The following is a 143578-nucleotide window of genomic DNA, read 5'->3' on the forward strand; positions in this document are numbered from 1 at the left end:
AATATTGGGATTTGGGGAGGTTGTTGTTGTGGAGAGATAATAGTAGAAAAATAAGGGATAGGAAGTGGATGGAGAGTGTGTAGCCGAATTGGAGGAGGGATCTTTGGAATTTGGGGTTGTTGTCGATTTGGTGAGAGTTAGAATTCGGGTTTCATACCTTTTCTTTCAACCTTGGTTGAATACAGCTTCTCTCCTCCCTCACCATTTTTCTTTTTGGTTTTCTCTCCTACCAGATTCTCCCTTCTTCTTTTTTTAAGCTCTATCGAATAGCTCTCAGCTTTAGCAAGGCTTCGTTGATCAATTGGGAGGTACGGTTTTTCTCTTCCTCTCCCTCAAGTGCTTTCCATTGGCCGAATACTGATAGATTAATCCCAATTCTTGATTCTTTGTACGCTACATCTCTGATCTGCAATCTATTTTATCGTTGTTGGTAAGTGGTTATGGTATGATAATGAGTCATCTGTTACTTTTTGAGAAGCAGTATTGAATGGTGAGTGGGGTGCAATTGAGATGGTTTGTCAAGTATGAGTCTAATATAAAGATGGTGACTTTTGTGTAGGTGGTGGTCGAGGTTGATTGGCACATTTCCTGGGAACCAAGGGTGCGATGATCATTGATATTTGGAATAAGAGTGTTTAGAACGAAGGGAATCTGCAAATCGCATCAGGTGTGTAAACACCCTACTGTAACTGTAGAACGAAAAAGCCGAAAAGCTAGAAATACGGAGTTTGAGACCACACAGGCATGCAATCGCTCGTGTGGTAAGAAAAACTCGTGAATCACGGGCGATAGGCTTTAGAGGCCTCCATGGGCATTTTCATGGGCTTGGGCCGTAATGGCCTACATTGGGCCGAAATAGGCCGTGTGGGCTCAATGGACTCGTGGGCCCCACACGGATGAAATCCACAATTTGTGGCAAATACTAGACTGGGCTATGTAGATCTCATAGCCGTGGCAAAATCAAGGCTAAACGGGCCGCACGAGCGTGTGGGCCCACTTGGGCCGAGTAATGAGCCTTGGGCCCATTTACACTGTTATGACCATTAAGGTTACCTGAGTTGCTCGAGGCAATTGCAGACCTTTTGAGAGGTCAATATCTGTACCAAGACCCTAAAATAGGGTAAAATGATCGAAATACCCCCATAGGGTAAAATGACCGAAATACCCTCATAAGGTAAAATGACCAAAATACCCCATAGGATAAAATGATCGAAATACCCTCCATAGGATAAAATGATCGATTTACCCTTATAGGGTAAAATGATCGAAATACCCTATAGGGTAAAATGACCAAAATACCCCTAATAGGGTAGAATAACCGAAATACCCCCATAGGGTAAAATGACTGTTATACGCCTAGGAGATGAAATGACTGTTATGGCCTTATGTTATGCATGACTGATTTGCTCTATGATATGTATGACTATGATTGAGCATGACATTTTGCATACACGTATGATATTATGTCACGATATATTGCATGGGGATGGGTTGTTATATTTGGAGGAAGTGTACTGTACTGATAAGGTTGCACGGGTAGCCCAAGACGACTGTGGACCTACTGACGGCTATATGCCGTTTATTTTATTGGCAACTTTACTGCAATACTGTTTAGTGCCGCAACCGATGGTAATCTTGGTGTGTCTGGCTGGTGGGTCGATTTTATCTCCACATGGTGTGTTTGGCGAGACGGAGTGGTGTGTAGAGGCTGGATTGGGTAGGATTTCTAATTGCATATCTGCACTACTTAATGATTTTGTACTGTTACTGCATCAAGTAATGATATTAAATATTGTTCATTGCATGACTGATATCTATTATTGTTATGGGCCAAGGTCCCACTGATACTATTATTGAAATTGGGCAAAGTCCCTACTGATTACTGGTATTGTGATGGGCTCAAGCCCAATCATTTACTGTTACGGGAAAGGGCTTAGGCCCACACTGAACTAGACTGTTACTGTAGCGGGCTCTGGCCCAAACTGCATTTATCTACTGTTTAATTGACTGTTTACTTGTTAGGGGATTACACACTGAGTTTTCATAAACTCACCGGGTCAGTGCGGTGAGAGACTCGATGATGGCTACACAACCGCATCAGCTTTCGTTTTTAGCCTTTGATTTATAAGTAACTGAATTTGGGTATTTTTATGTAAAAAGGCCTTTTTAAAGTTATAAACTTTAAATTGGGGTTTTTATTTATTTAGTTTGATATAAGTATTTACATGTATATGTATATAGATTATAAAATGCAAAAAAATATATAATATATAAGTATGTACATTATAAAAAAGTGTGTATGTACATAAATTTATAAAAATATGAAAAATATATGTATATATGTATTTGAAAATTATTAAATATAAAAGATATATATAAGTATGTATATATATAAATAAATAAATTATAAAAATATGTACGTATAATATAAAAATGCACGCATGCACATATATATATAGCAAAATTGGAAATTGCAAATATATGTATATATATAAATGAGGAAATAAATAAATAAAAATAATCATAATAATAATCATAATAGATTTATTAATAAAATAACCAAAATAACGAAAAAGGACCGAATTGAAATTTTAAAACAAAATTTGGGGTCAAATCTGAAATAAATAAAAAAGAGGAAGGGTCACATCAAACGCACTGAAAAACTAGGAGGGGCAAAAGGGAAATAATCCCATTCTTGCAAAACGCGAGTTCCAGTAGGGACTAAATTGAAAACACAATAAATCATAGGGAAAAATTAAAAAACTAAAAGACTTGATTATAAAACCATTAAAAAGTAGAAGGGCTAAAAGTGCAATTAGCCTATCCCTTGAAAACACGCGGATCCCCCTGGAGCGAGTCGGGTCGACCAACGGGTCAGGTCAAAACGGCGCCGTTTTGGTGCCTGAGAAGGCTGCGCAAAACGACGTTGTTTTGGAAGCCTATTTAAGCTAATTTTTTTTCAAAATTTCCATTCTTCCCCCTCTTTTCAGAAAAAAATCTGAAAATGCTCTCTCTTCCCCCTTCTTCTCCTCAAAATCTGGCCAAGGGTCCGGCCAAGAGCCACCGCACCGGCCGCCAATCGTCGGCACTGGCACCGCCGTGCACGGCAGCGAGGAGACCACAAGTTTCCCCTTTTTCACTCCAATGCAGCCTTCTAACCTCGAGCACTCCGACGACGGCGAAAAGGTAAGAAAATACCTCTTTTTTTACTTTATTTTGTTTCGAAAATAAGAAAAGAAAAAAATCGAAAAAAGAAAAAAATATGCAACCACCTTTCTTTTTTATTTCTTTTCCTTCAGATCTTGTAAAAAATGTTACAAAAAGAGATCCCCCTCTTTACATTTTCGAATGTCTTTTATATAGCCATTTTTTACATATTTTTTATTCCCCCTTTTTTTTACTTTCTGTCACTTCTTTCTGATTTTGCAGGCGCAAGTGGCGATCCGGTGACGTGACCGTGGCGGTGCTGGTCAGAGGCGGGGGTGGCAGGGCAAGTGGGCTAGGTTTTTCTTTTTTTTTTTTCTGAAAATGGGTATTGGGTTTTTAGATTTTGGGCTGTGGGTTAGTTTGGGCTTGTTTTTGGGTCTGTTATTGGGTTGTTAGGTTTGTAATGGGCAAAATATTGGGCTGTACATACTGTACTGATAAGGTTGCACGAGTAGCCCAAGACGTCATGCCGTTTATTTTATTGGCAGCTTTGCTGCAATACTGTTTAGTGCCACAACCGGTGGTAACCTTGGTGTGTCTGGCTAGGTGGGTCGATTTTATCTCCACATGGGGTGTTTGGCGAGACGGAGTGGTGTGTAGAGGCTGGATTGGGTAGGATTTCTAACTGCATATCTGCACTAATTAATGATTTTGTACTGTTACTGTATCAATTAATGATATTAAATACTATTCATTGGATGACTGATATCTATTATTATTATGGGACAAGGTCCCACTGATACTATTATTGAAATTGGGAAAAGTCCCTACTGATTACTGTCATTGTGATGGGCTCAAGCCCAATCGTTTACTGTTACGGGAAAGTGCTTAGGCCCACACTGAACTAGACTGTTACTGTAGCAGGCTCAGGCCAAAACTGCATTTATCTATTGTTTAATTGACTGTTTGCTTGTTAGGGGATTACACACTGAGTTTCAATAAATTCACCAGGTCAGTGCGGCGGGAGACTCGATGATGGCTACACAACCGCATTAGCTTTCGTTTTTAGCCTTTGATTTATAAGTAACTGAATTTGGGTATTTTTATGTAAAAAGGCCTCTTTAAAGTTATAAACTTTAAATTGGGGTTTTTATTTATTTAGTTGGATATAAACTGCTAGTTGTAGAAAAAGATGGGTTTTCAAAAGGTAACTATTTTCAAAGACACCACGTTTTCGCAACATTTCCAAAAAAAAAAAATTCCGTAATAAATGAGATTTTGGAAAATTTATAACGTTTTAAAAGTGATTAGCTTTTAATGATGCACGCTTGGAAATGAACAACCCGTTTTGGAATCACTGTTTAATAACAAAATGATTAATTGATTTTAAAGATTTCAATGACAACAAGTTTTACGCTAAACATTTCAATGTGACACTGCCAGATTCGACCATAACTCCTAGGCTGGGTTTGGGGTGTTACAGGAGAAGCATTAAAGGCAACAACTTACATTCTGAAAAGAGTACCAACTAAAGCAGTTGCAAAAACACCTTATAAGCTTTGGATAGGTCAAAAGCCCGGTCTAAAGCACTTTCACATTTGGGGGTATCCAGCTGAGGCAAGGCCATATAGGCCATACGAAAAGAAATTGGACTCCAAAATAGTGAGCAGCTACTTTATTGGTTATTCTGAGCAATTTAGGGGCTATAAGTTTTATGATCCCATAATTAGGAATATTTTTTAGACTAGAATTGCAACATTTTTTGAGGATATTGAGTTTGGGAGGAGAAATAAGGTTAGAGATATTGCTTTTAATGAGGAATTAGATTCTAACTCAGCTCCTACTATCACTTTTGACGATGTTCAGGTTTTCATACCTATCATTAACAAGACAATATTGAACAACTCCCTATTCAGGATGAGGTAATTGTTCTAGAAGAAGAAACTCAACAACCTTAAGAACAAGTGTCATTAAGGAGGTCCACAAGAGAATGGAGAAATGCTATTCTAAAAGATTATGTTGTATTTCTTCAAGAACATGAAAATGATAATGGAATGATGGAAGATGATCCAATAAACTTTATTAATCAAAGGGATGATTGCAATGCTTCATCAGAGACTCTATTTATAGGCATAAGAAGTATAAAAGAAGTAGAGATCTAATTCTAATAACTAATAGAATTTAAAGTACTTTAAAACTTTATCTTGATCATGATGGACATCCATTTAATAAGATATTCATAACATAATTAACTCTCTTTTTTGTTTCCTCTCAAATTTTGCATTTTCCTTTTCATTAATTATTTAAATAAGATGTAGACTTTTGCCGGAATTGTTTTACCTCAAAAATCTGTATATTTTAAAGATTTTTACTCATTACTATGTGATTACTGTCCGCCATTAGTGCTTCAAAAACTTCGATTATTTCATAGCGGTGAACCTTGGAAATTATATTTTATCTTTTTACTTTCATTTTCAACCGTGGTACATTTCTGAAGATTTTATCTGTTGTTTTTCCTTAATAATTTTCTTACTTCATAATATATATATATACCTATTGGATGAATGATGATTTATATATTTAGCTTATAATTTTATATTTTAAGAAATTAAATTAATTCTAAAATATTTTTATAATCAATTAAAAATAAAATATTGATAAAAATATTTCTAGGAACATATACCTAATGATTATGTATAGTTAGGTAGATGCATTGTTCAATTGCCAAACTCTTGATTCCTTGCTTTATTTAAGTGTTTGCATTAATGCAAAACGTGCTTTTGGATCGTATTGTTAGGCTAAACTTGCCCATAATTTCATTAATTAGTGGTCCCTATCACGCTTCTCATCGCAAAGTTGGATGAATAGTTAAAAGAAGTTGGAATCGACCAATCGAAAACTCTCCACCATATAAATATTCCAAACTCTTGATTCCTTGCTTTATTCATTAAATTTAAGTATTTGCATATGCAACACGTATTTTGAATCGAATTATAAAGCTTCAATATATACACGAAACTTACTTATAACTTTTTTTCGAAAGGTAGACTTATTTATAACTTCATTTATCATTACTCGTAAATATAGTGGCCTTCTAAGAAGTTTTCCATCGCATCTCCGTTCATTATCCCCTATAAATAGCCTCTTCAAAACTCATTGACAGAACATCAAGGTTGGAATAATAGATAAAACAACTCCCACCACTTTCAAAATAAAGAGATTTCCCCTAACACTACCTGTTTTTGGTATATCAACTAGGTTTTGGAAAGGAATACAGTTCAATTCGTCACTAGCTTGTTCTAGAGCTTTCATTGCCAACAAGGGAAATGAAAGAAATGATATGGGAAAATGATGAATGTCAGAATCAAGGTCTACCATTCCCCACATTTTGTATTCTTTTTATGCCTACTTTTTATCATATATTATTTTAGTTTAGTTTTATTTATTTAATATACAGTATGGGATATAGCTTTATATCGCAAACAACTTAATCCTAGAGAGAAGCTCATGTCTGGATGTGGAGCGTAGGAGTTTTGATTGGAAACATAACCCCCGTTAACCCACTAATGACTGATAGTGTGGACTAAGAACAGAACTTATAGCACGGTGGTGAGTTGCAAGTCTAAGGCTTATATATTATTATGGGGTGGTGTAAAAGTTGTTAGGCACTGTGGAAGTTTAGAATTTTTGTGCCCTTCCTAATCTAGAAAATTGATAGTTTTGGATTGGGGTAAAGTAGTATTTAGGACTAATTTACAATTGCTATTTAAAAGAGATGTGAAGAAACCCCTTTATTAAATATTTTTTTGAAAATTTTGACGTAAGATTTAAGTATTTAGTATTGCTATTAAAAAGTATTTTTAAAAAATAAAATGTTTGTTCTTGACACATAATGTTGCAAAGTAAAAAAAAGGCATTTGAATGAGATTCAAATTCGTTAATATAATGATATTTCAATAAAATATAACAAAATAGTTTATTGTAACTCATTTTTAATTTCAATAGAATAGTTATCAAGATTAGGACTAAATTTTGTTTTTTTTCTCTCCTGAAAAATACAATAATACATATATATTCTTTTGTCCCCTTTAATTCGTTCTCTTGAGTTTCGTTATTGGCAGACATGGAATTAGATAATGTAGCCAAGTTTCTTCAAGGCAAGACCATATTAGTCACTGGTGCAACAGGATTTTTAGCTAAGGGTATTACTGTTACTCTCTCTTTGTAAGGCCAAAGGTGATTTTATTGAAAGCACAACTAATACTTAATGGTTTAATGTTTCAATCATGCTTATTAGTCTTTATCGAGAAGATATTACGGCTTCAACTAAACGTGAATAAGCTTTATCTTCTTTTGAGGACTTCAAATGATAAATTCGCCACACAACGCTTAGAAGATGAGGTATATAAAAAAAATTATATCTATTTTTATGTACTCAATCCATCTTATAAAGTACATATATCTATATAAGAGACACAGTTTGCATATAAAATTATACCTTCTTTTATATACCAAATATCCAATTAAAATAACACTAACGTTAATAAAAATTATATGTAGATCATAAGCACAGAATTATTTAGAATTCTCCGCGACAAATGGGGTTCAAAATTTGATGCCTTGATATCAAGTAAGGTGGTAGCAGTGGAAGGTGATATCTCTTCTGAAAACTTGGGATTGGAAGATTCAAAACTAAGAGAAGAGATGAGGAAGGAAATAGAAATTGTTGTAAATTCTGCTGCCACAACTTGCTTTAATGAAAGGTACTTTAGAATCATGTTGTAATTAAGCTATAACTAATTATCGGTATCATTCTTCAAAGAAAAACGTATCAATTCCATCCTCATATTTAAATTGTATCTCATATGTACTGATGTTAAGTTGTGTTGACTCGAATTTGATTCTAATTTTAAAAAATACCTTAAATGTTGATTAAAACCTTTTAATGACTCTTAATATTTTTTTCTTATTAAATTATTTTCAATATTAGAGAGACTTTTAAGTTTATTTAAGTAACTCGAGTTATGGATAAATTTATAATAAAATAACATATAAATTATGTCACAAATTTACCAATTTGTTTTCTTCTTCATCTTAGCTTTTCTTACATTTGGAAGGTATGACATTGCGTTGGGCATCAATACATTTGGAGCTTTCAATGTTTTGAACTTTGGGAAGAAATGTGATAAAATAAAGCTATTTCTCCACATTTCAACCGGTAATTATCAATTATGATTTGATGTTTTATTACTTGTATTTCAATGTTATCTAAACAACTAAATTCTAGATATAAAATTAAAAGAAAAATTATTGCAAAATTAGAAGCATGACTCCATTTAATATCAGCTTAGGTAAATTATTGCAAAATTATTAATGATTTCCCCTTTCTTTTTTTTTCTTTTTTTTAGCTTACGTTTGCGGTGAAAAGGCAGGAATAATATTAGAGAAACGATTTTATATGGGTGAGACTTTGAAAGGAACACATAGCATAAATATATTTGAGGAAAAGAGAACTATGGAAGAACAATTAGCTCAACTACGATGCCATGGTGCTCCAGATAAAGCAATAAAGTCATCCATGAAGGAATTTGGCCTTAAAAGGGTTTTTTTTATTCCATCCTGATTCAAAATTATGATTAAAATGAATCGCCAAAGATTTGTTACATGAAGCCAAGTTGATTTGTGAATATGCCTCTTGAGTCATATATATAAGAACTGTTGAGAATCATATCTCATACTCATATATATGTCAATAATTTAAATTTGTCAAATATTTTTGGATTCTTTTAAAATTTAAAATTTAATCCCTATAATTTAATTTCGAGACATTGAATCGTTATACTTTTTTATTTACAAATCTTGGTCCGTTGCCAATTTTCCTATTAAAATTGTTGTGACAGTTATAAAAAGTTTTAGGAATTGGAATTTTTTATATTTTCAATAAAAATTATAAAAATTGAGAAAAATTAAAATGTTTTTAAAATTAAAAATATAATAATAAAAATATAATAATTTCCAAAATTGAAAAAATGTGTTATGTATTCCATGAATGATAACATAGTCTCTCTAAACTTTGAGCTATTTGTTTGAACCATATTAAATCAAATTTGAATAATTTTTAAATTTTAAACCAATTTAATTATATATAAAATTATATTTTGTAAATTTAATTATAAATTATATAAAATATTGGTAAATGTTGGATTAACACTGAAGAACACATGAAGAAAGAAAGCAAAATAAAGTCTACTTCTTTTAATTTTGGAACTTTTATATATTTTAAACAATTTTAAATGATTTTTAAAAGGTTTTCTTTTTTATCTTTTGAATTTTAAAGAGTTATTTTTCATAATTTTTATTTTTTAAATTATAATTTTAAAATTATTTGTTTTTATTTAAAATATGGAAAAATTAAATTTTAATTTTTTAAAAATATGTAGTTTAAAGAATAATGATCAAATTAATAAAAATCTATAAACACTAAGGGCTAAAAGTTATTTTTACCATTTTTAATTGCTACATGAGTAACTTTAACATCAAAATTAGAAGGAAGGACCAAGATTTTAAATAAAAAATGCAAGAACTCAATGTCTCAAAATTAAAATTTAAGGACTAAATTTTTATTTAAAAAAAATGAAGATATCTCTAGCATAATTAGACCTATTTCAATATGTATGATAAAATAAAATTCCAATATTATAAAACCATTATTAAAGGGAAAAAAACCCATAGATTACTTACAAAAACAAGTTTTGTTTATAATACCGGGCAAAATTGAATGGGTGGCCAAACACATATGTATTTACAAAGGCAATGGGAGAGATGCTTTTAGGACAGTTCAAAGGAGATTTGCCACTTGTTATTATACGCCCCACCGCGATTGCAAGCACTTATAAACAACCTTTCCCTGGTTGGATTGAAGGTGTTAGGTATTAATACTAATTTAAATTATTTTTATCACTACATGGAAGGGGAAGTTAACAATACGAGTAGATCATTTTTTAAATTTATGTATGGCTTCTTACATGCAGAACCTTTGATAGCTTCATTGTGAGTTATGGAAAGGGGAAATTAACATGTTTTCCTGCCAATCCTAACACTATTGTTGATGTGGTGAGATTTTTAATTCCATTTTCTTGATAACATTATAATTTCTTGCTTTATTGGAAGTAAAAAAAAAAAAAAAACATGATGAGGAGTTTTTAAATTGTATATGTAGATACCGGTTGATATGGTGGTAAATGCCATGGTTGTGGCCATGAGAGTTCATTATGCAGAACGTCATGTTTGTGAGACCATTTATCATGTCAGCTCCTCATTCAGAAATCCCTTAACACTCTCAGATCTTCGAAACCTTTTCCACTGTTATTTCATTAAAAACCCATGGATTGATGCAAATGGGCTGAGAGTGAAAGTTGGTCAACTAACATTTTTCAGCAAAGCTAATAGATATTTGCTGCTCATGCAAATGAAATATGTGCTCCCACTGAAGGTTTGGTGTTCTTAATTTCTTGTTTTTTAATCAAATTATTCATTTTCTCACTATAATTTTTATTTCTTCTTTCATGTTTCTGATCAGGTACTTTATTTGGCGAATATACTTTGTTGCCAACGTTTCAAAAAAATTTATAAAAATCTTAATCGTAAAATCAACTTCGCAATCCAATTAGCAAAACTTTACGAACCTTATGCATTCTTCTTAGGAAGGTAAATACTCATTTTACTATTCTATTATATTGCATTTAACCATCTTTCATTTTTATCACTACAGTTGTGTATGTCATAAAAGTAGCATTTTAAATGTTCTCTTCCAAACAGCTTTAATGATGGAAATTTGGTGGAACTACAAAGGGTGGCTGAAGAGCAAGGCATTGATTTAGTTGAATTTAATTTTGATTCCGAGAGTATTGAGTGGGAAGAGTATATGATGAATATTCACATTCCGGGCCTTTTAAAATATGGGATTAAATCTTAGGTGCTATGTCATACCAATGACCCACGTTGCTTATTATATATAATTTAAGAAATATTCTTATACCTTCGATTCTAAAATAAAATCAGTTACTAAAACTTTACAGACATTATGATGTAAGTGCATTTATAATATCATTTTTGTAATAAGGCCCAATCAGCCTGGGCCCACGTGTAAAAAATAATGAACCAAAACAGAGAGTAAAAACCCAAATAAAAATGCCATTTTTACAAGCCCAATATCATTAACTGGCCCAAAACCTAGGTTTTACCCTAGCCCGATTTCAACATAGTCTAAAGCAAATATTCGAGCAAAGAAGAACCCTAGTGCATGTGCCTCCAAAGACCTCCAGTAGCCGCCAAAGAAGACTCAATCGGCGACGTCTGGGCGAATCTCCTTTCCACGCACAAGACAACCACACCGCAAAACGGACTAAAAGAGTCCCAGTATTGTAAAACAAAAAAAAAACAAAGTGTTTTCTCGGGCTATAAAGCCGAACTTGTATACTAAAAGGGGGACGGATTTTTGGTATTGAGAGAATACAGAGAAAAAGAGAAAAAAGTCAATAAAGAACATAAAATACGAGTTTTTTTTTAAGGTGATTCTTTTAGTTTTCTTTGCAGTAGCCATCGTTTTTACTTACATTTTTTTATTATTTTCTTTATCTTCATTTTATTTTATTTAAGCTAACAAAAAAGGGAGGAAAACTTACCCAAAAAAAATGCCGTGCCACCGCCATCTCCGTCGTGATCGGAGTTTTGGTGAGAGGGCCGATTGAGCGGCGGCGCAAGGACGCTAGGGTTGCAAACCCTAGCAAAGCAAACAGGGGGGCCTTCGTTTTTTTATTTTTTTCCTCTCTTCGGTTGTAATTGATTTTGAAAGGAGAAAATTTGTTTTAAATAATGGATCGAAACGGCGCCGTATTGTCCAGGCCTTGACCCGCGCAGTGACCCGACCCGAAGGGGAGGATCCGCGCGTTTGGGCTTCGAAAGGGGAAATTGTGCATTTGGCCCCTCTCTTTTGCAATGCGCCCCAAATTAAGCCTGTTCGTTTTTTTCAAAATTAGGCCGCATATTTTACTCTTGTTTCAATTTGGCCCGTGCTACTGCGCAGTGTTTTGAGAGGATGGATTAATTTCCACTTGGGTCCTCCTTCTGTTGTGCGCACTTTAATTGGGTCCATTCGCGTATTCTCTAAATTTTAATTCGGCCCTCAAAATTCTTTTATTTTCGATTTAATCCTTCATCTGACATTTTTGTTTTTTTAATATTGTTAATATTATTATTGCATTCTTACTATTATATTATTTATTATTTTTGTCATCATTATTATTTTCATTATTTTTATACATTTACACGCATATTTTTATATTTTATATATGTACATATTTTTTAATATATACTTTTAAGCTTTTATAAATTTACATATATTTTACGTATGCACACATTTAAAAAAAAGACTTTTCATACATACATATTTTAAAATCCACACATGTTTCTCATATTTTACAATTCAAAATACATTTTTTATATTGTACATATATATACGTTTTTTGAGTTATTATAAATATTTTCTTATTCTATATGTACACGTTACTTGTACTCATATTATATATATGTGTTTTAATATACATATACGTATTTTCATGATTTACCAATACATATACATATACATTTTATTTTGTAAATATATACACATGTACATGCTTTTATGTTTATTTTATTTTCACGATTTTCAAATACATACAGGCATTTTTATTATATTTTGATTGATATATTCCATTTCATCTTTTATGTGTACACTTATATGTATGCATTAAATATATGCTAACGATATTTGTAAATTTATTTGTATATTATACCTACTTGTATATATATTTGTAAATGTTTATTCATATATGTTTGAAATTAGAGTATCCGTTTCATGATATACCTTAACCCTTTTTAGCATCCCTTTTAAAAATATATATTTTGATTTTCTCAAAGTATTTAAATCATCCTATTTTATAAATTCCAAAATATTTGGCATTCATGATTCTCGTGAAAGATCGTGTCCTAACTTACTGGATCGCGATTATTTTTCGATGAGTTTAAAAAGCCAAGTATTTCTTTTGCAATAAATTCACAAATTTTAAATGAAGCTTATTCTCGGGGATTCAAAATGTTGGGTCCTAACTTACTGGTCCTGATATTTTGACTCCTCGAGATAAGAATTTTCAAAAGCAAAAGGCAATATTCGGGTATTTTGGAGATTTAAAAACATTGTGCCCTAACTCACTGGGTGTGGTGTTTTATTTCTTTGAAATATGAATGTCTTACTATTTTGATTTATTCATGAAATAAAGAGTTTCCTTTTAAAATCTTTTCAAATTTTCGACACCAAGACATTAACAAAAATCAATTTGGTACCAATTTTGGGCGTTACGAGGGTGCTAATCCTTCCTCGTGAATAACTGACTCCTGAACCTGTTTTCTCAAATTTCGCAAACCAAAATTATTTTTTAAGGTGGGCCAATCACACCTTTTTAAAGGATCGGTGGCGACTCCTGTTTTGTTTTTAAAGTCGACAACCAAAATTTTTGTTTTCAAAAAAGCGGTTTCGACAGCTTGGCGACTCCGCTGGGGACGTTAGAGAGTCAAGCCATAAACTGATTATGTTTGTTTTTGTGTCGAAAATAAAATTTTTTAAAAAATTCATGAGTTCCCTTCGCACTCATTGACTTTTCATCATGGTATGTTGGTAACTTTGCATTTGCATTTTGCATTTTACCCTTAAGTGGGAGCAAGAAACTAGTCCTTCGTGAGGTTTTCACCTCCGTGCAGGGTAGTGGACCGCTTCCGGGATACATCCGTACCTATGTTTTCGTGAGATTTTCATCTCCGTGCAGCCATAGGGAAATGTGTCCCCATGAACTGAACTCGATCCATATGAGCCTATAATGGGTGAGGATCGAGGAATCTGCTGGTTCGGGTACCCTTACTCTAGAAACTAAACCTCATATAGTGAGCTTTAGGAACTTGCCCTAGGTAGAACTTGCCCTAGGTAGAATTATACCGAACCCTAGTAGATTCCTGAATAAGTGTTCTTGTTATTTTATATTGGATTATATCTTTATATGTGATACTGACTTGGGTTTATTTTGTTTTGATTACATGACATCATAATTGCATGACATTTCATTATAAAGGCGTTGGTTCATATTTGGTTGCCATATAGAAAGCTTATAATGGGAAATGGGTTTCTTGATAGAGTGGAATACAATGCAGTTGTCCGGACTTGGTCTGAGATGATACAGCGTGAAAAAGGTGATAGTTTGGCCGTGGGATACATATCAGAGTTATGGGACTTCACTCGTGTTAGCGTAGCTCAGAACAACTTGCAGGAGTTGAAGGAGATTTGGGATCAGTGGGATAATGAGGTTAGGCAGTTATTCTATTTAAATTATGGGGATTTGCCTTATTTACTTGACATGAAGGTAGACAAGCGTCTATTTTGAGCTCTTGCCCAGTTTTGGAATCCGGCCTACAGTTGCTTCACATTCGGGAAGGTTGATTTGGTGCCTACAATAGAGGAGTACACAGTTTTACTTCGGTGTTCGAAGGTTCAGGTAGATAGAATTTATTCGAAAGCGGTAAATGTACCGACCTTCTTGAAGAAGCTGATAAATATAACAGGGATGAGTGAGCAGTGGGTTACGACTCGGATTAAGCAAAAAGGGGATAGCAGGTGTATTCCCTGGAAAAGTTTGAGAGACCTCATTTTAGCACACCCAGATGTGAGGAAGAAAGTAGACGTCTTTGCTTTGAGTATATATGGCTTAATTGTGTTTCCTAAGATTTTGAGACATATTGACGAGGCGGTCACTGATTTATTTGATCGACTTGATAAGGGAGTTACGCCAGTTCCGGTGATTTTGGCAGAAACCTTTAGGTCATTAAATGCATGTCGAAGAACGGGAAATGGCAGATTTATTGGATGTGCCCAGCTACTACTTGGGTGGTTCCATAGCCACTTTTGGAAGGTTGATAAGGTTTCATATCAGGTCTTCTCTGAAAGTTATTCACCGTTGAAAGAGATAGTGGCTATGTCAAGGAGAGATGATATTACAGAGGAGAAATGGATGGCAATCTTTCAGAATCTGCAAGAGGAGAACGTCGAGTGGAGAGCTCCGTGGTTGCTTCCAGATGAGATCTTATATCGGTGTGGGGATTTTGACTGGGTTCCGTTGCTCGGGATTTGGGGAGCTGTTGGTTATGCTCCATTGCTAGTATTAAGACAATACAGGTCAAGACAGTTTGTGCCTGCCACTCAAGGACTAGTTGAGTGTGAATTTTCATATAAGGATGATGGCTACAAGAGGAAGGCTCGTGAGATGGCCAATGCATGGAATCAAACTCGCCGAATGAAGAGATTAGCCGTGGGTCCAATGAAAACTTCTGAGTACAACGAGTGGTGTGTTAGGAGGATTAATGACAACATTCCTAGGCCAAGTCCAGAAAATAGTCAGTCGATAGAGGAGCATTTGCGTGTCGTCCCTTCTGAGCTGGAAATCATAAAGCAAGACTTCGAAAGAATGAATGTGGAATTAGAGAAGAAAATAAAGCAAATGGAGGAAGAAAAGGTGAATTTAAAGTTGGACATAGATGTTCAGAAACTGGAAACTGAAGGCCTGAGAAAAGGGAAGCGCAAAGTCGAGGAAGATCTGAACAGCTTGAAAACAGATTATAAGAGACTACGTTTATCAGTGAGAACTGCTAGGTTGGGAAAAACCTCAGAGCAGTGGCGTCAAGAGGTTCAAGAAGAAAAGGCCAAGGCTGGTAGATGGGAAGAAAGATTCCAAGAAGCCCAGATGCAAAATAGATCGCTTCAGAAGAATTTGTTAGAAAATTAAGATGAAAGGGATAAACTAAAGGCTAGAGTGGCTGAACTTGAGAAGATTGTTCATCAATACTGAAATCGTAATTCAGTGGTGGAACTGCAAGCAAGTTTAAGCAGGATCAAGCAAATGAAGAAAACTATAGAAGAACTAGAGGTGGCATTGCAGAACTGTGAAGCCAGGATCGAGTATTTTGAGGCAAACGAAGATTATCAAAGCGAACAGCTTCACTATTTCTAGAATCAAGTCAGAAGCAGGGATCGTGTTATGGGAGAAGCTTTGGTTCAGATTCGGGAAGTAGTGGATCACCTACAAACTCTAGCAATACAAGCTGACACGTTGAGTATAAAATATGAATTAGAGTCAGACCGGGGACTGGAGTTAGCCTCATTGCTTCAAAAAATCAAGGTCTTAAGTATTAGGGCAAAGTCGTATTTGTAGTCTGCTTTATGTAAAGAGATTTGTTTTCTAGTAAAGTTTTCTAGTAAAAAAATTGAACATGAATCAACGTCTCTTTTCGCATTCATTTCATGCATTTGCATTTCATTACATCATATGTATTAAACACAGTTAAAGGATCCTAATTAACTAAAATCATTGAAGTTAACCTGGAAACCAACCAACTGACCAAGCATCGTTACGGCACTCGAGCAAAGATAAAGGACATGGATCAGAGATTGGAAAAACTCGAACAGTGTCAGAAGGAGATGTAAGACCGACTTCAGCTACAGGTGCAGGAGCGGTTAGATAAGATGCAACAGTATATGTCTGAGAAGATGTGAGAATCCCAAGATGATATTATGGCGAAGCTAACCAAGCTGTTGACTGGAGGAGGTGATAAGGGAAGGGGTCCCATGGCTGATGTCGAAGTGGGTAATGAACCACTCTATCCTCTAGGCTTTACTCCTCCACATGTTCGAACTCAAGCTGAATATCCGCACAAACCCATTGTCACAATCAGGCCTCAGTAGTCCCAGGCCAGTGCTTCGAACTTTCAAGCTAGATTGGGCTCTAACCCCGAAAACTACCCTGTTAACTTTGCTATTCCTGACTTCGATGAAGTGGCTGAAAAGGAAAGAATAAAGGAGGAGTTACCAAAGCAGCTAGAGGAAAGGTGCAAATGGCTCGAGGAGAAATTTAGGGCGATGGAAGTCACCGAGAGCTATCGCGGGATTGACGCTAAAGAACTAAGCTTAGTTCCAGATTTGGTACTCTCTCACAAGTTTAAGATGCCAGAATTCGAGAAGTACAATGGGACAACTTGCCCAAAAGCTCATATCACCATGTTCTGCAGGCGAATGGTTGGATACGTTAACAATAACCAACTATTGATACACTGTTTCCAAGATAGCTTAGCAGGGGCAGCATCTAAGTGGTACAATCAGCTGAGCCGTACCACGATTGGTTCATGGAGGGACTTGGCACAAGCATTCATAAAACAGTATAGTCATGTGACAGACATGGCTCCTGATAGAATTACCCTCCAAAATATGGAGAAGAAACCGAGCGAAAGCTTTAGGCAGTATGCACAAAGATGGAGGGAAGTCGCAGTCCAAGTCCAGCCACCGCTCCTGGAAAAGGAAATGACCATGCTGTTCATTAACACCCTGAAAGCACCTTTCATCACACATATGTTAGGAAGTGTCACTAAAAGCTTTCCTGACATAGTCATGAATGGTGAAATGATCGAAAATGCTATAAGAAGCGAGAAAATTGATACAGAGGAGAGTAACAAGAGGTCAGTCCCAAGGAGAAGAGAAAATGAGGTGAACAATACAGGTTACTCTAAATCAGTTACTGTGAGTCAGCCAAGAAAGGTGGTTGGTAATCAACAGAATTCATCGGGGCAAGATTCCGGCATAAAGACTGAAAAGTTCCAGTTTACACCAATCCCAGTACGGTATAAAGAACTGTATCAAAATTTGTTTGATGCACATGTGGTTTCCCCTTTTCCTGTGAAGCCTCTACAACCTCCGTATCCTAAATGGTATGATGCGAACGCACAATGTGACTACCATACGAGAATTACGGGACACTCAATTGAGAATTGCACTGCCTTCAAGAAACTAGATGAACGACTCATCGACATGGGTGTTGTCAAGTTGGGTGACTCATCAAGTGCAGAAAATCCGTTACCCAATCATGATTGAGGATGGAGGGACTGCAATGTATGAAGAAGTGGTGAGAAGTTTGCACATCGATGCCATATATGCAGGCACAATTAAAAGGGTCCTTGTTAGATATTCGCCTTAGAGATGTTTTAAATAATGGGACTGCAGAGGAAACCCCTAAAGTATTTAGAGTCTGTTAGAGTAATGTTCAGAACACACTTGTTACTTTCAGCCTAGAAGTAATAGGAATTTCTTTGTGAAATAGGCTCACGTCTGAGCATTATTATTTTAATGAAATAAATCTTTGAGCAAATGTTCTTTCATTCTTTACGATTTTTTTTCATTCTTTCAGATTTTTTCTGCCAAATTATTCATTCATTCATTCATATTATTCATACATTCTTTTGTATATTCTTTGGTACCCACTATGGGTCCCTAAATATCAATGACGTGAGTGACGCTGCTACTGACTCAGAATCTCCTTTTGGGTGAGACATGTGTTTAAAGGATCTCACAACTTTGAATGTGACATAGATTGTAGCTTATGTCCAGACTTATTGAGGGTGGTAGAGGATAGACAGATCCTACCTCACAAAGAATCATTAAAAGTTGTGAGCTTGGTGAAGATTGGAATTGATATGACTTCAAAGACAAAGCATGACATTGTTGAGTTACTTCAAGAATTCAAAGATGTCTACGCATGGTCATACCGGGATACACCCAGGTTAAGCACTGTCATTACAATCTGAACAACAGCACGATATCAAAAATTTACAGTATGTCAAGATTAATATCATGAATGATGCAGTAAAAATTCTACCAGAGCAGTGTCTCTCTCTTTAGTTCATCACGGTTTTCTCTATTGAAGTTGAAATTTTTTCTCTCCGGGTATTGGCTGAGCAAGTTGGATGAAGCAGAACAGATCTAATCGCAATGTGATCAATTGAACTTGATAGAAGGAAGAAGGCTAAAAGCTATTCATCACGGTCAGATGCACCGGAAATGAATGATGCGAGCCTCTAACAAAAGGTTCATCATAGAGAATTCCATGAGGGTGACCAAATGTTAAAGATCCTCCCTCTACAAAAAATATTTTGGAGGGAAACGGATTCCAAATTGGGAGGAACTTTATGATTATAGAGAAGGTTTTTTCAAATGAGCTTTTTTTTAGCGAGATGGATGATAGACCTACAAAGTCCTGTAAACTCAGATTCAGTCAGGAAATATTCCGCTTAAAGAATGAGAGGACCAAGGTAAAAACCCGCAAAGTGAAGTTTGAGTCCAAAAAAAAAAAGAAATGTGAAAAAATGAAAAGATGAAAATGAAAAATGAAAAAGTAAAAATGGAGAGGCTAAGGTGAAAACCCGCAAAGGGCGCCTTAGAACAAAGGGGATTTGAGTTGAAAACCCAAAAAGGGCGGCTCAAATGTTGATCAAAGTGGCGTTTGAAATTTTCAGAGCATCTCAAATTCTGATCAGAATGGGGGCATGCAGTGGTCTTGCTATACCTGAATCAATAGGAAAGGGTAGGCGACATCTTGGGGCATCGACAAAGTACTCCTAAACACATGTTAAACTCCGAATGATCTTTAAAAAGTCTGTACAGAGAAGTTCAAGCTGCGATATCTGGGGCACCTAACCCTTATATTATTTTTTGTTATTCTTGGAACACTTCATTCATTTCCAATATATGCATTCCTAAATCAATTTCTTTGTTATCCATCTTTATTATCTTTGACAACTTATTCATTTCGAGCTATGCTCAGAACCAACTCAATTCTTATCCATGATATTTTTTGCAAGCATCTTGCATTAGAACAATGATTAATGGACTAATAAAACTTTCACAAGGGAAGTTTCTGAATAATATAGGAACCTTAAACATGACTATTGTTTAGAGCTCACCAGGTTGGAAATCTGATAAAGAAGAGTCTAAATTAAGACTATCCCTTTGATTTTTCTTGTCTAATGTATTAATTGAACAAAATGGCAAGATGTCGTGTTGGTGAGAAAGCTTCAATGAACAAGCAAACAATGATCACCGAATAATAAGAAGAAGTTGTTCTTGGAGAAGATTTCTTCATTTGTGCATGAGCATTTGGTAGGACACCCTGGGAATGGTGTAAGAGACCAAAGAGTTTCACGTTCTGTATCCTTGAATTGTGATAGCAGAGGATTGAGAAAAGGACAAATCTTTTACTCTTGGGTTTCCCGTTAGAGTTTCACGTTCTGTATCCTTGAATTATGATAGCAGAGGATTGAGAAAAGGACAAATCTTTTACTCTTGGGTTACAACGGGAAAAGATGGTACAAATTTTGGCATCCCAGTGGATCAAACTTGGAGGTTTACAGTGGGGGCAATCTGGTCAAGTGCTTATTTGGGTTCGCCAGCCGAGCATAAAGGTGCTATAGTACATTAAGCGATAGGACCTTAATAAACTTGGAGTAATGATATCATTTTCATGACATTCTACATTCATTCAAATGTCATTCATACATTTCTAGTTAGGAGCATGTGATTCATTCTGATCATGACATCCTAATCATTAGGCATAATTAGGTTCATAAATAAATCATGCAGGTCATGTTCCTCAGAGAACAGATCGGTGAAAGTATAAAGCCTTATCTCCTTGAGCAATAGTGGAGTAGCAACAGATCTTGTCTCCCCATACTGGTGGCGAAACAGATCGAAGAAAGCAGATCTTGTCTTCATGTACTGGCGTGAAGTAGATCAAAGATAACAGATCTTGTCTTCCCATACTGGTGGCGAAACAGATCGAAGAAAGCAGATCTTGTCTTCATGTACTGGCGTGAAGTAGATCAGAGATACCAGATCTTGCCTTCCCATACTGGTGGTGAAGCAGATCAAAGAAAACATATCTTGTCTTCATGTACTGGCGTGAAGTAGATCAAAGACAACAGATCTTGTCTTCCCATACTGGTGGAGAAACAGATCGAAGAAAGCAGATCTTGTCTTCATGTACTGGCGTGAAGTAGATCAGAGATACCAGATCTTGCCTTCCCATACTGGTGGCGAAGCAAATCAAATAAAGCAGATCTTGTCTTCTCATACTGGTGGCGAAGTAGATCGAAGAAAACAAATCTTATCTTCATGTATTGGCGTGAGGTAGATTGAAGAAAGCAAATCTTATCTTCATGTATTGGCGTGAAGTAGATTGAAGAAAACAGATCTTGTCTTCATGTATTGGCGTGAAGTAGATCAAAGACAACAGATCTTGTCTCCCCATACTGGTGGTGGAGTAGATCAAAGAGAACAGATCTTGTCTTCATGTATTGGCGTGAAGTAGATCAAAGATACCAGATCTTGTCTTCCCATACTGGTGGCGAAGCAGATCGAAGATGGTGGATTTTACCTCCCTGAGGTTGCAGTGGAGTACATTGAAGCCAGTATTCCTATCTCCTTGAAGTTGCAATGGAGTGGATTAAAACCGCAGATCTCATCTCTCTAAAGTTGCAGTAGAGCAGATCGTGTCAGATTTATCTTCAAGTTGTAAAAGAACAAGTTGAGACTATAAGTCTTATCTCCCTGAGGTTGCAGTGGAGTAGATTAAAGATAGCAAATTTTGTTCTTTTCAGAAGCTACGACGTATGAATCCTATCTCCCCAACATTAGAGTGGAGTAGATTGAAGCACCAGTTCCTATACCCCTGAAGATGCAGTAGGAAGGAATGAGGCTATTTGAAGTAAAGAAGCATTGAAGAAGTTGAGGCTCAGTAAGACCATGCATAATTGGGCCTTGTAGTCTTTGCTCTATTCCCGTTACACGACAATGAGCAAAGAGGGGCAGCTGTAATAAGGCCCAACCGGCCTGGGCCCATATGTAAAAAATAATGAACCAAAACAGAGAGTAAAAACCCAAATAAAAATGCCATTTTTACAAGCCCAATATCATTAACTGGCCCAAAACCTAGGTTTTACCCTAGCCCGATTTCAACATAGTCTAAAGCAAATATTTAGAAGCAGCAGCAACCCTAGCCGCATGTGCCTCCAGTAGCCTTTAGCGCCACCAGCAAGACTCCAATCGGCGTACGTCTCGGGGCCAATCTCCTCTCCACGCGCGCACAACCACCTGCAAAAACGGACTAAAAGAGTCCCAGTATTGTAAAAAAAAAAACAAAGTGTTTTCTCGGGCTATAAAGCCGAACTTGTATACTAAAAAGGGGGACGGATTTTTGGTATTGAGAGAATACAGAGAAAAAGAGAAAAAAGTCAATAAAGAACAGAAAATACGAGTTTTTTTTTAAGGTGATTCTTTTAGTTTTCTTTGTAGTAGCCATCGTTTTTACTTACATTTTTTTATTATTTTCTTTATCTTCATTTTATTTTATTTAAGCTAACAAAAAAGGGAGGAAAACTTACCCAAAAAAAACGCCGTGCCACCGCCATCTCCGTCGTGATCGGAGTTTTGGTGAGAGGGCCAATTGAGCGGCGGCGCAAGGACGCTAGGGTTCCAAACCCTAGCAGAGCAAACAGGGGGGCCTTCGTTTTTTTATTTTTTTCCTCTCTTCGGTTGTAATTGATTTTGAAAGGAGAAAATTTGTTTTAAATAATGGATCGAAACGGCGCCGTATTGTCCAGGCCTTGACCCGCACGGTGACCCAACCCGAAGGGGAGGATCCGCGCGTTTGGGCTTCGAAAGGGGAAATTGTGCATTTGGCCCCTCTCTTTTGCAATGCGCCCCAAATTAAGCCTGTTCGTTTTTTTCAAAATTAGGCCGCATATTTTACTCTTGTTTCAATTTGGCCCGTGCTACTGCGCAGTGTTTTGAGAGGATGGATTAATTTCCACTTGGGTCCTCCTTCTGTTGTGCGCATTTTAATTGGGTCCATTCGCTTATTCTCTAAATTTTAATTCGGCCCTCAAAATTCTTTTATTTTCGATTTAATCCTTCATCTGACATTTTTGTTTTTTTTAATATTGTTAATATTATTATTGCATTCTTACTATTATATTATTTATTATTTTTGTCATCATTATTATTTTCATTATTTTTATACATTTACATGCATATTTTTATATATTATATATGTACATATTTTTAATATATACTTTTAAGCTTTTATAAATTTACATATATTTTACGTATGCACACATTTTAAAAAAAGACTTTTCATACATACACATTTTAAAATCCACACATGTTTCTCATATTTTACAATTCAAAATACATTTTTTATATTGTACATATATATACGTTTTTTGAGTTATTATAAATATTTTTCTTATTCTATATGTACACGTTACTTGTACTCATATTATATATAGGTGTTTTAATATACATATACATATTTTCATGATTTACCAATACATATACATATACATTTTATTTTGTAAATATATACACATGTACATGCTTTTATGTTTATTTTATTTTCACGATTTTCAAATACATACATGCATTTTTTATTATATTTTGATTGATATATTCCATTTCATCTTTTATGTGTACACTTATATGTATGCATTAAATATATCTAACGCATATTTGTAAATTTATTTGTATATTATACCTACTTGTATATATATTTGTAAATGTTTATTCATATATGTTTGAAATTAGAGTATCTGTTTCATGATATACCTTAACCCTTTTTAGCATCCCTTTTAAAAATATATATTTTGATTTTCTCAAAGTATTTAAATCACCCTATTTTATAAATTCCAAAATATTTGGCATTCATGATTCTCGTGAAAGATCGTGTCCTAACTTACTGGATCGCGATTATTTTTCGATGAGTTTAAAAAGCCAAGTATTTCTTTTGCAATAAATTCACAAATTTCAAATGAAGCTTATTCTCGGGGATTCAAAATGTTGGGTCCTAACTTATTGGTCCCGATATTTTGACTCCTCGAGATAAGAATTTTCAAAAGCAAAAGGCAATATTCGGGTATTTTGGAGATTTAAAAACATTGTGCCCTAACTCACTGGGTGTGGTGTTTTATTTCTTTGAAATATGAATGTCTTACTATTTTGATTTATTCATGAAATAAAGAGTTTCCTTTTAAAATCTTTTCAAATTTTCGACACCAAGACATTAACAAAAATCAATTTGGTACCAATTTTGGGCGTTACGAGGGTGCTAATCCTTCCTCGGGCGTAACTGACTCCCGAACCTGTTTTTTCAAATTTCGCAAACCAAAATTATTTTTTAAGGTGGGCCGATCAGACCTTTATAAAGGATCGGTGGCGACTCCTGTTTTGTTTTTAAAGTCGACAACCAAAATTTTTGTTTTCAAAAAAGCGGTTTCGACAATTTTATTTGTCCAATCTTTAATAATTATATCTTTAATTAAAAAATAAACTTTATAATCTTCTCATCCTTATACAACACTTTGATATAAAATTCTTACTTCCATGGAATGTACTTACAAAAATGGGCATGCCAAATATATAGAAACATATATAATGAAATCAATAAATAACAATTTGATAATTACATGTGGACTATTAATAATTGTTAAGACATGCAATTTTCCTGACTATGGGTGAGCATTCGATCGAATCGAATCAAAAATTTTCGAGTTAATCGAGTTTTCGAATCTCATTTTATCATCCTAACTTTATTTGAAGTTTTCTCGAATCGAGTCCAGTGAGATGGAATTCGAATCGAATCGAATCGAATATATTTGTTCGAGTTAAATTGTAAAAAATAATTTTGGGTCCTTGTAACCATTGTCACCCATCGTAATAAAATTTGTCCACCTTAATCAATTTTTTTATTAACTTTCATCACTTCATAATTTATTTATTAATTTTTTATATATTGGTTAGCTTCTTTGCTTGCTTAGTTGTTTCAATTATCTTCAGATTCTTGTCACTATGTATTTTAGAATTAAAAATATATTAAATGTAAAAATATGATTTTTTAATAAAAGTTATTTTAAAAACAAAATGTGAAATTGATACCAATATAAAATTTTAACACGAATATATTATGGCATAATTAATAATTCAATTTTAATATAAATATTCAATATGACTAAACAGTTCAATAATATAAATAATATAAAATGTGAAATTTAATTTAATAATATAAATAGTAGATATAAATAAAATTATTACTATTTATGTTTAGTGATTTTTTTTGGATAATTTTGATTTTTTATTTGAGAGTAAAGGGTGAGAAGTAAAAGTTTAGGGGAAAAATAAAAAGTTTTGGGGAATAAAAGTTTGAGGGAAAGTAAATAGGGGAGTAAAATTTTGGAGGGAAAATATTAAAAAAAAATTGGAGGGGGGAGGGTTTGGGATAGATGAGAGGTGGGATGGGAAGAGAATAAAAGTTTTAGGGGAAAAGTGGGAGAGAGCAAAAATTTTGGGGGAAAATAAAAGGTTTTGAGGGTTTTTGGGAGTAAAATTTTGAGAAAAAATAAATGGGAGAGTAAAATTTTGGTGGGAAATGGATTTTGGGTGGATTGAGGGTTGGGAGGAGGAGTAAAAGTTTTGGGGGAAAGTGGGAAGGAGTAAAAGTTTTGAGGAAAAAGTAAAAAGGTTTGGGAGTTTGGGGTAAAAATGTAAAATATTATAGTTTGATATTCGAATTATTCGAATTATTCGAGTTATTCGAATTCGAAAACTCAACTCGATTCGAACTCGAAATTCGAAAAAAATATTCGAGTTAATTCGAATAACTCGATTAACTCGAATAACTCGATTCGTTTAACTCGAAATTTAATTTTTTTCGATTTTTTCGAGTCGAATCGAATTTTGCTCACCCTTATTCCTGACTACTGTACACTCAACGTTTCTTATTAAATAAATAATAATAATTTACATAGAAAATTTCATTTTAAAAAATTCAATGCAAGTCATCTTGATTTATCATCTACGGAGATTAATATACTAATCATGTATTTATAAAAATTATATATTAATGTTTCTATTTTATCAATGCATAGCATTATCACTAATTGAAATCCGGATAAAATCAATTCTCTTTTAATAAAAAAATCTAAATAATTACAAAAAAAATTTAACACAACAATCAAAGCGAATCATATTAATTGAAATACAACTTGGCTAAATTGTAATATATTACTAGATCTTTACCCAAAAAACAACTATTTGGCTAATAAGCTCCATAAATTTACTTATCTCATTCAATTTTTATTGTATATTATGCTAAATTTTACGACTACTTCGCTTAATTAAAATTGCTCTACTTCATCAAGCATTCATTTATTATTATTATTTTGAATTTTTCATAGTAATAGAATCAACAATGTCGAAACCATTTTTTTGAATTTGAAAAACGGGTATTGATTTTGAAAATGGAAATGAGAGTCGCCACCGATATTTTATTAAGGTGTGACCGGTTCACCATTAAAATAATTTTGGTCTGCGAATTTTGACAAAAAAATAGGTTCGGGAGTCGGTTACGCACGAGGAAGGGTTAGCACCCTCGTAACACCCAAATTTGGCACCGAATTGATTTTTTTTAATGTCTTAATGTCGAAATTTTGAAAAGATTTTAAAATACGATCCTTCCCTTTTTTATTAATATTAGTTTTATAAAAGATGCTTGGATAAATCGAGGCGAGTGCTAAAGACCTTCTCGTCTCAGAGTAATAAAATGTCACACCCAATATATTAGGGCACGACATTTTTAATCCTCGAGAATAAGCTTGTCTTTTGATTTTCAAAACTCGTGTGGCGGAGTTTAAAAGGGATATTCAATTACCTTAAGTCAGATGAAAAATCGAAGCCCAATACGTTAGGGAACGATTCCTCAAAATTCCTAGTATTGAATACTATCCCTATTATTTTTTTAAATCTTCATTTCGAGAAAAATGGCATGTCACATCCAATACATTAGAACGCGACATGTCGAATTCCCGAGAATGGGTTTTAACTTGCGTGTTTTGGTTAACGAAAATTCTCGATCGATTAGATTCAACGAGGAAAATTGGAACCCAATACGTTAGGGCCCCAATTTCTCGAGGATTCCAAATTTCGAGTATGGCGTTAATCTTAAAATATTTGCATGCAATAACTTTGACTTTTATAAACTTTTGAATGAATAAAACAATTGAATGATAAACAACATAAAGAGTGATACACTAATGAATTACAAATAATCAATAGGCAAACACCAACAAAGCATAGTAACAATAATCTCAATCATACATCATATTAGTACCAATAACATCGACATTCAAAGAATAGATGAATTATTAATACCAAAAATATGTGTGACACTTTTAGAATAAACAATAAACATATAAGTTTGAATTAAGCAATCTAAAAAATATCAAAATAGAGTTTTAGGTAAATATTGCATATGAAGATAACCCAAAATACATGAATTAATATATAAAAAATATTACACATGGATTGGAAAATTCTTTTTGATACGCGTGTATAGCAGTATGTATAAAGGGTAGATATGAATGAAATATAATAAAACAAAGTTTTAAATGAAATAAGTCATGTATATAATAAGTAGAGAAACATAAATATGAAATCAACGTCACAGTAGGTATATTTGTGTAATAAGGCTTAATACAAGTTGTATATACAAAATAATATGATATAATAATGTTATTGATTTCTTAGCACAAAAGTGTATATGAGAAGAAAAATCTAGGAAAAACGTATTATTATTATTTAAAAGGACTCATTAAAACGTATAAATAATAATAATTAACACAAAATATGTACTAATGTATTAGAATAAAATTTAAAGCAACTGTATGTAGCAACATAAAGTCATGTATAGGTGTATATATATGGATAAATGAATATATAAAATAAAGTAATAATAATGCCAATAACAACCATAGTAAAAGTAAATAACAAACCCAGCAATAAAAAAATGGAGGATGAAATCGGCCTCAAAATAGCATTTTAGGGACAAAATGTAAAATGAAATGAAAAGAAAGGCCCAAATTATAAGGTGCGACCGACATGAGGGACTAAAGGAGGAATATTCCCTACCCTCAAAACGCGGCACTGCAAAATGGACCCAATCGAAACAAGAGCAGAGTATAAGGTTAAAATCTAAAGAAATGAAGAGGATTAATTTGCGTCACCCCGTAAAGTTACGAGGGTCATTCGCGCAATTTCCCCAAGCTAAACGAAATGCGCGGATCCTTCCCCGGGTCGGGTCACCGCTCGGTTTGGGCCATTGAACGACGCCGTTTAAAATCCAGCAGTCAAAACTTAAAAAAAACAAACACAAAATTTTAACCTAACACTTTCCTTTTTTCCTTTTAAAAAAAAAACTCTCTCACTCATTAGGCGCCGCTCGACGGTTCATCGCCTTCTTCCAAGGCTCTCCGAACCACCCTAGTCTCCGATGACAACGGAGAAGGAGCAACAATTCCGGTTGAGAGGTACGCTTTCCTTCCCTTTTGCTTGTTTATTTCATTAGTAAACGCATAACAAAAGGAAAATAAAAAAACATGAACTGCGAAAAAAAGGGAGAGGGTGAACCCAGGAATCACGTTTTTGGTGTTTTTGTATTCTGATTGCAGAAAAAACGTGAAGGTTACAACATATTCATCCCTTTTATAGTTTCTACTTTACAGAAAAATAAAAATAAAAATCGCCCTTGTTCTGCCTTTTTTATTTTTTCTCTCTCTGTTCCTCTTTTTGTATTGTTTGTGTCTGCTTTCTGCTGGTTTGTGCATCTCCTGCAGGTATGGAGAGCAGGTGTGCGGACGTGGAGGTACGGGGCGATGGTACATGTGCAAGGGAGCGATGCTTGGCACGCGCGGGGAAACGATGGGGTATCTGTTGCGGTGCTAAGGGCCCTAGCCGCTAGGGTTTGCCATTGTGTGTTAGGACATTGGGCCTTTTGGGCTGAATCAGTTTGCTGGGTTTAGGTTTAGGGCTTAATTTGGGCCTACTGTTGGATTTTGGGCTTGTATTGTAATTTTGGACTGTGGACATTTTAATTATATATTGGTTTTTTAATATCTGTATCGGGCCCGGGCAAATTGGGCCTATTACAGCTGCCCCTCTTTGCTCATTGTCGTGTAATGAGAATAGAGCAAAGACTAAAGAGGACCAATTTATCCCGATCGTACTTGGACCTTGGTGCTCCTCTTCAAGTAGCCTCATTCCATCTTGCTGCATCTTCAGAGGTATAGGAAATAGTGCTTCGATCCACTCCACTACAATGTTAGGGAGATAGGATTTGTAACTCGTAGCTTTTTAATCCGCTCCACTACAACTTCAGGGAGATAGGATTATTGAATTCAATCTGCTCCACTGCAACCTCAGAGAGATAAGATTTGCTTCTTCAATCTGCTTCACTGTGACTTTAGGGGGATAAGACTCATTTTTTCAGTCTACTCCGCTGCAACCTCAGGGAGAAAAGACCTGATGCGATCCACTCTACTGCAACTTCAGAGAGATAAGATCTATTACTTTAATCCGCTCCACTACAACTTCAGGGAGATAGTATTATCGGCTTCAATCTGCTTCACTGCCAATGCAAGAAGGCAAGACGTGCTATCTTCAACCAGCTCCACTGCACTCGATGGAGGCAAGACTTTGTTTTCGATCTTCTTCGTTGTTAACGCAGGAAGGCAAGATCTACTATCTTCATTAATCTATTTTCTGGGGAACATGACCTGTATGATGAACCTAACTATGCCTAATAATTAGGATGGCATGATCAAAATGAATCAAATGCTCCTAACTAGACATGTGTGAATGGTGTTTACATGAATGCAGAATTTTATATTTTCTGAGAATGATCCCGCTTAGGTTGTCATTACTTGAAGTTTATTAAGGCTTTGTGACTACCGTGCTATAACGCCTTCTCGCTCGACTGGCTTTTCTGAAGACACAATTAGCCAGGTTGCCCCCCACTGTAAACCTTAAAGTTTAATCCTCTAGGATGCAACAGTTGCATCTTCATTCTCCATATGCGACTCAAAAATGAGGAGATCTAGCTTTTCAACTTTTTCCATCGCAACTTGAAGGATACCAAACGTGTATTTCTTTGGTTTTTATGTACCATTTTCAGAGTGCCACATCAAATGTGCGCGAAAAAATTTCCTTTAGAGAGACCCCTTTTTACCAACTCACGATTATTGTTGACATTTCATTCAATCGCTACTTCTGTCAACAGAATCAAAAGGGATTGTTTAAAATCAGACATTTCCCTTAGATTTCTAACCTTTAAACCTAGTTCGTTCTAAACAATAGTCCTGTTTCAGATTACCGTATTATTTAGAGATTTTTAGAGTAATGTGCAAAACTTACTTTGTGAAAGTTTAGTAGTCCATTAATCATTATTCCAATGCAACATGCTTGCTGAAAGATTATGCCTATGGATCAATGTTGGTTCTGAGCATAGCTCGAAAGAGATAAAATATCAATAATAGCGAAAGAAAAATAACAAAGAAGTTGATTGAGAATATGTATACTAATAAAAAGGAAAAATGTATTAACACATTCAATACAATAAGAACTAGGTGCCCCAGTTATCGCAGCTTGAATTTCTCTGTACAAACTTATGAGGACTATTCTGAGTTTAGCATGTGTTTAGGAGATCTGTAGTACTCTGTTGATGTTCCAAGATGTCATATGCCCTTTCTTGTTGGTTCAGGTATAGCAAGATCATCGTATGCCCCGATCAAAATTTGAACAGTTACAATTTTCTCATGCCCCTCTCTGACATATTTGAGCCGCCCTTTTCGGGTTTTTGACTCAAATCCCCTTTGATCTCAAGGCGCCCTTTGCGGGTTTTCACCTTGGCCTCTCCAAATCTCCCTTTTTTTTAAAGAAGCAAAGCGCCCTTTGCGGGTTTTCACTTTGGTCCCCCTCCTTCCAAGTGAAGTATTTTTTGACAGAATCCGCGTTTACGCGGTTTGACAAACTTTTACCATCCATCTCACTTAGAATCATAGCTCCACCAGAAAAGACCTTCTTTACAACATAAGGACCCTTTCAATTTGGCATCCATTTTCCTCAAAAGTCCTTTTGCATAGGAAGGATCTTTTTTAGCACCAAGTCTCCTTCGTGAAATTCTCTGGGACGAACCTTTTTATCATAGGCTCGCATCATTCGTTTCTGGTACATTTGCCCATGGTGAATGGCTCTTAACCTCATATCCTCTATTAGGTTCAACTGATCATAGCGAGATCGAACCCACTCAGCTTCGTTCAACTGGAGTTCAGATAATACCCGTAGAGAGGGGATCTCAACTTCAATGGGTAATACTGCCTCCATTCCATAAACTAGAGAAAAAGTGTTGCCCTGGTAGAAGTTCTAACAGATGTTCGATAGGCAAGGAGAGCAAATGATAACTTCTCATGCAAATCTTTGTAAGTCTCAGTCATTTTCCCCATAATTCTTTTAATATTCTTATTGGCCGCTTCCACTGCGCCATTCATTTTTGGATGATACGGCGATGAGTTATGATGCTTGATCTTAAATTGGCTGCAAACCTCAGCTATCGTGCTATTGTTCAAATTCAACGTATTGTCAGATATGATTCTCTCAGGCATTCCATATCGACAAATAATCTCCTTTTTCAAGAATTTACTGACTGTTGACTTCGTGACATTTGCGTATGAAGCAGCTTCTACCCACTTGGTGAAGTAATCAATGACCATGAAAATGAAGTGATGCCCATTAGAAGCCTTCAGCGATATCGGCCAAATGACATCCATACCCCACATGGAAAATGGCCATGGAGAGGTCATAACATGAAGTGGCGAAGGGGGTGCATGCATCTTGTCCCCATAAATATGTCATTTATGGCATTTCTTGGCGTAATTAATGCAATCCCCTTCCATAGTGGACCAATAGTATCCAAATCTCATGATCTGTCTGGCCATGGTGAAGCCATTGGCGTGTGTCCCACAGATACCCTCGTGGACTTCCTCCAAAATTTTCTTAGCTTCCACGGCATCCACACATCTTAACAGTACTTGATCTTTCCTTCTTTTGTATAGCACTTCCCCGTCTAAGACATATTCGATGGCCATTCTTCTCAGAGTTCTCTTGTCGTTCTCCGTTGCTTGACTAGGGTACTCCTGATTCTTCACATACTGTTGGATACTCTAATACCAAGGATGATCATCTTTCCCCTCCTCCTCAATATTGCAGCAATGGGCTGGGGTTTCATAAATACTCATCTGAATAGGCCTTATTACTTCAAGCCTGTTTACCTGAATCATCGAAGCTAGAGTAGCCAATGCATCAGCTATTTGGTTTTCCTCTCGTGTGAGATAACTGAAAGTGATATCGTCAAACTCATCAACCAACTCAAGGACCAGCTTTCTGTAACTGATTAATTTAGGGTCTCTAGTTTCCCATTCCCTTTGAGTTGGTATATCACCAATGCGGAGTCCCCATATACTCTTAGCACTTTGATGTCCCGTTCGATGGCTGCACGAATGCCCATAATACATGCTTCATATTCTGCCATATTATTTGTGCAATCAAAGTCCAACTTGCTAGCCATAGGGTAATGATCTCCACTCGGGGATACCAAGACTGCCCCAATTCCATTACCCATAGCGTTCGAAGCTCCGTCGAAATTTAACCTCCACTCGTGATCTCTTTGAGGATTTTCTTCAGTGCTTGCTACAAACATCAAATCCTCGTTTGGAAAATCGAAGTTCAAAGGCTCATAATCCTCTAAGGCCCTACTAGCCAGGAAATCAGCTATTACACTCCCCTTTATGGCCTTCTGACTTACGTATACTATGTCAAATTCAGAGAGCAGGATTTGCCATCTAGCCATCCTCCCATTTAAAGCAGTTGATTCCATCATATATTTTAAAGGATCCAACCTTGAAATCAACCATGTCGTATGATACAACATATACTGCCTTAGTCTTCGTGTTGCCCAGATTAAAGCATAACACAATTTCTCGATTGACGAATACCTCATTTCACAGCCAGTGAATTTCTTGCTGAGGTAATATATCGCCCTTTCTTTCTTTCCCGTTTCATCGTGTTGGCCCAATACACATCCCATGGAATTCTTAAACACCGTTAGATACAATACCAATGACCTATCCAGACTTGGCGGTGATAATACGAGAGTATTAGCCAAATATTACTTTATCTTGTCAAAAGCCTGCTGACATTCCTTATCCCAATCACCCGGGTTATGCTTCTTTAAAAGACGGAATACTGGATCACATTTCTCCGTCAATTGTGTAATGAATCGAGCAATGTAATTCAATCTTCCTAGGAAACTTCAGACTTCCTTTTGAGTGCACGGAGGGGGCAAGTCTCGGATTGCCTTTACTTTGTCTGGGTCCACCTCAATCCCCCTCTTACTAACTATGAAGCCTAATAACTTCTCTGATCTGGCTCCAAACATGCATTTTGCGGGGTTAAGCTTAAGCTAAAGCTTCCTCAATCTCAAAAATAATCTTTTCAAGACTTGAACATGCTCTTCTTCAGTTTTAGATTTGGAAATCATATCATCAACATAGACTTCGACCTCCTTATGCATCATGTCATGAAACAAGGTCACCATAGCCCTTTGATATGTTGCTCCCGCATTCTTCAATCCGAAAGACATTACTTTGTAACAAAATGTTCCCCATAAAGTAATGAATGTTGTTTTTCCCATATCCTCATGGTGCATCTTTATTTGATTGTATCCAGAAAAGCCATCCATGAAAGAGAATAGTGAGTATCCCGCCGTATTGTCTACCAAAGTATCAATGTGAGGCAACGAAAAATTATCCTTTGGACTAGCCTTATTCAAATCCCTGTAATCCACGCACATCCGTACCTTTCCATCTTTCTTGAGAATGGGGACGATGTTAGCTACCCAATTTGAATATTTGATCTTTTGTAAGAATCCAGCATTGAACTATCTTTTGACCTCTTCTTTTATTTTTAGCACAACATCAGGTCTCATCCTCTTGAGCTTCTGCTGAACTGGTTTACAATCTTCTTTTATGGGCAGACGATGTACCACAATGTTAGTACTTAGCCGGGCATATCTTGGTATGACTATGCGAAGACATCTTTAAATTCTCGAAGCAATTCAGTGAGGTCTTGTCTGGTCTTTGTGGTGATTTCAGTTCCAATTTTCACCTACTTTCCCTCCTCTAGGCTCACGATTTCTAATGATTCCCTATAAGGTAGGATCTGCACATCCTCTTGTTATACCATTCTCGACAAGTCTGGAGATATACCACAGTCTTCGTCATTTTCAAAGTCATGAGATCCCTCTAAACACATGTCTTGCTCAAAAAGGAGCTCCGTGTTTGAGTCAACGTCACTCATGTCATTGATATCTGAGGACCTATGAGGGCATATCAAAGAATATACCAAGAATATATAAATTTATGAATAACTATTTGTTTAATAAGGTTATAAATGAAAGAATAATTTGCAGGACAATCAATTAATATTTACTTGTATGAAAGGTAAAATGAAAAAAGAATAATTGTTCGAAATGAATGTAAAGATGTATTTCATTAGAATAATGATGTTTAGGCTCAAGCCTCTTTCACAAAGGATTTTCCTATCATTTCCAGGCTAAAACAACAAGAATGTTCTGAGCATTACTCTGAATAAGCCCTAAAGACTACAGGGATTTCTTCCACAGTCCAGTTGTTTAGCTCGCTTCCAGGTTCGTAAGGGCAGATCTCCAGCAATGCCCTTTTTTCAGATGTTTCAATAGCATTGATATGGACATCTTTCAACATTTCTCTAATGTCTTCGCTTCTGGGCACCCCACGTTCAGTATGAATAAATCCACCCGATACAAAAGATATAAATATGTGGGGAAAGAACGTAGGCTCCCACTTGACCTCTTTTCCGCTCAAACGTGCCCTTATTCTCTCTTGTCTTTTTTCTACCTCTTTCTTCTTCTGCTTCATGTCTGGCTTGTATCCTAAGCCATAACTGTCAAACTTTTCCTTCAACATCGGTGCTTCAATCTTTCCTTGAAGGTACTTTCCCAATCCTCTCCCGGGTGAAGCTCCTCTTCCAATCATCAATTGCAGCCCCATCTCAGTGGTCTTAGATATTTTCGGTACCGAAACTCTGCTTCCTTCAGCAATGAACATCGTGTTCACAAATTCTAAAGACTGAAAAGAGCATTCCACTGCCTCATCATCAATCTCCACATAAGGTGCATCGCCAGTTACTGTCGCGATGATCTCTTCCTCCGTATTTATGGTGACCACCCGACCCTCTGATACTATCTTCACCTTCTGGTGTAGCGATGAAGGTACTGCCCCAGCCGAGTGTATTCTTGGCCTTCCCAATAAACATTTGTAGGAAGGCTTAATATCCATCACCAAGAAGTCCACATCATAAGTAATTGGGCCAATCTTTAATGGTACCTCAATTCTCCCCATAACTCTCTTTTCCGTTCCATCAAATGCCCTTACTATGCTCTGGCTCGTTTTCATGTGGGAACTATCCATCGGTAACCGACTAAGAGTAGATAAAGGAAATACGTTCAGTACAGATCCGTTATCAATTAGGATCCCCGGGAGTATGTACCCTTTGCATCGGGCAGTGACGTGCAGGGCTTTAGTGGAACCTCTTCCTCCAGATGGTATTTCGTCATCACTGAAGAAGATAAAATTGTCAGCATTTATGTTGCTGGCCAACCGATCCAGCTTGTTCACCGAAATATCATTCGCTACATATGTTTCATTCAGTACTTTAATACGCTTCTGAACTTCGGAGCAAAGCTAATATAGAAATACGGGCCGGCTATTTGCGTAGCTGCTCCACAATGCTATATTCGCTGTGTTTCAAAAACTTCAAAAATTCCTTTGCCTCCCCTTCTTTTACTGGTTCATTGACCAATGGCTCAACTTCCACGGCATTTGCTTTCTTCTGCTTTTTCTTCCAATTCTCATCTCTTGATGACTCTGCCTGAGCGTCATATCGCTTCCCATTGCGTGTGTAAGAACCTATTTCTTGATTTCTTTCTGCTCCCTTTCCCAATATTGTCACGTTACATCCATAATTCCATGGCACCATTTTTTCATCCTTGTATGGGAAATTCGATGGTTTCTGGATTACAATTTTTGGTGTTGTCTGGACCCTGGACCCATCGCTCCGAGGGCGTGAAATGATGACCATAGGATAATTCGTTTCCGTGGTCTTTGCTGCCAACTTTGATGCGCAAATATTTCTTTTACCCTCTGCTTCTTCATAAAACCTCATCTCTTTGTTGTCCATCATGCTTTGGACCAAAGCCCTGAATCCCTCACACTCTTAAATTTCATGTCCTACCTCATGGTGGAATTCACAATAGTTTTCAGCCTCATATCCTTCTTCAGAATCTGAAATAATTAGTCCCCTCTTTGTCATCTCTCTCCAAACCCATTTCAACGGAGTTTTTACTTCAGCAATGTCGTTCTTGACTTCTTCTCCTCTGCTTTCGCTCATCATATTCACCCCCTTATCAGCATGATTAGGAAATGGATTTTCTGCGTTAGGTGAGTCATCAAATTTGACAACCCCATGCTAATAAGTCTCTCCACTACCTTCTTAAAAGCCGTGCAATTCTCTATTGAATGCCCTGTAATTCCCGCATGGTAATCACACTATGCATTCGTATCATACCATTTAGGATACGGGGGTTGCAAAGGGCTTAAGTAAAAGGGAGAGACAACGTGTGCGTTAAACAATTTCTGATACAGCTCCTTGTATGACATCGGAATTGATGTGAACTGGGGCTTCTCAGTACCCTGTCTTACGCCAGATTCTTGTCTTGCTGAACCTTGTTAACTGGCAGCCACCTTTCTTGGCTGACTCACTGTAACCGACTTGTTGTATGCTTTTACGTTGTTTACTTCATTTTCCTTTCTTCTCGAGGCCGATCTTTTGTTGCTCTCTCCCACTTCTATCTTCTCATTTCTTATGGCATTCTCGATCATTTCGCCATTCATTACTATATCTGAGAAACTTTTGGTTGTACTTCCTAGATGTGCGTGATGAACGGGGCTTTTAAGGTATTGATAAAGAGTATTGTAGTTTCTCTTTCTAGGAGCGGTGGTTGGACTTGAATAGAAACTTCCCTCCATCTTTGTGCGTACTGCCTGAAACTATCACTTGGTTTCTTCTCTATGTTCTGTAACGTAATTCTATCGGGGGTCATATCTGTTACATGGCTGTACTACTTCATGAACGCTTGTGCTAGGTCCCTCCATGAACCGATTTTGGTACGACTCAACTGATTGTACCATTTAGATGCTGCCCCTACCAAACTGTCTTGAAAACAGTGGATTAACAATTGATCGTTATTAACGTAGCCAGTCATCCTTCTACAGAACATAGTGATGTGAGCCTCAGGGCAGCTAGTTCCATTATATTTCTCGAATTCAGGCATTTTGAATTTGGGAGGCAGTACCAAATCGGGGACTAAGCTTAGATCTTTAGCGTCGATTCCCAGATTGCTATCAGCGCTTTCCAAGGCTTTAAACTTTTCCTCCAACCACCTATACCTATCCTCCCATTGTTTTGGCAATTCTGCGCTTATTCTTCCTTCTTCAGCTATTTCATCTAAATCCAGAACAGCAGGATTGATTGGGTTTTCTCCCGGGTTTAAAATCGATCGTCCTTGAAATATTGTGGCACCAGTTTGTAATTGTTATGGCATAATTGTGACAGACTATCTTCTCGGGTATATTTTAGTTTGTGTTCGTACATTTGGTGGAGTGAAACCCGGAGGATATAATGGATCCTCACTACCCTCTCCATGATCGGCCATAGGGCCCTTTCCTTTATCTACTCCTCTCGTCAATAGATGGGTCAATTCAGCCATGGCATCTTTTTGAACTTTGATCATTTTTTCTGTCATGTCCTCCTCAATTTTATCTAGTCGCTCTTGCATTTGTGCTTGCAAGCGTTCTTGTATATCCTTTTACATTTGCTCCAATTTCTCTAATCTTTGGTCCATTTCCTTAGTTTTCCGTCGAGTACCGTATTGATGCTTAATTGGTGAGCCTTTGTCGGTTTCCAGGTTAACTGAAATGATTTTAACCAATTAGGGTCGTTTGGTGGACTTTAATGCATATGATGCAGTGTAATGCAATGCATGAATGCAAAAAGGCGTCGATTCTGATTCAATTTCATTTAGGAAACTTTACTAGAAAACAAAATTCTTTACATAAAACAGGTTACATATATTGTAATGGCCCAAATTTGAGGTTATCGGAACAGTGGTTTCGGGACCACAAATCCGATGAGAAAAATTTTATTTTTCTTATATTTTTATGGTCTACAATTTCACAAAATGATTTCGTGAAAATTTCGTTCGAAAATTTCGACGTTTGGGCACTCAATTTAGTCAAAAGGACTAAATTGTAAAAGTGCAAAAGTTGAGTTCTACATGTTAGAGGTGTCCAATTGTTATGAAACTTTAAATTGGAGGTCCTTATATGGTAATTATACCATTGGTAACTTGGTAGACAAAATGGACATGAGATAAGTGAAATAGAAAATTTTTAAGTTAGGGGCAATTTGGTAATCTAGTAACTAAAATGAATTAAAAGGAAAAAGATGACAAATTATGCTCATCTTCTTCATATGAACGAAATCAGCAAGGGGAAGCCATAGTTAGGGTTTTCAAGCTTCCAAGCTCCATAATCAAGAAGTCTGAAACTCGAGGTTAGACAAAGGGAAGAATAAAGTTGAAGACTAAGTTGGTGAATTTGGCTATAATTGGTACCGAGGTAAGTTTACGGTAAATAAATGCAATATTTCCATATTTATTATCAATGCTGTTATTTTCCAGCAACTATGAATTTATTTTATGAATTTATTTGATGATGATCTAAGCATGAAATGATAGAGAATTAAAATTTAAAAGTCCCGTTGATACATAAGGATGGTAATGGATACGAATGTCATGACATTTGGGTAAAGAGATCCCATGTAAGACCATGTCCGAGACATGGCATTGGCATCCTTAAGATCATAAGAGGTCCTCTGTAAGACCATGTGCGGGACATGGCATGGGCACCAAGACGAGAGGTCCTTGTAAGACCATGTGCGGGACATGGCGTTGCATCGAGATGAGAGGTCCCTATAAGACCATGTCGGGACATGGCATGGGCACTAACATGAGAACATCCCATGTAAGACCATGTCCGGGACATGGCTTTGGCATGTTATTATCGAAGAGACCCGAGTATCCTTATTATTCCAATGTAGCTCAACGGGCTTGTAAACGAATTATGTTCATGAAAGTTCGGTTTAAAGCATAAATGGCAAGCTCGGGTAAGTTATAAGAGTTAAGAACTTATTATACTATCAATTGATGTTCAACGATGCAGCAAGAGTTGAGTAAGTTATGTACACAAGTATTCTAAGTAAACAAGCAAGAGAACTAGTATGAGATTAACTAAAGAGTAAACTAGAGATATAGACATTTGAGTTTAATTATTTAAGTTAAATATTGTTATTTATTTGCTAGTAAACTTACTAAGCTTTATGCTTACTTCTTTTATTTCTCTTTCTCTTATAGTATTGCAAAGCTACTTCAAGGATCCTAAAGAAGTCGGAGATCGTCCACACTATCAACCACAATCGCTTTCGGTATTTTATATCGAATCACGTTTGAGTTATGGCATGTATAGGGATTTAGTTATTTTGTATGTTTGTGATTATGATTTTGCTAAAGAATGGTGTGTAAGTATTTGATGATGTATGGTTATTAAAATGGTTAAGTATGAAGGTATTTGTTGTTATAAGAGTCTAGGTGATAAATTATGCATGGAAATCATGAAAGGATAAAATTTTGCAAAGAAACAGAATTCAGGCAGCAACAGTGACGTGACTTTGAAAAATCACCAAAGATAGTATAAAATGAATTAGAGGGTGAATGATATATGGAATTAAAGCTTGTTGAGTCTATTTTCATGGAAAAATAACGGTGTAGCGAAAGGAATTTTATATTTTAAGATATGTGAATTTTCGTGAGACAGGGTCAGAACAGTTTTTGGTGTCCCCTGTTTTGAGTTTAGAAAATCATTAAAAATTGTACAAAAATGGTTATGAGTTATAGTTTATATGTATAGATTTCTCATTGAGTTTATTTTCTGTAGAAACAAGTAAGAACTTCATATGAAAATCCTACAGTGAGAAAACTTATTTTTAGTGACTTGAGGTCAGGGCAGTCAGGTGGTGAAACAGGGGAGACTTTAACTAATAAACTGTACTAATTGGATGAACCAAAAATTCTAAAAATTTTATGGTGAGTAGATATATGAGTCTAGTTTTATGGAAAATTTACGGAATTAAATTTCGAGTTCTGTAGCTCAAGTTATAATTAATTTAGTAACTGCTGCGCGATTGGACAGATTTGCTGTAAATAGTGAAATAAATTTTCAAACCTAGTTTTTATGCTCCGAATTGGTAAGATAAGCTAAGTAATACCTCGTGCTCGACTCCGGAAACGGTCTTGGGTAAGGGGTGTTACATATATGCTCTTGCCCTAATGCTCAGAATTTTAATTTTCGTAAGTAATAAAGCTAATTCCTGTCCTCGACTTGATTCCAGCTCATATTTTATGCTCAGTGCATCGGCTTGTACCGCCGAAGTCTGCAGGTGATCAGCTACCTCCCGAATTTGAACCACGACCTCTCCCATGATACGATCCCTATTCTCCACTTGACTCTGAAGGTGATAAAGCTGCTCACTCTGACGACTTTCATTGGTTTCCAAATACTCAGTCTGGATCTCGCAACTTCGTAATGCCGATTCCAACTCCTCTATTCTTCCTTTCATTTCTTTGATCTTGCTCAAGCTCGCCCTTAACTCCATTGCCGAATTTTGACTTTGATATTGATGAAGAGATCTTTCTAACTCAGTCACCCTGTCTTTTAGCTCGCATTTCTCCTTTCGATTTTTTGATAAACTCCTTTCTAAAGCCCCGTTTCGCATTTGGACCTCTGAGAATTTCTTTTCCCATCCATCAGCCTTGACCTTTTCTTCCCGAATCTCTTGACACCATTGTTCTGAAGTTTTCCCTAACCCAACAGTTCTTATTGACAACCTCAACTTTTTATAGTCTGTCTTCAAACTGTCCAGGTCTTCCTCAGCCTTGTTCTTACCCTTTCTTAATTTCTCAGTCTCTAACTTTTGAACGTCCACATCTAATCCCAAGTGCATCTTTTCTTCTTCCAACTGCTTAATCTTCTTTTCAAGCTCTACATTCCTCTTTTCAAAATCTTGTTTCATAATTTCCAACTCGGAGGGAATAACCCGCAAATGTTCCTCTATCGATTGACTATCACCTTGACCTGACCTTGGGATGTTATCATTGATCCTTCTGACCCACCATTCATTATATTCAGGAGTCGTGGTCGGGCCTACGGCTAATCTCTTCATCCGTCGGGTTTGGTCCCATGCCCTGGTTACCTCTCGAATCTTCTTTTTATAACCATCGTCTTTATATGAGACTTCAGACTCCGCTAGGCCTTGAGTTGCAGGTATAAACTGCCTTAACCTATACTGCCTTAACACCATCAATGGAGCATAACCAAAAGCACCCCAAATTCCAAGTAATGGGACCCAAACAAAATTACCACATCGATACAAGATCTCATCCGGAAGCAACCACGGGACCCTCCACTCAATGTCCTCCTCCTGAAGATTCTGAAGAATGGCCAACCATTTCTCTTCTGAGATGCCATCTCTTCTTGGTGTAGCTGCTATCTCTTTTAATGGCGAATAGTTTTCGGAGAATACTCGATACGAAACCTTATCGACCTTCTAAAAATGACTGTGGAACCATGCAAGAAGAAGCTGCGCGCATCCGATAAATTTGCCTTCACCTGCCCTTCTACACGTATTTAGTGACCTGAAGGTTTCTGCCAGAATGGCCGGGACTGGGTAACCATTTTTTCAAGCCGGTCAAAGAGATCCGAGGCGACTTCATCTACGTGCCCTAGTGCATTAGGAAAAATTACTAGCCCATAAATGCTTAGAGCAAAAACGTCGACCTTTTTCCTTGTATCAGGGTGTGTCAAAATCAGCTCTTGCAGGCTTCTCCAAGGGATGCATCTGCTTTCCCCCTTCTGCTTGATCCGAATCGTGACCCACTGCTCCCCCATTCCGGTGATGTTCATCAACTTCTTCATAAAGGTTGGGACATTAACGGCTCTAGAGTAGACTTTATCAACTTGGATCTTCGGGCAACGAAGCAAAGCTGTATACTCCTCTATAGTGGGTACTAAATCAACCCTTCCAAAGGTAAAGCAACTATATGCGGGGTTCCAGTACTGAACGAAAGCTCGAAACAAATACTCATCTACCTTAATGTCGAGTAGATATGGCAAATCCCCGTAACTAGAGTTGAACAGCTGCTTAGTTTCGTCACTCCAATGATCCCATATTCCTTCAATTCCTAAAGGCCATTTTGCATCACACTGATATGGGTGTAGTCCCATAATTCCGACGTATACCCCTCGGCTAGACTATCTCCTTTCTCTGATTGTACTTTCTCTGACCACACACGGACAGCAGCATTGTCCTCTACTTTATCAAGAAATCCGTTCTCCATGCCAAACTTTCTAATTTAGTAATTGAACCTGAATCGACATAGAAACTCAACTTCGAGAAAGTAAAAAGCATTAAACACCTATCTGGGTAACCGCTAGAGTTTCTGCAATATAATCAAAGGTGGGCTCTTAGGGCCTTTTATATGTGGTTTGGTTCTAGAGTTGAGGTACCCGAACCAGCAGATTCCTCGATCCTCACCCATTATAGGCTCATACGGACCGAGTTCGGTTTAGGGGAACACATTTCCCTATGGCTGCACGGAGATGAAAATCTCATGAAGACATAGGTGTGGATGTGTCCCGGAAGCGATCCACTATCCTGCACGGAGGTGAAAACCTCACGAAAGACTAGTTTCTCACTCCCACTTAAGAGGGCAAGACTAACAGTCTTATGCAATATGATGCCAAAGTATAAAACAACAATTATCATACAAACATATGCAAAGAGAAGATCATAAAATTAAATTTTTAAATTTCGACAAAAAGACAAAACAATCAATTTTACGGCATGACTCTCTTGGTTTCCCCAGCGGAGTTGCCAAGCTGTCGAAACCATTTTTTTGAATTTGAAAAACGGGTATCGATTTTGAAAATGAAAATGGGAGTCGCCACCGATCTTTTATTAAGGTGTGACCGGTTCACCATTAAAATGATTTTGGTCTGCGAATTTTGACAAAAAAATAGGTTCGGGAGTCGGTTACGCAGGAGGAAGGATTAACACCCTTGTAAGGCCCAAAATTGGTACTGAATTGATTTTTTTTAATGTCTTAATGTCGAAATTTTGAAAAGATTTTAAAATACGATCCTTCCTTTTTTTATTAATATTAGTTTTATAAAAGATGGTTGGATAAATCGAGGCGAGTGCTAATGACCTTCTCGTCTCAGAGTAATAAAATGTCACACCCAATACATTAGGGCACCATATTTTTAATCCTCGAGAATAAGCTTGTCTTTTGATTTTCAAAACTCGTGTGGCGGAGTTTAAAAGGGATATTCAATTGCCTTAAGTCAGATGAAAAATCGAAGCCTAATACGTTAGGGAACGATTCCTCAAAATTCCTAGTATTGAATACTATCCCTACTATTTTTTTAAATCTTCATTTCGAGAAAAACAGCATGTCACATCCAATACATTAGAACGCGACATGTCGAATTCTCGAGAATGGGTTTTAACTTGCGTGTTTTGGTTAACGAAAATTCTCGATCGATTAGATTCAACGAGGAAAATTGGAACCCAATACGTTAGGGCCCCAATTTCTCGAGGATTCCAAATTTCGAGTATGGCGTTAATCCTAAAATATTTTGCATGCAATAACTTTGACTTTTATAAACTTTTAAATGAATAAAACAATTGAATGATAAACAACATAAAGAGTGATACACTAATGAGTTACAAATAATCAATAGGCAAACACCAACAAAGCATAGTAATAATAATCTCAATCATACATCATATCAGTACCAATAACATCGACATTCAAAGAATAGATGAATTATCAATACCCAAAATATGTGTGACACTTTTAGAATAAACAATAAACATATAAGTTTGAATTAAGCAATCTAAAAAATATCAAAATAGAGTTTTAGGTAAATATTGCATATGAAGATAACCCAAAATACATGAATTAATATATAAAAAAATATTACACATGGATTGGAAAATTCTTTTTGATACGCGTGTATAGCAGTATGTATAAAGGGTAGATATGAATGAAATATAATAAAACAAAGTTTTAAATGAAATAAGTCATGTATATAATAAGTAGAGAAACATAAATATGAAATCAACGTCACAAGAGGTATATTTGTGTAATAAGGCTTAATACAAGTTGTATATACAAAATAATATGATATAATAATGTTATTGATTTCTTAGCACAAAAGTGTATATGAGAAGAAAAATCTAGGAAAAACGTATTATTATTTTTTAAAAGGACTCATTAAAACGTATAAATAATAATAATTAACATAAAATATGTACTAATGTATTAGAATAAAATTTAAAGCAACTGTATATAGCAATATAAAGTCATGTATAGGTGTATATATATGGATAAATGAATATATAAACTAAAGTAATAATAATTCCAATAACAACCATAGTAAAAGTAAATAACAAACCCAGCAATAAAAAATGGAGGACGAAATCGGCCTCAAAATAGCATTTTAGGGACAAAATGTAAAATGAAATGAAAAGAAAGGCCCAAATTATAAGGTGCGACCGATATGAGGGACTAAAGGAGGAATATTCCCCACCCTCAAAACGCGGCACTGCAAAATGGACCCAATCGAAACAAGAGCAGAGTATAATGTTAAAATCTAAAGAAATGAAAAGGATTAATTTGCGTCACCCCGTAAAGTTACGAGGGTCATTCGCGCAATTTCCCCAAGCTAAACGAAATGCGCGGATCCTTCCCCGGGTCAGGTCACCGCTCGATTTGGGCCATTGAACGACGCTGTTTAAAATTCAGCAGTCAAAACTTAAAAAAACAAACACAAAATTTTAACCTAACACTTTCTTTTTTTCCTTTTAAAAAAACTCTCTCACTCATTAGGCGCCGCTCGACGGTTTATCGCCTTCTTCCAAGGCTCTCCGAACCACCCCAGTCTCCGATGACAACGGAGAAGGGGCAACAAGTCCAGTCGAGAGGTACGCTTTCCTTCCCTTTTTCTTGTTTATTTTATTAGTAAACACATAACAAAAGGAAAATAAAAAAACATGAACTGCGAAAAAAAGGGAGAGGGTGAACCCAGGAATCACGTTTTTGGTGTTTTTGTATTCTGATTGCAGAAAAAACGTGAAGGTTACAATGTATTCATCCCTTTTATAGTCTCTACTTTACAGAAAAATAAAAATAAAAATCGCCCTTGTTCTGCCTTCTTTATTTTTTCTCTCTCGTTTCTCTTTTTGTATTGTTTGTGTCTGTTTTCTGCTGGTTTGTGCGTGTCCTGCAGGTACGGAGAGCAGGTGTGCGGACGTGGAGGTACGGGGCGATGGCACATGCACGAGGAGCGATGCTTGGCACACGTGGGGAAACAATGGGGTATCTGCTCCGGCGCTATGGGCCCTAGCCGCTAGGGTTTGCCACCCTGAGTTAGGACATTGGGCCTTTTGGGCTGAATCCGTTTGCTGGGTTTAGGTTTAAGGCTTAATTTGGGCCTACTGTTGGATTTTGGGCTTGTATTGTAATTTTGGACTGTGGACATTTTAATTATATATTGGTTTTTTAATATCTGTATCGGGTCCGGGCAAATTTGGCCTATTACAAACTGTTGACACCATTTTTTTTGATGGAAAACGGGGTCGACTTGGGTTTTTGAAAATGAAAACGAAAACGGGAGTCGCCACCAATCCTTTTTTATAAGGTGTGATTGGATCACCTCGAAAAGTGGTTGTTTTTAATAAAAGGTTTGATTTTATTAAAACAACAAATTTGGTCCACGAAATTCAGAAAAACAGGTTCGGGAGTGGATTACGCACGAGGAAGGATTAGCACCCTCGATACGCCCAAAATTGGTACCTAGTTGATTACTTAATGTCTTAGTGTCGAAGATTGAAAACTTTAAAGAAATTTAAAATACGATCCTTAAAAAAACTCGAATGGCATGGATTAAAATTCAAGAGGAAACTTGGCAATTTGGTTAAACGAGAAATCGAAACCAAAGACCTTAGGGCACGTTCTCGAATTTCCAAACGCAAAATATTGCCTTATTTTGAAATTTTATGAAGGATATTAAGCCATTTGGTTGAACGAGAAAAATCGACACCCAAAGACCTTAGGGCATGTTTTCTCGAATTTCCAAATGCTAAATATTGCCTCAATTTGAAATATTCTCCTTTTTTGAAATATGGTATTTATATGCATGATGGAATAATAAATAAAATAACGCGACTAAAAAATAATATGAGCACAAAAATAAATAAAAACAAATCACTAATGAATATACAATAACAAGTAAATAAAAAACTAAAGCATTAAATAAATGGACATATAAATAATTAAATAAATGAAAAAATAAAGAAAATAGATAAAAATTATAAAATATGAAAATATATAAGTACATATAATATATATATATATATAAGTATGTATGTACATATTCGTGAGAAAAACAAGAAGAAAAATGTATATAGATATATATGTATAGATATGTATATAAATAAAATATATGAGTATGTATGTATCTATTAAATAAGTTACTAGATATATATATATGCGTGTATACATATAGATATATATATATATATATATATATATATATATATATATATATAGGGACCTAAAAGAGTTTATACATATAATGATTTAAAATATATAATATATTAAAAGAATTAAATAAATAGTATGCAAAAACAATTTATAATAAACAATAAATAGGAAACTTAAAACAAATAATAATAAAGGAAACCCTATTTTAAAATGATAAAAAAATAAAATAAATGGACTAGGGACGATCATGAAACCAAATCGAATCTGGGGTTTTAATTGCAAAACCATAAACAGTCACTTAGGGATTAAAATGGCGCCGACAAAGAAAGAAGGACTAATTGGGCAATATACCCCAGTCCTAGAGTGCAATGTTCCAGCGCAGAGGACTATATATGGTCAAAGGACCTGATTGGAGCAGAAATAAAGTTTGCGGCCCAAATCGAAAAGAAATAAGAAGTTGGATTGCACTTCCACGCAAGATGGAGGGACTAAATGCATAAATTACCCATTAAGGCAAAGCATGAGCAGATTCTCCCCACCAAATGGCGCCGTTTCACTTATCCCCATTTAAAACAAAAAAAAAATTTATAACTTCATTTTATCAGTGTTTTAAAGAAAAAAATTGAACCTATCCTCTCCCTTTCAGGGTTCCCAGCAGCCAAACATGGCCCACGCCGGCGAGCGGCGGTTCCAAAGGCCAAAGCTCCTTCACGAGCGGTGGTCGGAGCGAGAAAAGGAGGGCTTTTTAACCCCGTTCTCGACCTCCACCTTAAGGCCCGGTCCTCCAGAGCAAACAAGCCAAAACAAGGAGAAACCTTTCGTCTCCTTCTCGGTCCGATTCCAACACCAAAGATGGTCTCCGGCGACGGGCTTTCGAGACCGGTAAGTGTCCCTTTTCTTTCTTTTTCGTTTTGTTTTTTTAGTTTAAAAGAGTAGTAAAAAAAACAGAAAATAGAAGAATATATAAAAAAAATTAAGAACAGAGAAAGAAATTTGGAGTCAACCTTTTCAATTTTTCTTTTTTGATCTGCTTTTTTATATTTTTTTCTACAAGGTTATTTTAGTGGCTTTTATAGCCACGATTACACTGTTAGTCCATGTTACTGCTTGCTATTTTTTTCTATGTTTTGCTTTTGTTTCTGTCTTCTCTTTGCCATTTCTGTGCTGCTTCTTTTGGTCTTTTTTACAGGTGTCAGGGGTCAACGGAGAGGATTTCTATTTTGGTGCCAATGGAGGCTGGGTAGGCCTCGGGACGAGGCATGGGCGTTGGGCCCGAGGAGGAGCGGCGCAAAGGAGAGGGAACCCTAGGGTTCCCTGGTGCTGCTTCATCCTTTGGGGCCTATTGGGCCGTCGGGCTTTGGGCTTGTAACTTGGGTCTTGGGCCCTTTGTAATTTTTGGGTTTGTTTGGGTTTGTTTGGGTTTGATTTGGGCCCGGACGGAAAATGGGCCGTACAATGAGAACAGAGCAAAGACTAAGAAAGGCCTATTTTGCCCGATCTTGCCAAATCTTGATTTCTTGGCACCTTTCTTCTTCAGTAGCCTCCTTCCCCTCCACTAGGTCTTGTTGCTTTGATCTATTCCACTGCTCTTCAGAAGGATCTGACTTGTAACTTCGATCTTCTTTGCAGCAACTTCAGGGGGACAATGTTTGTGGTCTTAGTCTGCTCCACTGTAACTCTAGGGAGATAAGACTGGATGCGATTTGTTCTACTATTGCTTGGAGAGATAAGATCTACAATCTTCAACCTACTCCACTGCTGCTCAAGGAGATAGGATTGGTTTCTTTTGTCTGCTCCGCTACTACTTAGGGAGATAAGACTTGATGCGATCTACTCCACTACTGCTTAGGAAGAGAAGATCTACAATCTTCAACCTACTCCACTGCTGCTAAGGGAGATAGGACTAATGCTTTCGATCAGGGGGATAAGATAGTGTCTTCAATCTTCTCCGCTGTAATCTCAGGGAGATAAGATCTCTGGCTTCAATCTGTTCCACTGTAACCTCAGGGAGATAAGATCTGAAATCCTTCGGTCTGCTCCATTGTAATATCAGGGAGATAAGATCTGATGCGATCTACTCTACTGTAAATTCAGAGAGATAAGATCCTTTATTTTAATCCGCTCCACTGTAACTTTAGGGAGATAGGATAGTGTCTTCGATCTGCTCCGCTGTAAACTCAGGAAGATAAGATTTCTGGCTTCAATCTGCTCCACTATAACCTCAGGAAGATAAGATCTGAAATTCTTCGGTCTACTCCACTGTAACCTCAGGGAGATAAGACTTGTATATTCAACTTGCCCCACTGTAACTTCAGGGAGATAAGGTTTGTGGCTCCGATCTACTCCTCTGTAATCTCAGGGAGATAAGACTTAATGCGATCTGCTCCACTGTAATCTCAGGGAGATAAGATCTCTAATATTCACCGGTCTGTTCTCTAGGGAACATGGCCTGTATAATGAACCTAATTATGCCTAATGATTAGGATGGCAGATCAAAAATGAATCAAATGCTCCTAACTAGACATGTGTGAATGGTGTTTGCATGAATGCAGAATTTTATATTTCCGAGAATGATCTCGCTTAGGTTGTCATTACTCGAAGTTTATTAAAGCTTTGTGACTGACGTGTTACAGCACCCTTTTTGCTTGACTGGCTTTTCTGATAAAACATTTAGCCAAGTTGTCCCCACTGTAAACCTTAAAATTTAATCCATTTGGGCGCACAATTTGTGCCATCATTATCCCACTGCAATCCAATGGTAAAAATATGCGGCTTTCATCTCAATCCTATCTTATCAGAAATCAAGGATACAGGATCTAAATCGTTCTGGTTTCTTACACCATTCTCAAGGTGTCGTATTCATGTGCAAATGAAGGCTCTCTTTTCTAAGGTAACCTCTTCCTATTGCCTGATGGTCATTGCTTGCTTGTTTGTGTAAGCTTTGTCACCAACATGGCGTTTTGTCAATCAACGTATTTGACAACAAAAATCCAAAGAGAAAGTCTAAATTTAGACTATTCCTTCCCAAATTTCCAACCTTTAAATTTGGTGCATTCTAAACAATAGTCCTGCTTCAGGCTCCTTTATTATTTAGAAACTTTTCAGAGTAATATGCAAAACTTCCTTTGTGAAAGTTTTATTAGTCCATACAACATATTTGCAAAAGGGTCATAACAATGGATAAGAATAAAGCTGGTTCTGATCATAAATCAAAAAGAAATAAAACATCGAAGATAGTGAAAGAAAGATAACAAAGAAGTGGATTGAGAATGTGTATCTTAGCAAAAAGAAAAACGTATTTTCAAGAATATACATATAAATAGAATAAGAATTAGGTGCCCCAGTTATCGCAGCTTGAATTTCTCTGTACAAACTTTCTGAAGACCATTCAGAGTTTGACATGTGTTTAGGAGATCTGCAATACTCTGTCAATGCTCCAAGACGTCGCATATCATTTCTTGTTGGTTCGGGTAAAGCAAGATCTTCACATGCCCCTGATCAAAATTTGATCTGCTCAAATCACCTTATGCCCCAACTCGATCAATACTTGAGCCACCCTTTCCGGGTTTTCGACTTAAGCCCCCTTTGGCCTCAAGGTGCCCTTTGCGGGTTTTCACCCTGGCCTCTCCAAGGTTTTTTTTTTGGGGAAGCAAAGCGCCCTTTGCGGGTTTTCACTTTGGTTCTCTTTCCTTTCAAGTGAAATATTTCTTGTGAGTCTGCGTTCTGAGGTTTGGCAAACTTTTGCCATCCATCTCACATAGGATTAAAGCCCCAGGAAAATGCCTTCTTTACAACATAGGACCTTCCCAATTTGGCATCCATTTTCCTCTCGAATCCTTTTGCATGGGGAGAATCTTTTTTAGCACCAAGTCTCCTTCACGAAACTCTCTGGGGCGGACCTTTTTATTATAGGCTCGCATCATTCGTTTCTGGTACATTTGCCCATGACGAATAGCTCTAAGCCTCTTTTCTTCTATTAGGTTCAACTGATCGTACCGAGATTGGACCCAATCGGCTTCGTCCAACTGCAGTTCAGATAGTACCCGTAGAGAGGGGATTTCAACTTCAATGGGTAATACCGCCTCCATTCCATATACCAGAGAAAAAGGTGTTGCTCCGGTAGAAGTTCTAACAGATGTTCGATAGGCAAGGAGAGCAAATGCTAACTTCTCATGCCAATCCTTGTAAGTTTCAGTCATTTTCCCCACGATCCTTTTGATGTTCTTATTAGCCGCCTCCACTGCACCATTCATTTTTGGACGATATGGCGATGAGTTATGATGTTTGATTTTAAATTGGATGCAAACCTCAGCTATTGTGCTATTATTCAAATTTAACGCATTGTGGGATATAATTTTCTCAGGCATTCCATATCGACAAATAATCTCTTTCTTCAAGAATTTGCTAACTGCTGACTTCATGACATTTGCGTATGAAGCAGCCTCTACCCATTTGGTAAAGTAATCAATGACCACAAAGATGAAGCGATGCCCATTAGAAGCCTTTGGTGATATTGGCCCAATAACATCCATACCCCACATGGAAAACGACCAAGGAGAGGTCATGACGTGAAGAGGTAAAGGAGGCGCATGTATTTTGTCTCCGTAAATTTGGCATTTGTGGCATTTCTTGGCGTAATCTATACAATCTCCTTCCAGGGTGGGCCAATAGTACCCAAATCTCATGATTTGTCTGGCCATCATAAAACCATTGGCGTGCGTCCTACAAATACCCTCATGTACTTCCTCCAATATTTTCTTGGCTTCCACGGCATCCACACATCTTAACAATACTTGATCCTTCCTTCTTTTGTATAACACTTCCCCATCTAGGACATATTCGATGGCTATTCTTCTCAGAGTTCTTTTGTCATTCTCTGTCGCTTGATTGGGGTACTCCCGATCCTTCACGTACTGTAGGATATTCTGATACCAAGGACAATCATCTTTTCCCTCCTCTTCAATATTGCAGCAATGAGCTGGGGTCTCATAGATACTCATCTGAATAGGCCTCATTGCCTCGAGTCTATTCACCTGAATCATCGAAGCTAGAGTAGCTAATGCGTCAGCCATCTGGTTTTCCTCTCGTGGGAGATAACAGAATGTGATATCATCAAACTCACCAGCCAATTCGAGAACTAGTTTTCTATAATCAATTAGCTTAGGGTCCCTAGTTTCCCATTCCCCTTTTAGTTGGTATATCACCAATGCAGAATCCCCATATACTCTTAGCACTTTAATGTTTCGTTCAATGGCTGCACGAATGCCCATAATACATGCTTCATATTTTGCCATATTATTAGTACAATCGAAGTCCAACTTGCTAGCAACAGGATAATGATCTCCATTTGGGGATACCAAGATTGCCCCAATTCCATTACCCGTAGCATTCGAAGCTCCATCAAAATTTAACCTTCATACGCTGCCCATTTGAGGATTCTCTTTAGTGTTCGCCACATACTTCAAGTCCTCATTTGGAAAGTCGAAGTTCAAAGACTCATAGTCTTCCAAGGCTCTACTAGCTAAGAAGTCAGCTATCGCACTTCCCTTTATGGCCTTCTGACTTACATATACTATGTCAAATTCTGAGAGAAGGATCTGCCATCTAGCCATTCTCCCGTTTAAAGCAGTAGATTCCATCATATACTTTAAAGGATCCAACTTTGAAATCAGCCAAGTCGTATGATACAACATATACTACCTTAGTCTTCGGGTTGCCCAGATTAAAGCGCAACACAACTTCTCAATTGATGAGTATCTCATTTCGCAATCAGTAAATTTCTTGCTGAGATAGTATATTAGCTTTTCTTTCTTTCCCGTCTCATCATGTTGGCCTAATACGCATCCCATGGAATTCTCCAACACTGTTAGATATAATATCAATGGCCTATCTGGACTTGGTGGCGATAAGACTGGAGTATTAACCAAGTACTGCTTTATCTTATCGAAAGCTCTCTGGCATTCTTCATCCCATTCACCCGGATTATGCTTCTTTAAGAGACGAAATACCGGATCACATTTCTCCGTCAGTTGTGAGATGAATCGAGCAATGTAATTCAATCTCCCTAGGAAACCTCGAACTTCCTTTTGCGTGCGCGGGGGAGGTAAATCTCGTATTGCTTTTACTTTGTCTGGGTCAACCTCAATCCCTTTTTTGCTAACTATGAAGCCTAATAACTTCCCTGATCTGGCTCCAAATGTGCATTTTGCTGGGTTAAGCTTGAGCTGAAATTTCCTCAATCTCAAAAATAACTTTTTCAAGACTTGAACATGCTCTTCTTCCGTTCTAGACTTCGCAATCATATCATCCACATAGACTTCGATCTCCTTGTGCATCATGTCGTGAAACAAAGTCACCATAGCTCTTTGATATGTTGCTCCCGCATTTTTCAATCCGAAGGGCATTACCTTGTAACAAAATGTTCCCTATAAGGTAATGAATGTGGTTTTCCTCATGTCTTCAGGATGCATCTTTATTTGATTGTACCCAGAGAAGCCATCCATGAAAGAAAACAATGAATAGCCCGCCGTGTTATCTACCAAGGTATTAATATGAGGCAGTGGAAAATTATCTTTTGGACTCGCCTTGTTCAAATCCCTATAATCCACACATATTCGTACCTTTCCATCTTTCTTGGGAACAGGGACGATGTTTGCTACCCAATCCGAATACTTGACCTCTTGTAAGAATCCAGCGTCGAATTGCCTTTTGAGTTCTTCTTTTATTTTCAACACAATATCAGGTCTCATTCTCCTGACCTTCTACTGAACGGGTTTACAATCTTCTTTTATGGGCAGACGATGCACAACAATGTTAGTGCTTAGCCCGGGCATATCTTGGTACGACCACGCGAAAACATCTTTGAACTTTCGGACCAAATTAATGAGGTCTTGTTTTGTCTTTGCAGTGATTTCAATGCCAATTTTCACCTCTTTTCCATCCTCTAGGCTCACGATTTCTAATAATTCCCCATGAGGTAGGATCTGTTTATCCTCTTCTTCCACCATTCTTAGCAAGTCCGGAGACACACCATAATCTTCGTCATTTTCAAAATCGTGAGATCCCTCCAAACACATTTCTTGCTCAAAAATAGACTCCGTGTTTGAAGCAGCATCACTCATGTCGTTGATATCTGAAGACCTATGAAGGCATACCAAAGAATATACCAAGAACATATAAATTTATGAATGAATATTTGTGCAAAAGAGTTACAAATGAAAGAATTATTTATAAGACAATTAATCAAATGGAAAATATTTATTTATATGTAAAGGAAAAAAGTGACTGATCGAGATGAATGTAGATATGTATTTCATTAAAATGATGATATTTAGGCCCAAAGCCTATTTCACAAAAGATTTCATATCGTTCCTAGGCCAAAACAACAGGAATGTTTTGAGCATTACTCTGAATAAGCCCTAAAGACTACAGGGATTTCTTCAGCAGTCCAATTGTTTAGCTCGCTCCCCGGCTCATAAGGGCGGATCTCCAACAAGGCCCTTTTTTCTGCTGCTTCCACAGTGTTGATATGAACATTTTCCAACATTCCTTCAATGCCTTTGCTACCGGACACTCCGCACTCAGAATGAATAAATCCTCCCGACACAAAGGATGTAGATATGTGGGGAAAGGTTAAAGGCTCCCACTTAGCTTCATATCCGCTCAAACGTGCCCTTCTTTTCTCTTGTCTCTTCTCTATTTCTTTCTTTTTCTGCTTCATGTCTGGCTTGTATCCTAAGCCAAAACTATCGAACTTTTCCTTCAACATTGGAGCTTCAATCATTCCCTGAAGATATTTTCCCAGTCCTTTCCCTAGTGCGGCTCCTCTTCCTACCATCAACCGCAACCCCATTTCGGTGGTCCTGGATATTTTCGGTATTGGAATTCTGCTTCCCTCGCAATAAACATCGCGTTCACAAATTCTAACGACCAAAAAGAACATTCCAGTGCATCATCGTTGATGTCCACATAAGGTGCATCACTGGTCATCATTGCGATAATATCTTCCTCTGCATCTATTGTTACCAACCGACCCTCCGATACCAACTTCACCTTCTGATGTAATGATGAAGGTACTGCCCCCGATGAGTGTATCCACGGTCTTCCCAATAAAAAGTTGTAGGAAGGCCTAATATCCATTACCAAGAAGTCCACCTCATAAGTGATTGGGCCAATCCTTAACGGTACCTCAATTCTCCCCATAACCTTCTTTTCCGTTCCATCAAATGCCCTTACTATACTCTGGCATGCTTTCATGTGCGAACTGTCCACCGGTAATCGACCAAGAGTGGATAGAGGCAATACATTCAGTACAGATCCATTATCAACCAGGGCTCCCGGGAGTGTGTATCCTTTGCATCGGACAGTAACGTGCAGGGAACCCCTTCCTCCAGATGGTATTTCGTCATCATTGAAGAAGATAAAATTGTCAGCGCCTATGTTGTTGATCAACCGATCTAGCTTGTTTACCGATATATCGTCGGCCACATATGTTTCGTTTAGTACCTTCAGAAGCGCATTCCGATGTATTTCTGAGCTTAGAAGTAAAGCTAATACAGAAATGCGGGCTGGTTGTTTGTACAGTTGCTCCACAACACTGTATTCACTGTGCTTCAGAAACTTTAAAAACTCTTTTGCCTCATCTTCTTTTATTGGTTCATTAACCAATGGCTCAACTCCTGCTGCTTTTCTTTTCCTCTGTTCTTTCTTCCAATTCTCTTCCCTGGACGACTTTGCTTGAGTGTCATATCGTTTCCTATTGCGTGTGTAAAACCTATTTCCTGGCTTTCTTCCGCTTCTTTTCCCAAGATGGTCACATTGCACCCATAATTCCACGGCACCATTTTGCTATCCTTATACAAGAAATTTGATGGTTTTTGAATTACAACTTTCGGTGTTACCTGAGCCCTAGTTTCATTACCCTTAGGGCGTGAGATAACGACCACAGGATGATTTATTTTGGAGTTCTGTTCTCGACTGTCGGCGCATATGCTCCTCCTTTCTTCCGCCTCTTCATAAAACGTCATCTCCTTGTTATCCATCATGCTTTGAACCAAAGCCCTGAATCCTTCACATTCTTAGATTTCGTGCCCTGTTTTATGGTGGAATTCATAATAATTTCCCAGCTCGTACCCTTCCTCAAAATTTGAAATAACTAACCCTCTCTTTGCCATCTCTTTCCAGACCCGTTTCAACGGAGTTTTTACTTTAGCAATGTCAGACTTGACTTCTCCTCTCGTACCTTCGCTCACCATATTCACCCCCTTATCAGCGTGATTAGGTAACAGATTTTCTGCGTTAGGTGAGTCGTCAAGTTTAACAACACCTAATTTGATAAGTCATTCCACTAACTTCTTGAAAGCTGTACAATTTTCTATTGAGTGCCCTGAAATTCCCGCGTGATAATCACATTGTGCATTCGTGTCACACCATTTTGGATACGGGGGTTGTAGAGGACTCAAGTAACGAGGGGCAACAACATGTGCATTGAATAAAGTTTGATACAATTCCTTGTATGACATTGGGATTGGCGTGAATTGGGGCTTTTCAGTAGTTTGCCTAGCTCTCGACTCTTGTCTTGACGATCCCGGTTGATTAGTAACCGCTTTCTTTGGTTGATTCACAGTAATTGACCTACCGTAGGCATTCACATTATTCACTTCATTTTCTCTTTTCCTCGGGGTTGCCCTTCTATTATTTTCCCCTCCATCTATTCTTCCACTTTTAATGGCATGCTCAATCATTTCACCATTCATGATTATATTCGAGAAATTCTTTGAAGTGCTTCCCAACATGTGAGTAATGAATGGGGCCTTCAATGTATTAATAAAAAGCATCGTCATCTTTTTTTCTAAAAACGGTGGTTGTACCTGAACCGCCACCTCTCTCTACCTCTGCGCGTACTGTCTGAAGCTTTCGTTCGATTTTTTTTCTAAATTCTGCAGAGTTATCCTGTCAGGCATCATTTCCGAGACATGATCGTATTGTCTCATGAAAGCCTGTGCCAAATCTTTCCAAGTAGTAATTTTTGTTCTGCTCAGCTGATTATACCACTTTGACACCGCTCCTGTAAGGCTTTCCTGAAAGCAATGTATTAATAATTGATCATTATTAATATACCCCGTCATTCTTCTGCAAAACATAGTAATATGGGCTTCTGGGCAACTGGTCCCGTTATATTTCTCAAATTCCGGCATTTTAAATTTGTAAGGTAGCACCAAGTCCGGAACCAAGCTCAGGTCTTTTGCGTCTATCCCATGATAGCTTTCAATGCTTTCTATTGCCCTAAACTTCTCTTCTATCCATTTCCATTTCTCCTCAAGTTGTTTTGGAAGTTCCTCCTTCGCCTTGTCCTTTTCAGCAATCTCGTCAAGATCTGGGATAGCAATATTATTCGGGCTATCTCCAGGATTAGAGCCCGCCCCGGGTTGAAAATTCATTGGTATGGAAGCATCGCCTTGGAACTGCTGAGGCCTAACCGACACAGAGGGTCTTCGTGGATGCAGCTCAGTTTGAACCTGCGCGTGTGGAGGCGTGAAACCTGGAGGATAAAGTGGTTCGCTATTGTTTTCTTCCTCATTAACAACCACAGGTCCTTTCCCCTTATCTACTCCCTTCAATAATTGTGTCATCTTAGTTATCAGATCGTTTTGAGACTCCCGCATCTTTTGTTCTATGTCATGCTGAATCTTTTCTATCTGCTCCTTTATTTGCGCCTGCAACTGGTCTTGCATTTCCTTTTGAAGTCGTTCTAGCTTTTCCAGCCTTTGGTCCATAATTTTTGACTTAGCTCGAGTGTCGTAACCTTGTTGGTTTTCCAGGTTAACTGAAATAATTTTATTCGATTAGGGTTCTTTAATGGTCATTAATGCATATGATGTGATGCAATGCATGAAAAGAATGCAAAAAGAGGCAGTGATTCTAATTCAACTTCATTAGAAAAAACTCAACTAGAAAACAAATTTCTTTTACATAAAGTGGATTACATATACGACTTTGCCTTTATGCTCAAAGCCTTAACTCTCCTAAGGAGCCAAGCTAACTTTCGACCCCGACTTGATTCCAATTCATATTTCAAACTCAATACATCGGCCTGAACTGCTAAAGTTTGCAAATGATCAGCTACTTCCCGAATTTGAGATATAGCTTCACCCATCACGTAATCCCTATCTCTAATCTGATTTTGAGAATGGAGGAGCTGCTCTTGGCATTGTTCATTACGACTTTCAAGAAGTTCCTTTCGCGATTCAGAGCTTTGCAGTGCATCTTCAAGTTCTCCTATTTTTTTCTTCAATTCTTCAATGTTATTAAAACTTACTTTTAGCTCGATCAGAGTTGCGACTACAGCACAAGTGAAGCGACCTTTCTAACTCCGCTACCCGATCTTTCAATCTTGCTTCTTCATTTTGGCATTCTAATAAACTTTTTTCCAATGCGCTTTCTCGAGCTCGGGCACCTTGAGATTTCTTTTCCCACTGATCAGTTTTGGTCCTTTCTTCCTCGATCTCCTGTTTCCATTGTTCCGATGTTTTCCCCAAACCCGCAGTTCGCATTGACAATCGTAGCCTCTTATAATCTGTTTTTAAACTATCTAAATCCTCTTCAGCCTTATTCTTCCCTTTTCTTAACTTTTCAGCTTCCAACTTGTGGATATCAACATCTAGTCCCAAACGTATCTTTTCCTCTTCCAGCTGTTCTATCCTCTTTCCAAACTCTGAACTTCTTTTTTCGAAGTCTTGCTTGATGATCTCTAGTTCTGAAGGGACTATTCATAAATGCTCTTCTATAGGACAACCACATTCTTCTCTTGGCTTTGGGATGTTATCGTCGATCCTCTTACTCTGCCACCCGTGATATTCGGGAGTTGTCGTTGCTCCTACGGTAATTCTTTTCATCCGGTGAATTCGTTTCCAAGCGTTAGACATCTCTCGAATCTTTCCCTTGTAGTTATTACCTTTATAAGAAAACTCACACTCGGTAGCCCTTGCGTTGCCGGTATGAACTACTTTGACTTATATTGTCTTAACACGAGCAAAGGGGCATATCCGACAGCTCCCCAAATTCCAAGCAAAGGGACCCAGTCAAAGTCCCCACATCGGTACAAAATCTCGTCGGGCACCATCCAAGAAGCTCTCCATTCAACATATTCGTCTCGTAGATTATGAAGGATCGTCATCCACTTTTCCTCCGTGATGTCATTACGTCTTGGTGTTGCTGCTAATTCCTTCAAAGACGAGTAATTTTCTGAGAAAACTTGATAAGAAATCTTATCCACCTTCCAGAAGTGGCTGTGAAACCAAACCAACAGGAGTTGTGCACAACCAACGAATCTTCCCTCCCCCGTTCTTCGACATGCACTTAAAGACCTAAACGTTTCTGCCAAAATTGCTGGAACGGATGTGACCCTCCTATCAAGTTGATCAGACAAATCTGTAACAGCTTCGTCTATATGCCCCAACACTTTAGGAAAAATAACCAGCCCATACATACTCAAAGCAAAAACATCAACCTTTTTCTTCGTATCCGGGTGTGCCAAAATCTGATCTCGCAAACTTTTCCAAGGGATACATCTATTTTCTCCCTTTTGTTTGATTCGTGCGGTGACCCATTGCTCACTTATTCTTGTAATTCTCGTTAACTTCTTTGTAAAAGTCGAAACATTAACAGTTCTAGAATAAACTTTATCCACTTGGATTCTTGGACAACGAAGTAAAGTTGTATACTCCTCCACAGTAGGCACCATGTCTACCTCCCCAAATGTGAAGCAGCTATAAGCGGAATTCCAAAATTGGGCCAAAGCTCGAAATAAATGTTCATCTCCATTGATGTCAAGCAAGTAGGGTAAATCACCATAATTATAGTAAAACAATTGTTTGACTTCATCCTCCCATTGAGCCCAAATTTCTTTCAACTCCTGAAGATTGTTCTGAGTCACATTGATGCTGGTGTAATCCCATAACTCTGCTGCAAACCCCATTGTCAGACTATCACCTTTCTTGAGTTGCGACTTTTCTGACCATATTCGGATAACCGCATTATCTTCCACCTTGCTAAGAAATTCACTTTCCATGATTGGCTTTTCTATCTAGTAATCGAATGTGAATCAACGCCTTTTACAATGAAATGCCATGCAGACAAAATGCCACGCAATCAAAACAAAATAAGTTAGTATTAAAATTTGATACAAGCAAGAAATAATAAAACACCTATTTGAAGTAGTTCTATCTAGGCTGGGTTCCTAGGGTTCACTATATGTGGTTTGGTTCTAAAGATAAGGTACTCGAACCAGCAGATTCCTCGATCTTCACCCATTATAGGCTCATATAGACTGAGTTCGGTTCAGGGGAACACATTTCCTTATGGCTGCACGAAGATGAAAATCTCACGAAGACATAGGTACGGATGTATCCCGAAAGCGATCCACTATCCTGCACGGAGGTGAAAACCTCACGAAGGAAATAGCTTCTCACTCCCACTTAAAAGGTGTGACCAACGGTCATGCAATGCAATGTGCAGAAAGATACAAAAGTTTAGAATACGAAACGTGATGAAAACTATAACTCAAAACCAATGCAATGAGAGGATTGTATATTTAAATCACATTTTCAAATTTCGACAAAAATACAAGAAATGATCAACACATGGCTTGACTCTCTTATTTTTTGTCCCCAGTGGAGTCGCCAAGCTGTTGACACCATTTTTTTGATGGAAAACGGGGTCGACTTGGGTTTTTGAAAATGAAAACGAAAACGGGAGTCGCCACCAATCCTTTTTTATAAGGTGTGATTGGATCACCTCGAAAAGTGGTTGTTTTTAATAAAAGGTTTGATTTTATTAAAACAACAAGTTTGGTCCACGAAATTCAGAAAAACGGGTTCGGGAGTGGATTACGCACGAGGAAGGATTAGCACCCTCGATACGCCCAAAATTGGTACCTAGTTGATTACTTAATGTCTTAGTGTCGAAGATTGAAAACTTTAAAGAAATTTAAAATCGATCCTTAAAAAACTCGAATGGCATGGATTAAAATTCAAGAGGAAACTTGGCAATTTGGTTAAGCGAGAAATAGAAACCCAAACACCTTAGGGCACGTTCCTCGAATTTCCAAACGCAAAATATTGCCTTATTTTGAAATTTTTATGAAGGATATTAAGCCATTTGGTTGAACGAGAAAAATCGACACCCAGCACCTTAGGGCATGTTTTCTCGAATTTCCAAATGCTAAATATTGCCTCAATTTGAAATATTCTCCCTTTTTTTTGAAATATGGTATTTATATGCATGATGGAATAATAAATAAAATAACGCGACTAAAAAAATAATATGAGCACAAAAATAAATAAAAAACAAATCACTCATGAATATACAATAACAAGTAAATAAAAAAACTAAAGCATTAAATAAATGGACATATAAATAATTAAATAAATGAAAAAAAATAAAGAAAATAGATAAAAATTATAAAATATGAAAATATATAAGTACATATAAAATATATATATATATATAAGTATGTATGTACATATTCGTGAGAAAAACAAGAAGAAAAAATGTATATAGATATATATGTATAGATATGTATATAAATAAAATATATGAGTATGTATGTATCTATTAAATAAGTTACTAGATATATATATATATGCGTGTATACATATAGATTATAAAAATGTATATATATATATATAGGAATCTAAAAGAGTTTATACATATAATGATTTAAAATATATAATATATTAAAAGAATTAAATAAATAGTATGCAAAAACAATTTATAATAAACAATAAATAGGAAACTTAAAACAAATAATAATAAAGGAAACCCTATTTTAAAATGATAATAAAATAAAATAAAATAAATGGATTAGGGACGATACTGAAACCAAATCGAATCTGGGGGTTTTAATTGCAAAAACCATAAACAGGTCACTTAGGGATTAAAATGGCGCTCGCACAAAGAAAGAAGGACTAATTGGGCAATATACTCCAGTCCTAGAGTGCAATGTTCCAGCGCAGAGGACTATATATGGTCAAAGGACCTGATTGGAGCAGAAATAAAGTTTGCGGCCCAAATCGAAAAGAAATAAGAAGTTGGATTGCACTTCCACGCAAGATGGAAGGACTAAATGCATAAATTACCCATTAAGGCAAAGCATGCGCAGATTCCCCCCACCAAATGGCGCCGTTTCACTTATCCCCATTTAAAACAAAAAAAAATTTATAACTTCATTTTATCAGTGTTTTAAAGAAAAAAAACTGAACATATCCTCTCCCTTTCAGGGTTCCCAGCAGCCAAACATGGCCCACGCCGGCGAGCGGCGGTTCCAAAGGCCAAAGCTCCTTCACGAGCGGTGGTCGGAGCGAGAAAAGGAGGGCTTTTTAACCCCGTTCTCGACCTCCACCTTAAGGCCCGGTCCTCCAGACCAAACAAGCCGAAACAAGGAGAAACCTTTCGTCTCCTTCTCGTCTAATTCCAACACCGAAGATGGTCTCCGGCGACGGGCTTTCGAGATCGGTAAGTGTCCCTTTTCTTTCTTTTTCATTTTGTTTTTTTAGTTTAAAAGAGTAGTAAAAAAACAGAAAATAGAAGAATATATAAAAAAATTAAGAATAGAGAAAGAAATTTGGAGTCAACCTTTTCAATTTTTCTTTTTTGATCTGCTTTTTTCTATTTTTTCTACAAGGTTATTTTAGTGGCTTTTATAGCCACGATTACACTGTTAGTCCATGTTACTGCTTGCTATTTTTTTCTATGTTTTGCTTTTGTTTCTGTCTTCTCTTTGTCGATTCTGTGCTGCTTCTTTTGGTCTTTTTTGCAGGCGTCAGGGGTCAACGGAGAGGATTGCTATTTTGGTGCCAATGGAGGCTGGGCAGGCCTCGGGACGAGGCATGGGCGTTGCGCCAGAGGAGGACCGGCGCAAAGGAGAGGGAACCCTAGGGTTCCCTGGTGCTGCTTCATCCTTTGGGGCCTATTGGCCCGTCGGGCTTTGGGCTTGTAACTTGGGTCTTGGGCCCTTTGTAATTTTTGGGTTTGTTTGGGTTTGATTTGGGTTTGATTTGGGCCCGGACGAAAAATGGGCCGTACACAAACAACAACAAAAATTATACAGTTTAATATGCTTACGTTCGTACTCTAATATAAGAAATTTGTTCTTATATTAATCTCCAAATTCATTGTTGTATTTATGCAATAAATTACTTATGTGAGAATAAGAAATTCAATTTTCTATATTTTCAAACTATAATAATATTATATGCTAAAATTTTGAATTAATTTAAAATTTGAATAATACACATCATTAACCCCACGCATTAGTAAACTAGTTATATATATTGTGTAACATCCCAGAATTTGGATTAGAAGAAATTGAGTTGGAAACAAGATCTACAATCTTCAACCTACTCCACTACTGCTCAGGAAGATAAGGTTGGTGTTTTCGATCTACTTCACTGTCAGTACAGGAAGTCAAGATCTACAATCTTCAACTTACTCCACTGCTACTCAGGGAGATAACGTTGGTGTTTTCGATCTACTTCATTGCTAGTACTGGAGTACAAGATCTGCAATCTTCAACCTACTCCACTGCTGCTCAGGAAGATAAGGCTGGTGTTTTCAATCTACTTCACTGCCAGTACAGGAAGACAAGATCTACAATCTTCAACCTACTCCATTGCTGCTTAGGGAGATAAGGCTGGTGTTTTCGATATACTTCACTGCCAGTACAAGAAGACAAGATCTAAAATCTTCTTCAATCTATTCCACTACAACTTCAGTGGAATATAACCTGTAGAATCCATTTCATGGGCTTATTTATGCCTAGTGATTAGAATGTTATGATCAGAATGAATCAAAATTTCCTAACCAGATGTGTATGCATGAATGCAAAATGTCATGAAAATGATATATTAATGTTTGAGTTTTTATTGCTCGTTGTTCATTAAGGCCCCATTACCGACACGTCAGAATGCTATCTTGTTCGGCTGGTAACACTGTAATCTAAAAAGTTCAATCCACTGTACCTTTGGGACATAAAATTTGAACCATCTTCCTCCCACTGAGTATAAGATCTGGCTCTTTCTCAATCCTCTCCCACTACAATTCAGGGATACAGGATCTGAATCTCTTTGGTCTCCTACACCATTCTCAAGGTGTCGTACCAAATGTTTATGCACAATTGTAGAACTTTCTCTTCCGAGAACCTCTTCTTATCACTCGGTGATTATTGTTTTCTTTTTCATTAAAGCCTTGTTACCAATATGACATCTCATCATCTTGTTCAATCAATGTTTTGACAACAAAATCTGAAGGGATAGTCTTAAGACTTTTCCTTATTAGATATTTCAACCTTTAAACTTGGTGTGGTCTAAACAATAGTCCTGTTTCAGGTTACTGTATTATTTAAAAACTTCTAGAGTAATATGCAAAACTTCCTTTGTGAAAGTATTACTAGTCCATTAATCATTATTCAAATGCAACATGCTTACAAAAAGATCATAACAATGGATAAAGATAGAATTAATTCGGGAGCATAGCTCGAAATGAATAAATTATCAAGGATAATAAGAATAAAGAGGAATTGATTGGGAACACGTATCTTGAAAAATAAAGAAGTATTCCAAGAACAACAAATTCAATATAAATAGTATGAAGATTAGGTGCCCTAGATATCGCAGCTTGAACGTCTCTGTACAAACTTTCTGAAGACCTTTCTGAGTTTGACATGTGTTTAGGAGATCTACAGCACTATGTCGATGCCCTAAGATGTCGCCTACCTTTTCTTGTTGATTCAGGTATAGCAAGATCACCACATGCCCCAATCTGATCAAAATTTGTGCCGCCCTTTTCAGGTTTTCAACTCAAATCTCCTTTGGTCTCAATGCGCCCTTTGCGGGTTTTCACCTTGGTCCTCTTTCTTCAACTGAAGTATTTCTTGACTGAATCTGAATTTATAGGATTTGGCAAGCTTTTACCATCCATCTCGTTCACAATCAAAGCTCTTCCAGAAAAGGCCTTCTTTACAACATAAGGTCCTTCCTAATTTGGCACCCATTTCCCTCTCAAATCCTTTTGTAGAGGAAGAATTTTTTTCAACACTAGGTCCCCCTCATGAAATTCTTTGGGACGAACCTTTTTGTTATAGGCTCACATCATTCGTTTATGATATATCTGACCAATGATGAATAGCTTTTAGCCTCTTTTCTTCTATCAAGTTCAGCTGGTCATATCGAGATTGAATTCGGCCTCATCTAACCTTAACTCAGCTAACACCCGGAGAGAATAGATCTCAACTTCAATAGGTAATACTGCCTCCACCCCGTAAACTAGAGAAAAAGGTGTTGCCCCAGTAGAAGTCCTAATAGATATTCGATATGCAATGAGAGCGAAAGGTAATTTCTCATGCCAGTCCTTGTAGGTTTTAGTCATTTTCCCTACAATTCTCTTGATATTCTTGTTAGTTGCTTCTACGGCACCATTCATTTTTAGGCGATACGGTGACGAATTATGGTGTCTGATCTTGAACTGACTACAAACTTCCACAATTAACCTGTTGTTCAAATTCATCGCATTGTCAAATATAATTCTTTTAGGCATCTCATATCGACATATAATCTCTTTTCTCAAAAACTTGCTAACTGCTGACTTCGTGACGTTAGCATATGAAACAACCTCCACTCATTTAGTGAAATAGTCAATAACCACAAAGATAAAACAATGCCCATTAGAAGCCTTTAGTGATATTGGCTCGATGACATCTATCCCCCACATGGAGAAAGGCCATGGAGAAGTCATAACGTGAAGAGGTGAAGGATGTGCATGCATTTTGTCACCATAAATTTGGCACTTATAGCACTTTTTGGCATAATTTATGCAATCTCCTTCCATAGTGGCCCAATAGTACTCAAATCTCATAATCTGTCTGGCTATCATGAAGCCGTTGGCATGCGTTCCACCGATACCTTCATAGACTTCTTCCAAAATTTTATTGGCCTCCATAGCATTCACGCATCTCAACAATAATTGATCCTTTCCCCTCTTATATAAAATCTTTCCATCCAAGACGTAGTCAATGGTGAGCCTCATCAATGTCCTCTTATCATTCTCTGTTGCCTGATCAGGGTCCTCACGATTATTCACATATCGCAGTATATCTTGATACCAATGATAGTTATCATTTTCCTCTACCTCAATACTGTAGCAATGAGCCGAGGTCTCATAAATGCTGATTTGAATAGGCTTCATATCTTCCAATTTGTTCACTTGGATCATAGAGGCTAAGGTATCCAAAGCATCAGCCATATGATTTTCTTCTCGTGGGAGATAGCAAAAAGTGATACTGTCAAACTCCTCAATCAACTCCAGAGCCAATCTTCGATAACAGATTAATTTTGGGTCTCTGGTTTCCCATTCCCCTTTGAGCTGGTATATCACCAATGCCAAGTATCTGTATACCTCTAATATCTTAATTTTTCACTCCATGGTTGTCTAGATTCCCATGATGCAAGCTTCATATTCAGCCATGTTATTGGTGCAATCAAAATCCAATTTACTGGTAAAAGGATAATGATCTCCATTAGGGGATACAATGACTGCCCCAATCCATTACCTACAGCATTCGAAGCTCCGTCGAAGTTTAGCCTCCAAGGGTGATTTTCTTGAGAATCTTCTTCAGCAGTTGCCACATACATCAAGTCTTCATTCGAGAAATCAAAATTCATAGGTTCATAGTCTTCTAAGGCACTGCTGGCCAAAAAGTCTACTACCGCACTCCCTTTGATATCCTTTTGATTTACATAGACTATATCAAACTCGGAGAGTATGATCTGCCATCTAGCCATCCTATCATTCAACGCAATTGACTTCATCATATACTTTAGAGGGTCCAATTTTAAAATTAACCAAGTCGTATGATAGAGCATGTATTGCCCCAATCTCCGTGTCATCCAGATCAGGGCACAACATAATTTTTCAATGGGCGGATATCTCATTTCACAGTCAGTAAATTTATTACTGAGATAGTAGATCGCCTTCTCCTTCTTCCCCGTCTCATCATATTGACCTAGCACACATCCCTTGGAGTTGTCGAACACCGTTAAATATAGGATCGGTGGTTTATCTAGACTAGGTGGCGACAACACTAGAGTATTGGACAAGTACTGTTTTATCTTGTCAAAAGCCTCCTGGCATTCTTTATCCCACACACCTGGATTATGTTTCTTCAGAAGACGAAATATGGGGTCACATTTCTCAGTCATTTGCGAAATAAACCGAGCAATGTAACTTAGTCTTCCTAAGAAACCTCAATCTTCTTTTTGAGTACGTGGTGGAGGCAAATCTCGAATTGCCTTGACTTTTTTTGGGTCGATTTCAATCTCTTTTTCACTGACTACAAACCCCAGATGTTTTCCTAACCTAGCTCCAAAGATTCATTTGGCTGGATTGAGTTTGAGTTGGAACCTTCATAATCTTAAGAACAACTTTCTTAAGACTTACACATGTTCTTTTTCCATCTGGGATTTTGCAATCATGTAGTCAACATATACTTCAATTTCCTTATGCATCATGTCGAAACCATTTTTTTATTAAAAAAAGGGAATCGACTTTGAAAATAAAAATGGGAGTCGCCATCGATCTTTTATTAAGGTGTGATCAGTTCACCATTAAAAATAAATTTTAGATCGCGAGATTTGAAAAAATAAGTCCGGGAGTCGGTTACGCACGAGGAAGGGTTAGCACCCTCGTAACGCCCTAAATTGATACTGAATCGATTGTTTAATGTCTTAGTGTCGGAACTTTGAAAAGATTTTAAAATACGATCATTTTATCTTGAATAAAATAAATTGGATAATAAGGCTCCCTTACTTCAAGGAAATAAATTGTCACACTCAGTAAGTTAGAGTGCAACATTTCAAATCCTCAAAATTAAGTTTATCTTTTTAAAACCCATGCATTTTGAGAAGGATATTTGATTACTTGGGTCATATGAGAAAATCAAACCTAGTAAGTTAGGATTCGATTTCACAAAATTCCTAAATATCGAATATTGCCTTTATTTTAAAATTGAGATAGCAAAATGTTGTATCCAGTAAGTTAGGATCCAACATTTTGAGGTCTCAAAAGTATGGTTTTACCAAAATGAACACTTGGCTATTCAAATTCATCGAGAAGGATTGAAGCCCAGTAAGTTAGGGCACAATTCTCTCGAGAGCTATGAACACTAGGTCCTTTTGAAAATTATGAAATAAAAATGAATGATTTTGATGCTTTAATAAAATACAATTTTTACAAATGAGACATGACTAAAGCAATATATAACGTAAAAGATAAATCACAACCCAAATATACACTAACAAATTGTAAACAAATAGTAGGTAAATGTAAATAACCATATGATTTGTCATATTACACAAACACAGATATTAACAATTAGGCATTCCATGAATTAATAATCGATCTCAAAAGACATTTCAAGATAAGGATAAAAGAAAAGGAAAATAATAATAATAACAATAAGATTTGACACAAATTGGTAATGGAACTAAAAAGTAAATAAAAGTTTAAATGAATTTTCCTAGAAGATTAAAAAAAAAACAATAAAAATAAAATAAAATAAAAGTGGATAATTTAATACCCACCTTTTTATTTATATAAATAAGCCTAATGTAAAAAATAGTATATATGTAGTAATAATACGTACAAAGGTTAAAATAAGTAAAATAAAATAACAAATTTAAAAGGAATAAGGCTTTTGTGTATAAAAAGAAAAATTTATCATTTTAAACTAACAATATAATATTGCATACATACATACGTATACTAAAAACCATATATATATATATATATATATATATATATGAAAGAACATGAGATATTCTTGTGAGAATTTTTTGAAATTAAATGTGCATAGATATTTATATATATATGAATAAAAATGTATAAATTACACCTAGGTAATATAAAAAGTATAAAATATTTGCAAAAATAAGTAATAATACATAAAGCGAAAAGCATAAAATAACTATATGATGAAATAAGAGGATTTATAAAATAAAATTAAGCAATCGAATTCAAACAGAATTTTTAGGGCTGATTTGAAATAAATAGATAAACAAACGAATTGAGAACGGCTTAATATTAAAGGGACCATTATAGCAATTAAACGCATAAATTCAGGCACTCAAACCCTATCATCGAAACGATGTCGTTTAATCATGGGTCTAATTGAAATTAGAACTAAATATGAGGTAACAATTAAAAAACAAATAAAAATCGAATGATAATGAAAGCAAATGCGGAGGGGCTTGTTACGCAATAATCCCATCAGACCCAAAGCACGCGGATCCTTCCCTCGAGTCGGGTCACCGCGCGGGTCATAGGGCTTTAAACGGCGTCGTTTTGGAACCACTGGTCAAAGTCCAAACGGTGCCGTTTTGAGCTACATAAAGGCCACCAAAAACCCTAAATTATCAGCCTCTTTATCATTTAAAGAAGGCTCTAAAAAAACCTCCTCCAGCGTCGCTCCGTTACATCAATCGACAGTGGCCTTCTGAACCCCATGCACAACTCTGATTGGGACGGAGAGAACACAAGGCCGGTCACCAGGTATGTCTTCTAACTCCCTCCTTTTTCTTTTATTTGCTTTGCGCATGTATGTATGGTAAATAGTAAAATAGAAGAAGAAAGAAGAGTAATCGGAAAAGAAAAAAGAACCCAATCGAAAAAGGAAAAAAGAAAACATTTTCTTCTTTGTATTGATTTCGTGTTTGATACAGTATGCGTGGGTTTTCCTCCCCCCTTTCAAATACAGAAAAATGGCTTTTATATAGTCGGATCCAAAAGAAAAAATAAATCAAAATACATCTCTTTTCTCTCTTTTTCTGCTATTTTTTTGCTCCTTTTGTCTGCTGCTTTGTTCGTTTTTGTTTGTTGCAGGTGTACGGAGCAGTGGATGTGGAGGCTCGCGTGGATTTGGCGCGGAGGCGCTACACGCGCCCAGGCGTAACACGTGCAAGGAGGAGGCCTGACTCTGCTGCGGCGCTGGAGGTTCTAGGGTTCCCTGCTGCTGATTTTTTTCTGTTTTGGGCTATCGGGATCGTAATTTAGGGCTGGTTTTAATGGGTTTGGTTTAGGTTTTAGGCTAGGCTAGTGTTTGGGTAGTTTAGGTTAAAATGATTTGGGCCACGTTGGGCCCATGTATTTGGACTGTGGACTTTTAAACTTTGGTTTGGTTTATTTTATTAACGGGCCGGGCAAAATAGGCCTATTTTATTAACGAGAATAGAGCAAAGACTAAAAAGGACCAATTTTGCCCGGTCGTGCTTGGACCTTGGTGCTCTTCTTCTTCGAGTTGCCTCAGTTCATCCTACTGCATCTTCAGAGGTATTGGAATTGGTGCTTCGATCCACTCCACCGCAACGTCAGGGAGATAGGATTAGTGGCTTGTAGCTTCTAAAAAGAACAAAATTTGCTATCTATAGTTGGCAAGACTTAATGCGATCTGCTCTACTGCAACTTTAGAGCGATAAGATATATTTCTTCATGCCCCACTGTGACTACAGGGGGATAAGACTTGTTTTCTCAGTCTGCTCCACTGCAACCTTAGGGAGATAAGACCTGATGCGATCCATGCTACTGTAACTTCAGAGAGATAAGATCTATTACTTTAATCCGCTCCACTACAACTTCAGGGAGATAGGATTATCGGCTTCAATCTGCTCCACTGCAACCTCAGGGAGATAAGACCTGATGCGATCCACTCTACTGCAACTTCAGAGAGATAAGATCTATTACTTTAATCCGCTCCACTACAACTTCAGGGAGATAGAATTATCGGCTTCAATCTGCTCCATTGCAACCTCAGGGAGATAAGATTTGCTTCTTCGATCTGTCCCACTACAACTTCAAGGGGATAAGACCTGATGCGATCCACTCTACTGCAACTTCAGAGAGATAAGATCTATTACTTTAACCCGCTCCACTACAACTTCAGGGAGATAGGATTATCGGCTTCAATCTGCTCCACTGCAACTTCAGGGAGATAAGACCTGATGCGATCCACTCTACTGCAACTTCAGAGAGATAAGATCTATTACTTTAATCCACTCCACTACAACTTCAGGGAGATAGAATTATCGGCTTCAATCTGCTCCACTGCAACCTCAGGGAGATAAGATTTGCTTCTTCGATCTGTCCCACTACAACTTCAAGGGGATAAGACCTGATGCGATCCACTCTACTGCAACTTCAGAGAGATAAGATCTATTACTTTAACCCGCTCCACTACAACTTCAGGGAGATAGGATTATCGGCTTCAATCGCTCCCTCGCAACTTCGAGGAGATAAGACCTGATGCGATCCACTCTACTGCAACTTCAGAGAGATAAGATCTATTACTTTAATCCGCTCCACTAGAACTTCAGGAGATAAAATTATCGGCTTCAATCTGCTCCACTCCAACCTCAGGGAGATAAGATTTGCTTCTTCGATCTGTCCCACTACAACTTCAGGGGGATAAGACCTGATGCGATCCACTCTACTGCAACTTCAGAGAGATAAGATCTATTACTTTAACCCGCTCCACTACAACTTCAGGGAGATAGGATTATCGGCTTCAATCTACTCCACTGCAACCTCAAAGAGATAAGATTTGTTTTCTCAGTCTGCTCCACTGCAACCTTAGGGAGATAAGACCTGATGTGATCCACTCTACTGCAACTTCAGAGAGATAAGATCTATTACTTTAATCCGCTCCACTACAACTTCAGGGAGAAGGATTATCGGCTTCAATCTGCTCCACTGCAACCTTAGGGAGATAAGACCTGATGCGATCCACTCTACTGCAACTTCAGAGAGATAAAATCTATTACTTTAACCCGCTCCACTACAACTTCAGGGAGATAGGATTATCGGCTTCAACCTGCTCTACTGCAACCTTAGAGAGATAAGATTTGCCATCTTCGATTTATCCCACTGCAACTTTAGGAGCATAAGACCTACAATTTCCCAACCTATTCCACTACTGACCAGGGATATAGGACTTGTGGCTTAAATCTGCTTCCTTACACTTAAAGATAAGATTCGTAGTCTTCGATCTGCTCCGCTACTGCTTAGGGAGACAAGATCTGTAATTTCCCAACCTATTCACTACTGACCAGGGATATAGGACTTGTGGCTTAAATCTGCTTCCTTACACTTGAAGATAAGATTCGCCGTCTTCGATCTGCTCCGCTAATGCTTAGGGAGACAAGATCTGTAATTTCCCAACCTATTCCACTGTTGACCAGGGATATAGGACTTGTGGCTTAAATTTGCTTCCTTACTCTTGAAGATAAAAATCGCCGTCTTCGATCTGCTCCGCTATTGTTTAGGGAGATAAGATCTGTAATTTCCCAACCTATTCCACTGCTAACCAAAGATATAGGACTTGTGGCTTAAATCTGCTTCCTTACACTTTAAGATAAGATTTATCGTCTTCAATCTGCTCTGTTATTGTTTAGGGAGACAAGATCTGTAATTTCCCAACCTATTCCACTGCTGACCAGGGATATAGAACTTATGGCTTAAATCTGCTTCCTTACTCTTGAAGATAAGATTCGCCGTTTTCGCATTGCTCCGCTATTGCTTAGGGAGACAAGATCTGTAATTTTCCATCCTATTCCACTGCTAACCAGGGATATAGGACTTGTGGCTTAAATCTGCTTCCTTACTCTTGAAGATAAGATTCTCCGTCTTCGATCTGCTCTACTACTGCTTAGGGAGACAAGATCTGTAATTTTCTAAACTATTCTACTGCTGACCAGGGATATAAGACTTGTGGCTTAAATCTGCTTCCTTACACTTGAAGATAAGATTCGCCGTCTTCGATCTCCTCTGCTATTTCTTAGGGAGACAAGATCTGTAATTTCCCAACCTATTCCACTGCTGACCAGGGATATAGGACTTGTGGCTTAAATCTACTTCCTTACTCTTGAAGATAAGATTCGCCATCTTCGATTTGCTCCACTATTGCTTAGGGAGACAAGATCTGTAATTTCCCAACCTATTCCACTGCTGACCAGGGATATAGACTTGTGGCTTAAATCTGTTTCCTTACGCTTGAAGATAAGATTCACCATATTCGATCTACTCCGCTACTGTTTAGGGAGACAAGATCTGTAATTTCTCTACCTATTCCACTGCTGACCAGGGATATAGAACTTGTGGCTTAAATCTACTTCCTTACACTTGAAGATAAGATTCGCCATCTTCGATCTGCTCCGCTATTGCTTAGGGAGACAAGATCTGTAATTTCCCAACCTATTCCACTGCTGACCAGGGATATAGGACTTGTGGCTTAAATCTGCTTCCTTACACTTAAAGATAAGATTCGCCGTCTTCGATCTGCTCCGCTATTGCTTAGGGAGACAAGATCTGCTATCTTCACTGATCTATTCTCTGGGGAACATGATCTGTATAATGAACCTAATTATGCCTAATGATTAGGATGGCATGATCGAAATGAATCAAATGCTCCTAACTAGGCATATGTGAATAGTGTTCGCGTAGAATACAGAATTTTATTTTTTTCGAGAATGATCCCGCTTAGGTTGTCATTACTCGAATTTTATTAAGGCTTGAACACTGACGTGCTACAACACCTTCTCGCTTGACCGGCTTTTCTGAAGAAACATTTAGCCAGGTTGCCCCCCACTGTAAACCTCAAAGTTATATCCAGTGGGGCACAAAATTTGTACTATTATTCTCCTATCGTAATCCAAGGGTAGAAAAATCTGGCCTTTCTCGATCCTCTTCTATCACAATTCAAGGATACAGGATCTAAAATCATTTTGGTTCCCTACACCATTCCGAGGGTGTCGTATCAAAGACTCATGCACAAATGAAGGCTCACTTCTCCGAGGTAGCCTCTTCCTATTGTTTGGTGATCATTGCTTGCTTGTTTATGGCATCTTGTCAGTTAATGCATTTGACAACAAAATCCAAAGAGAAAATCTAAATTTAGACTCTTCCTTCTCAAATTTGCAACCTTTAAATTTGGTGTTCTCTAAACAATAGTCTTGTTTCAAGTTCTTGTATTATTTAGAAACTTTTCAGAGTAATATGCAAAATTTCCTTTGTGCAAGTTTTATTAGTCCATTAATCATTATTCTAATGTAACATGCTTGCAAAAGGGGTTATAACAATGGATAAGAATAAAGTTGGTTCTGAGCATAGCTCGAAGAAACAAATTATTAAAAATAGTAAAGAAGAATAACAAAGAAATTAATTGGGAATGTGTGTTCTGAAAAAGAATGAAGTATTCCAATGAACAAAAAATTCAATATAAATAGTATGAGAATTGGGTGCACCAGATATCACAGCTTGAACTTCTCTTTACAAACTTTCTAAAGACCATTCTGAGTTTGACATGTGTTTAGGAGATCTACAGTGCTTTGTCGATGCCCCAAGATGTCGCCTACCCTTTCCTGTTTATCCAGGTATAACAAGATTACTACATGCCCCAATCTGGTCAAGATACGAGTTACCCTGATCACTTCATGACTACTCTGATTAATATTTGAGCCGCCCTTTTTGAGTTTTCAACTCAAATCCCCTTTGGCCTAAGGCGCCCTTTGCGGGTTTTCCTCTTAGCCTCTCCATTTTTACTTTTTCATTTTTCATTCTTTGTTTTCATTTTTCATTTTTCACATTTTTTGACTCAAAGTGCCCTTTGCGGGTTTTCACCTTGGTCCTTTGAAGTATTTCTTGACTGGATCTGAGTTTATAGGATTAGCAATCTCACTCAGGACCAGTGCTCCTCTGAAAGAGGTCTTCTTTACAACATAAGGACATTCCCGGTTTGGCATTCATTTCCCTCTAGAATCCTTTTGTAGAGGAATAATCTTTTTCGACATCCAGCCCTCTCGTGGAATTCTCTGAGACAACCCTGTTTATTATGGGCTCGTATCATTTGTTTTTGGTACATTCGACCCTGATGAATAGCTTTTAACCCTTTTCCTAGGTCCAACTGATCACGTCGCGATTGGATCCTTCCAACTCTAATACCCAGAGAGAGGGGATTTCAATAGGTAAAACTACCTCAATCCCGTAAACCAAAGAGAACGATGTTGCTCTGATAGAAATCTTGATAGATGTTCGGCAAGCAAGGAGGGCGAATGGTGATTTCTCATGCCAGTCCTTGTAAGTCTCAGTCATTTTTGCAATTCATTGTCTTGCAATACAGTGACAAACCATGGTGTCTGATTTTGAATTGATTTCATATCTCAACTATCGTGCTATTGTTTAAGCTCAATGCATTTTCCAATACCATCTTCTCTGAAATTCTGTATCGGTATATGATGACTTTGACCCATGAAGTAGCCTCTCAAAAATGAAGCAATGCCCATTAGAAGTCTTTGATAATGGTGATGTCCATGCCCCATTTTACTCAAAATTTGAGTCTCCCTTTTCGGGTTTTCAACTCAAATCCACCTTTGGTCAAAGCGCCCTTTGCGAGTTTTCACTTCGGCCTCTCCTTTTCTTTTTTCCTCTTTTCATTTTCATTTTTTGACTTTAATTTTAATTTTTCTTTTTCTTCTTTTTTGTTTTTGATTTTGATTTTGATTGATTTTTTTTAGGAATCTGAACCCATAGGATTAGGCAAGTCTTTGTTATCCCTTTCGAAGAATCTTATTTCCTACGACAGAGAACTTTGGATCTTCCTCTTTAATCAAGATAAAATCCCACAACTTTGAAGAGATGAAAACTCAACTTCAAATGGGCAAAGCTATGCTGAATCAACGAGAGAGGCATTGCTTCGGCAAAGAATTGCATCGTTCATGCTGCAAATTTCTGACATCGCGCTGTTGTGCAGATTTCATTATCAGCGTTTAACCTGGCATATCTTGGTATGACCATACAAAGACATCTTTGAACTCTAGAGACGACTTAATGAGGTCTCACTTCATCTTTGTGGTCATGTCAATTCCAATCTTCATCCAGCTCACAATTTCTAATGATTCCTTGAGAAATATGATCTGTTTATCCTCTTGTTCTGCCATCCTCAACAAGTTCAGAGATAAGCTACGATCTATGTCATTTTCAAAGTCATGAGATCCCTCTAAAACATGTCTCGCTCAAAAGGAGATTTCAAGTCTGCAGCGGTGTCATTCATGTCATTGATATCTGAGGACCCCTAGTAAGTACCAAAGAATATACAAAAGAATGGATGAATTTGTGAATAATTATTTGTACAATATAATTATGAATGAAAGAATGATGTGGAAGAATAAATGAGTAATTATTCAAAAAGAATGAAAGAATATTGGCTCAAAAATAAATGCAAAGATGTATTTTATTAGAATAATGACGTTCAGACATTAGCCTATTTCACAAAGGAATTTCTATCACTTTTAGGCTAAAAACAACAAAAATGTTTCGAATATTACTCTAAATAAGCAACAAAAACTACAAGGATTTCTTCTGCAGTCTAATTGCTTAGAACACTCCAGATTTATAAGGGCAGATATCTAACAAGGTCCCTTTTCATTTGTGTCTTCAAATATGTCATTGATGTGAACACTTCCCAACATTGTGTGTATGTTTTTCTCCTCTTTAATTTCCTCACAAAGCTTCATTTCCTTGTCGTCCATCATGCCCAAGGTCTTGAATTTCACACTCTCCTGGGTTTCGTACCTCTTCTCGTGATGGAATTTACAATGGTTCATTGTCTTTCCATGGTTTCCTCCTGAATTAGAAATAACTAATCCCCTTCCTGCTCTCACGTCTACCCCATTATCATCATGATCGAGTAGTGGATTTTCTATGCTAGACGAGTCATCCAATCTGACAACACCCATGTTAATGAGTTTTGCAACCAGTTTCTTGAAGGCAGTGCAATTCTCTATTGAATGCCTCATAATTCCCGCATGGTAGTCGTATTGTGCGTTTATGTCATATCATTTGGGATACGGAGGTTGTATGGGTTTTAAGTAGAAGGGGGACACGACACGTGCATCAAATAAGCTTCGGTATAACTCACTATATGACATCGGTATAGGTGTGAACTGAAGCCTTTCTGTATTTGTCTTTGTGTAAGATTCTTGCTTTAAAGGACTCTGATGTCTGGTGGTTTCTGTCATTGGCCTGCCCACAGTGATTGGCTTTGAGTGGCCCCTGTTATACTTGCCTGCATTATCCCATTTATTTCCCTTCTTCCTTGGGGCCTTTGTAGTATCTAAGTACTCCACCCTCGCCTGCTTTGTTTCAGCTGGGTTATCAAGAGCAACAGGAAAATTGTTCCTAAAATTGGTCTTGGGTCCGTCAGGAAACTCATTGGTGTTGCTGTACCAGTCTGATATTGTTGAGATCTGATAGTGAAGAGTGCCCCTTGTAGGCGCCCATCTGGCTAGACCTGGGTACTTGTCGAAGTACAATCTAGGAAATAAGCAAAATCCTCATTATCAACCCCAGAATGGTTCATCAGGTCCTTCCTTTTTACTTCAGCTAGCAATCGGTTGAACTGGCTCATAATGGTTCTCAGTAATTCTAGCATTTAATCTCTCATCTCCTGTTGAAATTCGATCAATTGCTCCTGCATCTATATCTGCATATGCTCTAATTTTTCCAACCTTTGTTCCATTTCTCTAGTCTTTGCTTAGATACCGTAAGGGTGTTTGGTTGATTGGTTTTCCAGATTAGTTGAAATAAATTTACTCAATTAGACTCTTTTAATGGATTTATGCATATGATGTCATGTAATGTAGATGCATAAAATGAATGCCTAAAGAGATGTTGATTCTGATTCAATTACATTTAGGAAACTTTACTAGAAAGAAAATCCCTTTACATAAAGCAGATGCATGTACGACCACTCCCTTATATTCCAAAAGACAACAGCGATCTTTTTCTTCATCCGTATGTTTGAGATAATCTCGCCAATAGATGCCACTGCTAGCTTCTTTTCTTGATCTTGGTCGCGATTCATCATCTGCCCATCTTCATAAGGCTCGTCAGCTTCTTTAAGGGAGTTGGAACGTCGAAGGCTCTTAGACAATCGCCTTTAATCCTCAGGCCACGAAGCAAGGTCACGAACTTTTCCATCGCCCTTCTTGAGTTTCTCAGAATATATTCAGGCAACCGTATTGTTTTCCACTTTATCAAGGAATCCATATTCCATGACAAGCTTTCTAATTTAGTAATTGGATTTGAATCAATATCTCGTTCCTAAGATGCAAATGCAATGCAATCATAATCAAAATAAAACAAGATGGGTTAGTACAAAACAGAAGCAAACAAGGAAAACCTAATCGGGCAAGCACTAGGGGTTTGAAGTGGCTCTACCTAGGATGGGTTCCTAAGGTCTTCTAAAAATGGGAGTCGTCATCGATCTTTTATTAAGGTGTGATCAGTTCACCATTAAAAATAAATTTTAGATCCGCGAGATTTGAGAAAATAGGTTCGGGAGTCGATTACGCACGAGGAAGGGTTAGCACCCGCGTAACGCCAAAAATTGGTACCGAATCGATTGCTTAATGTCTTAGTGTCGGAACTTTTAAAAGATTTTAAAATACGATCCTTTTATCTTGAATAAAATGAATTGGATAATAAGGCTCCCTTACTTCAAGGAAATAAATTGTCACACTCAGTAAGTTAGAGTGCAACATTTCAAATCCTCAAAATTAAGTTTATCTTTTTAAAACCCATGCATTTTGAGAAGGATATTTGATTACTTGGGTCAAATGAGAAAATCAAACCCAGTAAGTTAGGATTCGATTTCACAAAATTCCTAAATATCGAATGTTACCTTTATTTTAAAGTCGAGATAACAAAATGTTGTATCCAGTAAGTTAGGATCCAACATTTTGAGGTCTCAAAAGTATGGTTTTACCAAAATGAACACTTGGCTATTCAAATTCATCGAGAAGAATTGAAGCCCAGTAAGTTAGGGCACAATTCTCTCGAGAGCTATGAACACCAGGTCTTTTTGAAAATTATGAAATAAAAATGATTTTGATGCTTTAATAAAATACAATTTTTACAAATGAGACATGACTAAAGCAATATATAACGTAAAAGATAAATCACAACCCAAATATACACTAATAAATTGTAAACAAATAGTAGGTAAATGTAAATAACCATATGATTTGTCATATTACACAAACACAAATATTAACAATTAGGCATTCCATGAATTAATAATCGATCTCAAAATACATTTCAAGATAATGATAAAAGAAAAGGAAAACAATAATAATAACAATAAGATTTGACACAAATTGGTAATGGAACTAAAAAGTAAATAAAAGTTTAAATGAATTTTCTTGGAAGATTAAAAATAAAAAACAATAAAAATAAAATAAAAGTGGATAATTTAATACCCACCTTTTATTTATATAAATAAGCCTAATGTAAAAATAGTATATATGTAGTAATAATACGTACAAAGGTTAAAATAAGTAAAATAAAATAACAAATTTAAAAGGAATAAGGCTTTTGTGTATATAAAGAAAAATTTATCATTTGAAACTAACAATATATTATTGCATACATACATACGTATACTAAAAACCATATATATATATATATATATATATATATGAAAGAACATGAGATATTATTGTGAGAATTTTTTGAAATTAAATGTGCATAGATATTTATATATATATGAATAAAAATGTATAAATTACACCTAGGTAATATAAAAAGTATAAAATATTTGCAAAAATAAGTAATAATACATAAAATAACTATATGATGAAATAAGAGGATTTATAAAATAAAACTAAGTAAAAAAACAATAATAATAATGACAAATGAAAGCAATAACAATAAATCAATTAATTTAACAAAAGTGGACCTATTTCGAATTCAAACAGAATTTTTAGGGCTGATTTGAAATAAATAGATAAACAAACGAATTGAGAACGGCTTAATATTAAAAGGACCATTATAGCAATTAAACGCATAAATCCAAGCACTCAAACCCCATTATCGAAACGATGTCGTTTAATCATGGGTCTAATTGAAATTGGAACTAAATATGAGGTAACAATTAAAAATCAAATAAAAATCAAATTAAAATGAAAGCAAATGCGGAGGGGCTTGTTGCGCAATAATCCCATTAGACCCAAAGTGCGCGGATCCTTCCCTCGAGTCGGGTCACCGCGCGGGTCACAGGCCTTTAAACGGCGCCGTTTTAGAACCACTGGTCAAACTCCAAACGGTGCCGTTTTGAGCTACATAAAGGCCACCAAAAACCCTAAATTATCAGCCTCTTTATCATTTAAAGAAGGCTCTAAAAAAACCTCCTCTAGCGCTGCTCCGTTACATCAATCGACAGTGGCCTTCGAACCTCATGAACAACTCCGATTGCGACGGAGTGAGCACAAGGCCGGTCACCAGGTATGTCTTCTAACTCCCTCATTTTTCTTTTATTTGCTTTGCGTATGTATGTGTGGTAAATAGTAAAACAGAAGAAGAAAGAAGAGCAATCAGAAAAGAAAAAATAACCCAATCGAAAAAGGAAAAAAGAAAACCTTTTCTTCTTTGTATTGATTTCGTGTTTGATACAGTATGCGTGGGTTTTCCTCCCCCCTTTCAAATACAGAAAAATGGCTTTTATATAGCCGGATCCAAAAGAAAAAATAAATCAAAATATATATCTTTTTTTATCCTTTTCTGCTATTTTTTGGCTCCTTTTGCCTGTTGCTTTGTTCGTTTTTGTTTGTTGCAGGCGTACGGAGCAGTGGACATGGAGGCTCGCGTGGATTTGGCACGGGGGCGCTACACACGCGCAAGCGCAACACGTGCGAGGAGGAGGCCTGGCTCTGCTGCGGCTCTGGAGGTTCTAGGGTTCCCTGCTACTGATTTTTTTCTGTTTTGGGCTATCGGGCTTGTAATTTGGGGCTGGGCTTAATGGGTTTGGTTTAGGTTTTAGGCTAGGCTAGTGTTTGGGTAGTTTAGGTTAAAATGATTTGGGCCACGTTGGGCCCATGTATTTGGATTGTGGACTTTTAAACTTTGGTTTGGTTTATTTTATTAACGGGCCGGGCAAATTGGGCCTATTACACATCATATCGTGGAAAAGGGTCACCATGGCTCTATGGTATGTGGCTCTCGCATTTTTCAACCCGAATGACATCACTTTATAACAAAAAGTCCCCCATAGGGTTATAAATGTGGTTTTCTTCATATCTTCAGGATGCATCTTAATTTGGTTATATCTCAAGAAACCATCCATAAAGGAAAATAGTGAGTGTCATGCCGTGTTATCTACCAGGGTGTCGATGTGAGGCGAGGGAAAATTATCTTTCGGGCTAACCTTATTTAAATCTCTGTAATGTACACACATTCATGCCTTCCCATCTTTCTTAAGGACGGGTATAATATTGGCTACCCATTCTGAGTATTTGACCACTTGTAGGAACCCCGCATCGAATTACTTCTGAACCTCCTCCTTTATTTTTTGTACAACATCAGGCCTCATCCTCTGGAGTTTTTGCTGAACTGGCTTACAATCCTCTTTTATAGGAAGACGGTGAACTACAATATCGGTATTTAACCCAGGCATATCCTGGTATGACCATGCGAAGACGTCTTTGAACTCTCGAAGTAACTCAATGAAACCTTGTTTTACTTCTTCAGTTATGCATGTTCGATCTTCACCACCATTTCCTCCTCTAGGGTCACAGTCTCCACCATCTCCTTGTGAGGTAGGATTTGTTTTTCCTCCTACTCTACCATCCTCAACAAGTCCAGAGATAAGCTACAATCTACGTCATTTTTAAAGTCATAAAATCCCTCCAAACACATGTCTCGCTCAAAAGGAGATTCTGAGTCTGTAGCAGCGTCATTCATGTCATTGATATCTAGGGACCTATTGTAGGTACAAAAAGAATGTACAAAGAATGTATGTATGAATAATTATTTGTACAATATGATTATGAATGAAAGAATCAAAAATAATTATTTGTAAAGAATGAAAGAATACTAGTTCAAAAATGATCACAATAATGTATTTCATTAAAATAATGACATTCAGACATGAGTGTATTTCACAAAGGAATTCTTATTGCCTCTAAGCTAAAAGCAACAAATGTGTTCTGAACATTACTCTAAATAAACTTTAAATACTACAGAGATTTCTTCTATAGTCTAATTGCTTAGAACACTCCCAGGTTTATAAAGGCGAATATCTAACAAGGTCCCTTTTCAGTTGTGAACGCTTCCCAACATTGTACATATGTTTCTCTCTTCTTTAATTTTTTCACAAAACTCCATCTCTTTATTGTCCATCATGCTTTGAACCAAGGCCCTGAATCCCTCACACTCTTGGATCTCGTGCCCCTTCTCATGATGGAACTCACAATAGTTCCTTATCTTTTCATGGCTTCTTCCTAAATCAGAAATGACTAATCCCTTTTTTGCCATCTCCTTCCAGACCCAACTTAAAGGAGTTTTTACTTCTGCAATGTCTGTCTTGATTCTTCTCCCCATATCTTCACTCATTGTGTTTACCCCATTATCAACATGATTGGGTAGCATATTAGATACGTCATCGAACTTGACAATACCCATATTGATGAGCCTTTTAACTAGCTTTTTGAAAGCGGTATAGTTTTCTATCGAATGCCCCGTGATTCCTGCATGGTATCCGCACTGGGTATTTTCGTCGTACCCTTTAGGAAATGGGGGCTGCATTGGTTTCAAGTAGAAAAGGGATACTATATCTACTTCAAATAGGTTTTGATATAGCTCTCTATACGTCATTGGTATAAGCGTAAACTGAGACCTTTCGCATTTGTCATTGAGTAAGATTCTTGTCTTGAAGGGCCATGATAGCTAGCGATTACTATCTTTGGCTGGCCTACAGTAATTGGTTTTGGGTATCCCTTATTATACATGCTTGCGTTTTTTACCTTATTCTTCCTCTTCCCCGAAGCTTTTAAAGTATGGACTTGGGAACTCCACTCATGCCTTTTTTGTTTGTAACGATCTTCAAATTTCTTTGGGAACTCTACTCTCGCCTGTTTTGTTTCCGCAAGATCATCAAGGGCCACAGGATTGGTTAGATTGTCTCCCAGGCTAAAATTTGAGCCTATCGGGTAATTCGTTGGTGTCGAGGTACCGATCTGGTATTGGGGTCTGATGTTAACAGACACCTTTTATGGATACCCATATGGTTGTGCCTAGGTGATTGTTGGTGTAAAGCCTGGAAAGTAAGCAGGGTCTTTATTATCATCCCTAAAGTGGACCACTGGGTGTTTTCCTTTTTCTAACCCTTTATCCAATAACTAGGTTAACTGGCTCATCAAATTTCTTTGGAATTCTAGCATCTGATCTTTCATCTCTTGTTGAAATTTGGTCAATTGCTCTAGCATATGTATTTGCATCTGCTTTAATCTCTCCAACCTTTGGTCCATTCCTTTAGTTTTTGCTCGGGTACCTAAGGGTGTTGGTTTTCTAGATTAGCTGAAATAATTTTACTCAATTAGGGTCTTTTAATGGTCCTTAATGCATATGATATCATGTAATGCAAATGTATGAAATGAATGCAAAAAAGACGTTGACTCTGATTCAATTCTATTTAGAAAACTTTACTAAAAAATAAATTTCTTTACATAAAATGGATGCATGTACGGCTCATCCCTCATACTCCAAGAAACAACATCGATATTTCCTTTTATCCGGATGTTTAAGATAAATCTCGTAAATTTCCAATGGATGCCACTACTAGCTCTTTCTTGCTTGATCCTGGTTGTGATCCATCGTCTGCCCATCCTCGTAATGCTCATCAGCTTCTTTAAGGAAGTCGAAATGTCGATGACTCTCAGATAATTAGCTTGAATCTTTGGGCCACGAAGTAAAGTCATGTACTCTTCCATTACCCTTCTTTTGTTGTGTTTCTTGGAATATATTTGGGCAGCCATATTATCTTCCACTTTATCAAGAAATTCATTTTCCATGACAAGCTCTCTAATTTAGTAATCAAACTTGAATCAACACCTTTTTTCTAAGATAAAAATGTAATGTAATCATAACCAAAACAAAACGAAATAGGTTAGTACAAAGCAAAAGCAAACAAGAAAAATAGAGTACCTATTTCGGTGACCACTAGGGGTTTGAAATGGTTCTACCTAAGGTGGGCTCCTAAGGTCTTCTACATGTGATTTGGTTCTAAAGTAAAGGTACCTGAACCAGTAGATTCCTCAATCCTCATCCATTATAGGCTCATATGGACTGAGTCCAGTTTAGGGGAATACATTTCCCTATAGTTGCACGGAGATGAGAATCTCACGAAGACATAGGTACGGATGTATCTTGAAAGCAATCCACTATCCTACACGGAGCTGAAAACCTCACGAAGGAATAGTTTCTCACTCCCACTTAAAAAGGTATAACCGAACGGTTATGCAAATGCAATATGCAAAAATATGTCGAGAGACTTGAACAAATAAAGCAAATATAGCAAAATGATGCAAACTATAAAAATGAAATGCAACGAAAGGATCGTAAATTTAAACCAAATTATCAACTTTCAACAAAAAGATAAGAAACAATCAACTCGTGGCTTGACTCTCTTATTTTCTCCCCAGTGGAGTCGTCAAGTTGTCGAGACCATTTTTTTGATAAATAGGGGTCGACTTGGATTTTTAAATCTAAAAGGAATATGGGAGTCGCCACCAATCTTTTTTGATGAAGTGTGATCGGGTCACCTCGTAAAATGGTTGTTTTTAATAAACAATTTGATTTTATTAAAACAACAATTTTGGTTCACAAAATTCAGAAAAATGGGTTAGGGAGTCGATTATGTACGAGGAAGGATTAGCACCCTTGTAACACCCAAAATTGGTACCTAGTTGATTAATTAGTGTCTTAGTGTCGAAAATTGAAAACTTTGAAGAGTTTTTTTAAAATATGATCCTAAAAATTTTCGAATAATATGGGTTGGAATCTAGGATTCTCTTGTTCCGAAAGAATATCACATCCAGCACGTTAGGATACGATACTTTAAATCCTCGAAACCAAGATCACCTTAAGGTTTCCAAAATCCATACTTTGAAATTTTAAGAGGATATTTGGCTATTTGGTCAAACGAGAAATCGAAACCCAGCACGTTAGGGTACGCTTTCTCAGATTTCCAAACGCAAAATATTGCCTTATTTAGAAAAAATTTCTTTTTGTTGTATGGTGTTAATATGCATGACGGAATAATAAATATGATAATGTAAGTAAAAATAACATGAGCAAAAACAAATAATAATAAAAAAGGATAAATAAAAAAATTCAATTATGTATATACAACAATAAATAAACAAACAAAAACTAAAACATTTAAAAAAAATTAATATTATTAATAATGGAATAGTAAATAATCTATATTTTAAAAATCACAAAAGATATAAGTAATTACATAATAATAATATATAATAAAACAAAATATATTTAAAATTTAAATAAGTAAATATAATAATAATATAATAATAATAGTAATAATAAATGATAATAATAATCATAATAACATCAAATTTATTAATATTAACAATAAAGTAACCGAAATAACAAAAAAAAAGACTAAATTGAATTTTAAAACAAAATTTGGGGTCAAATCTGAAAATAAATAAAAGGGGAGGACCATTTTGAACATGCGAATAACAAGGAGGGACCAAATGGGAAATAAACCCCACCCTCCAAAACGCACAGTTTCAAGGTGGACCAAATTGAAAATTGAAATAAATTACACGGCGAAATTAAAAAAATAAAAGGAACTTAATTGCAAAACAATTAAAAAGCGAAAGGGTTAAAGGTGAAATTAGCCCTTCCGTCAAAAACACGCGGATCTGCCAGGCGAGTTGGGTCGGATTCGGGTCAGCCTCCCCAAAACGACGGCGTTTTGGTGCCTGAGAGGCCAGCCCAAAACGACTTCGTTTTGGAGGCCTATTTAAGTCACATTTTTTTCAAAAAAAAAATCATTTCACACCCTTTCAAAAAAAGAAAAAGCTGAAGATCCCTCTCCTTTTCTCTTAACAGTCCCGATTTTCGGCCAGGGGTCCGCTCGACCGCCACCGCGCCGATCGCCGATCACCGGCGACGGTGCCGCCGTCTACGCTGGCCGAAAAAAGGTAAATTTTTTTATATTTTTTATATATATTTATAAAATAGTTTTTTTCAAGGGAAAATAAAGAAAAAATTCAAAAATAGGAAAACAAGAGAATAAAAACCTTGCACGTTTCTAGTTTTTTTTTTGCTTGGCTTTTTTCCTTCTATTTCTTTGTAGGCGCAAGTTGCGGTAGAGTCGGTGGTGGTAGAGGGTAGGTGCGGCGATGGTCAGAGGAGGCAGAGGTGGCTCCAGAAGAGTGGGTGGTGGCAGAGACTATGACGAGCGGTGGCTAGGGTTTCTTTGCCTTTTTTTTTTGCTGAAAATAGTTTAGGTTTGGGCCATTTTGGGCTGTTAAGGCTTTTTTATTATTGGGTCATTTTGGTTTGCTTTTTTTTTTTTGTAAATATACTGTAATTTTTTTTATTTGGTTTGGTTTCCTAGCAGGCCGGACAAATTTGGGCTTCTACAATAATTTTATATTTTTAAGAAAATAAATTAATTCTAAAATATTTTTTATAATCAATTAAAAATAAAATATTGATAAAAATATTTCTAGGAACATATACCTAATGATTATGTATAGTTAGGTAGATGCATTGTTAAATTGCTAAACTCTTGATTCCTTGCTTTATTTAATAGTTTGCATTAATGCAAAACGTGCTTTTGGATGTATTGTTAGGCTAAACTTGCCCATAATTTCATTAATCAGTGACCCCTACCACACTTCTCATCGCAAAGTTGGATGAATAATTAAAAGAAGTTGCAATTGACTAATCGAAAACTCTCCGCCATATAAATATTCCGAACTCTTGATTCCTTGCTTTATTCATTAAATTTAAGTATTTGCATTAAATTCAAATATTTGCATATGCAACTCGTGTTTTGAATCGAATTATAAAGCTTCAATATATACACGATACTTACTTATAACTTTTTTTTTCAGAAGGTAGACTTATTTATAACTTCATTTATCATTACTCATAAATATAGCGGCCTTCTAAGAAGTTTTCCATCACATCTCCGTTCATTAGCCCCTATAAATAGCCTCTTCAAAACTCATTGACAGAACATCAAGGTTGGAATCATAGATAAAACAACTCCCACCACTTTCAAAATAAAGAGATTTTTGGTATATCAACTAGGTTTTGGAAATGAATACAGTTCAATTCGTAACTAGCTTGTTCTAGAGCTTTCATTGCCATGCCAACAAGGGAAATGAAAGAAATGATAAGGGAAAATGATGAACATCAGAATCAAGGTCTGCCATTCCCCACATTTTATATTCTTTTTATGCCTACTTTTTATCATATATTATTTTAGTTCAGTTTTATTTATTTAATACACAGTATGGGATGTAGCTTTATATCGCAAACTTAATCCTAGAGAGAAGCTCATGTCTGGATGTGGAGCGTAGGAGTTTTGATTGGAAACATAACCCCCGTTAACCCACTAATGACTGATAGCGTGGACTAAGAACAGAACTTATAGCACGGTGGTGAGTTGCAAGTCTAAGGCTTATATATTATTATGGGGTGGTGTAAAAGTTGTTAGGCACTGTGGAAGTTTAGAATTTTTGTGCCCTTCCTAATCTAGAAAATTGATAGTTTTGGATTGGGGTAAAGTAGTATTTAGGACTAATTTACAATTGCTATTTAAAAGAGATGTGAAGAAACCCCTTTATTAAATATTTTTTTGAAAATTTTGACGTAAGATTTAAGTATTTAGTATTGCTATTAAAAGTATTTTAAAAATAAAATGTTTGTTCTTGACACATAATGTTGCAAAGTAAAAAAAAGGCATTTGAATGAGATTCAAATTCGTTAATATAATGATATTTCAATAAAATATAACAAAATAGTTTATTGTAACTCATTTTTAATTTCAATAGAATAGTTATCAAGATTAGGACTAAATTTTGTTTTTTTTCTCTCCTGAAAAATACAATAATACATATATATTCTTTTGTCCCCTTTAATTCGTTCTCTTGAGTTTCGTTATTGGCAGACATGGAATTAGATAATGTAGCCAAGTTTCTTCAAGGCAAGACCATATTAGTCACCGGTGCAACAGGATTTTTAGCTAAGGGTATTACTGTTACTCTCTCTTTGTAAGGCCAAAGGTGATTTTATTGAAAGCACAACTAATACTTAATGGTTTAATGTTTCAATCATGCTTATTAGTCTTTATCGAGAAGATATTACGGCTTCAACTAAACGTGAATAAGCTTTATCTTCTTTTGAGGACTTCAAATGATAAATTCGCCACACAACGCTTAGAAGATGAGGTATATAAAAAAAATTATATCTATTTTTATGTACTCAATCCATCTTATAAAGTACATATATCTATATAAGAGACACAGTTTGCATATAAAATTATACCTTCTTTTATATACCAAATATCCAATTAAAATAACACTAACGTTAATAAAAATTATATGTAGATCATAAGCACAGAATTATTTAGAATTCTCCGCGACAAATGGGGTTCAAAATTTGATGCCTTGATATCAAGTAAGGTGGTAGCAGTGGAAGGTGATATCTCTTCTGAAAACTTGGGATTGGAAGATTCAAAACTAAGAGAAGAGATGAGGAAGGAAATAGAAATTGTTGTAAATTCTGCTGCCACAACTTGCTTTAATGAAAGGTACTTTAGAATCATGTTGTAATTAAGCTATAACTAATTATCGGTATCATTCTTCAAAGAAAACGTATCAATTCCATCCTCATATTTAAATTGTATCTCATATGTACTGATGTTAAGTTGTGTTGACTCGAATTTGATTCTAATTTTAAAAATACCTTAAATGTTGATTAAAACCTTTTAATGACTCTTAATATTTTTTCTTATTAAATTATTTTCAATATTAGAGAGACTTTTAAGTTTATTTAAGTAACTCGAGTTATGGATAAATTTATAATAAAATAACATATAAATTATTCACAAATTTACCAATTTGTTTTCTTCTTCATCTTAGCTTTTCTTACATTTGGAAGGTATGACATTGCGTTGGGCATCAATACATTTGGAGCTTTCAATGTTTTGAACTTTGGGAAGAAATGTGATAAAATAAAGCTATTTCTCCACATTTCAACCGGTAATTATCAATTATGATTTGATGTTTTATTACTTGTATTTCAATGTTATCTAAACAACTAAATTCTAGATATAAAATTAAAAGAAAAATTATTGCAAAATTAGAAGCATGACTCCATTTAATATCAGCTTAGGTAAATTATTGCAAAATTATTAATGATTTCCCCTTTCTTTTTTTCTTTTAGCTTACGTTTGCGGTGAAAAGACAGGAATAATATTAGAGAAACGATTTTATATGGGTGAAACTTTAAAAGGAACGCATAACATAAATATATTTGAGGAAAAGATAACTATGGAACAACAATTAGCTCAACTACAATACCATGGTGCTCCAGATAAAGCAATAACTTCATCCATGAAGGAATTTGGCCTTGAAAGGTTTTTTTTCTATTCCATCCTGATTCAAAATTATGATTAAAATTTAAGGACTAAATTTTTATTTTCAAAAAAAAATGCAGAGATCTCTAGCATAATTAGACCTATTTCAATATGTATGATAAAATAAAATTCCAATATTAAAACCATTATTAAAGGGGGGAAATTAAAAACCCATAGATTACTTACAAAAACAAGTGTTGTTTATAATACAGGGCAAAATTGAATGGGTGGCCAAACACATACGTATTTACAAAGGCCATGGGAGAGATGCTTTTAGGACAGTTCAAAGGAGATTTGCCACTTGTTATTATACGCCCCACCATGATTGCAAGCACTTACAAACAACCTTTCCCTGGTTGGATTGAAGGTGTTAGGTATTAATACTAATTTAAATTATTTTTATCACTACATGGAAGGGGAAATTAACAATACGAGTAGATCATTTTTTAAATTTATGTATGGCTTCTTACATGCAGAACCTTTGATAGCTTCATTGTGAATTATGGAAAGGGGAAATTAACATGTTTTCCTGCCAATCCTAACACTATTATTGATGTGGTGAGATTTTTAATTCCATTTTCTTGATAACATTATGATTTCTTGCTTTATTGGAAGTAAAAAAAAAAACATGATGAGGAGTTTTTAAATTGTATATGTAGATACCGGTTGATATGGTGGTAAATGCCATGGTTGTGGCCATGAAAGTTCATTATGCAGAACGTCATGTTTGTGAGACCATTTATCATGTCAGCTCTTCATTCAGAAATCCCTTAACACTCTCAGATCTTCGAAACCTTTTCCACTGTTATTTCATTAAAAACCCATGGATTGATGTAAATGGGCTGAGAGTGAAAGTTGGTCAACTAACATTTTTCAGCAAAGCTAATAGATATTTGCTGCTCATGCAAATGAAATATGTGCTCCCACTGAAGGTTTGGTGTTCTTAATTTCTTGTTTTTTAATCAAATTATTCATTTTCTCACTATAATTTTTATTTCTTCTTTCATGTTTCTGATCAGGTACTTTATTTGGCGAATATACTTTGTTGCCAACGTTTCAAAAAAATTTATAAAAATCTTAATCGTAAAATCAACTTGGCAATCCAATTAGCAAAACTTTACGAACCTTATACATTCTTCTTAGGAAGGTAAATATTCATTTGACTATTCTATTATATTGCATTTAACCATCTTTCATTTTTATCACTACAGTTGTGTATGTCATAAAAGTAGCATTTTAAATGTTCTCTTCCAAACAGCTTTAATGATGGAAATTTGGTGGAACTACAAAGGGTGGCTGAAGAGCAAGGCATTGATTTAGTTGAATTTAATTTTGATTCCGAGAGTATTGAGTGGGAAGAGTATATGATGAATATTCACATTCCGGGCCTTTTAAATTATGGGATTAAATCTTAGGTGATATGCCATACCAATGACCCACGTTGCTTATTATATATAATTTAAGAAATGTTCTTATACCTTCGATTGTAAAATAAAATCAGTTACTAAAACTTTACAGACATTATGATGTAAGTGCATTTATAATATTATTTTATTTGTCCAATCTTTAATAATTATATCTTTAATTAAAAATAAACTTTATAATCTTCTCATCACTTTGATATAAAATTCTTACTTCCATGGAACGTACTTACAAAATGGGCATGCCAAATATATAGAAACATATATAATGAAATCAATAAAAACAATTTAATAATTACATGTGGACTATTAATAATTGTTAAGACATGTAATTTTCCTGACTACTGTACACTCAACGTTTCTTATTAAATAAATAATAATAATTTACATAGAAAATTTCATTTTAAAAATTCAATGCAAGTCATCTTGATTTATCATCTACGGAGATTAATATACTAATCATGTATTTATAAAATTATATATTAATATTTCTATTTTATCAATGAATAGCATTATCACTAAGTGAAATGCTGATAAAATCAATTCTCTTTTAATAAAAAAATCTAAATAATTACAAATAAATTTAACACAACAATCAAAGCGAATCATATTAATTGAAATACAACTTGGCTGAATTGTAATATATTACTAGATCTTTACCCAAAAAACAACTATTTGGCTAATTATGCTAAATTTTACGACTACTTCTCTTAATTAAAATTGCTCTACTTCATCAAGCATTCATTTTTATTATTATTTTGAATTTTTCATAGTATTAGAATTAACAACAACAAAAATTATACAGTTTAATATGCTTACCTTCGTACTCTAATATAAGAAATTTGTTCTTATATTAATCACCAAATTCATTGTTGTATTTATGCAATAAATTACTTATGTGAAAATAAGAAATTCAATTTTCTATATTTTCAAACTATAATAATATTATATGCTAAAATTTTGAATTAATTTAAAATTTGAATAATACACATCATTAACCCATGAATTAGTAAACTAGTTATATATATTATGTAACATCCCAAAAATTGGATTAGAAGAAATTGAGTCGGAAACTAAGAGTGGTCATCTCTCGATTTTGAGTTTAGATTTTGGGGAATTTTTGACAAGTTAATTGATCTGGTTCAGTGGTTAAGTATTTTGGTTATGTGTGTGAGGTTTTGGGTTCGAATCCTACCTCTTAGAAATTTTGCTACTTTTGATTAAATCCCTATTTTGGACATGTGGGTTATAAAAGCAATAGAGAATATTTTATTCTTGAAACTCTTTGTGTGGTAGTTAGCTTCAGGTGGTTAAATAAACTTCCCAAACCTCCTGAGTTGATGATGTTGTTTATTTTCGTTTTACTTTTCATTTATGTTTCTACCATTCCTCTACCCTTTCTTTGTTTTTTTTTCTTCATTTGATTCTTCTCTTCAAACTACATTTCTTTTTGCTTTGTTATGCCGAATTGATTTTGTACGGGTCCTAACTTCTCCTTCTGAGTTCAATTCGTTGACCGGTAAGTTGATTTAAAGTTCTGGTGTCGAAAGTTCTTCGATGTAACTTCGGTTCTGGAATGTTAGTTTCTAGCAATTTGACTGCGAATTAATCGTTTGTTGGATAATTGCTTGTTGTTTAGGGACGGGAATTCATCCTTGTTGCTCCTGCATTGAACCCGTATAAGGTGGGTATCAGAAACCCCTTCTTCTTCGAATTTTATTCGTCAGAAAACGAGACTGTCGATGCCACAAGGCTATGGGGCAGGCCGTGTAACTTACTGTTCACAAAAATTGGAGGCACATAGGCGTGTTTCAGGTTGTCTGGGACACATGGGCACGCACACAGGCGTTTGTCAGGTTGTGTGGGACACACGGGCGTGTGCCAAACCGTGTAGAATCACACGGCCAATTCACCAGGCCATGTGAAACCATACGAGCGTGTGAAGCAATATTTGGAATTTTTCCCTTCGGCCACAAGCATCGTTTTAAACGAACGTAAGCCTACTATAGGGTCCGTACGATCTAAATTAGTGTATATAACTTGATATCTGATGATCTGATGATGAGCAACTTGTGGTCTGTACGTATATCTGCTATGTTTGAACCTAAGTGAGTAGGATCTGTTAGAACGTAATGTGCTATTGTCTAGTGTGTGCAAATTATAAAGGTATGAACCCTGAAAAGAAAACAGTTTTCAATACATTAATGTAATCCTTCCAGATTTGGTTTAAACTTTTAAGTTGAGTTTGAGATATTACATATTAATACTATTATGTTTTTAGAAAAATCATCATCATAAAAGGATTATGAAGAAGCATTAAAAGTTTCCTATCTGAGAATTCTGTAATATTCTTAATCACACTAGCTAGATAATACATTTTCATAAAATTAAAGTTATATTTAATTAAAATTAAAATATAACTTTAATTGGCTATTGATTTGTTTTGGAGTATTTAGTAGTGTATTAAGAATTGATGATATATAGTTGGTGTTTCATGGTAAAAGCTCATTTTGCTTTTAATTATTAACGTCAAGCTACATTTCATAGTAAGTTTAATATTTTTTCTATCAAGTTGAGTTTTTTAATGATTAGTCAAAAATCGTTCCACATGCTATTTTAATAAAACTATGAATGCTGTGCTAATTAATTAGGTTATTCATGTGTCGTTATATTATGCTGCCATATAGGATTGTTTCTTTTCTATTTTGTTTTTTAATGAAAACTCTAAGTAAAATGTTAATTTTTAACAAGATAATTCATATGTATTTCATGTTATTTTTTATTTTTGAATATTTTTATAACTTTTAATTTATTTGTTGATGTATCATATAAGATAAATGGTGCAATGATAGCATGAAGTATATGTGAACTACTGACGGGTTGTCATGCCAACATCGTTAAAAATTAATATTATAGTTAGTATTTCCATATAAAAATGATTTGACTTTTTAAGAGGTTGGAAGTCAAATTTAACTAAAAAATTAGTCAATTTGACAAAATATGTAAACATTAGGAGGTTACATTTGACATTAAGCCAAATTTATTTGACGTACTTTTTTCTTTTATGTTATTATTTTAATAATTTTATAATAGTCTTACATTTAACTCTTTTTTTTTTTTGTATAACTACATATGTTCTCATTCGTTTTATTATCTGAGTCTAATCTTATTTAACTTAGGCGATAATCAAATAGAGCCATCTCAATAATGACCAATCGATCAGTCCAACCACCTACTGAAAACATTTAATTATCAAATATTAATATTGTGCATTAATTTATATGACTTGATACATTTTAATTTTTAAAATTTACCCAAAATCTAAATTTCTCGATTTCACCGTTAATTATATTATACATTGATTTTTCAAACCTGACTATTTTCACATATCAACATTTCAGTACGGAAGAAGTTGTTATGACTAGTTTGCCATGCGCTTAATTTCAGGTTCGCAAAAGCCGATAACTACGCAATGGGAATACCATGGGTGGTTTAAGCTTAATACGAACAGAGGTGTGGACGTATGTAACACTTCCGACCCGATCTAAGAGTTTCGGCTAAGTTAAAGGTGTTACATTTGATCACTGGAGTGATCCTATAAAGCTATTCTTTTATTTGTATTGATTTGTATGAAAATCGCTCTTTTGTTTTTAAGAAAACGTTTATTCAATTAAATAGATTTTACTTAATAATTAAATTAAATTGGATGTTTCACTTTTATATAATAGTTTTTATATAATATCAAAATGCAATTATTTTTACTTAATATCAATATATTTTTTCCAGAATAATACCACTAAATCTTTAATTAACCCATATCGACTAACAAGCATGTAATTTTTATTTTAATATTTTGTAAGTACTATCATCAACTTTTCTATATTCCAAGAAAATTAGTTAACTTCTTATAAATTTTTAAAATTATTATATGTTAAATAGTTTCGAATAATAATTTTATATTATATATCATAAATTATGACAGAAATTATAACATAATTTAAGTAAAGAATGATATATATATTTTATTCATTCTTTTAATAAGAAGATATGATTCGGTTAATTTGTTAATAATAAGTATAGAAATTATTGTTATATTTTTATAATGTTTCCATTTTTCCTTTTCTACTATTACATTTTTAATTAATAAATAAATATTTGAAAATCCAGATATTATTCTTTGTACATATATGTTAGAAAAAAAACTCGCTTTGAAATGATGTTGTCTCAACGCGTTAAGCTCGACATTTGACACTTGGATTCAAAGTTCGAGTGATTGAGTAGGAAAGCAACATGGTTAAAGGGCAATCGCTCACTATGCCCAAATTTGAATCATTAGAGCTGCTTAGTTTATAAAATTGTTTGGTATTTGTTAACAACTCCTTTATGTCAAGTTTGATTTTTAATTTTTGTAATTCTGTACGTGCATGGATGAAAGATTGTAAATTGATATTTCTTGGGTTGGTGATAAATTTTAACAAAGAACTGAGCTAGAATATGAAATTTATGATATCAAGATTATGTTGCTTGGTGCTGTATTTTAATATATTTATTAAGACTTTGCATAAATATATTATATCTATCTATGTCCTCTTTGGTTATTTAGAATAAATAGGGTGGTATTTCTTAGTTATGTTTTAATTTTTAATGGTTATATTTTACAATTTTAATGAATCAATTTAACTTTAAATTGTTCTTTTCATAGCCAATTAGATGATTTTAATTTATAACTAATTAGTTATGCTTAGTTTTTTTACCAATTACTTTTTGTCTTTAAATTCTTTTTCTAGGTTACAATTTTTCTTTGTTTATAATAATTTTTATTTTTATTTTTTTAATGCTACCATTGTAGACGCTTGAGTTGTTGTATAAGTTTTTAGAGGAAATTCTCAGCAAATAGTATAGTTGGTTGCTCAAGAGAATGGAAGATGATTTACTTGACCTTGAAAATATATATTGAAGATAAAAGTGAGACAAAATTGATAGTTAAGTATAATTTCTAATGAAAAATTACTTTAAATACTAATTTGAAAATTGGGATATAATTTAGGAGCTAATTTGCAAATAAACCAAAATTGTATTACTAAAATTCATCTCTAAAATTTTATTACTAGGGTCTGTTTGATTGAAGGAATTGATTTTCCGGAAAATCATTTCCAACTTTTCCAAGTTTGATTGGCGGAAAACATTTTCCATTTGGAAAATGAACTCCAAAACAAGGAAAATGGGTTACATTTTAGGAAAAATGTCTTACCCTTTCAATTTCCGTAAGACATTTTCCGTGCTCTCCTCTCTATCGCCTCCTTCATTCCTTCCTTCATTTCCGGTTGAAAATTACTTCTATTTATCGATTTTCCAAGAACTTGTTTTTTAATTATTCAATACTTGTTTTTTAACACAATTACAAATAATTTATTTGATATTAATTTTTTCAATTTATAACGATTAATATTGTGGCTTAATAATTGAGTATTATTATAAATAAATTATTTCAATATATGTAAAAATAATTTAAAATATAAAATTTATTAATATATATCAATATATGTAAAAACAATTTTTTGAAAAATATATCCAGAAATCATCAAACATCCGAAAATATTTTACATGATTCAATCAAACACTGAAAATATTTTCCAGTAAATCATTTTACAAAAAGTAAAACATTTTCCGAAATCATTTTACGGAAAATATTTTACTGGCAATCAAATTGACTGTAAAATTTACTATAAAATATTACTATAAACATTAAAGAATTATAAATTACACCAATTTATAATTTTTCGTACCAATAGACTAAATAAAATTGGTATATATAAAGAAATATAAATCATCTCATGTATTCTCAAAGATTTGTCATTCAAACTTTGATTGTGTTGACAAAAGTTGATACTGAAATCTTGAGTGTTAAGTCCAAGTCTTATTGCATATAAATCATATATCAATTCTTTTCTCAGTTAATTTAAGTTAAATTATTTAAATTTACTGAATATTCCAAGTATATTGAATTTAGAAGTCTCTTTTTGAGATTCTGCTTACTTTGTTTCTGGGGCAAAAACACAGAGTCAAAAAACTCAGCTTTGATATTTCGATTGAAGAGGGAAAAAAATCTCCAACACTAATATTTGGTATTTCCAGTTGAAAGAAAAAGGTTTAATTCTGTCTCCAGTCATATTCTTTGAATTTTTGGAATTTATATCCCTCTATTTTTATTCTTGAAAATTTAGTCCTAATTTGTTTGAATTAAAAAATAAAATCAAATTAATTACACTATTAAACAATTTCTGTTAAATTTGAATAAGTGATGTTTTATTATTAAAAGGCCTGAAAAAACAAAAAAATATAAAGAACAACGGGACTGAAGACGGAATTAGACCAGAGAAAAAAATTGATAAAAAAAAATCTAAAAAGCACAGTACTGAATTCAAAAATTAAGCCAAAAGTAAATGTTGAGAGTGGGATTTGAACCCACGCCCTTTCGGACCAGAACCTTAATCTGGCGCCTTAGACCAACTCGGCCATCTCAACTTTATGTCTGTCTTCTGTAAAGAAACAAAATGTTTCCGTTAGCAGGCACTTTTAAACATGATGGTAGTAACAAAGCTTAGCCACATACAATTATTAGTGAATAAGAGTAGAATATTCAGCTTCCAGTCCTGTCCAAAAACCCAAATTAGCGATTCAATATGAGTGGCCTACCACCTGCAAACAACTTCACTCTCTATTTTACTTGGCACAGGATAATGAATCCATTGAAGCTAAAACCACTCATCTTTGGGTTTGGCAGTGGCACCCAACTACATTATAATACTTAGCACAGTGAAATATATATATGCACCCAAAGAGACCACTTGAAGGAGCGCTGAATGAAGGCAAAAGTATGAGCTTAGAAAATATTCAAAGTGTAAAATGCTAAAGCTTTCAACACAGCTTGGACATGGCAGCACATTAGTAAAGTCTTCTTGAGCATATAAGGTGAGAATGGTTGTAGTTGGTGTCACATAGTGAATGTAGGTGGAGTCAGGGAAACGGTCAAGGTTCCATCCTCTCCAACATATTCTTATTTCTCTCGGTTGTATTTTATTTAGCAAAATATAATAACTTATGTCTATTGCCTCCGGCTTCATTGAGTTCTGGGAAGGATCAATGGCTCCTACCCCTCGGCATGGCCAAAGCATTGTTCATATAACAAAGTACCTGTTAATATGTAAGTACCGATTTTTGCTAGTTTTAGTGTCAAGCGCTACCAACATGGGTAAAAGTATCAAGGAAATCCTTGTAATTAGAGGCCGCTAATTATTTTTTTCTTTTCAGAATTAGGACTAAATTGATATGTTTTATAAATATTGAGGACCAAATTTATTGAATTTTTTAAATTTAGAACTAAGATGAAAAATGAAAAATTTTCTAAACATTGAGGGCTAAATTTGTTGAACTTTTTAACATAATTTTTAATATATTTTAATAATTTACATTTATTTTTAAGATTTTTTATTTTAGGATTATTGTTAAGAAAAATTTAAAGAAAATCAAAATGATATTTTAGCTATAGTTTAGTGGCTAAATTAGTAATTAACTATTTAAATTGACTTCCCATGTCATCATTTAATAGAAAAAATTTAACTAAGGGATTAATTTACAAATTTCGAAATGTATAATGGCTAATTTGCCCCATTTTTCAGTAGAGGGGCCGAAATGCAATCCGCCCCCAAGTACAAAGGCTTCCCTTGTACTTTTACCTATCAACACTTCCTCCGTCACATCATTATCCCACCCCAATGCACATGCAAACACTAATCAGATAACAGATGCATATATATCATATATGTTATACATATCAAAACATACTATCATGCTCTTAGAATTTGTACTAACAGAAGGAGGATATTAGATTTAATATTTTAATGACATGCAGAACACATTACGGAACCTATGAAGTGGCTAACCTCGAATCGCACTTCGAGTACGTCCTTAACTAAATTTACAAAAGAAAAATGGGCCCACACACCCGCATGGCGTTGACACTGAATCTTTTGGTTTTGCGTTGTTCGTTGTTTTTCGAGTTTAATGTTACACACCTGATCGTTCTGAACCACGACATTATTGAACATTTTCAGATCCTAAATTAAATCCAATATCTAAAAATAAATTATATTTTTATCACCTTTAATAATCTTTTTCAGTATCTAACTAACTCTACAAATATTTTTAATAAATCTAAATTCTTTCTCTTAGAAATTTTACGATCCTCATTCACAAAATATTACCATCAATGACACAAAAAAATTTGGGGCGCTACATATAAATAAGTATTATATATGATATATCTTCAATTTTAATACAAAGAGTTGTGGCTCAATTTACAGTGACAAACAACTTCATTAGAATTCCAATATATATTCGCTAATTGATAGTACAAATCGAGAGATACTATCTTGCAAGCATAATATTTATTTGTGTGAAGCCAACAGCCTTTTGGCCTAGTGACGAGAGCATTATGTTATAAGCATGAGAGGTTGGGTTTGACTCCAAACAACCCCATTCTCCTTCCCTTCAATTATCAAAAAGTATATTTATTTGTGTGAAAGGTGATATTGGTTTAAATCGCTAACATTCCAAACTAGTAGGAAATTGTTAATAATTTGTAATGCTATTGATTTATTTAAATCTCACATTGCTTAGAAAAGTTCAAAATAAATAATATAATATAAGTAATCTTTTATGAATAAACAAATAAGTTCAGTGTTAAGCACATTGAGTTAAGTGGTTTTTATATATTATGTCAAAAAGATGGCCACTTAAAAATTTGGGGCACTTAAGTTTGGTATTTCTAGAGTAGCTACTTTATTTTGATTAAAATTTAATTTATATTTTCTAGAATATATTTTTGCATTATAATAGTTGTGTTGAAATGAAGCAACACTTTAAATAGTTTTGTCATGTAATGTAACAACACAATTTATGTTAATTTGTTGTAACACCCCTAACCCGTATCCGTCGCCAGATTAGGGTTACAAGACATTATCGAACATATCACAACTCATAACAGTCATTCGTTACAATTCATGTTTCGTAAATTAACGACATACATTTATCCCATTCAAATTTCGGAGCTTAAAACTCCTAAATTCATCTCATTTGCTTTTATTTATAAAACTTATACCATACAGATTATACTACTATGCAATATCACATAGCATATAAACCCAACATATTCGACCTAAACAACCTCAACAAGTGGACCAGTATGAAATTTTAATCATCATAGTCTTACACTGAATTTACCCAAATAATATAAAGCAAATTATAACACGAACTACAAATCATAGTATACTTCATTTACAAATTCCATAATCAAGCCATACCATATATATAACCATTACAGTAAGGTCAATTTTACCAGTTCACTCATCATGAGGTTATGCGCATATATCCACACTATTTTGAGCAAACTTCAATCACTCATATTGAAACATATCATACCCTCATGAACCTATTCATAGTAAACCAACCTTAAGTGATTACATTACTAGTTTATACATTTATTTTCACTACTGAATATCCGAATTTGCATACACATTATATACTAACTACCAAACTATTTCCAAGATAATTATACCTCAAATTATAATACCAAATCGTATTTTTCTCAATACAATTTTATGCGCAAGAGTGTAACCGCCCCAAAAATCCTTTATATATCTATTTTTGTATGTTTTTGACAAATATATGTCTGCTTCAGTGGTTATGTGTTCTGGGAGTGTCTGAGAAGTCTTGGGTTCAAGCCTTGACTTGGGAAAATTTTTTGTTTTAATTGAATAAACCTCTATCCCTAACTAGTAGGCTTATAAATAAATATTAGTGAAATATGTCAAAATGGCCTTGCTGGTCTAGTGGTTAAGTGGAGTGCTAATGTTGCAAGAGGTTTGGAGTTTGAGTCCCTACATGGGCAAAGGGGATAATTTTTACTCTTTGTTTCGGCAAGAGATTGTTTTGACTAGGTTTCTGAGTAGTAGTGGCGTGATGGGGAAGTGTTGGAGTGACCTTAAGAGGAAAATATAGGATTGTGGAGTTATCCCAATTTGGTAGACTGATAATCTCGGCTCTCACCTCTCTTTCTCCCAATTTCAGTCATTTGGCATAGTTTCTTCCTCTTTTCTTTTTGCTCTACCATTTCTCCTCTGTTGCTGCTGACTTCCCATTCGTTTTCCCTCTCCTTATTGTGCCGGAATCTATCTCTTTGATGGGTGTCGAATCCACCAATATAAACCTATGCCTAATTTGCGATTTAAGCAGCATAAGGAGTAGGGTCGATCCCTCAGAGACTGGGTTTACTGTAAATTTTTCCTCTTTTGACCAGATTTATGTCGGGGCAGTTGTCGTGCCCAAGAAGTTCGGGGGGATAAAATTTGAAGACCTGAAATAAATAAATAAAATGTGTGAAAAGAAAATTTTAAAAACAGAATAATAAAAACAGTTAAATAAATATGAAGAAAAATTAATTAGAATAAGCTCAGCTTTAGGCACGAATTTTCCTCGTCTTTGAACCGATCCTCGAAATTAGATGAACTCCTCTTTTCCAATAAGCTAGTTATAGCTACTAAGGAGGCCTCAGACACCAACTCTTCCTTGTGTAAATTAGTTATGGAACGTCCAATAACTAACCCTTACCGATCGAACAACCACGAAATGTTCGTGATTTAGAACTCCGGCAGCCTTGCGTTCTAGAAGAGCCTAGATCGAACCAATGTCCTCAACCGCGTGGGACATTTAAATCCGGTTACTACTTCCCTTAACGGAACCAAACAGCTATCTCCACTTGGCACGCCAATGTGTTCACAGAAAACCGATTAGAAACGTTCCTTTCGAAATTCCAACTGTACGTCTAACCACACTAACTCAAACGACGTCTTTTTTGACTTAGTGTTGATCTGACTTTATGAGCTGACAAAATCATACTCTTAATCCGGAGAAATAATAAGTACTGGAATTTAGGAGTTAATTTGCTCGGGTTCGTAATTCATGGGTTTTGACGAGGCTAACTCCGACCTAAAGCTGAAAATGGATTTAGTTAACTAGGGTTTGGGACATGATGGTATTGGGCATAATTGGATAAGGTAAAAATGGGTGGAAAGGATGGGTAGCGTAATTAAGTATGGGGCTGGAATTTTGGTGGTGTATTAAAGTAGGGTGGCTCTTGGAAATAAAAAGAAAGTTTGAAAAGAAGTTGTAAATGGTAAGTGGTAACAAGCTGGAAATTTAGGAATTGAAAGTAAAGGAAACTAAAGACAATAAATTCGTGAATAGAAAGGAGATAATGTATTGAAAGATGAAAGCTTGATATTTCAATTGATTGATGATTAAAATGAACAATGTAGCCTCTATTTATACTAGTGGCATTGCTAAATTAAGAGCCAACTAGTATAGAAAATCAAGGAAAAATATTCCATGATATAAAAAATATCCCAAAATAATCTCCCACTAAGTCAACAATTTCAGCTAATTATTCTTGGAAAAATTTTGCTTTGGCCCTCCTTCTTTGCTTCTTTCTTCAATCTAGCCCAATTGTTTCCTTTTTCTTCTATTTATCCCCAAATTGCACCCTTGCACAAAATTCAACAAAAACATGGAAAAATTAGTGGTGCACTATCATAAATTAACCAATTTAATTACATAAAATATGTAACTTTGGCATTTAATCACTCTTCCTACTCCATTCTCTGTCAATTTCTTTTGTTTTGCCTTCTGTCTTCTTCTTTTTGCTTTTGTGTTGAATACCAACTCCGTAGTTCCGTCCCTCCTATATCGTTCGTGTGATATCAGTAAGTTGGTGAGTTTCAGCCTTATTGTTTTAAACGTTTTCTGGTTAAATGGTTAAATAGGGGTTTTGCATTTGGTGCTAGGAACTAATCAATGGGTTGTTGATCGTCCATCGATGTTCTAGGCGTGTGGAATTTCTGTGCTTGTTCGAGGGTAAGGTTTTTTACGGCTATTTGTTGAATAACTCGTGGTAATCTCATTTAAGGTCTATTAGTATCACTAAATCGAGCTTTGGTTTATCAATTTTAGGTTCTGGAGTACTCGTGGTAGAGTTAGTAGTGAAATTGTATTAGGTGTGTAAACACAACTTTGAAAACAGAAATCGGTGAAATGCCAAAGAATGTGATTGCCCACGCCACACGGGCGTGCGGTCGCCCATGTAGTAAGGAGTGTGATCGTCGAGGCTGGTCATGTGCGATTCATGGGCTAGGCCAAATTGGGCCGTATGGGCCGTACTGGCGCGTGGGCCCCACATGGTTAACCACACAAGCGTGTGGGAATATTGGGCCAGACTAAGTAAACCACACAGCCAAGGCCATTTTGGGCTGTGTGAGCCACACGAGTGTGTGGGCCTACATGGGTTTGCAACATGGGCCTATGGGCCTATTTTCACTGTTTGACTGCTAAGGTTGCACGTGTCTCCCAAGTCGACTATGAACCTAATGTAGGATCGGTAAGTTTACCTAGACCCCTAATTAACTAAAATAATTGAAAATACTATTATATGCCTATATGAGATAGATATGTATGTCTGTATGATGAGCATGCTAAATACCCTATACTTATTATACATGATATCATGACATGCCTTTATGATGCATTGCATTGGGTGGGGATTGATATTGATTGGATGAAATGTACTGAAAGGCTTCAACCCTAACTTACTAGCAACTCAACTGTAACTACTGTCTAGTGCCGCATTCGGTACTATTTGGAGTGTAGGGATGGGTGGGTTGATTAGATCCCCACATGGAGTGTAGGGTTGGACGGAGATGGAGTGTAGAGACTGGTTGGGTAGGATTTTATAACTGCATAACTGTCACTGTTACTGTACTGTGATGGGCTAAGGCCCTAATGCTTACTTATACTGAAAAGGGTTTAGGCCCAAACTGAGATTATCTGTTATTGTTTGTTTGTTTGCATGGGGATTACACACTAAGTTCACGTAAACTCACCCTTTCTGTTTAATCTGTACAGGTAATCCCTAGACATAGGCAATTGATGCGGCGGAAGACTCAGTGGTGGCGACACGACTCCTTTTTGCTATTTGATACTTATTTACGATTTTTATTTTTATTTTTATTTTTGGGTATTTTTTTGTAATAATGGCCTCTCTGGATTTTTACCTAAAATTTCAATTTTATATTGTTTTCTATTTATATCTACTAGAAATAGGAGAAACTCGGGTTTTCAAAAGAGATGAATATTTTATCAAAATGCCATGTACACACAAATTATTTTTAAAAAGCTTCCGCAAAGTATAGCGTTTTAGAAATGAATCACGATTCGAGAATTAATGAAAGATAATGATAAGTTTTAAACAGAAAATAGTTTTAGCAATGATACGGTTTTCAAATGCACTTCCATGTGACATCGCCAGATTCGGCCATAACGGCCAAGCTGAATTTGGGGTGTTACAAAGAGACCATGCTATTTTGAACCATTTCGAATATATATCTAATACTTTAAGTACACCTAAATCACATACTTAAAACTTTCGTACACATAGCCAATCCCTTAACCATATATTCGATCATCACAATTAATCCTCCAAAAATAAATCATGTCAATTTCATCATGAACTATACCTAAAAATTCATTTTTTTCCAAACCTATATAATATATGCACGCTCATCCATTACATATCTATCATTACTATATTACTAAGCTAAATTATACAATTAACCACCATTCAAAAATTATTTTCACATCTCATAAATATATATATACCAATAACCTACTTTCATAATTAAGTTCATATTCGCCATAATGCACAAGCTTAAACATTATAACAAATCTATATAATCAAATACCACACATATATAAATACCATGAAATATATTTTCATAATATACTAATACCATAACCGAACACATAAGTATTAATATCAAGATTAAGCCATTTTTGCATGGCTAATTATATATACACACTTTATGAATAAACAAGACAATACTAGCCTATACATGTCATGTGTTCAAAATTTCAAATTTTCAAAATACCGAGATAGAGATCGATAGTGTGATAGACTTCCTTGACAACTCCCGAACTTGTAACAAGATTCCAAAATCTATAAAATAATAAATGAACAAGCACACAATAAGCTTAAATAGCTTAGTAATTTGTAAGCATATAATTTTCAAACAACTCATAAAATTACACCAGTAGGCCGAGTTCTACTATTCATGTACACATACATATAAAATCATTTTTATACGATTAATTCATCTTTTCATGTTATATATATACTACCTACCTTTACTTTCAATTTCGAATAACTTAACATACCTGAATTATTTAACTCAAACTCACATTCGGTTTTACCATAAGATTTCCCCTTATATCTTTTGGATTCAGAGATATGATACTCGATCGGCTCAAAAAGCTCGTACAATGCCAACATCCCAGACATGGTCCCAGACAGGGTCTTACACGTAATCATATACGACGCCAATATCCCAGACATGGTCTTACACGTAAATCTCAAATCGAGGCCAAAGTCTCAAACGTGGTCTTACACGATGTCACATTTCAGCATTTCTATAGTTCTATATAACTTTCGGATGTCGTAAATCAACCAATTAAAACTCATTATTAATCATCATTCGTCAAATACAATTTGGCATAATAGGGTACACATACACATTTAGATTCGGCTATACATAAAATAAATACAGTAAATTTAACTTCAATAATTTACTTACGAACTTACCTCGGATGAAGACCAACTGACCGAGACGATTATTCGATAACTTTTGATTTCCCCCGATCCAAATCCGATTTCTTCTTTTCTTGATCTGATTTTAATGACTTGTTTAATAACATATTCACTAAAATTCATTCAAAAATACATAATTTGGGTATTTTGCATTTTAGCCCCTAACATTTCATATTTTCTCAATTTAGTCTCTATTTCACAAAACATAAAATACACAAAATTCATCAACACCATGCCTTAGCCGAATCTTAGTATGGTCCATAGCAATCCATATATTTCTTTTATTTCACATTCAAGCCCCTAAATTTTCAATTTTCAGAAACAAATCTCTAATTTGGATTTTTATCAAAATTTACTTAATTAAACATGATAATCAAACATCAAAGATTTATTTGTCATCATCAAACAACAATTTCATCACATTATCAACAATGGCACTTCTCAAAATCATCATTAATTCTAAAAATTAAAACATGGGCTAGGTAATATATAAAGCAACGATCTCAAAAACGTAAAATTATCGAAAATTAAACAAAGAACATACCCAATTTGCATGGCCATATTATGTTTTATTTAATTTAATTACAAGTTATTTACTATTTACTATTTTAACCTTACTAAAAATCATAATATAAATCACCTAACTCATGAACATAAATGTTCATTAACCTTATAATGGTATAATAACCCTTTAAGAACTTCTCATGTAACACCCCCTAACCCCAAACCGTCACCGAAACAGGGTTATGGAGCATTACCAGACATATCAGATAACTTATAACTAATTCACAAATAAATAACAAACATAGCATACTTTAATCATTTTCATTTCATATTTGTATAAATTATGACATTTTAGTTCCATTTCATACTGATAACCATTTTAAACATCATTCTACAGCCGTAATAACAAAACTCTTATACTTAACCTATACATCACCTAGGTACATGCCACATTATCAAAACAAAGGTACATCACTAAAATTTCTCTGAGGTCGGGATTGCTCTGGATGCTGGACCGGACACTGGCTTTCTACTAACCTGCGCACGGAAACAACCGTACGTTGAGTATAGGTATACTCAGTGGTATTACCATAATTCAAATTAATAACATTAATCGATAAATTATATACATTTAATTTATGTCTACAATTATTCATTAATTATCTCATACTTTAAATCGACTTGATAATTAATAACAATAAGCAATATTTCAAATCTTGTATTTAATTGTACTCGTACCTTATTTCACTATCTCAATTCCATTGGATTTTTCACATCTTATTCCAATAGTTCATTTCAATTCATATAGAATTCATTCAATTTATCACTATATTCAATATCAATTCTATTGCAATTCTTACTCACTAATATCATCTAACAAAAATTTATTCTTAATCACATCATGAACTTTGGGTTCATATCTTCAAATCTCATATCTCGATTTCCAATTCACATATCAATTCACAATTTCACTTTCTCATTTCTTTCCATAGCTCAATCAATCACACTTATTCAAATTTTCTCATTTCAATTATTTACCCCTATTAACAAGACTCGGACCTTGGCGGATACACGGATCCAACCAAACACACCAGAATGGCACTCAGTGCCTCATCGGATTGTTCAAAGCAATAAAGTGACACCCAGTGTCTCATCGGCAGAGTCGAAGAAAGTTGGTACCCAGTACCTCATCGAAACTATCCGAAGAAATATAGTGACACCCAGTGTCTCATCGACTCAAGGTCGAAGAATCCCTGAACTCTTCCAATCTTATGGCATGCCAACTATATCTGATTCAGCCCGACTAGTTAATAGGGTATTCAGATCATTTTTTTTTCTATTTCAAATTCACTTTCGATTCAATCACAATTCATTTCAAATTCACTTTTCACTTTCTAATCAATATACAATTCAATACCAACACATTTTTCCACTTTCCAATCAATGTACCATCAAATGCTCATATATATTCATACTTCATTTCAATTTCATTCAATTCACAATTTCTCATGTTCACAATTCAAATCAATTTCTCAATCCAATATGCATTTCAATATCACATTAATTCTTTTAATTCAAATCATATCACTAGTAATTTCCATTCAATTCACATACAATTCAATATCATTTAATTCAATATCGATATTCACCTTATTTTTATTTACTAAACATATTATTCAAAATTTAACAATTGCTATTAATAAATTCAATACCCATACGTATTTATCATTCAATTCAATCGTGATACTTACCTCAATTTGCTTATCATGTATATTAATTTAAATGTTAACAATTAATAATTAAATTTGAATTATGGTAATACTAACCGAAATTTCTCTCGAGTCACTCCTTGTTCACCTTCTCCTTTCCTTTCTCAGACAATGACTCTTGCACGACATTAGCTATGTAATTAAACAATTAAAATCATTAATACACAATTTCATTAAAATATTTCCATTTATACCTAAACTTTACCTAAATTCTAATTTAATCTCTTCTCAATACTAATTTTATTTTCCCAATCTAACTCCATATTCTCTCTTAATTCTTACTATAAACTCATTTTAACTCTTCATTTTCACCATAAATCCCTAATTTCAAAATTCTCTCAATTTAATCCCTATTAATTCAAAACTTATGTTTTATTTTACAAATTAACCTTTTACTAACTTTTAACTTGAAATTCAATCAATTTAATCCCTAATTCATCAATTAATTCAACATGAATAACATCTAAAATTTACTAACTTTCAAAATTTCAACTTAAATCAAGTAGTATTTTGTTTTAGGATTCCAAAATATCAAAATTACAAGAAAATGGGCTAAATTAACTTACCAATTGAGCTTGGAACTTCAAAACCCCAATTCTCCTTTTTCTTCTTTTCTTTCTCCTTTCTCCTTCTCTGTTTCGTTTTTCAATTTTGTTTCTTTCTCTTTTTTTCTTGTTTTATTATTATAATAATATAATATAACAATATACTTATTATTTAAGTAAACATAGTATATAATATATATTTTAAATTAAAAATATCTTAGATATTTCTTTTCTTATGCCGCTTCAATTTAGGCTGATGGCATAATTGCCTATTTGGTCCTTTTAACTTTCTTTTATCTATAATTAAACTTTTATCCCTACTTCAATTTAGTCCTTTTCACAATAACTCCTAATTTAGACAAATTCACTTAATTAAAACCTAACTAACTACACAACTAACTTCGTAATATTTATAATAAATATTTACGAGTCCAATTTACCAAAATGGAGTCTCGGAATTTTTTTCAAATTTATCCCTTTTAATCAATTAACCATCGAAACGTTAAAATTTCTTAACTAAACTTTAATACTATCCTAATGACACTCTGTAAATATTTATAAAAATATTTACGGCTCATTTTATAATATTGAGGTCTCGATACCTCGTTTTCAACCCAATTTACCTAATAATTTCTTTTAAATCACAAAATTCACTAATTCAAAAATATTTCTAAAATCACGCTTAACTTATAATTATTAATTAATAAATTTTTCTAAATTTTCATCGGATTTAGTGATCTCAAATCACTGTTCTGACACTACTAAAAATTGGGTTGTTACATCCCATAAATCAAATCATAACAAATTAACACTTTAACAATGAGAATGTCACTTTTACTTTTTATGCAATTTAGCCCTTTTTACTAATTAAACACACAAACAGATAAATTAAATCATGAAAATTTCACACATGTTAATTCACATACTAAAAGCATTGAAAATAATATTAAAATATTTTTCTAACTCGGATTTGTGGTCCCGAAACCACTGTCCGACTAGCGTCTAAACCAGGCTGTTACATTTGTGTTCTGAACTGGCATGACACTTAACGAATAACAATGTCATGCAATGACACAATTCACGAACATAGTTAAGCGTCTATTAGCAATAGTTATATGTTGAGCTATTTAAGAATATTTCATTATCAACCATTTTAGTATTCCATTTTTGATGTTTTTTGACTTTGTTGTATCCTAGAGGCCTAAAAAGCCCTAAGGAAAGTGTGTCATGCCTCAAAGTCTATTTTGATTATTTCCTTTAATTTTTTCTCGTACCACAAAATTCTTTTTTGCACGACAAATTTTTACAATTATGTCGCAATGTAAAGTTAAAATGGCAAATGCTACATATTTTAGAAGCCTTGTTGGTAATTTAAATTGCTTGTCTCAAATAAGACCAAAAATTTTTTTTGAGCAATCTTATTATAGATTCTAATCATATCTGTTCTTTTTGACACAATACCTAAAACTACCAACAGCCCCTCCCAAACCAACACCAAACATTTCTTTATTTGTAGGAATTGTGTCAAAATTCTGTCAAGGTTTATGCACAATCCAAGCAAGCTTCAACTTGAAACTGCAAAGACAATTTTAAAATATGTTGTAGGAATAGAAAAGCATCGAATTTGGTCTAAAGTATCAATTTTCAGATTAAGGTGATTAGGCTGGTAGCATTGAAGACAAAAAGAGCACATTGAGCTTCATTTTCAACATTGGGTTTGGAGCAATTTCGTGGAGTTCAAAGAAGTAGGAAATGGTGGCCATAGCAACTTCTGAGGCAGAGTATATTGCAGCAAATTCTTTAGCTTGTCAAGTAGCTGAGCTACCGAGAATTCTCGCATATTTCAATCCGAAGCAAATAAGTGCAGTGAAGATCTTTTGTGACAATAGATCAACCATTGGAAAGAACCCAATTTTCATGATAATATTATTTTATTGAAAATAATTTTTTTACTAGAAATTTTATTTTGAAAACTTGTGATACAAGTGAACAAATTGCAAACATTTTTACAAAGTTGATTGGGAGTTTACAACTTCGAATCAAAAGAAAAGTGTTGAACATGAATTCAAATATTTTACTGATTATTGCGGAAGTTAGTTGGGCGATGCATGATTTGGTCAAATTGGTTGCGAATAATCAACTAAGTGGATTGTTTACTTTGAGAGATTTTAGGTGTAAGTCTATGTAAAAGCACTCCCCATTTGGTTAATACCCCCAAACTAAAAGAAAGAAACTGATTTAGGTTGGGGGTATTGTGTCTTTAGCCTCCTCAACACCAACCCCTTAGAGGATTTAGGTTTAACTGATTTAATTAAGTGGATTGGTTGTATTACGAAAATTCATAACCAATAATCAAATTTAACTTATTTTTATAACCTACAATATCAAATTACCCATTATAATAAACTTAACCAAACTGACTACAGTGTTATCAACTTTTTTGGCAACTACAGGTTATTTGCGCAAAATTTATCCAAATGCTAAAATAGAGCATTTATGAGGATGTCACTGAACCTGCAAATAAAATGATAGAACCCCTCGCATTGAAGCATCGATTGCAACGTAACAAGCCTCTCTTGATTGATTGGGACTTGAATATCAACGTCCAAGGGAACATTTCTCAAGTGAACCCCAAACAGATAATTTAGCCATGTTTGCGAATCACAAGTTTTGGGTGGGAATAAGGCAGAACATGGTGAGTCAAGATCCTTCTAACTGCTACTTGGTCTTAATCAACTTACAAAATTTTTCATCAAAACGAAGGGAATGGAATCTGTGACTCGATATGTATCCGTTGGCGTACTTAAGAGGGCAATGAAGTAAAATAGATCACATGAAAAGTGAGCTAACCAACAACATCCACATCAACTATTAGTTTTCTACTTTTTCATTATAAAATATCTATTTTAAACCTAATATTAATAAGCGGATAATAAGGTAATTTTATTAGGCTTTTTGACTTGACTTAAAATTTTAGTTTAAAATCAATGTTTGATTTGAAAAACTAATTGTTTATGAATTTTTTGATTTGAAATCATGATTTGAGTTGAAAATAACTTTTCAACCTCAATAATAAAGACGACTTGGCCCACCCTTCTCGAATAATGTCAGTCAATTATACACTAGTAAATAATTCTAATTATTATTAATAGTATGGTTGCTACGTTCTGTTAAATTATTTGTTTATGTTAAATTATAGAGTAAAAGCTTAAAAGTTAGTAGCACTACAAAATTGGAGGAACCAAATTATGTCAAAAATTGAAATATACAAATTTAATCTAAGTTTCAGCATAGTACGGGGGACAAAATTGAAATTTGACCATTGTCTTATATTGTCAACAAAACAAAACCCAAAATATGTGTCAATCTCTAAAACACTTAGGGCATTAAAATTATATATAACCGCATAATATTTTAATTGCATATCCAATGATATTAACTATTTGGACTAACTAATAATATTATAAAAATATAAAATCGATCAAATTATGTTAGAATTTAAAGTATAGAAATTAAATATTAAATATAAGCATAATAGAAGGATTAAAACCAAAATTAACATTTTCTTATAATGTAAAGAAAAAAGGAGAGAAAATCATATATGTGTCAACAAAAGTAAGACACTTGCGCTTTTCTTTTATATATAGATATCATCGACTTGTTACCACTGTTAAAATTCTTCTAATAATCATAGGTGTGACATTTTGAAAATTTAAAAAATGATAATCATGTAACAATAAAACCAAATTTTAATGTAGATTTTTCTTAAAATACTCATTCAAAATTGGCATAATCATTTTGATTAAAATAGTTAATTAACAATTTAAACTAATTAATGATATTATAAAATAGAGAAACCAAATTATATAAAAAATTAAAATATATTGATTAAATTTCAAGCTTTCAGCATAGTATAGGGGTCAAAGCTGAAATTTGACCATTGTTATATAATGTATATATAAAAATTTAAAAAATAAAGCAAAGCTCAAAGAGAAATGGGAAGCCATTTGTTAGTATTTAAGACTCTTAAGTACTTAAATTATGTATTATCATGTAATATTTTAATAATAAAATAATAAAATTAATTATTTAAATTAATTAATAACATTAAAATATATAATAATCAAATTATGTTAAATTAAAGTAATAAATTAAATTTTAAAATTAGAGATCAAAATTAAAATTTAATTACTTTATAATAAAAAGTAAAAATAAAGAAGTGCACCACAGTGCTACACATGGCAACAAAAGAACCCTTCCTTTCTATCACGGATATCTATGATTTTTCTATGTTTATATTACATTTTCTAAATTTAATATTTTTACTTAAATTTTGGCATAATTTAATATCTCAAAATTTATAATGTAATCACTAATTAGTGTAAATATTTTATTCTAATTAAAACACCGACGTAAGTTTAAGAATTGTTAACACTGTTGAATTGTTTTTGTTCCTTGATCATTTAAAATGTCACACCAATAAATTTAATAACTTTTAATAATTTTACTATACTTGAATTTTTAAATTCAAAAGTAAATGAATTAATTTTTTAAATAAAAATATAAAAATTTATTGAGTAATATTTTCTTGTATGTTATTGATAGGAGTGTTTGGGTATTTATACATATTGACAGATGCTATTACAACTCATGATAGGACCCCACTATTTTGTCTTGACTCCGCTGCCTCTAGTACTGATATCCTCTGTCCCTAGTACTGACATTCTTTACGAACTCCAGGTCTGCTAGGTACGTGTTTATGGAGCACACGGTCCTTTCTGTTCTTGGGGCTGACATTCTAGGCGGGCTTCGTGCCTGTTGGACACATATTTAGATGGCCTGCGAAGCACGTGGTCCTTTTTGTGAGCTTCTTGGGTGTATGTGAGCTGAGATCGATGCCTTACTTAGGTTCCTGCAAGTTGGATCTACGGCCTTGCCTCGCGAGCTAGGTCTCTAGCTTTGCCTCACAAATTGGGTTCGCGAACTCGCTTTGTTGTCCTCTCGTGGTTTGCCTCGCATTCAATCTTTTGGTGGGACCTATCCAGGTCATGTGCTGGAGACCCGAATCCTTTCTAAACTCGGGTCAGTGATTACTGATGTATAACAAAATTAAATTTCGAATATATAAAAATATATAAAATCTTTAAGAATATCCTACCTTTTAAATCTTAACTCTATAATTTAATAAAAAATAATTACCTAATATAAAGTCTGCGATAAAAATCATACAAATTTGTAAGAGCCCAAATTTGTCCAGCCCGAATAAAAAACCAAAAATAAAAAATAAAAAAATAAATAATCAAATAAAAAGTTCAAGTCCAATTACAATAATGACCCAAATACAAAAAAAAAACCCCAAGGCCTAAAATATATAACCTAACACAAAACCCTAAAGCCCAATAACCCAGGCCCAAACTACCAACCCAATCCCACAACCTAAACTTTTCAGAAAACTAAAAAACCCTAGCCCTTTGAGCCGCCGCTCCTTGTCACGTCAGTAGGCACTTTGCCTAAAGACAGCCGCGCCTCGAGGTCTGCCACTCTGCCACTGTTGCACCAAAATAGCCAATGCGCGACTCCTGTTATCCCGTTGACTGCTAGGGGTACCTGCAAAAAGAACAAAAGAGGACAGAAGCAGAAACAACAAGAAAATACAAAAAATATAATAAACAGTATGTAATGGCTATAAAAGCCATAGAAACATATTGTATTCGGGGGATTTTTGAAATAGAAATCGGATGCAAACATAAAAAAAAATGTGATTTACTCTGTTTTATTTTTAAATTCGAAGCAAATAAAAAATAAAAAATAAAATCTTACCTATCGCTTGGTGTCGCACCACCATCAAGGATCTCCTTCGATCACGAAAGCCATCGAACCCATTAGGGTTTCGTTTGGGCTTCAATAAGAGGGGATACGAAAGGACGTGCGGCAAAAAAGGACGAAAATCGATTTTTTTCTTTTATTTTTTTATTTTTCAGGCGTTTGCCTTTAAATTTGAATTTTAAGGTTAAAAAAGGGCTAAAAAAGGTTTAAGAAAATTTACGACCACCGGAGGCGACGGTCGCCTTCGTCGATGACCAGTGGCCATGGCAGAGCACTAACGGCCCTTGGCCGAATGTGGGGAGCGACCAGAGAGAAAAAAAAGAAGGGAACCTTTTTAAAAAAAAACAAATTGAAATGAGTTTTTTTTATATTTTTAACTTATATAGATTTGGCTAAACGACGCCGTTCCGAACAAGTCCTGAATGCCCCAAAACAACGTCGTTTTGGGGCTGACCTGATGATCCAACTCGGATTCCCTTATGATCCGCACGTTTTTTAAATGGAGGGTCTAATTTCTGCTTTGGTCCTTCCGCTTTTTTACTATTTTTCAATTTTGTCCTACTTCTTGTTATTTTTACTTTTAATTTTTTCCTTTTATTTTGTTTTTGTGCAATTTGGTCCCTCGACTACTGTGGACCCATTAAGGGAAGGACACATGTGAATTTGGGGGAAAATTGCCTTTTAAGTCCCTGTATATTTCATCATATTTTAATTTAGTCCTTTTATGTCTTATTCTTTATGATTTATACCTTTAATTTTGTTATATTTTTTATTTAGCCTTTTATTTCTTTTTTCTTCATTTACCCATTTATTTATGTCTTTTTTTCAATACATTCATTAAATGTCATTTAAATTTCGATTTAATCCCTCATTTATTATATGTTGCATCTTTTTTACTATATCTAATTTATTATTTAATCCTTGTTATTTATTTTCTTTATTATTATGCATTTTATTTTATCCATTTTATTATTATTTCTATCATTCATATTAATATTATAGTAGTAATAATGACTTAATATCATTATTATTACCACAAATCGGTATTTTTACTTTCATTATATTTGCATTATTATTACTCGTTAGCATAGCATTTTTCCTTTTTATTTTATTTATTCATTTATTTATTCATCTACCATGTTAATATCATCATAGCGCGTTTATGAAGGTGTTAAATGAAACTTATGTCGCTGATGATATCTCTGTAAATAAGCTAGACCATTTGGTTAACAATCTGAGTGTCGACAATTTCATATTTTTCAATGATGATGAAAAACCTCCAGGGGGCATGGGATCCACGAAGGTTTTACACATCACTACTCGCTGCAAATGATATGCATTGCCAGGAGTGTTAATCGACAATGGATCTATGCTGAATGTTTTGCCTCTATCCACATTAAATAGGTTGCCAGTGGATAGCTCTCATATTAAGACGTGCCATAATATAGTGAGAGCATTCGATGGTATAGAAAGGACGGTGATGGGAAGGATTGAAATACCTCTCTTAATTGGTCCGAACACATATGATGTAGACTTTTTGGTGATGGATATCAAACCCTCTTATAATTGCTTGTTGGGTAGGCCTTTGATTTATTCGGTTGGGGCAATTTCGTCGTCACTACACCAAAAACTGAAGTTGGTAATGGAAGGTCGACTGGTAATGATAAATGCTGAAGAGGATATCATTGTATCCGTAACTAGTGACGTACCATACATAGGAGCGGATGAAGAGGCAATAGAATGTTCCTTTCGATCATTATAATTTGTTAATGGAACTTTCATTGTTGAAGGAAACAAGATCCTAGTGCCAAAAATATCCAAAACCACGAGAATGGGCCTGCAGTTGACGATTGGAAAATGAACATTGCTTGGAAGAGGACTCGAAAAATACCTTCAAGGAAGAGTCGAGGCACCAATGCTGATGGACAAACAATATAGCTTTGGCTTAGGGTACAAGCTAGATGCGAGACAAAAGAAGGAGTTGGAAAAGAAGCAAGAAAGAAGAAGAGCGCGACTAAGTAGGGGAGAGGTCAAGTGGAAACTGATGGTCCTTCCCCATATATTTAAAATATTCATGTCAAGAGAAATCATTTATCCTGAATGAAAAATGTTAAGAAAAGAAACTACAGAAGAAATGTTGGGAAACTTGAGCATCAATGCCATATCCGAAGAAGAAATTGGAGAAGAAAAACTATCAGGCATTTGTCCTTATATCCCCGGAAGTGTTCTGAACAATTGGACTGCGGAAGAGATCCCTGTAATTTGTAGAACTAATTCAGAGTAATGCTCAAAACACACTTATTGCTCTAAGCTTAAGAGCAATAAGAATCCTTTTGTGAAAAAGGCATATGTCCAATATCTTTATTTCAATAAAATACATCTTTGTGTCTCATTTTGGCAAATATTCTTTTATTTTTTCCATTTCATTCATACTCATACCATACAGATAATTATTCTTAGATTCATTTGTTCTTTGGGTCTTCCTTTATTTCTATAACAGGTCTCCGAATATCAATGATATGAGCGACATTGCTGCTGACTCAAAGTCTTCTTTTGAGTAGGATATGTGTCCAGAGGAACCTCAGGACTTTAAAGATGATCGAGATTATAACCTATCTCCTGATTTGTTAAGGATGGTAAAACAAGATGAGAAACAAATCCTACCTTACAAAGAGTCAGTAGAAACTGTGAGTTTGAGAGACAAACAAGAAAAGAAAGAGGTGAAGATCGGAGCTTGCATCACTGCAGAGACAAAGCGAGACCTCATTGAGTTACTCCAAGAATTCAAAGATGTCTTCAAATGGTCGTATCAAGACAAGTCTGGTCTAAGTATTGATATCGTGGTACATCAGCATCCCATAAGGGAATAATGCAAGCTAGTTCAACAAAAACTCCGAAGGATGAGGCCCAACATCTTGCTGAAAATAAAAGAAGAGGTCAAGAAATAATTCGATACTGGTTTCCTACAAGTGGTTAAATACTCGGAGTGGGTAGCCAATGTCGAAACTATTTTTTTTAGTAAAAGTGGGGTCAACTTTGATTTTGAAAACAAAAGAAACGGGAGTCGCCGCCAATCTTTTTTATTTAGGTGTGATCGGATCACCTCATAATTTAACCATTTTAATAAAAATTTAGATTTACTAAAACAATAATTTTTGGTCTACAAAATCCAAAAAACGGGTTCAGGAGTCGGTTACGCACGAGGAATCATTAGCACCCTCGATACGCCCAAAATTGGTACCTAGTTGATTACTTAATGTCTTAATGTCGAAAGTTTGCAAAGATTTTAAAATATGATCCTTTTATTTAGAAAGACACTTGTATAAATCAAATTACATATTAAGACCCTCTTATTTCGAGAGATAGAATGTCACACCCAATGAGTTAGGAGGTGATGTTTCAAATCGTTGAAAATGAGCTAGTCCTTTGATTTTTAAAACTCATGCAGTGAAGTTTAAAAAGGATATTCAATTGTTTAAGTCAGATGAAAAATCGAAGCCCAGTAAGTTAGGGTACAATTTTTCAAAACTCCATACATAGAATATTGCCTTTATTTTAAAAAAAATCCTCGTCTCGAGAGAACAAATGTCATATCCAATGAGTTAGGACACAACGTATCGAATTCCCAAGAATGGACTGTTTATTTATATGTCTTGATTAAAAAAGGATACTCGATTACTTAGATTCAACGAGGAAAATTGGAACCCAATAAGTAGGGCTCAATCTTCTCGAAGATCCCAAATACCGAGTATTGCGTTATCTTGAAAGCTTTTGAATAAAATGATTTCGATACTTAAATGATATTAAACGTAACTTTTTTAAGCGAGTAAAATTCGATAGAATGATAACACGAAAAAGCGAAATGACGATATATCTATAATAATGAGACAATAAATAAGCAATGGCAATAATCGATTAAATCTAATGTTAATTAAAAATAAAAATAAAAATAAAAGAAAGTGGAATATGCATGATAGCAATAAATAAATGTGACATGAAAGTTTAAAAAAGGAATAAATAAATAACAAAGAAGGATTAAAATAATATAATGATGATAATAGTAAACTTTTGCGTAAATAAGAGATCATGAACAATTATATTTTAAAAGGACATACATATAATAATAAACAAGTAAATGAATAAATAATAGATAAAATGAAACAATAAAGAATATGTATATAAAAATATATAAAAGAGAATACACCATAAAAACCATTTTGAAATACTAAGAAACAAAAATAAAGGAAATAATGAGAACGTAAGTAAAAAAATGAATCATTAATAGAAATTTGATTAAAGATTGAAATAAAAATAATAATTAAACAATTTGAAATAATACCAAATTTGAAGATAAATAGATATACATATAATATTAAATTTAAAATATTTTAAAAGTAAAAATAATGAACAGATATGTAAGATAATATTAAATATTTTAAAGTAAAAGCATGATAAATTGATAAGTCGAATATAAATAATATTGAATCCAAATATTTAAAAAAAATAAACAAGGAATGAGCAAATAAATAAGCATATTAATGTTATTCTTGTACAAGCCCATTTTGCCCGGGGCCCATTACCCAAATACCAACCTAGCCTAGACCTAACCCATTAAACCCATAAAGCCCAAAGATACAATGGCCCAAATAACCTAAAAAAATCTAATAGAAGACAACAACAAAAAAACCCTAGCCCCCAATCCTAGCCGCCGCACCCTACGTCTGTCGCCACTGTCCCATCACCCCACTTGCCACCGCCTCTGACCAGCGCCGCGCCTGCCCTCTGCACCAACTGCCCCTGCAAAGAAGAAACAAGACACAAGGAGCAATAGAAATAGTATAAAAAATGTTGTAAATTTGGCTATATAAAAAGCCATTAAACGGTTTTGTAAAAAGTGGAGTTCTTTTTTAAAAACAAAAAACAAAAACAAAGAGAAATAAAATAAAACCAGAAGTCAATTTTTTCTTAAAGATTTCAATCTGATCCACCTTGAAGCTGTGCGTTTTGGAGGGACGGGATTATTGCCCATTTGGTCCCTCCTTGTTATTCGCGCATTCAATGGGGTCCTTTTCCTTTAATTTATTTGCGATTTGACCCCAAATGTTTTTTAATTCAATTTTGCCCTCTGTTTGTATTTTGATTATTTTATTATTAAAAATAATCAATTATATGTATTATTAGTATTATTAGTATTATTATTAATATTATTGTTATTATCATTATATTTTCATTTATATTTACTTATGTAAATTTTAAATATATGTATCTTAAATACTTTTTTTACTTCAAATTTTGTTATATGTATATACACACATACAATTTTTTATTATACATATGTACGTATATTTTATATTTTATATTTTATATATTTATATGTACATTTTTTATATATTTTATAACTTCAATATATATATATGAATACATTTTTATAATATATATGTAGAAGCCCAAATTTGTGGGCCTGTTAGAGAAAATAAAACCAAACAGTCCCAGTCCATTACAAAACCCAATACACTCAAACCCAAATACAAGCCCAACTAAACCCTAAGCAGCCCGGTGGCCCAAAACCTTAAAAACTTTTAGAATGGCCAGAAACCCTAGGGTTTTCAAGGCCATCCGCCGCTTCGAGGTGTTTCAGCCAATATCTGCTCCTCTGTCACCCTCCTTTCACCAAAATAGCAAGTTGACCTTGCTATGTACCTGCAAACAGAGTAAAAAGGAAGGCAAAAGGACGAGCAATAGAGATAATAGCAGAAACAAAATAACAGTGATAGCAATGTAATCGTGGCTATAAAAGCCACGAAAATATCAATGTAATGGGGGGCTTCATCACTGAATCGGGGGGATTTGGTATTTCGGTATAAAAAAAACCGATTGTAAACATTGTAAAAAGAGAGGAATGAAAAAAATATATTATAGAGAATCAATAAAAAAAATCAAAAAATTGAAGAGAAGGTTTTCTCTTTTCTCTTTTTATTCTGTTTCTTGATCTATTTTCTGTCTGTTTTTATTTATTTATTATTGAATCATATATATATATATAAGTATATATAGGAATATATATAAAATCAAAAAAAGAGAGGCTAGATCTTACCTTCCCAGGGGTTTATGCCGTCGTGGGGGGGCCGAGGTTGTCATCTCCGATGAAAGATGGCATTTTTGAGTCGGGGAAGTAGAAAAACCAAAAAATATGGCCTTTTACGATTTTCCGGCCACCGCTGACGGCGGCGCCGTCGCCGATGATCGGCGGCCGGCACGGTGGTAACGTGCCGGAGCCTTCTCCGAAATCTGGGCTAATGGGGCAGAGGGAGAGTTGAGAGAGTTTGGCAGATTTTTTTTTAATGGGGCTGAAATGACTTTTTTAGGATAAAAAATTTTATTTATAGCATAGCCCATGCGACGTCGTTTTGGGCCTAAGTTTCAGGCGCCAAAACGGCGTCGTTTTAACGTTGCCCGACGACCCGACCCGCTCCAGGCCAAGGTCCGCGTGTCTTTGTGCGGGTGGGTCATTTACGCTTTAGGCCCTTCCGTATTTTCGGTTTGATTCGATTTAGTCCTTTTACGATTTTTCTTCATTTTTTAATTTGGATTGCAGATTTGTCTCGATTTTTAATTTGGTCCTCATTTCGTTGGACCCCTGGGGAGGGGACAGGTGGCCTGAAACTGGGTTTATTGCCCATTAGGTCCTTCGCCCTTTCACGCCTTTCCATTTTCGTCCTTATTTGCGCATTTTATTACTGCTTGAGCCTTTAAATTTTATTTTTATCCCAAATTGGTCCATTTCGTTATTATTATTTTCTAGTTATTACATTTATACTTATATATATATTTTTACATTACTATTATATTATATCATTGGTTTCATATTATTATTGTTATATTTTTTATATTTATTTATTTAAATTTAAATATATTCGTCCTATTATTATTACTATTATAACTATTTATATATATCTTTATATCTTATTTTATATATATATATATATATATATATATATATATATATATATATATATCTCTTTATAAACATTTTTATAGCTTATATACATACGTTTTGTTATATATATTCATATATACCTATATAAGTTTTATTATTCTTGTAAATATATATATACATGCACCCTTTCTTATAATATATATGTACATATTTTAACTTTTGTGAATATATACGTATACACTTACTTTTTATATGTATTTTATTATTTTCATATTTTATGATTTTTATATACCTACATATATATATCTCTTTACATTTTCAATTATATTCACTATTTATTTATTTCATTTTCATTATTATTTTTGAATGAATGATTTAATTTTATTCGTTTATATACATTGTTATGTTGTATGTTGTAAGTTTGATCTTTTATCTATTTTATGTTATTGTTGTTGCTTGCATCATTTTTATACTCTCGTATTCATTATGGTTTTGCTATGCATAAAATGAAATTTGTTTTCACATCCTTTACTACGACTTCGTGTTTTATTTTACTCGATATAACAAAATTTGTTTTTAAAAAAATGGCATTTCGTGTTTAGATTCGAGAAGATCGTACCCTAACTTACTGGGTTTCGATTGTCACAATAAATCTAAATATATGAATCTTTTCAAACTCAAGTTTTAGACGATCTCGAGAATTAAAAAAGATCGTGTCTTAACTTGCTGGTCGTGATCTCTTTTTAAATCCGAGATAGCTAAAATATCTTTTAAATAAGCATTTTTCGGGAATTCGAGACATTGTGTCCTAACTTACTGGATATGATTCTCTTTCTCGAATAACGTGAAATATGCTTCTTTTCCCAAAAATTTGCATTTTAATACAAGGATCGTGTTTTTAAAATTCTTTAAAGTTTTAAATTTTCGACATTAAGACATTAACTAATCAACTAGGTACCAATTTTGGGCGTTACGAGGGTGCTAATCCTTCCTCGTGCGTAACCGACTCCCGAACCCGTTTTTTTGAATTTCGTAGACCAAACTTGTTGTTTTAATAAAATCAAATTGTTTATTAAAAACAATCACTTTTTGAGGTGATCCAATCACACCTCATAAAATAGGATTGGTGGCGACTCCCGTTTTTTTCGTTTTCGTCAAAACCCAAGTCGACCCCGTTTTCATCCAAAAAATGGTGTCAACAATATATATGTACATATTTTCATAAATATATATACATGCTTATATTTTTTTATTATATCTTATAATTTATATATATACACATACTTTTATCTTTCTAAATTTTAATAATTTTATTCATTTTCTTTATTTACTTATTTATTTACATTTTCATTATTATTTTAAAAGAATGTTTTACTTTTATTTGCTTATATACTTGTTATTTTGTATGCTATTAATTTGTTCTTTTATTTATCTTATTTTCGTTGCTATTGTTCGTATTATTTATGCTTACATCATTGTATTCATTTTTATTTTGTTACGCGTATTGACACCGTGTTTCATTTCCACTATTTTGTGTTAGATTAATTTTATTCAATACATAAATTATGATTTTTTGAATAAGCAAAATCTCGTGTTTAGATTTGAAAAGGTCGTACCCTAACTTACTGGGTTTCGATTTTCGTAATAAATCTAAATACACGAATCTTTTCAAACCCAAGTTTTAAACGATCTCAGGAATTAAGAAGAGATTGTATCCTAATTTACTGGGCATGATCCTTTTTTTCAAGTTTTAAATGATCTCGGGAATTAAGAAAAGATCGTGTCCTAACTTACTGGGCATGATCCCTTTTTTTAATCCAAGATAGCTAAATATCTGTTAAATAAGCAAATTTTTGGCATTTATTCATGCATCGGGAATTCAAGACATTGTGTCCTAACTTACTGGATATAATTCTCTTTCCCGATTAACGTGAAATATTCCCTTTTCCCAAAAATTCTTAACATTTCAATAAAGGATCATGTTTTAAATCTCTTTAAAGTTTTCAATCTTCGACACTAAGACATTGATTAATCAACTAGGTACTAATTTTGGGCATATCGAGGGTGCTAATCCTTCCTCGTGCGTAACCGACTCCCGAACCTGTTTTTCTGAATTTTGTGGACCAAAATTGTTGTTTTAATAAAATCAAATCGTTTATTAAAAACAACCACTTTCCGGGGTGAGCCGATCACACCTCATAAAAAAGATTGGTGGCGACTCTCATTTCCCTTTTTATTTTCAAATCCAAGTCAACCCCGTTTTATCAAAAAAAATGGTGCCAACAGCTTGGCGACTCCGCTGGGGACAAAATAAGAGAGTCAAGCCACGAGTTGATTATTTTTTGTCTTTTTGTCAAAAATTAAAAACTTGATTTAAATATACGATCCTTTCATTGCATTTCATTCATCTTTATTATGATATTCATCATTATGGTTTGTAATTGCTGTGTTAGTTTAAGTTTTGGTATCTTTCTGCACATTGCATTGCATGACCGTTGGTCACACCCTTTTAAGTAGGAGTGAGAAGCTACTCCTTCGTAAGGTTTTCACCTCCGTGCAAGATAGTGGATCGCTTCCGGGATACATCTGTACCTATGTCTTCGTGAGATTTACATCTCCGTGCAACCATAGGGAAATGTATTCCCCTAAACTGAACTCAGTCCGTGTGAGCCTATAATGGGTAAAGATCGAGGAATCTGCTAGTTCGGGTACCTTTGCTTTAGAACCAAACCAAATGTAAAAGACCTTAGGAGCCCACCTTAGGTAGAGCCACTATAAACCCCTAGTGTTCACGCGAATAGGTGCTCTATTTGTTTCTTTTTTGCTTACTTTTGCTTTGTACTAACCCATTTCATTTGTTCCGGTTATGATTGCATTGCATTGCATTGCATTTTGCATCAAATAGGAAAAAGGTGTTGATTCACGTTCAGTTGCTAAATAGAGAGCTTTTCATAAGAAAACAAATTTCTTAATAAAGTGGGAGGCAATACGGTCACCAGAATATATTCTAAGAAACACAACAAAAGAAGGGTTGTGGAAGAATACATGACTTTACTTCGTGGTCCGAGAATTCAAGCTAATTATTTGAGAGTCGTCGACATTTCGACTTTCTTAAAGAAGTTGATAAACATTACGAGAATGGGCAGACGATGGATCGCAACCAGGATCAAACACGGAGCTAGTAGTGGCATCCATTGGAAATTTGCGAGATTTATCTTAAACATCTGGATAAAGGGAAAGGTCAATGTTTTTTCTTGGAGTATGAGGGCAAGGCCGTACATGCATCCTCTTTATGTAAAGAAATTTTTTTTAGTAAAGTTTGCTAAATAGAATTGAATCAGAGTCAACGTCATTTTGCGTTCATTTCACGCATTTGCATTACATGACATCATATGCATTAATGACCATTAAAAGACCCTAATTGAATAAAATTATTTTAGTTAACCTGGGAAACCAACACCCTTACAGTACTAGGGCAAAAACGAAGAACATGGATCAAAGAATGGAAAGACTCGAACAGCTCCAAAAAGAGATGCAAGACCAAATGTAAGAGCGGCTGGAAAAAATTTAACAAGATTTGGCGGAAAAGATGGTGGAGTCCCAAAAGAGCATGATGACTCAGCTAAGACAACTTTTGGCTGGGGGAAATGATAAAGGAAAGAGCTCTATAGCTAATGCTGAAGAAGGAGACAATGATGAACCCCTCTACCCTCCGGGCTTTACTCCTCCACATGTACAGTCCCAAGCTGATGTACACCCACGCAGATCCTCTGTCATAATCAGGCCCCAGCAGTTTCAGGCTGGTACCTCAATACCAATGAACTTCCAGACCGGATTAGGTTCTAACCTCGAAGGGAACCTTACAAATCCCATCGTACCCGATTTCGATGAAGTGGCTGAGAAAGAGAAAACAAAGGAAGTATTACCAAAACAGCTAGAGGAAAGATGTAAATGGCTCAAAGAAAGATTCAGGGCAACGGAAAGTATTGAGAATTATCAAGGGATTGATGCTAAAGACTTAAGTTTGGTCCCGGATTTGGTACTTCCCTACAAGTTCAAAATGCCAGAATTTGAGAAATATAATGAGACCAGTTGCCCTGAACCCCATATTACCATGTTTTGTAGGCGAATGACTGGATACGTTAACAACGACCAATTGTTTATACACTGCTTTCAAGATAGCCTCACAGGGGCTGCGTCTAAATGGTACAATTAATTGAGCCGTACCCAGATTAGTTCTTGGAGGGATTTAGCACAAGCATTTATGAAGCAGTACAGTCATGTGGCGGATATGGTCCCTGATAGAATCACCCTGCAAAATATGGAAAAGAAGCCGAATGAAAATTTTAGGCAATACGCACAAAGGTGGAGGGAGATTGCCGTCCAAGTTCAGCCACCACTCCTGGAAAGAGAAATGACAGTGCTCTTTATTAATACATTGAAAGCCCCGTTCATCACACATATGTTAGGAAGTGCCACAATAAGTTTTTTTGACATAATCATGAATGATGAGATGATCGAAAGTGCCATAATGAGCGGAAAGATTGATGCTGAGGAGAATAACAAAAGGTCGACCTAGAAGAAAAAGGAAAATGATGTGAACAACATGAGTACATATAACAAGGGTTATTCAAGACCAATTACGGTGAATCAGCCAAGAAAAATGGTTGCTAACCAACAAGACTCAACAAGACTCATCAAGACAAGAATCTGGAACAAGACAAAATACTAAGAAGCTTCAGTTTACGCCAATTCCGACGTCGTATAAGGAGCTGTACCAAAACTTATTTGATGCGCACATTGTTGCCCCTTTCTACTCAAAACCCCCACAACCTCCGTACCCCAAATGGTATGACGCGAATGCACAATGCGATTATCATGCGAAAATTACGGGGCATTCCATAGAAAATTGCATTTCCTTTAAAAAAGTGGTTGAAAGGCTTATCAGTATGGGCGTTGTCAAATTTGATGATTCATCCAGTGCAGAAAATTCGCTACCCAATCACATTGATAATGGGGTGAATGCGATATATAAAGAAGTGTTGGGAAACATTCATATCAATGTCATATATAAAGACGCAATTGAAAAGGGACCTTGTTAGATATTCGCCCTTATAAACTTGGGAGTGTTCTAAATAATTAGATTACAGAAGAGACCCCTGTAGTATTTAGAGCTTACTCAGAGTAATGTTCAGAACACACTTGTTGCTTTTAGCCTAGAGGCAATAAGAACTCCATTGTGAAATAGGCTCATGTCTGAACGTTATTATTTTAATGAAATGCATCTTTGCGATCATTTTTTGAGTCAATATTCTTTCATGCTTTACGAGTAATTATTTTTGATTCTTTCATACTTTTGGAGTTTCTTCCAAATCAATCATTCATTCATAATCATACTGTACATATAATTATTCTTAAATTCATACATTCTTTGTATATTCTTTTGTACCTACAATAGGTCCGTGAATATCAACGACATGAGTGACGCTGCTACAGACTCAAAATTTCCTTTTGAGCAAGACATGTGTTTAGAAGGATCTCATGACTTTGAAGATGACATAGATTGTAGCCTATCTCCGGACTTATTAAGGATGGTAGAACAAGATGAAAAATAGATCCTACCCTACAAAGAATCAATGGAATCCATGACTTCTCCCTATGTGAGGCATGAAGGTCATTAGGTCGATCTCGCCAAAAGATTCTGGCAGTTATCGATTTATCTTCGTACGTAGAAGCCGCTTCATATGCCAATGTCACAAAGTCAATAGTCAGTAAATCCTTGAAAAATAATATATCAGTATAGAAATCATATCTGATAATGTACTAAATTTGAACAACAGTACAATATCAAAAGTTTACAATCTGTTCATGATTAATGCCATATCGTAAAAAAAACTCTGCCGATGCAACGAATTTCTTTTTGGCTTATCACGGTGTCATCTATTGAGGTTGAGATTTTCTTCTCTCTGAGTTTTTGGATCCAATCCCGATTGAAGAGGAATTTTCAAAGTTATCCATCATGGTCAAATGCGCCAAAAGCAAATGATGCGAGCTCACAAAAAAAGGGGGAAAATGGTTCGCCTTAGAGAATTCCATAAGAGGGACCTGGTATTGAAGAAGATCCTTTTCATACAAAAAGAACTTCATAAGAAAGTGGATGCCAAGCTGGAAAAGACCTTATGTGGAAGGCCTTATTTGAAAAAGCGTTGATTTTGACTGGGAGTGATAACAATGACTTGCCTAATCCTATAAGTTCAGATTCAATCAAAAAATATTTCAAAAAAAAAGAAAAGAAGAAAAAGAAAAATGAGAGGCCAATGCGAAGACCCGCAAAGGGCGCTTTGAGATCAAAGGGGATTTGAGTTAAAAACCCGAAACGGGCGACTCAAATTTTGGATCAAAATGGGGCATGAGGTGATCAGAGCAGCTCAAATTTTGATCAGATTGGGGCATGTGGTGATCCTGTTATACCTAAATCAACAGGAAAGGGTAGGCGACATCTTGGGGCATCGACAAAGTCCTGTAGATCTCCTAAACACATGTCAAACTCAGAATGGTCTTTCAAAGAGTTTGTACAGAGAAGTTCAAGCTGCGATATCTGGGGCACCTAATCTTTATACTATTTATATTGAATTTATTGTTCTTGGAATACTTCATTATTTTTAAAGATACGTGTTCCAATCAATTCCTCTTTTATTCTTGCTATCCTTGATAATTCATTTCGAGCTAGGCTCCCAAATCAATTCTATTTTTATCCATCGTTATAATATTTTACAAGCATGTTGCATGGGAATAATGATTAATGGACTAATAATACTTTCACAAGGGAAGTTTTGCATATTACTCTAGAAATTTCTAAATAATATAGGAACCTGAAACAGGACTATTGTTTAGAACGCACCAAGTTTAAAGGTTGAAATATCTAAGAGGGAAAAGTCTAAATTAAGACCATTCTTTTGGATTTTGTCCTAAAAACATTAATTGAACAAAATGACAAGTTGCAGTGGAGCAAACCGAAGATAGCGAATCTTATTTCCCTAAAGTTACAGTGGAACATATTGAAGCTATACATTGTAGATCTTATCTCTCTGAAGTTGCAGTAGAACAGATCATAACAAACATTATCTCCCTGAAGTTGTAGTGGAGCAAGTTGAAGATACCAATCTTATCTCTCTGAAGTTGCAGTGGAGCAGATTGAAGCTATTAATGGAGTGGATTAAAACGATGAATCCTATACCTCTGAAGTTGCAGTAGGTCGGATTAAATTTACCATGACAAGTCTTATCTCCCTGACGTTGCAGTGGAGCAGACTAAAACCACAAATCTCGTCCCCCTAAAGTTGTTGCGAAGAAGTTTGAAGTTACAAGTCATACCTTTCTGAAGTGCAGTAAAGTGGATTGAAGCAACGAGACACAGTGGAGTAGACTAAAACCATAAATCTTTCCCCCTGAAGTTGCTGCGAAGAAGATTAAAGCTACAACTCATATCTCTCTGAAGTGCAGTAGAGTGGATAGAAGCAATGAGACACAGTGGACTGGAATGAGACTACTTGAAAAAGAGAAGCATCAAAATAAGTCAAGACTCGGTGGGATCGGGCAAAATTGGTCTTTCTTAGTCTTTGCTCAGTCCTCGTTACACGAAGACGAGCAAAGAGGGGCAGCTGTACAAGCCCATTTTGCCCGGGGCCCATTACCCAAATACCAACCCAGCCTAGACCTAACCCATTAAACCCATAAAGCCCAAAGATACAATGGCCCAAATAACCTAAAAAAATCTAACAGAAGACAACAAAAAAAACCCTAGCCCCTAATCCTAGCCGCCGCACCCTACGTCTGCCGCCACTGTCCCATCACCCCACTTGCCACCGCCTCGACCCGTGCAGTGCACGCCTCTGCAAAGAATCGCCCTGCAAAGAAGAAACAAGACACAAGGAGTAATAGAAATAGTATAAAAAATGTTGTAAATTTGGCTATATAAAAAGCCATTAAACGGTTTTGTAAAAAGGGGAGTTCTTTTTTAAAAACAAAAAACAAAAACAAAGAGAAATAAAATAAAACCAGAAGTCAATTTTTTCTTAAAGATTTCAATCCGATCCACCTTGAAGCTGTGCGTTTTGGAGGGACGGGATTATTGCCCATTTGGTCCCTCCTTGTTATTCACGCATTCAATGGGGTCCTTCTCCTTTAATTTATTTGCGATTTGACCCCAAATGTTTTTTTAATTCAATTTTGCCCTCTGTTTGTATTTTGATTATTTTATTATTAAAAATAATCAATTATATGTATTATTAGTATTATTAGTATTATTATTAATATTATTGTTATTATCATTATATTTTCATTTATATTTACTTATGTAAATTTTAAATATATGTATCTTAAATACTTTTTTACTTCAAATTTTGTTATATGTGTATACACACATACAAATTTTTATTATACATATGTACGTACATTTTATATTTTATATATTTATATGTACATTTTTTATATATTTTATAACTTCAATATATATATATATATGAATACATTTTATAATATATATATGTACATATTTTCATAAATATATATACATGCTTATATTTTTTTATATCTTATAATTTATATATACACATACTTTTATCTTTCTAAATTTTAATAATTTTCTTTATTTACTTATTTATTTACATTTTCATTATTATTTTAAAAGAATGTTTTACTTTTATTTGCTTATATACTTGTTATTTTGTATGCTATTAATTTGTTCTTTTATTTATCTTATTTTCGTTGCTATTGCTCGTATTATTTATGCTTACATCATTGTATTCATTTTTATTTTGTTACGCATATTGACACCGTGTTTCATTTCCACTATTTTGTGTTAGATTAATTTTATTCAATACATAAATTATGATTTTTTGAATAAGCAAAATCTCGTATTTAGATTTGAGAAGGTCGTACCCTAACTTACTGGGTTTCGATTTTCGCAATAAATCTAAATACACGAATCTTTTCAAACCCAAGTTTTAAACGATCTCGGGAATTAAGAAGAGATGGTGTCCTAACTTACTGGGCATGATCCTTGTTTTCAAGTTTTAAATGATCTCGGGAATTAAGAAAAGATCGTGTCCTAACTTACTGGGCATGATCCCTTTTTTTAATCCAAGATAGCTAAATATCTGTTAAATAAGCAAATTTTTGGCATTTATTCATGCATCGGGAATTCAAGACATTGTGTCCTAACTTACTGGATATAATTCTCTTTCCCGATTAACGTGAAATATTCCCCTTTCCCAAAAATTCTTAACATTTCAATAAAGGATCATGTTTTAAATCTCTTTAAAGTTTTCAATCTTGACACTAAGACATTGATTAATCAACTAGGTACTAATTTTGGGCATATCGAGGTGCTAATCCTTCCTAAATGTAACCGACTCCGAACTTTTTTTTTCGAATTTTGTGGACCAAAATCGTTGTTTTAATAAAATCAAATCGTTTATTAAAACAACCACTTTCCGGGGTAAGCCGATCACACCTCATAAAAAAGATTGGTGGCGACTCTCATTTCCCTTTTTATTTTCAAATCCAAGTCAACCCCGTTTTATCAAAAAAATGGTGCCAACAATTATTATTATTAAATTTAAGTATATAAATAAATAATAATAAATAATAAAACTAAATGAATCAAGTTTAAATTGGAATCAAAACAAAATTAAGGACATAAATCGTAAATAAAAAATAAAAAAAAGGGAATAGGGACCCAAGTGGAATACGCACAAAAGAAGGGGACCAATTGGGAAATTATTCTAGGCCTTCTAATCGTGCCATTCTGTAAGGGACTTAGATGAAATAAAAATAAAATAACAAGGGGAAATTTAAAAAAAAAAGAACAAAAGAAATAGGACCAAATCGCAACAGGCCATAAAAGCGGAAGGGGCTAGCACGGAAATATCCCTTTAGATAAAAAATGTGCAGATCCTCTAGCGGATCGGGATGGGTCATCGGGCTCCGCCTTAAAATGACGTCGTTTCGGCGTCTGAAGCTTAGGCCCAAAACGACGCCATTTCGTCTGCTTAGAAAAGCCAAAATTTTACCAAAAAAAATTTATTTCATTCCCCAAAATAAAAATAAACTTAAAAAACTCTTTCAACTCTCTCCCTCCCCTCCAAATCCGGCCTTGGGCTCCGACGCCAGACCACCATAGCGGCCGCCGGTCTCCGCGACGTCGCCGCCGTCCACAATTGCCGAAAAATTGAAAAAGCCCATTTTTTGGGCTTTTCGACTCCCCAACCCTAAAAGACGCCAATTTTCATCGGAATCAGCGGACCTCCTTCCCCGGCAGAGCAAAAACGCGAATAAGGTAAGATTTATTTCTCTTCTCTTTTTTTTTTTAAATGAAAAAAAAATGAAAATAACAAATTGGAGGCTACCTTTACAAAAAAAAGTTCTCTATTTCTTTTTTGTATTCCTATTTCTCCGTAAAAAACTTTATATTCGGTTTGTGAGGCTTTTTATAACCAAATTTACAAGCTTTTTTTCTTTTTTTTCTTTGATTTTCATCTGCAGGTACGAAAGTTATGTACAGAGGTGCTGATGTGGAGGTACGGAGGTCGACGCGACGGTGGTGGCGCGCGTGAGGAGGCTGGTGTGTGTGGGAGGAGCGGTGACTGAAGGGTTGTTGCCATTCTTCTTTGGCTGAAAATAGGTTTGGGCCATTTGGGCTTTAGGGTTTGTTTAAGCTATATATTGGATGTTAGGCCTGTTATTTTATTTTGTAATTTGGACTTAGGCATTGGGCTAATTTATTATTTTGTGTTTTATAATTATGATTTGGGCCTAGGCCAAAATTGGCCTATTACAGCAAATATAGTTCTCGTCCCTAAGAAAGATGGGAAAGTACGAATTTGTGTAGACTACAGTGATTTAAACAAAGCCAGCCCGAAGGACAATTTCCCGTTGGCTCACATCGACACCTTAGTGAACAACACAACAGTTTATTCACTGTTCTCCTTCATGGACGGTTTCTCTGGATACAACCAGATAAAGATGTATCCTGAAGACATGGAAAAGACCACATTCGTAACCATATGGGGAACATTTTGCTATAAAGTGATGCCATTCGGACTGAAAAATACGAAAGCGACGTATCAAAGAGTCATGGTAACTTTGTTTCATGATATGATACAGAAAGAAATAGAGGTTTATGTTGATGATATGATCGCAAAATCCCTAACAGAAAAGGAGTATGTATAAGTTTTGAGGAAACTGTTTTTGAGGTTGAGAAAGTTCCAGCTAAAGCTCAATCTAGCAAAATGTACCGTCGGGGATAGGTCGGGAAAATTACTAGGATTTGTAGTCAGCGAAAAGGGGATCGAGATCGACCCAGATAAAATCAAGGCTATACAAGAGTTGCCTCCACCTCGCACTCAAAATGAGGTCCGGGGTTTCTTAAGGAGATTAAATTATATCTCCCGGTTCATTTCACAACTAACCGAGAAATGCGACCCTATATTCCATCTCTTTAAGAAACATAATTTAGGTGTATGGGATGAGGAATACCAGAAAACCTTTGATAAGGTCAAACATTACTTGTCCAATGCCCCAGTGCTGATGCCATCTAGTCCAGATAAGCCATTAATATTGTACTTGGTAGTATTTGGAAATTCTATGAGATGCGTGCTAGGTCAACACGATGAGTCAGGAAGGAAAGAAATAGCGATATACAACCTTAGTAAGAAATTCACTGAATGTGAGACAATATATTCGCCAATTGAGAAGTTGTGTTGTGTCTTGATCTGGAAAACCCGGAGACTAAGACAGTACATGCTATACCATACAACTTGGCTAATCTAAAAAATAGACCCTCTAAAGTACATGATGGAGTCGACTGCTTTGAATGGAAGAATGGCCCGATTACAAATTATGCTTTCCAAATTTAATATAATCTATGTGAACTAGAAGGCAGTAAAAGGGAGTGCAATAGCAGATTTTCTAGCGAGTAGAACTCTAGAAGATTACGAGCTTTTGAACTTTGATTTCCCGAATGAAGATCTGATGTATGTTGCAACCACTGAAGAAGATGCTCAATACGGACATCCTTGGAAACTAAATTTTGACGGAGCTTCAAACGTTATAGGTAACAGAATAGGGGCAGTCCTGGTATCCCCAAATGGAGATCATTATCCTTTTACTAGCAAATTGGATTTTGATTGTACAAATAATATGGCAGAATATGAAACATGCATCATGGGTATCCGTGCAGCCATAGAACGCAAGATCAAAGTATTGGAGGTCCCAAGTTGATCAAGTATAGAAGATTGGTCCTGGAGTTAATTAAAGAGTTTGATGACATCACCTTCTGCTACCTCCCGCGAGATGAAAATCAGATGGCTGACGCCCTAGCTACCTTAGCTTCCATGGTCAAAGTGAACAAACAAGAGGATGTAAAACCAATCCAGATGAGTATTTATGAGGCTCCGGCACATTGTTACAACATTTAAGAAAAAGAAAATGATGACCACCTTTGGTACCACAATATATTGCGATATATAAAGAATTGTGAATACCCTGATCAAGCAACCGAGAATGATAAAAGGACGTTGAGGAGACTGGTCAATGACTATGTCTTAGATGGAGAAATCTTATATAAAAGAAGAAAAGATCAGGTGCTACTGAGATGTGTGGACGCTGTTGAGGCCAAGAAAATCTTGGAAGAGGGTCATGAGGGTGTTTGCGGAACACATGCTAACGATTTTACAATGGCCAGGCAAATCATGAGATTCGGATATTATTGGTCCACCATGGAAGAGGATTGTATCAATTATACCAAGAGATGTCATAAATGTCAAATTTATGGAGACAAAATTCATGTGTCTCCTTCACCTCTTCATGTTATGACTTCTCCATGGCCTTTCCGGGTTATGGGTTCGAGACTCGATTCTTTCTAAACTCGGATCAGTGATTACTGATGTATAACAAAATTAAATTTCGAATATATAAAAATATATAAAATCTTTAAGGATATCCTACCTCTTAAATCTTAACTCTATAATTTAATAAAAAATAATTACCTAATATGAAGCCTGCGATAAAAATCATACAAATTATTTTTGTTTCTGGCTTTTGTATTAACTAATCTAGCCACTTATCATAATGTGGTAAGGAGTGTAAGAACTTGGGGACTAATTCAGAGCGGATAATGACAGGCTTAATTAAAGTTTCACTTGACAGGTGTGCCCTTCAATCATCCATTCATACAAAAACAATATATATATTTATATATATTTCCTTCCATGAATTATTTTCTATCAATCAATCAATCAATACTGGACCCCCCATGATTTGTCACCTCCCAATGAAATAAAACAATGTCAGCCGTTTTTTTTTAATAATTCTGCCTAAAATGGATTAACTTGTGTTTGTGCAAGTATAGCATAATCGAACTCGAGGAAACATTTCAACTTTCTGAGAAGACATCAGCTTCTGATCCTTTCTGCAAGGACATGTAAATGAGATGGCTACCCTTAATCTGATTCCCTACAAGGTCAGTCATGCAACTCTTTTTCCTGATCTGATAACTTCTGGTCACATTAAATTCCAATTAAACTTGAAATCGAACCGAGAGCTCGGCACTGATTTCTTCATTTAGAAGATTAAACCAGAATCCTTGCTGAAATTCCTTGCAACTTTACCTAGTAAACGTTGGGTTATGAAGTTGGATCATCATGCATGGGGAAAGAAGAGGCTGCCATTTATTGTTCTTCCTTCAACAACATAATATACACTTTGAAGTAGTGATATTTAAGAGTTATCAGATCAGTAGGCTGAAGTGGTCAAAAGGAGTTATTTAAGATAAGTTGTAGAATCGGCAGCTTCAGCCTAGTAGGCCATAGGATTGGGAACTTTGAACAGCCGAAAGTGAATTAATGCAGTAGAAATCTGTGACTAAATTTGCAAGAGCATAAACTCCCCAACTGTCTACTTAATTGCTTTGAATCCCATAGTCACCAAACTAGCTTAGATTTGAAACTGTCTTTCCATAAAACTTTGGAACTACTTTGGGTGGTGGGGAACTACTTTTGGCTTTGCTTTTTCAACATCTTACCTTGGTTTCATCTGGTCAAAATAATATAACACCCCAAAGGCAAATCTCACAGATTATAAAACTATTTAGCTACATAATTAGGTTTAACACTTACATTAATAATCATAATTAAGTTTATACTAACATACATATTCATAAACCTTAACCAGAATCCATTCTAGAGGTTCCCAGCCAACTTAATTATACGTGGTATAACTTAATAAGAATATATACAAGGAATAGCCCTCAAGGCTTATGATGCTGGGTGTAAATGTAGTCCAAGTGAGCCTCTGAGATTATTCTTCTCTTCAAGCATTCATCATCTCCAGCATCACAAGCTTCTACCCCCAATAGCTGCTGCAAAGCATTGGAAAACAAAAACATCAAAATATTTAGCCAAATATTAAAAGATAGAGAGACGAAAGGCTGATGAAAAAGAGATAGGATTTGAAGCTTACATCCATTAGTTCATTGTCTTCCACATCCGCTGTTTGAGTAAGCTCTACCTCTTCTTTTCCTGCAGATGAAGAAGATAGGTTCATTGGTGCGGAAATCTCGGATCCAAATTCGAATTTCCTCGAAAACCGAATAAAAAAAATGGGGTGCTCACAGGCAGGCACTTACCTTGTTTGTTTGCTATGGAACGAGCAGATAAATGGGAAGAGGAAATAAGAAACAGGAAGAAGAGAAGAAGAACACCAGAAATAAAGCTTTGCTTCATGGTTTTAGCTTAAACACACTGCCCTTCAAGTATGCGCGAGAGAGAGAGTGTGTGTGTGTGTGTGTTGGGAATTGGAATGGTGGAAACGGAAGTGGGGATATGTTGCATATAAATACGTGCGAAGAAAAGCTTAGTACCGGAAGTTAATCACATGAAGGCTGTTTCACTTAGGCCATAACCCCCCACAAACAATAATTATTTACTCAAGATGTGGGGCTAATGGCTAAAAAGTAAAAACCATGATCTTGGATTACAATAATATATAAGTTGTTTAAATGTGTGACAACAGCAGCAATATTAAGAGGGGAGAGAAAGAGCTTGAGTCACTGTCTGCCAGGGTGGTCCAAGCAAAGTCCAAGAACTCTCATAGATCAATGTAATAGTGGTTTTGACAGTGTCTAACAAGTCAACCTTTTGGACATTGCTAACAGCTGTTGCCCATCATCACATGTTTTAAGTTTTAACACATCACCATGTTTGGACAAGTGTCTAGTGATTGCACTTACGAAAACACCATCATACAAAATGCTAAACTAATCTTTTATTAATTAATGTTGGGTCAGTAAAGAAAACATGGAGCATGAGAAAGGCATTCCAAAATACACACTACAAAGACCCCCACTCTTAATTGCATCCCCGTGTCAGCAACCAGCACTAACGGCAACCCCAACCAAATTTATATAATAATCTTATCATAATTATAAAAAAAAATATTGATAATTTAAACACAAATATGAACTTAGCATTGTCACCCCAACAACAATACCAATCGTATCTTTCTAAATTGATAAGTTTTGGCAACTTTGAAAGTGATACTTTTCCTAGATGCCAGGCAAGGATATGAAATCAATTTTTTTTATGCTGTCGGCCACAATTGATTAATAAGTAATTTCTATCATGGTTAGTAATGCCGTGGGAATTTGTTTATTCATGCATGGAAAAAGATGGTGCAATCTTTTATTTTTTTTTTAGTTTTGGAAAACAGTGGTTGCTGTTTCACTATAACAATGGTGGGGTGGGGAGGGAGCCACTTCAGTTTTTTAGAGTATGTCAGATGAGATAGTGCTTTTGAGTTTTGTCGTCTCTTGTTGGTGTGTTTTATGTCCGAATTAAAAAATGGTGATTATGCTTCTCTTTTGGAAGATTTAAATTGTTCGTTACTTTGCAGGAAGAATTAAAAGCCTTAAAAAAAACCCCATTGTAGGTATCGGATTCTATAAGTAAATCATATTAAAATTCGTCATCACTAAATAAGTTGGATCGTCTCCTTGGAATCAGAATATGTGCTTGGATTTTGCTGTTAAGAATCACTACCATGAGATATTATTCTTCTTTTTACCAGTGAAACTATTACGACTCTAACTTCAATCCTTGCTGTTCAAAGCAAAATTTTGGAAAAACCATAAATAAATTGACCAACTAAAGTTTGAACATTTGACTCTACTGTACGTACATGTATCACATGCTTCAGTTGGATTTTTCTATATAATTAGGTCAATATATTATTTTGTGTGGTATATAGGGAACTCATTAATTTTGATAAAATAAAAATTTCGCACTGTTAATGCAGGTTGTACCTTGAATGAATATGAGTAGCTTGAGCGTCAACAAAGTCCAGCGCAGCCACAAAAGATTTTTAACACCAAATTTTGGTTGATATTAGATGTCAAATAATGTACGTTGCTTATATGTTTACCTACATTAAATTACAAATTTTGTACAATTAAAAAAAAATTCTAAAACCATACGTTAATGCCCTCTTGCACTAGGAAATAACCAAACAAATGGAGGGCCAGCATTTTCTCTGTTTTTATGTATTCCAATCTTGATTGTGTTTGCATCAGGCGAATGATAAAATCTAATCTTAGCCCAAGAAGAATAAATACACTTCTTATGACTTCAAAACCCAATCCTACATGGAATAGATTGAAGGTGGGTGGAGTTGTTTTATTCAAAATAGAAGAACTCTTGCATACTATAATTTAACCTTGAATAATAAGAACACCCCCACCCGAAGAACCCCTAATGGAACCTTAAATCTCACCATGCATTGGGAACTTCACCAATAAATTTGGCATTTTTCCACACCAAATTTGGCTCTTTTTACCAGCAACTTGTCCTCATACCAATTTTATTATTAAATAAAAATATTCATTTAATAAATACATAGTTGGTCCACGCATAATTATTGAGGGTCAATTTTTTTATTTTCATCCCTCTATTATCATCAAATTTGAGATTTAGTCTTTATGTTTATATTTATCATAATTCTTTCCTTTAATTTTTGGGTTAATGTGTAAATTTTTCATTATACTTTAGTTAAAAATTGAATATTTTCATTATATTTTATTTTGATTGGTATTTGTTATTCTACTTTTGAACTAAATGTAATTTTACCACTATATTTTAACACTATATTTGATTTTTCACTTAACTTTTGTTTTGATTGAATTTTGTTACTAAAATATGGTTTTTGAATGAATTTTTCTATTCAAATTTAATTTAAATTTATTTGGAGAAAATATTTAATTAAAAATTATTTTAATTTTTATTTTAATAGTTAAAAAATTAATTAAATAATATAATATTAAAATTAATAAAACCATTACTTTATAAAAAAATAAACTTTAAGTTTTTTATTTTATATATATGTTTGTTTTTCAAGTCTTTCTTTCATTAAACAAAAGTTCTAAGCTATACTAATTTTAATATTTTATAAGTTAATTCATTGTTAACTATTAAAATAAAATGTTTTAAAAAATTTTGTTAAATTTTATTTTCAAATCATAAAAATCAATATTGGGTCGTAAAGTTTTAATTTTAAAAATCAGTTGATGAAAAATTTTAATACAATTCAAAGTTTAGTGACAAATTTCAGTCACATAAAATTGAGTGATAAATTTATCTATAGTTTAAAGTGTCATGGAAAACATCTATTAAAATATAATACAACACAAATTTCAATATTCACCTGGTGGCAAATTTACACTTTAACCTTAAGTTTTGTTAGGAGTATAATCGTCCAAAATTTTGAACTCTATACCCGGTGCCAACAATAGTTTAAACAAACACGAGTCATTTATTATTTGACATTCATCCCTCTACTTTTATAATGTGATTAGCTAATTCTTATAGTTCCAATTAAAATGTTAATGTAAATCTTTTTTTTTCCTTAAAAACATTTCATACTCATTGTGTTGACATGCATAATTTTGACCTTACAATGTGTTTTAAACAAAAATCCAAGTTACCATTTTCACAAAAATAGTTAACGATATTAATTATTTGAATTAATCAATGACATTATAAAAATAAATGGATCAAATTATATTAAATTAAAGTATAATGATTAAACCTGTAATTTAATCATAGTAGTAGGACAAAACCCCAAAATTTGACGTGATTGTATCATAGAAACAAGAGTATCACGTTGACTCAGCAGCAGTAATCAGTGGCCAGGCTTACCTCTGCTGGATTCCTTTGGCCTTTGGAACTTCCGTGTCTCTTTGAAACACCTTGCTGGTGTAAATGGCATGAATAAAACTCAAAAGCCTTCCACACCACACCTGCATGCTGCACCTTATTTCTTTGTTTGCATTTGCAATTGCATGCATGGCATTGGCAGCTTCATTTCCTGATTTGATTCCACTTCAAGGCAATTTAACCCTTTATTCCTATCTCTTCCCCAAGAAGTGCTCTTTTTTTCAAAAGCAAAAGCTGCCAAAGTCACACAAACTTTCAACTTTATATTACTCATTCATTTGCTGCATATATGGTCCTATTGGAGGTCTCAGGATCTTTCTTAATTTGTCTTAATATTATTGTGGGTTGAGAGACTATATATATATACAAAGGGGACAGGGAAAGATAAAATAAATGGATTCTCTGTCTATATGTGAGAGCTTTTAAATAAATATTAAGTTTGAAAAATAGCCGACTGAATCTTAATTCAATTGGTATCAATATTATTGCCAGTGTAGAATGACAATGTGAGTTCGGACATGCTAAATCGTCTTTATCCTCCTATTTAAAGATCGAGAGAATATAAGCAAATGTGAAGGTTACTAATATTATAAATAAATTTAAATTCAACTTAGCCCAACCTCACCTATAAACGTTTTTATGGGAGAGAGAGAGGGGGAATAATGGAGTCAGATTGGTTTCTCCACATTTCCACTAAGTTTAGCTTTTGCTTTTAAACGCTTTATGAAAGTGATTTTAATGCAACTGCTAGGGGAATATGCCTCATCCGAGTCCTAAGTTCAATGCATTGACATTTCCTTCAAGATAAAGTGGGCACACTAGTCAGAACTCACGAATCTAAAATACCCCCCCCCCTTTACTTTTGGTGCTCAATACATAGTTCCTCTTTCCGACCATCTTCCAGCCTTTTGGTTCCTTTCTTGCCTTCCCTTTCTTGCTTTCCCCCCTGCTCCTCTCTCAACGTATAAAATATGGTAGCTACAAGCTACAAGTGGTTGACCTTGTAATTAAGAGTTAAGGGTAGTTAAATCTTGTTGACTTAGTTTTACATCACTAAGAACTTTAAGTTATAGTTCGAATATACTTAAACACATAAAACTTTTTTTATAAGTTTAGGAGTTATGAATAGTTTAAAAATTATATCAAAAGAAAGACGATCGCTAGAAGTGTAATATATAATATTTATTAATATAGCAGGTTGTCAAATCCAAATCCCTCTTAGCAATTTTTTGTTGCTAGGTAGAGGTTCATAGGATCATAACACATGCATACACACAGTATTAACAAGTACTTAAATGAACAATACTTTTGCCATGCTGAAGGGTAACCACCGTTGACCCTTCCTAGAACTCAATGAAGCCCGATGCAATAGACATAATAGGAGAGTATTGTTGACACCATTTTTTTGATAAAACGGGGTCGACTTGGATTTTTAAAAAATGAAAACAAATATGGGAGTCGCCACCAGTCTTTTTTTTTATAGGTGTGATCGGGTCACCTCGTAAAACGGTTGTTTTTAATAAACGGTTTAGATTTATTAAAACCACGCTTTTGGTCCGCGAAATTCAAAGAAACAGGTTCGGGAGCCGGTTACGTACGAGGAAGGATTAGCACCCTCGTAACGCCCAAAAATTGGTACCTAGTTGATTAATTAGTGTCTTAATGTCGAAGATTGAAAACTTTAAAGAAATTTAAAATACAATCTTTTGTAAAAAAACTCATATAAACCAAATTACCCATTAAGACCCTCTCATTTCGGAGAGAGAAAATGTCACACCCAATGAGTTAGGGCATGATATTTCACCTCCTCAAAAATGAGCTTGTCCAAACAACTCGCGCAATAAAATTTAAAAGGATATTCAATTGTTTAAGTCAGATGAAGAAATCGCAGCCCAATACGTTAGGGCACAATTTCTCAAAATTCTAAACATTGAATATTGCCTTCATTATTTTTTAGAAAAATCCTCATCTCGAGAAAACAACGTGTCATATCCAATGCTTTAAGACACAACGTATTGAATTCCCGATAATGAGCTTTTTATTTATGTTTTTTGATTAAAGAGCATTCTCGATTATTTAGGTTCAGCGAAGAAAATTGGAACCCAATACGTTAGGGCTCAATCCTCTCGAAGATCCCAAATACTGAGTATTGCCTTTATTTTTCAAAATTTTCTCTTTTTTACGAATTTGGGTAAAAATTATATATGACGGAATAACAATTAAGATAATGTAAGTAAAAATAATCCGAGCAATAACAAAAATGAACAAATAAAAAGGTCAAATTAATAACATGCAAAATAACAAGTATAATAAGCAAGTAAAGTTGAAACATTCTTTTAAAATAATAATGAAAATGTAAATAAATAAACAAATAAAGAGAATGAATAAAATTATAAAAGATATATATGTGTGGGTTATAATATATGTACGTATATATGTATATATAATGAAGCTTGGGATCAAAAAGTATATATAGTGATGATAATAATAAATAAGAAATACAATAAATAATCATACATTAATAAACGAATAATAATAATAAATAGATAAATAAGAGTAATAATAATAATAATAATAGTAGTAGTAGTAAAAATAACGATAACATTATTAAAATTAATTAATTTAATAGCAACAATATAACAAAGAGGGACTAAATTAGAAATAAATAAAATCATAGGGGTGAAATAGGGAACAAATAAAGAAAAGAAGGGTCAAATTGAACGCGCGGTTAACGAGGAGGGGCCAAATGGGCAATAATCCCATCCCCTAAAATGCATCATTCCATTAAGGACTGAATGTGATGAAAATAAAATTATTAGTCTTAATTAAAAAAATAAAAAAACAAAAAGGATCTAATTGAAACAGATGTTAAATGCGGAAGGACCACGATGGAAATTCTCTCATTTTAAAAGAAAACACGCGAATCCCTGGGTGCGGGTCGGGTCACGCGCAGGTTATGCAAAACGGCGTCGTTTTGGCTCTAAGTCCCCCAGGTGAAACGACGTCGTTTTATATGTGCTATAAAAGCCAAAATTTATTCAAAATTTCTCATTTCTCCCTTCTTTAAAACAAAAAAAACCAAAAAAAACCTCTCTATAGCTCCCTCCTTTCCTCCAGGGCACGGCCAAGGTGCAGCCAAGGCCGATCATAACCAAATCACGCCGGCCGCTTGATCGGTGGGGTGCACAGTACTGCAAGCGAGAAGCTAAAAGTTTCCCTTTTTACTCCTCTTTTCGCGTAGAGCCCGAATTTGGGCTTGAAAAACTTCGAAAGAAATGGAAAAAGAAGGTCCCTCATCTCTCCTAGGCTCGGTTTCGACGGTAGAGAAGAGCCCTCCGACGACGACCACGGTTGCCTCAGATGAGTCCTTTCCCTTTTTCCCCTTTTTACTTTTGTATATGTAAATATGGTAAAAAAAAAGTAGACTCAGAAAATTATGAAAAAGAGTAAAGTCGAAATAGATGTAAACCTTAAAATTTTTATTGATTTTTGAATATCCGTTTTTTTTCCTACATTGTTTGGCTTTCGGGCTTATATAGCCGAAATACAAATCATTTTTTTTATTTTTCATTGTTTCTGCTCTTTTATGCTGCTTCTGTTTCTTCTTTCATGTTTGTTTGCAAGTCTTTGGCGAAGGTGGGGAGTGGTTTGTTGTTTTGGTGCAAGGCTGACAGGCGGTGGCAGACCTCGGGCGACAAACGCGCTGCGGAGGCACGTGGGTGGCGACAAAGGGTGCGGCGCAAGGCAGGAGCTAGGGTTTCCTACTAGCTTAATGTAGTGGGCCATTTGGGCCATTAGGTTTTTATCTATTTTGGGTTATTTTGTAATTTTTATTTTGGGCCTGTAATAATTTATTTTTATTTGTAAATCGGGCCCAGGCTAAATTGGGCCTCTACAGCTACCCCTCTTTGCTCATTATTGTGTAACGAGAATGGAGCAAAGACCTTAAAAAGGGTCAATTTCTCCTGGTCTTGTCAAATCTTGACCTCTTTGGGTTTTTCAAGTAGCCTCATTCCAGTCCACTGGGTCTTGTTGCTTCGACTTGCTCTACTGCGCTTCAGAGAGATACGACTTGTAGCTTCAATCCACTCTGCTGCAACTTCAGGGGGACGAGATTTATGGTTTTAGTCTGCTCCACTGCAACGTCAGGGAGATAAGACTCGTTGCTTCAACTTGCTCCACGGCGACTTCAGGGAAATAAGATTTG

General features: G+C 35.1%; 6 protein-coding genes, 1 long non-coding RNA gene and 1 other non-coding gene across 14 annotated transcripts; 2 read left to right on the forward strand and 6 right to left on the reverse strand.

Moving 5' to 3' along the window:
* Nucleotides 1–6366: 6366 nt before the first annotated feature.
* LOC105784829 (fatty acyl-CoA reductase 3) lies at nucleotides 6367–11226 on the forward strand. The gene is given in 11 exon segments (XM_052621029.1): nucleotides 6367–6516; nucleotides 7269–7349; nucleotides 7445–7548; nucleotides 7708–7910; nucleotides 8265–8365; nucleotides 8556–8749; nucleotides 9898–10076; nucleotides 10179–10260; nucleotides 10367–10639; nucleotides 10727–10854; nucleotides 10966–11226. Coding segments are annotated over 11 exon segments (1545 nt in total). The 5' UTR covers nucleotides 6367–6473; the 3' UTR covers nucleotides 11123–11226.
* LOC105797660 (alcohol-forming fatty acyl-CoA reductase) lies at nucleotides 6510–90915 on the forward strand. 6 transcript variants are annotated; one of them, XM_052621026.1, is made up of 12 exons: nucleotides 86815–87136; nucleotides 87225–87373; nucleotides 87883–87963; nucleotides 88059–88162; nucleotides 88322–88524; nucleotides 88875–88975; nucleotides 89160–89352; nucleotides 89565–89726; nucleotides 89829–89910; nucleotides 90012–90284; nucleotides 90372–90499; nucleotides 90611–90915. In XM_052621026.1, the coding sequence occupies exons 3-12, from the start codon at nucleotides 87885–87887 to the stop codon at nucleotides 90765–90767; spliced, it is 1482 nt and encodes a 493-aa protein (XP_052476986.1). In that variant the 5' UTR covers nucleotides 86815–87136; nucleotides 87225–87373; nucleotides 87883–87884; the 3' UTR covers nucleotides 90768–90915. The 6 variants fall into 6 exon arrangements, with proteins under 6 accessions (XP_052476984.1, XP_052476986.1, XP_052476988.1 ...); XM_052621028.1 differs by having other exon boundaries at nucleotides 87237–87373; XM_052621024.1 differs by lacking the exons at nucleotides 86815–87136; nucleotides 87225–87373 and adding an exon at nucleotides 6510–6756.
* Nucleotides 54639–56557, reverse strand: LOC128032593 (uncharacterized). The gene is made up of 4 exons (XM_052621237.1): nucleotides 56212–56557; nucleotides 55962–56127; nucleotides 55703–55862; nucleotides 54639–55649 (listed from the first exon to the last, which is right to left on the reverse strand). The coding sequence occupies exons 1-4, from the start codon at nucleotides 56555–56557 to the stop codon at nucleotides 54639–54641; spliced, it is 1683 nt and encodes a 560-aa protein (XP_052477197.1).
* On the reverse strand, nucleotides 58804–59871 carry LOC128032594 (uncharacterized). The gene has a single exon (XM_052621238.1). The coding sequence runs from the start codon at nucleotides 59869–59871 to the stop codon at nucleotides 58804–58806; it is 1068 nt and encodes a 355-aa protein (XP_052477198.1).
* LOC105797664 (uncharacterized) lies at nucleotides 65326–66637 on the reverse strand. Its single transcript, XM_012627603.1, has 3 exons — nucleotides 66350–66637; nucleotides 65595–66218; nucleotides 65326–65346 (listed from the first exon to the last, which is right to left on the reverse strand). Exons 1-3 carry the CDS (start codon nucleotides 66635–66637, stop codon nucleotides 65326–65328), a joined length of 933 nt encoding a protein of 310 aa, XP_012483057.1.
* A 6302-nt stretch (nucleotides 90916–97217) lies between the features above and the next one.
* TRNAL-AAG (transfer RNA leucine (anticodon AAG)) lies at nucleotides 97218–97298 on the reverse strand. The gene has a single exon. It is a non-coding gene; the product is annotated as a tRNA-Leu (tRNA).
* Nucleotides 97299–105625: 8327 nt separating this feature from the next.
* On the reverse strand, nucleotides 105626–108467 carry LOC105797914 (uncharacterized). Its single transcript, XR_001134852.2, has 3 exons — nucleotides 108365–108467; nucleotides 107856–107930; nucleotides 105626–106566 (listed from the first exon to the last, which is right to left on the reverse strand). It is a non-coding gene; the product is annotated as an uncharacterized LOC105797914 (long non-coding RNA).
* A 26774-nt stretch (nucleotides 108468–135241) lies between these two features.
* On the reverse strand, nucleotides 135242–136088 carry LOC105799191 (putative phytosulfokines 6). Of its 2 annotated transcripts, none has more exons than XM_012629616.2 (3): nucleotides 135792–136088; nucleotides 135626–135684; nucleotides 135242–135521 (listed from the first exon to the last, which is right to left on the reverse strand). In XM_012629616.2, the coding sequence occupies exons 1-3, from the start codon at nucleotides 135886–135888 to the stop codon at nucleotides 135414–135416; spliced, it is 264 nt and encodes an 87-aa protein (XP_012485070.1). In that variant the 5' UTR covers nucleotides 135889–136088; the 3' UTR covers nucleotides 135242–135413. The 2 variants fall into 2 exon arrangements, with proteins under 2 accessions (XP_012485070.1, XP_012485069.1); XM_012629615.2 differs by having other exon boundaries at nucleotides 135242–135524; nucleotides 135792–136047.
* Nucleotides 136089–143578: the final 7490 nt, after the last annotated feature.

This window comes from Gossypium raimondii, chromosome 9 (genome assembly GCF_025698545.1).
Source record: "Gossypium raimondii isolate GPD5lz chromosome 9, ASM2569854v1, whole genome shotgun sequence".
NCBI classification, from domain to species: Eukaryota; Viridiplantae; Streptophyta; class Magnoliopsida; order Malvales; family Malvaceae; genus Gossypium; species Gossypium raimondii.

Excerpts from the sequence above, each read along its gene's own strand:
- LOC105799191 (XM_012629615.2), bottom strand. The coding sequence starts at position 135,888 with ATGAAGCAAAGCTTTATTTCTGGTGTTCTTCTTCTCTTCTTCCTGTTT. Across the intron at positions 135,685-135,791 it reads TTCCATAGCAAACAAACAAG|GAAAAGAAGAGGTAGAGCTT; the intron begins GTAAGTGCCTGC and ends CTTCATCTGCAG. Across the intron at positions 135,525-135,625 it reads AAGACAATGAACTAATGGAT|CAGCTATTGGGGGTAGAAGC; the intron begins GTAAGCTTCAAA and ends AATGCTTTGCAG.
- LOC128032593 (XM_052621237.1), bottom strand. The coding sequence starts at position 56,557 with ATGAATGGTGAAATGATTGAGCATGCCATTAAAAGTGGAAGAATAGAT. Across the intron at positions 56,128-56,211 it reads GTGTGACACGAATGCACAAT|GTGTTGTTAAACTTGACGAC; the intron begins GTGATTATCACG and ends TTATCAAATTAG. Across the intron at positions 55,863-55,961 it reads AAAGAGATGGCAAAGAGAGG|GGCTTTGGTTCAAAGCATGA; the intron begins GTTAGTTATTTC and ends TGAAGGATTCAG.
- LOC105797660 (XM_052621023.1), top strand. The coding sequence starts at position 87,079 with ATGCCAACAAGGGAAATGAAAGAAATGATAAGGGAAAATGATGAACAT. Across the intron at positions 87,137-87,882 it reads TGATGAACATCAGAATCAAG|ACATGGAATTAGATAATGTA; the intron begins GTCTGCCATTCC and ends CGTTATTGGCAG. Across the intron at positions 88,163-88,321 it reads CACAACGCTTAGAAGATGAG|ATCATAAGCACAGAATTATT; the intron begins GTATATAAAAAA and ends AATTATATGTAG.
- LOC128032594 (XM_052621238.1), bottom strand. The coding sequence starts at position 59,871 with ATGGAAAGTGAATTTCTTAGCAAGGTGGAAGATAATGCGGTTATCCGA.
- LOC105797664 (XM_012627603.1), bottom strand. The coding sequence starts at position 66,637 with ATGGCTAGATGGCAGATCATACTCTCCGAGTTTGATATAGTCTATGTA. Across the intron at positions 66,219-66,349 it reads AGATCATTATCCTTTTACCA|CTCAAAGGGGAATGGGAAAC; the intron begins GTAAATTGGATT and ends GTGATATACCAG. Across the intron at positions 65,347-65,594 it reads CACATCCTTCACCTCTTCAC|GTTAATTGTGGAAGTTTGTA; the intron begins GTTATGACTTCT and ends TTTGAACAACAG.